The sequence below is a fragment of the Amia ocellicauda genome, chromosome 16, assembly GCF_036373705.1.
Source record: "Amia ocellicauda isolate fAmiCal2 chromosome 16, fAmiCal2.hap1, whole genome shotgun sequence".
Classification (NCBI taxonomy): domain Eukaryota; kingdom Metazoa; phylum Chordata; class Actinopteri; order Amiiformes; family Amiidae; genus Amia; species Amia ocellicauda.
In genome coordinates, this window is record NC_089865.1 from 25,877,237 (window position 1) to 26,021,415 (window position 144,179).

At 41.5% G+C, this 144,179-nt stretch overlaps 2 protein-coding genes and 1 pseudogene across 3 annotated transcripts; 2 read left to right on the forward strand and 1 right to left on the reverse strand.

The window, feature by feature from the left end:
- The first annotated feature begins 1,934 nt into the window (after positions 1–1,934).
- On the forward strand, positions 1,935–10,879 carry LOC136711804 (motor neuron and pancreas homeobox protein 1). The gene is made up of 3 exons (XM_066688275.1): positions 1,935–2,950; positions 9,429–9,589; positions 10,017–10,879. The coding sequence occupies exons 1-3, from the start codon at positions 2,503–2,505 to the stop codon at positions 10,359–10,361; spliced, it is 954 nt and encodes a 317-aa protein (XP_066544372.1). The 5' UTR covers positions 1,935–2,502; the 3' UTR covers positions 10,362–10,879.
- Positions 10,880–18,184: 7,305 nt separating this feature from the next.
- Positions 18,185–77,565, forward strand: cfap65 (cilia and flagella associated protein 65). 2 transcript variants are annotated; one of them, XM_066688043.1, is made up of 34 exons: positions 18,185–18,283; positions 20,575–20,656; positions 22,067–22,239; positions 22,685–22,787; positions 23,948–24,114; positions 24,674–24,873; positions 25,316–25,461; positions 25,822–26,044; positions 26,297–26,562; positions 27,423–27,623; positions 28,986–29,330; positions 30,763–30,900; positions 31,969–32,208; positions 32,600–32,824; positions 37,299–37,457; positions 37,847–38,012; positions 41,203–41,331; positions 42,149–42,362; positions 46,612–46,740; positions 47,261–47,437; positions 48,602–48,668; positions 49,079–49,189; positions 50,178–50,369; positions 52,783–52,938; positions 53,609–53,752; positions 57,021–57,137; positions 57,274–57,399; positions 62,586–62,636; positions 69,128–69,327; positions 69,419–69,541; positions 69,692–69,976; positions 70,685–70,819; positions 73,009–73,088; positions 77,138–77,565. In XM_066688043.1, exons 2-34 carry the CDS (start codon positions 20,582–20,584, stop codon positions 77,341–77,343), a joined length of 5,469 nt encoding a protein of 1,822 aa, XP_066544140.1. In that variant the 5' UTR covers positions 18,185–18,283; positions 20,575–20,581; the 3' UTR covers positions 77,344–77,565. The 2 variants fall into 2 exon arrangements, with proteins under 2 accessions (XP_066544140.1, XP_066544141.1); XM_066688044.1 differs by lacking the exon at positions 73,009–73,088.
- A 7,160-nt stretch (positions 77,566–84,725) lies between these two features.
- On the reverse strand, positions 84,726–86,326 carry LOC136711317 (5-hydroxyisourate hydrolase-like; annotated as a pseudogene).
- Positions 86,327–144,179: the final 57,853 nt, after the last annotated feature.

Below are 144,179 nucleotides of genomic sequence, written 5' to 3' on the forward strand. Positions count from 1 at the left end.
ATTGTTTATCAATGTCTTATTTAATTTTGCTAATTTATATTTTATTTTATTTTATTATTTTATATGGCATTAGTAAAGTAATCATGTTCTTGAAATTCACTGGCGGAAACTAATTTGACGCCAGTTGTCTGTATACCTTTTACTAATGCAGACCCGCTGACCTTTGAAGATAAGGAAAGTAAGTTAGTGGAAATGTATGGGAACTGAGCGTCATGTTTATTTTAGCAGTGTTTGAACGGTTCCTTCTACGTATCTGAGAAGCTACTATTGAGCTGATAAACATGTATATATTCGATTAAAGGTGCAAGTATTGGAATTTAAAATGATGGCCTATATAGGCTGATTGTGTCCATTTATTGTGTCCATTGATTGTGTCCAATAAATGTCAATTTATTTTAATATATTAATTATCATCATAATTTTTATTTATCTTCTTCTACTACTACTACTACTACTACTACTACTACTACTTATTATTATTATTATTATTATTATTATTATTATTATTATTATTATTATTATTATTATTGAGCCACATAAGTAAAATAAATTCATTTTATACAAATATCTGTATATTATCAATAATAATAATATAGGGGGAAATTACATTGTTCGTTAAAACAAGACAGATTCGTGGATCGAGTTGAATAGTTTTGCAGTCGGACAGAGAGAGGAAGAATTCCTGTAACTGACTCACATGATCATTTCAGAGCATAATTGTTTTTGAAGGTTTGTTACTTCAAATCATTAATAAATTACAATCAAGGAGATGCAATAAATTAACAGCGGGGAGGTTGAATGTATGTGGGAAGAGATGGGTTTCTGATGCTAAATCACACCATCTCCTAATGCACTCTTTTACGGTTTATGTATAATTCTGGATCGTAAAATTTAATTACAGCACTATTTTAGCCTAGAATTTTAAAATCAGCAAGTCGTTAAAATCGCGCTAATTAAAATATAAATCATTTGCTATAGATATAACCTCGTATCTATTGCCAAGTATCTCCATGGTGCAACCTTTTTCTGTTATATAATTTAACAATATAAATGATTTTAAAAAAGGCATATTTTTGTTTTCAAAGTATATAAATTGTTAATGTAATTTTGTTAATAGAATCTTCGAAAAACTAAGAAAACAATATTTCTAAATCATGATTTGTTTTCATTTAACAAACTCCTATTTAAACACACATACAAACACACAAACACACACACATCTTATACAAACCGTTACAAACGTTGCTGTTTTCGGTTTTTCTTTTTACCATACAGTATTGTTTTTAGTATACAGTATTAGACGAATTAAGTTACATTTACTTCTGTGTCTCCAATTAAAAGGGGTAGGCTATTGAAACAATACTAAATAACACGCATGTACATATGAAACAACAAGGCCGTAATCTTTACAAATAAATTATTTTAAAAAGGTGTATTCCATATGCTGCTTGATAAGAACAGACCGATTTTAATTCCCTTATTGACTGCACTTTTATTATTATTTAAGATTGCATGATATAATGCGATCATTTTCATTATAACTACTGATCTTGTACTTTGGTGTGTATTTTTATTTGTGTTGATGCTGTTGTGCAGTGTTTGTCGCCTATGTGTTGAGACGGATAGGATGAGTCTTTATATTTCTATCATGAGATATTTATTCTTTGAACCCGTACTAAAACTAGTCCTTGACATTTGAAACACGCCGACATCAAGCGGTCGCTGGCTTGGAAGGGCTGAGAATGACGTACTTCGATTTGATCCTGCCGAGGGAGGCGGGCCTAAATGAGGGTGTAATTAGTTAATTAGAGAGCTGTCAAAGGGTCGGACCTGTGAGCCAACCACAGTCCAGAGACGGGTTGGGTGTTAGGCTCTGGGTTTGAGATTTGAGAGTCTGGAGCAAAGCGCCAGGTAAAGTTGGCATAAACCCTACAGGAGGCAAAGGCTGAGGATAGCACGTAACGGCCACAGACGAGAATGCGTGGGCAAGAGGCGATAACACTAATAAAACACGTTAGACAAGGAAATTGAGATATAATGTGTACAATATATAATATAATATAATATAATATAATATAATATAATATAATATAATCGTTGTAAAGGACTATCATCCGTTATGTGTAGAAAACCTGTCGGTGCAGTTTTGTAGTTCAGTAACTGCGTTTTCACTTCACAGGGAATCAAGATCGCGAGAAATTGCAAGGCTCTGTAGATGCATGACTTGTGATGCACTGCCATTAAAATGGTTTATGGAGTGTAGCGCATCGGGAGCTTCAAAGAGGTACAAGGAAATGAAAGGCGGTAATTAGGGAAATCTAAGCCTGGCGCCTATATGTGCATCTTGTCCAAGACTTGCGCCTATATGTGCATCTGGTAGGAATCGGTCTAGCTGGAGAGAGGGACATATAGCCTATTTCGCAGATATTTAAACAAACACACACAAAAGTGTTCAGACGACTTGCTCGACCGCTTTTTAGTTGTAGCCCGGACATCACAGCCATGGAGAAGTCTAAAAACTTTCGGATCGATGCCCTCCTGGCGGACGAGGCTCCCAGAGCAGCTCCCGGCGCCTCCTCCCCGGGGTTGAGTTTAGACAGTCCTGGCAGTAGCCCCATCTCCTGCCTCAGGACGGAGACCCCCTCGCCCCGTGCAACACCTGGAGCAATGCAGCTTCAAACGGGGATTATCCCTAAACCGGGTCTTCTCCACCTGCCGCACCCAGGACTGGCTTCATTGCCGCAGGGAGCGATCCCCGGCATGTACCCCGCGCCCATGTACCCGATCTCCGCATTGGGAAGCCAGCATCCAGCATTTACCTATGCGGGCTTCTCGCACCTGACGCAGCCGTACCCGGAGCACCTGAAGGTGGCTGCGGCAGCGGGGTCCTTCCCACTGGAGCACTGGATCCGGGCCGGCATCATGGTACCTCGGCTACCGGACTACAACAGTAAGCGCATTTTGAATGATTTATGTATTTGTTTGTTCTTTATTTATTTAGTAAACTTAACATTTAAAAAAGACAAGCCCTGAACTGTTAGAACAGTCAAAACAACTAAACATATATAGAATGTCTATAGATTTTTTTTTCTTTTTCTTTCTTTCTTTCTTTCTTTCTTTCTTTCTTTCTTTCTTTCTTTCTTTCTTTCTTTCTTTCTTTCTTTCGTTTTCAAACTCTGGACCCCGATTGCCTACAATGGAAACGCCAAGTCTTCTTTTCGTTTTTCTTGGGTGTTAGCTCGCCTTGGAAGAATTAAACAGTTTGTAAACATCTAGAAGAATAACTTCAGGTCCTGATATGTGTTGTTCTCTAAATGGAGTATATGGTGTTTTTTTTTTTATTTAAAGGCTTAGATTGGACTCATATACCGTATATGTATGACCCACAGTATTACAGTATAGTTACCTGCATATTAGTTATCTGAATAATTGTTAATATTGCACCAGCTATAGCCACCAATCATAACCTGGAGGCATTTGATCTGTGATATGTACAGGTCTATTAGACTTGGTTAAATTGTCAGAATAGATTTTCTTAAGGCAACACTGAATTTCAAAGTAGATTGTGTTTTTCTAAATGTAATCTTAATCTTAAAGGGGTTACTTATGCATATAAATACCAATGGTTTAACAGCTGTATTTTAAATACCACATTAATGCATCTGTCCTGTGATTGTAGAATAGCCTTGGCCTATGCAGATCAGTTTGTGATGCAGTTGGCTGTCTTTGTATCTTGAAATGGAGTTTCAACAAAATGATGATTGAAGCTGCCAAAGAATTACAATTCGGAGAATAATCGGATTGTAAAACTGATGATTGAAGCTGAAGGTCTATGGGAAGGTGATACAAAGAGAATGAACGATATGAAGATGGATTAAGTGGGTTAATTTGTCACTAGGCTTACGTGACATTTATTATAGTTAATTCGATAATTTATTAAACCAGTCCTATAAACGTAGCCGAGAAAAAAGTATATAAAACAATTTTAATCAGCCATTTGAGACTGCAATTCACTTAACTGTAAATGTGTATCGCTGCTCGGTCAAGCACTAAGCGGTAAGATAAGGTGGACTAGCAGGAAATTAAAGCAATAATAAACTCGATTGCATTTAAATAAGGGAGGCGTTGTGTATGTGTGGGTGTGGGGGGGGGAGGCTACTACCACAATACTAATAAGATTTACAATATTTTATAATATGCAAACATGCATTCTATACTAATTTGACATATTTTTTATATTTCATTATGCGTCGTAACTATATTACAATATATGCTTTATTAATCTCATAGATTTCACCAATCGCATAAATAGTAAATAATTTGTTCTGAGAACAATGTTGGTTGTCATTTAAAATAAATAAATAAATAAACGTAACGTTTACTAGTTTATAATATATCCTATTCATGGCACCACCATATCGATAACGCTTTAGATTGCGTGGGCTGCTTTAATATTACGTAGACATTGAATTGATTACCAATTAACATCAACGATCAATCAACGATTTATTAAAGTTCAATAGAATGTTAATATAATATACAGTCCTATCTATACCAATAACGTTGTCAGAGTGAAAAACACAAAATTACAAAATGGCTAATACGTCTAAAGTGGAGATGTCAAAGTTTGCCCAAAGTTTGTAATTTGGCTTATGGGTTTAACACTTTCACTTTAGATTGTTGAGCTGTTTTGTAACTTGCCGTTTTTTCATGCTGACAGGTTTTGGTATCGATATTAAATTAAAACTCTATTGATCTTTATTAAAAGATATCAATATCTTTGTCAACAGATTAAATTAAAATCAATATATATATATATTTTTATTTCTTAGCAGACGTCCTTATCCATTTAAAATTAAATTGGTCTGCACAATCTAAAGATATAGTGTGATATAGCAAAAATATAGTGAGATGTCGCTTTTTAAGATAAACATAATATAAAGAATGTTGGAATCACAGCAAAATTGTCCAACATAATTTGCCAGAATTATTTTTGTCTGACGTGATGGTCGATTGTCTTTACCTTATGCATATTATTAATATGCATTAATAATTAATAATAATAATAATAATAATAATAATTATTATTATTATTATTATTATTATTATTATTATTATTATTATTATTATTGTATTATTATTATGTACATATTTAATTAATATAGTATGCATAATTTTAAAATATGCCAAGAGTGTGACAATTCTCATAGCCCTGGAAAGGGAAGATTAAATACATTATTTCAATTACTTAATTGGATACAAAACGGCCAGTCGTTTGTAATTTAAAGGTGGAAATCTACTGATGCCAAACAGCATGGGTAATTCAAATTTTGGAGATGAGTTATGTCACATTTACGATTTTATTATGAAAATTATCTCGCACAAAATGTTTGCACGCTCTATTTAGGCAAGAGTGGTTACATAACATTAGCAGATTGTTTAATTTTCATTAAGTTAATATGGGCTTCTCAACAGTGTGTGTTAAAGAACATTGTTATTTTTTCATTTCCCCTTGTCATCAATTTCAGGAATAGCATATAAACTGTTATCTTAAAACAAGCCGTCTTTATTTATCATTGTGGTAATTGGGTGCATTAGACTGCTCTGAGTCTGTGGATGTGCGCTCAGTGAAACGCAATGAATTAAAGCGTCGCTCGTATTGCCTCAATGGGTCAATCCTTTTGACAAAGGACTTGTTTTCGCACCATTAGGCAGAAAAGAAGGGATCGGGGAAGATAGATACCAGAGTTATTATTGGGTGTTCATTGTTATATATTATTGATGTTTTCTGCTTCGTAGTTGTTGATGTAGCTACTTATGCTCAATATAAAAGAAACTATCAATAATTACACTTCTATACGGAACTGCATACTTAATTCGAAACAGTATTTCATGGATTTATTTAGCTGTTTATTAAATTGAGCCAAACGTATTTGTTCAAAGTTTATAAGAAACATTTATTCAAGCAAATTATTTTTGTATTAAATGAACAATAATAACGAAGACGAATAATAAGTTAAGACTGAAGTAAACACATTGTGTACACATAAAATACACTCAGCAAAAAAAGAAACGTCCCTTTTTCAGGACACTGTATTTTAAAGATTATTTTGTAAAAATCAAAATAACTTTACAGATCTTTATTGTAAACGGTTTAAACGATGTTTTCCCGTTCAATGAACCATAAACAATTAATGAACAAGCACTTGTGGAATGGTCGTTAAGACATTAACAGCTTACAGACGGTAGGCAATTAAGGTCACAGTTATGAAAACTTAGGACACTAAAGAGACCTTTCTACTGACGCTGAAAAACACCAAAAGAAAGATGCCCAGGGTCCCTGCTCATCTGCGTGAACGTGCCTTAGGCATTCAGCAAGGAGGCATGAGGACTGCAGATGTGGCCAGGGCAATACATTGCAATGTCCGTACAGCACTAAGGGAGACAGCACTACAGGGAGACAGGAAGGACAGCTGATAGTCCTCGCAGTGGCAGACCACATGTAACAACACCTGCACAGGATCGGTACATCCGAATATCACACCTGCGGGACAGGTACAGGATGGCAACAACAACTGCCCGAGTTACACCAGGAACGCACAATCCCTCCATCAGTGCTCAGACTGTCCTCAATAGGCTGAGAGAGGCTGGACTGAGGGTTTGTAGGCCTGTTGTAAGGCAGGTCCTTACCAGACATCACCGGAAACAACGTCACCTATGGGCACAAACCCACCCTCGCTGGACGTGATTTCCTGCAAGACAGGAATGTCAGTGTTCTGCCATGGCCAGCGCAGAGCCCGGTCTCAATCCCATTGAGCACGTCTGGGACCTGTTGGATCGGAGGATGAGGGCTAGGGCCATTCCCCCCGGAAATGTCTGGGAACTTGCAAGTGCCTTGGTGGAAGAGTGGAGTAACATCTCACAGCAAGACCTGGCAAATCTGGTGCAGTCCATGAGGAGGAGATGCACTGCAGTACTTAGTTGTTGAATCTTCTTATCTTCATACAAATATTTAAACCTGTTAAGTTTGCTGAAAATAAAAGCAGTTGAAAGTGAGAGGACGTTTATTTTTTTTGCTTAGTTTACATTAAAACTATCAGGGTGAATTTCAGTGTTTCGTTTCGTTTTCTTGTTTCTTTTATCAGATGTAGCCCATGGAAGAAAATTCTTCAGTCATAAAAAAATAAATAAGATCTATTTAAATAAATGTTTTGTTTAAATTATAAGTTCTATTGTTATTATTACCCTTAACTTCCACAAACAGCTTAAACGAATGTGACATTTATGTCCGCTTATAGTATTAAAAAACTAATAAGTGACGCAAAAAACGTTATTTTGTATGGCGTTCTATAAGAGAAGCGAGGAGATAGGGGAAATTAAAACGTAAAGCTCCAAATATCCCTTATTGATCAAGAGCACTTTTAACAGGATAGGTTTCGTTTGATTAATGCTTTTCATTCGTGGTCAGATAATTAATTTTGAAACCATAATGTAATTCGCTCCATCATGATTATGGGATATTTTTTACGTTTTATACTCCCTACTATGGAGAATTTTTATGGTTTTAATGGTCGTGACATGAAGTCAGGTATCATTTGATACTGACATTTCAAATTGAAATGAAGAGGTACACATTTCAGAAGATCACTTTCTGGGAAGTTTGGTTGTAAAGACTCTTACAAGTTATCACAGAACAACAGCTGCAGATTACACATACAGGATAAATCTGATATACCTAGTCACTGTTTAATTAAGTGGGAATTTAAACCTGATATATGAATGGAAGAAATATCAAAATAAGAAATGTATGAGCCTACTTATTATCTAAAGTAGTAGCAGGAAAGGTATAATAGTAATAATAATAATAATAATAATAATAATAATAATAATAATAATAATAATTTGTGACTTGTACAGGAATATAAAAATCAATCTACAGATATTGTTTTGCACATTCAGTTTTTAAGTGCCAAACCCCATCCACAAAAGATATGGCTACATTCCCACTATTCCAGAATATATATATATATATATATATATATATATACACTCACCTAAAGGATTATTAGGAACACCATACTAAACGATGCCCAATTGGCACTAAGGGGCCTAAAGTGTGCCAAGAAAACATCCCCCACACCATTACACCACCACCACCAGCCTGCACAGTGGTAACAAGGCATGATGAATCCATGTTCTCATTCTGTTTACGCCAAATTCTGACTCTACCATCTGAATGTCTCAACAGAAATCGAGACTCATCAGACCAGGCAACATTTTTCCAGTCTTCAACTGTCCAATTTTGGTGAGCTTGTGCAAATTGTAGCCTCTTTTTCCTATTTGTAGTGGAGATGAGTGGTACCCGGTGGGGTCTTCTGCTGTTGTAGCCCATCCGCCTCAAGGTTGTACGTGTTGTGGCTTCACAAATGCTTTGCTGCATACCTCGGTTGTAACGAGTGGTTATTTCAGTCAAAGTTGCTCTTCTATCAGCTTGAATCAGTCGGCCCATTCTCCTCTGACCTCTAGCATCAACAAGGCATTTTCGCCCACAGGACTGCCGCATACTGGATGTTTTTCCCTTTTCACACCATTCTTTGTAAACCCTAGAAATGGTTGTGCGTGAAAATCCCAGTAACTGAGCAGATTGTGAAATACTCAGACCGGCCCGTCTGGCACCAACAACCATGCCACGCTCAAAATTGCTTAAATCACCTTTCTTTCCCATTCAGACATTCAGTTTGGAGTTCGGGGGATTGTCTTGACCAGGACCACACCCCTAAATGCATTGAAGCAACTGCCATGTGATTGGTTGGTTAGATAATTGCATTAATGAGAAATTGAACAGGTGTTCCTAATAATCCTTTAGGTGAGTGTATATATATATATATATATATACATATATACAAATAAAAACTTATTCAGAGATGTGTGTGGACAAGTCCTCCAATTTCCATACTGTTCCGTAAAGTTAATTCATAATATTTGCAGAAATCAATCAATTTTTATTAAGTATTAATAAATATAATATACAACAAATATGTTTCAACTGCCAAAGAACACTGCACACAAAAAAGAAAACCAGTAACCAAGGAGGAGAGAAAAACTAAATCTATAGGATAATGGACTCTTCATGGGAGAAAATAAATCTCTGGAGGTCCATGGCTTAAGACCCTGACCTAATAGTTGCCACCCTTCTAGGCAGTATAACTAAAACAGATACTCTTATCATGGAGATCAGAAAGTGCTATATTTGATGTATAAAGTCCAGTCCAGATGTGCTGTATCCAGAGCTGGTGCCAATAGTCAGTGAACCTGGTGGCAGTCATTTGAAATGCTCCTGTTATAGCTTATAGATATTGCACCTAATGGCACCCTGGCAGGTGATGCCAATCACTCAGCGTGTCCATTTTGTGTTTGTGTTCCTCCAGCTGCCCCACAATCTGGCCTGATGGGGAAATGTAGACGACCTCGGACAGCGTTTACCAGCCAGCAGCTACTGGAGTTGGAGAACCAGTTCAAACTCAACAAGTACCTGTCCCGGCCAAAGCGCTTTGAGGTGGCCACCTCGCTGATGCTGACAGAGACCCAGGTGAGAAGTGTTTGTGCGTGTTTTTTGAGGTTTCCCTAGGCTTGGTTATAGTAGTGGTCGTTTAACTCCAGTCCACTAAGACCACAGGCAGTAACTGAGAGCAATAACTAGATCAATTATTCCTCCAGTTTGCACCCCTGTTTACTAAGAAAATATTTGTTTTAATATCACAACTCTACAAATTCAGTTCAGCCAAACCTGTCTGTGATCTTCTCATGCTTTGGAAGGGCAAAGCTTTTGAAGGACTTGAAAAGTGCCTTGATTGAGCTAATTGGGTGGTGGCTGGGGCTATGTTTTAGAAGGTCTTGCTTTCCAAATGCAAAGGGCAGCATACAATCTTCAAATGGACTTAAACAGCATTTGCAAATGCATGCCAAGCCTAGGTCTGTTTGGTCTGACTGTCTGTCCTGGTCTGTGTCCTCCGTAGGTGAAGATTTGGTTCCAGAACCGGAGGATGAAGTGGAAACGCAGCCGCAAGGCAAAAGAGCAGGCAGCCCAGGCCGAGGCAGAGAGGCAGCGAGGGGGCAAGCAGGTGGACAAACCCGGGGAGAGCCGTGGGTCCCTGGGGGAAAGAGGAGTGGAGGAGGAAGAGGAGGAGGAAGAGGAGGAGGAAGAAGAAGAGGCAGCTCACAGGGAATTCAGCAGCAGCTTGGGCCATCCCACAGACTACCTACAACACACCACAGACCTAAGCTACAGCCCCCACAGCTCATATTCTGAAGATGAGCTGGGAGAAGGGGCCAATGACAGGAAAATTGGGGCTGGTTTGTGAAAGTCCTGCCTGTAGGTTTTAGAGATGCCTGTACACACGAACTCCAGGGAGCCAATGGGAGCTCACAGCCTTTGTGTAACATCACTCCAAAGACAAGACGGCGCTGATAACTCCATTATTGGGATCGGTTTGTCCATCACAAGCAGGTGCTGAAACCAGCCACAGGATGACAGAACTGTTTCAGCAGAGACAAAGACTTCACAAACTGACATCAGGCAACTCCAAATCACCCCCCACCCCCCTCCTCTCCACCCCTGGCCATTACATCTAGTGTCTTGCCATAGAAGCACTTCCAAAGATTTGCGTCCTAAATATCATCGGTCACCCACCCACCTCTAGGTCCTTGTCAGTTGTAAATGTTCATTTAAATGTTTTTTTTTGGCTGAGACTGAAAGAGTAAATATCCATACTGAGGCTTGAGTCACATTGTCCGTTAATGGAAAAGACAAATTTGCCTGACACAGATTTTGTGTATTTTGCCCTTCCCTTATTAGGCAGCTAGACACACACATACTGTATATATAATAATCACATATATATATATATATATATATATATATATATATATATATATATATATATATATATATATATATATTGTTTCCCAAGGCCTCCATTTGTTTCAATCTACAGCATGTATGTATATATATGTGTGTGTGTGTGTGTTTGTGTTGACAAATATATCCATTATTAACTGTGATACTGGTTTGGATTTTCAGAAGACTCAAAAGCTCTCTACACATTTTTGCAACTTTTTTGTAGATTTCTAGCTCTGCTGCACAGTAGATTCAACCTCTGAATTTGCTAGGGACCAAAGACCATCTTGTAGTCCTTGTAGTGTTTTATACAGTAAGTTTAAAGGTTCTAAATACAGACCATTAAATATTTAATAAGCCTGTCTGGGAAAAGTTCCCCCACCCACTTGTTTTGGTCACCAGCACTGTGTTTGAGACACTGTAAATCGCTAAGAGATAAGTCTGTATAAACACATGCACATTAGTTCCCTTCAGTATTGTAATACTGACAAAGACTTGTTTGTAAATAGAATAAAGACAGCCTGTAAAACTGAGAATTAACAATGGAACTGTTATTGGCTTTTGCTTAGGAAGTTTAAAGGACAGAGAACATTATTACTGTGTCATCAGTTCCCAAAATAAGACATACTAGCTAGTTTATTATGATTATGATTATTATGATTATTATGATTATTATTATTATTATTATATTGCTAGTATTAGACAGATCTAGATATTCAGGGAGAAACTAAGACACTGTGTAAAAGCCAATGGTTTTTCAGATTTTGACTCCTTTTCCAATATCCTTGAATACCTTTAAATTGGCCTCTTGTCAGTTCTCAGCCTCTCTGTGCACTTATACTGCCCTGGAGAAAACGGTTGATCTGAAAACAGAATGATTCCATTGGTGGGAACAGAGACGGAAAGCGAACCTTTTTGGGACCATTAGCAACAAAACTATATTTGTTAACATCTGGTATAAATGTGTGATCTATATTTTTCATATGCCAAAATTATCTCCCTTTTTGGAAACATATGGTGAGTTAATGTCTACATATATTCTGCATAATTTCTTGATATATGCTCAACATATTAAAGGGGGATAATTTTGGCATTTGAAAAATAAAGCAATCACACATTTCCACTGTGTGTGCCATGTTATATTAAAAATATATCTAGTGGTTCCACATGGGCGATGTCCAGTGTGACGTGGCATGTGGTGTCAGAGACGTCTTAATCTGGTGTTTTTTCTTTGTTCATACAGGATCGGGTTTTGCGTCAGAGTGTGTGATAAATGGTGACGAAACTGAAAATCCAACAAGAACATACGCACAATGTTTGGCTCAGCATTTGAACAAATAAGTTCAAATTATATATAGCATGCCAAATAAAAGGGATTATAATAAAGCCAACTTCAGGCACTTTGTGTTAAGATTATGTTTGTGATCCTGATCCCACATGTCAGTGACTAATTGAAGGCCTGTGTGGACAGAACTGTTTGTTCAGCAGTTCTTTTAGAGCTACATTTCTGTGAAACAATGCACCTCTTGATGTGAACAAACTGTTTTTTTTACCAAAGCAACTTACCAAGTGAAAAAATAATTAAAAGCAGATTCTGCTTATAAGTACTTATCTCACCTGAATCTCTGTGGTGGTGAACATCAAATTGGAGTTATCTGTGCTTTTTGGCAGGGATGCTAAAATCCTCTCAAATTTTAAACAATGTGGAATTAAGAAACAGGAAACGTCTGATGAAAGTTTTTTGGGAGAGAGATTTTTGTTGTTTATTATTTATTATTATGAGTAAATAAGTATGTATTGTTGTTATTTAACTATTTCATTTTCTGAACATATGTGTAATTTAATTTATTTGTATTTTGTAAAAAAATAACTAACAAAAAACAGAAAGAAAAGGAAAATAAATCCATAATTCATCTGTATCGGTGTTGTGAAAAAGTTGAAATGATGGCAAAACCCCATCGGAACAGTATTTATAATTTCCTTCTTTTCATTGGGTGGCAAACAATGCCAAATTGAATGCCAGTGTGGGAGTAAATTAAGAAAAAATAAACGTTGTTCTAATGTTGAACATCTTCCTTGAGTATTCATTAAAATGTCTGCCTTTATATTTGATGTGCATCGTATGGTCTGACAACCGTTAGGGCAAATTAATAATTTTCCTATACTGTTTGAAAAAACAATCACACACAACCATGGCAAAATCTTTGTATATGTTGTGCAGACACATGTTGTGTTCACACTTCAAAGGTAGAACTGCCTTTGGCAACAATTACAGCTGTGAGTATTTTGGGGTAAGTCTCTACCAGGTTTGCACATCTGGATTGTACCGATTCACCCATTCTTCTTGGCAAAATTGTTCATGCTCTGTCAAGTTGCATCGTTGGTGGACAGTTTTCCTCAAGGATTTGACGGTGTTTAGCTCCATCCATTTGCCCTCTGCCCTGACAAACTAGTCACTGCCAATGCAAAGCACCCCCATACCATGATGCTGCCACCACCATGCCACACAGTAGGGATGGTGTTATCTGCATGGTATGCTGTGTTGGATTTGCACCAGAATAACATTTGAAATGTATGCCAAATAGTACTTGTTTTGTGTCATCAGGCCAATTAATCTTTTTGAAAATTCCAAATGGGATTTTGCAAAGGCTTTTTTGAGCCATATAGGCCCTGCAGTCTTTCAGATTTGTCTTTGGTCTCTTGGTGGCTTCTCTGCCGGAGAATGCCCGGCTTTGAGCAGATTCTGGGTGGTGCCGTATGCCTTCCATTTCTTAATGATCGACTTTGACTGTGCTCCAAGTGATATTCAATGCCTTTGAAATCTTTTTATACCACTCATCTCATCTGTGCCTTTCTACTTTATTCCAGAGTTGTTTTGAAAGCTCCTTGGTCTTCATGGTAGTGTCTTTATTTTGAATGTACAAGCCAACTTTGGGACCTTACACAGGCAGGATCACGTGAACCACTTTAATTGCACACAGACTCCATTGAACTTAAAAGCAATTGGTTACACTTTTGCCCCCCCCCATTGTAATCATATGATGCTGCCTAACTTCAGGTTTGAATACTTTCCATGTTATTTCTACTGCAGAATAATTTTCTACTGTAAAATTAAATTTTCATTGTACATCATTTGTAGGCAGTAACAGAATTGGAAGGCCATAGCCCTGTAGGTTTGTAGGTTTTTTGAGATCCCCTCCCACCTTTACAAATGAGAATCAAAGCTTTAATGGTTAAATTACACATATGGTTGCATTAGACATCCCTGTCATTTGAAAAGAGGATTGATTTAAATAGGATTGGCTGCTTGAAGTATTTCTTATCATTTTCAAAGATTCCTTCCTGAAATCTGGGAAAATTTCACTAAGCATACCTCAGATTAAATCTCTTATATAAGCACTTATATATGAATACATAGAAGAGCCCCAAAAAATGCACCTGCCTCATAGTTTTCACAGAGGCCAGTATTGGAGTCCTGCAAACAATGTAGCATAGAGCCACGTCCTTGAAGATGATCTGCAGTGCCCTCTTGTGGTCTGTACACACTTACAGACAAAACTCAAAACGCTGGAGGCCATTACCCAATAATGATAGTTTCGATTCCGTGCATTTCTGATCCACCTTCTGCAACTGCAGTAGATCGCAGAAGGTGCTTTCCAAATAAAGGCATGAAAAGGATGGGAAATCAATCAAATAAAAATAAATTTGTTCAATATATTCCTTCTGATTTTAATTTAATATTTATTTTTAAAACAAGTGGCAGTGAAACATTTTGGACTACTAAATAAAGCAATAGATTTAAATTTAAATTAATCACACTATAAATCTGTGATATCCACATTTCCACATAAAGAGTTTATTCTCACTCTGATGTAATAATTTAACATGTCTATAAAATATAGCAAAGTAAAAACAACAAATAAAAGCATAGGAAGAAATAGAGGCTATGACCTCTCAATGCCTCTCGATCATTTGGCTCATGTTGCTTTGGGGAGGTTTCCACCAGGTCTTGAGGTTTTCTTTTAAATGGAAACTTTAGGATGCAGTGCAACCCTGGAAAAGTAGGCATCAGTGGGAATTGTGTCACCCATCTGGGAGGCTTCCTGAGATGTATGTCAAAGCTGCTCTCCCTGTTTCTGCTCTAATTCCAACAGAAAAAAAATGTTGCTTTTGCTTCCAGAGCCATATGTCTGCCAAAGTGACCATGAAGCTTAAAGACTGCTTTTCTCTTTTCAGAGAACCTGTGCTAGAACATAAGAACATAAGAAACTTTACAAACGAGAGGAGGCCATTGGACCCATTTTGCTCCTTTGTTGTCCATTAATAACTAAGTGATCCAAGGATCCTATCCAGTCTATTTTTTAATGTTCCCAAATTTTCAGCTTCAACCAAGTCGCTGGGGAGTTTGTTCCAGATTGTGACAACTCTCTGTGTGAAATGTCTCCTGTTTAATAGGTAGGAGACGATGGAAAACTTCCAAACTTATCCAACTATTTATGTAATATTGTTCATACATAATGCTTTCCCTAGGTACACCACGTGATTGTACACCATGGGTGTATGGGGATATGTGTTGTTAATATTGAATAGTTATTACAAATATACATTTCATAGGGTGTGAGTAGGAGCAATAATATGTATCCATAGCAACCAGATTCCATGTTGAGAACACACAAATTATAATGAACCCAAAAGACAAATATATGACACCACATTATCAAGGAAGACATTACATGACACATCCTGAAACCCTGAAATTGCACACATTTTCAACATCTGAGTTTAAAATGTTTTCATGTTAAAAGTTATTTATATGATAGAAGCAAACGGGGAAAATCCCATACACCCCACTTATGTATTATATTAGCAACACATTAAGACTCATAAAACCATTATTAGAGGAACATAGCTAGTTCCCTTGTAATATCTTTATAGTCCATGAGTTATTTATTAATTGTTATTGTGTGTTATATCTTTATTAATATGTGTAACCTTAGGGTGTTGTGTTTATTAATATTAATGGGTACTAACAATTATTTCTCTTTAATTTAATGTTGTATCTATCAAGGTTAATCACATGTGAAATAACTGAGAGACAACAAAGCAACATTTACTATAATATTCCTTAATGGAACAGCCACTGCATTTTTCAAAGATGGCTTTAATCTTGCAAAATGACACTGATTAAAACAAAAACAAAAAATGACCATCTTGCAGTATAATAAATAAACAGTATTATTTATCACCCCGGCTTTCAAATGTGAATTATGAAGGCAGGTTTACTGATGGTGAAATAATTAAGTTAATGAACAGGAAGGAAAATAAGCAGCCTCACGGCGGTGATGTCACTGGGTCCATTTCATTTGTGAAACTAAATTACTCAGGTGACCAAAACAGGAACTTTAGTTGGTCATTGTATAAGTGCAGTAATTAAGAACTTAAACAATGGGGCATGACATAATTCTTCTTTCACATGTGTAGGCCTATGCAGCCATTCAATTTATTCTTAACGAGCAATTTATAAACACCCTTAAAGAAAAGTGTGTGTGTCTGTGTGTGTGCATGTGTGTGTGTCTGTCTTGTGTGTAATGTGTGAGTGTGTGTAATGTGTGTGTGCGTGTGTGTGTGTGTAAATGCATATAAAGTAACATTGCACATTACATTTAAAAGAGGTGTGTGTGTGTGTCGGGGGGCATTTTACTAGGCTATACACTTTTAACCAATAATCTCCTTTTAACATGCTAGGTTTAAGAAGATCTCTTGTTTATGCAAGATGTTTCAATGTCTGTATCACTGTACATGGACCAGTGCAGAACTCATAATAAGGGAATGTTTGGTGCTAAGTGCTAACTGCCAAATGTATCTCTGCACAATAAATTATTAAATTATTAACCTATTAACAAGTACAGGGGAGCAACAGTTAGATAAAAAGATAATGGTTAATTAATATATGGTGAATTCAAGGCCTCCAGTGCACAAAATGTTTAGTTTTGTTTACACATATGTCGCACCAATAATGGTAAAAAAAAAGACATACATTTTGTATATGCTTCAAGCAACCAAACTGATCCAAACTGAATATATGCTTCAGTCATAAGAAGGCAACCTATCGCTGTGCTGCATCAAATACAAAATAAAAAAACTGAATCTGAAAAATGAAGTAATCATTCATAAGGTTTTAAGAACAATTTTCTAGGCTTCAACCAAAACATCATCTTTCATGATAAATAATTAACTTTAGTTGCCAAGAAAAAAAAAAATCACAACATTAACAAAATTTTGTGTGAATTATTATTTTGATATGCTAGTTTTCTTCTGTCACGAATTCATCCAAAGTTATAGATATTTTAAGCTGCACAAGGATGTAATCTATATATACATGGATGTTATGAGCATCACCAATTTACTCAAAGCCTCCACTGAGCTTGTATGTAATGTCAGTATAGTGTATTCTCAGAATAGGGATAGTATGTTTTAGTATGTTTTATAATGTATATATTAGTAGTGTATCTTGTAATCTTTATTCAGTGTTAGTTTTTTATCAGCTTGTAATCTTATTATGTGTGTTTCGGTATATACATCTCAGTATGATGTATGAGAGTGTATTTTCAGTCAAGTGTATGTTAATTTATTATCTACAGGCATTAAATAGAATACATGCATTTGCATTGTGTTTTTTGTGTTTTAATTCATAAATAAAGCAGCACACATTTGTCCTGCAATATTACTGCAACCTACCACTTTTTGAAACCTTTTTGCAACTGGTTGTAAGAGAAAGGTTTGCAGCAATCTAATTTGCATGGTTAACTGTGAGTTTGCTGCAATGTTGCTACAAATTGTTAAGGGAAGATTGCAGCAATATTGTTGGTTAAAGAAGGTACCTTCAATTCCCTTTATTGCTATTCCATTCAAAAATAAGTCTCTCAATCGTTATTAATATTATTTATATGTATATGTATAAAGGACATAAACTCATGGTGCATGCATCAATTAGTAATATAACCATCAATTGGTGGAAGCTCAGAGAGATGTACCAAAACGTGTATAATTTCTGTAAGGAATTTTGTACTGAAACCAAAATGATTATGCATGATTATAATGATAATTAAAATTATAATTAAATCAGCTGGATATATCGAATAACTTCCACTGGTTGTTATTTATTATCAATAAAAACATTTGCAGTTTTGAATTTGGCGGAAACGTTTACCATTCGTACTTTATGACCCTCCGTGGCCGCCGTCGTTGCTAAGCACACATTTACAAACATTTACTGCATCTATGGAGCTATTCTAGGCTTGCACTGAGTGGATTGCTGTTTGGACAATATAACTGTGTTGTGATTTTTAGTTTCTATTTTCCAAAATAGTGTTCACTCTGAAGAAGGTAAGCCAAAGTGTAAATGAATAATCAAACTTCGCGGTTTCCTCGGGTCTTATCAATCAAGAGAAGTGACCAAGAACGGCCAATAACTTGGGATGTTTATTTATTTATGTATTTATTTATTTAATATAAATATGTTATATTGTTTAGTTTATAAATAATAGTAATCACGTTTAGTTTAGTTTCTTTTTAATGACCATCATTACGTTTTCCGCTTTCAAATAGTCAAGTCTTAGTTACTGCGTTTGGACTGTAAGAAGTTGTTTCTTGACTGAGCTTTACACTTTGGTAATAAACAAATGAATACTTACAGATATTAAGTTAACTTTATTACCGTTCTGTTTTTAAAAACATGTACTATTAATAATAATAATAATAATAATAATAATATTATTACAAATATACAGTAGCAGAACAAGGTATTTAGCCGTCTTATCTGAAGGAATGTTATTCACTAATTAATTTAGTGTAAATATTAATTATGAAAATAAAAATAATGTTTTAAGTTTATTGAATACTGTTTCAAATTAGTGAATATAAATGCCCATTTAATTTGCAGGACAACTGGAGAAGACAGTTTTTGAAAAGTAAGACTCATCTTCTATCTGACCATCATCCCTCAGTTTTGCTGCTGATTTAAATTGCACACCAAATCCCTCCATCAATGTAATGATGAAGTGACGTAAATGGAAAGATATGATTTGTGTAGAAACCTTGAGTGAGAGGTCAACAATGGCTAAAATTACCTGTAAAAATATAGGCCTACTTATTGTTCAAAAGAGTATTGGATTAGGATCACAGCCAAATGAAACATTTCTATCAGTAGATTGGCATTTCATTAATATTTCCAGGTAACCCATACAGACATTCAGCAGTATCGATCCATCTGCACTCCTTTTCAATTGCTTTTAGTATAGTAAATAGTGCATTAAACAGTGTACTTTTCACTGACAACAGACGTCCTGGCATAACCTCACACCATTATGTGATTAACACCTTACTTCCAAATGTAATTGTAGGCTTGTGCTACACAACCCAAAACACCTCAAATAGGAAACATTTCTGATGCATGAATAGCTGTTTATGCATGTTCATCTATTTGTTTGTCCAACAGTCTTATTCTGAAAAGGCAAGCCAATATCATTACAGCATGACCAAGAGGGCGTCTGCGGTGGTCAATAATCCGATCAGCCTAATTGTAAAATATGTTGATTACTGCTGCTGTTTGTACTTTACATTCACAGTGCACAGCCATTGGGACCTGTGGCTTCTCAGTTGACACTGGTTACCCGAAAGGCTCACTTTATAGTTCAATAAATAAATAAATTTCTATTCGTCAGAGTATAAATCAAGAACCATAACTTAAGCGGCACGACCCTGTAAAATATTTACACTTTGCTGTTTAATCAATCAGGGAATGTCAGGTTCATTACTGAAATATGAACAGATTGTGTGATCTTTTAAAGTAATCACCCTTATTGGTTCAGATTTCCTCCAGCCTGTCGTGTCACTTAACTTAATGGGAAAACAAGAATTGAGGGAAGGATATCATAAATTCACATCGGTCTGACTTAACTGTTGTACAAATGTATGAAAAAAGGCAAGTTTTGGATCATAAAACTTTATTGAAATAGGATAAAGGTGCGACTGCTGAGTTGTATGGTAACTCTTTGGGGACCTGTTGAGAAAGCATTTCTCCAACCCCCATGCCCATCCGTCTTTCTTTCTTTCTTTCTTTCTTTCTTTCTTTCTTTCTTTCTTTCTAATTGCCCACACGTGCCATTTTAGGATTGTTAGAAAACAGGTATTCTGTGAAGGACACCCATACTTAGCTATGGCATTTGTATGTCAGTGTGCCTAAAAGTCAAGCCTGATCAGTGAGACTGCTTAGCCTCCCTTAGTATTTAATGTCAAGACGTACAAGCACCTTGTCACCAGAGTGATGCTGAAGAAGGCAACTGATGACAAGAAAAGGGGAAGTAAGACCAGATGTGCAGTGTAGCATAGATTGAAATTAAAACATCTGATCCATAACAATTCAACAGGACATTATTATTTATTTATTAGCTGACGCCCTTGTCTAGGGCGACTTACAAAATATAAGCACAATACAAAGTGCAATAATGCAGTGCAGTTCATATTTTACAAATTCCAATTCCAATGAGATATACAGTAAACAACATATAAGGTCTTACATCCTAGATTGTAAAAGTGCAGACATGACTGAATATGTTTGCTGGCATGTATTTCCATTTAAGCTTCTTTGGTAATACCCCCAATTTTTGTCTTGGCAGAGCTGCAATGTTGGCTGAAATTCCCAGATGCCCTTTGACCTCTGGTCATTTGCAGAAGATGAGCTGCACCAAACATGAGAAGGTACCCTGCTCCCTGATATGACAGATTTTTCTTAATATAACAAATTTGCCTTACAAAGTAATTTGTTGGCTATACTTTCAAAGCTATAGTGCTAAGACTCTGAACAAAGTGTCCCCTAACAATTCTGAGCAAATGTGATTTATTTCTGATTTTGTAGAATATGTAAAACAAAACACCTGATGGATTTTCAAGGAAGCTGCATGACAGAGGGGTGCAAAGTAGGGTTACCTGTCCTCATAATAAACATATATATATATATATATATATATATATATATATATATATATATATATATATGTTTTTAATAATGTAGAAGTCTTGTTATGCTGTCAGTGTAAGCTGCTGTCAAATGTATCTGGGGGCTGTTTGTTGCTGTATTCATGTAGCTGTAATGACTGTAATGATTTTAAAAATGCTCCTCTGCCCCTGTTTCCTGTACATTAATTTGTCTGCTTGAAACTGATTAGGAGCTATGGATGCTGTACTGTTACCTGTCCCTCTTATCATGGATCTGTTATGATTAGATCTTCACTGAAGTGAACATTTGTAATTTGTACATTATAGAAGTGTTACTATAAGATGAGCTCCCTCTGGTGGTTTGCTAATTCATGACACAGAAATATTTGTGTTTTGTTTTAGAAAAGATGAGTTATACTTGGCTGAGTTTATGAAAGTATGATATACTGTCACAATTAAAGCTTTTGACTGTTGCTGAAGAACTGAGTGTTTTCCCAGATGACATTAATATTATACATTATGAATGACATTTAGTAGTATTAAAAAATATATATTTAATACAAGGCAATTAATTAAATTGTGGAACTACTACAATAGGATTAGCCCTCATACAGAGAGTAGAGGTGAAGATTTGTGCGCACTGAAAGATTAAAACCTGGTGCATTGTCAAAAGTAATTGCAGTCATTTATTCCTGTTTTTCACATATAGTATATATATTCCAATTTGGAAAAAATGTATTGAAAGAGGGCTGTATACTTTCTCTGTGCATTATAGAGGTGAAGCTATATGAGTGATATAAGAGCACAATCCTGCAGATTGTGATATCTTGTTGAGCACTGGCTCCATCTGTAGGAAACTGTAAAGACTCAATTTGGCTGAACCAGGTTAAGACAAGCTGTTGATTCACTGTTTTCTATGGAGTGGTGGGCCAAAGATTAGACACCCCATGTCTTAACTATCCATGCAGGCTACATGTGGTTTGCAGCTCTATCTCCCCATAGTGCTGGGACTGGCACTGAAATTGTCAGTAAATGGGGCTGTCGAAATAATGGGGGTGGTGAATGTTTGCAAAACCAATCAATGGCAGGCAATGAACTATAAAGGAGAACTGTGTGAAGGGGTACAACTGTATTTCATGCACGTCTGGTCCCATCACATTTCTGTGGCTACAGGTAGCTGTGCCCAGGCAGGCTGGAAGCAGGAGGACGCGTCCACAAAAGAGCTGCTACTTTGGAGTGGAGGTGTCAGAGGAGCTGGTGTGGGACACCTGGGAGCTGGGCAGGGAGATCACCAAGACCCTGCAACTCAAGAACGTTCACATTAAAATGCAAAAGCTTCGATTCAAGTGAGTCAGCTCACAGGTTCTCAAAAAAGAGTCTGTGATATTTGTTTTTTCCCATATATTTATGACCAGTGTTGACAGTTCAATTTATTTAGAGTAGGGGTTATTAAATGGGCAACGACAAGTAGAAACAAAGGCCATGCCAGTCCTGTCGAGAGGAATTGGCCAAGAAGTTTTAATCTCTAAAAGAAAGTTTTTATTACCCATCATGACACCAAATAACGGTGTGGTGGTCAAAAACAAAGAAAACAGGTGAAGGTATTAATTATAAGAATAAAATCTAAGGTATTAAAACAAAATATTTATTTAGAAAATCAGGGAGTCCATGCCACGTTTTGTAACTCCCGTTTAAAAAATCTTTATTAGTGAGTAATGTAATTTATATATGGTGTTTTATGAATGTAATTCTTACTGGCTGATTATCATGTCTCACTGTTTGTGCTCACAGGTCTCCCTCTTCGAAATTCTTCACCACTTTGTTTCCTCAAACCATTGTGCTAAGCCCTGGTACTTCGTTCTCACTGCCTGTGACATTCCGCTCCTTAGAAAAGGTACAGTCAAAACCTAGATGTTGAATGGCAATAAAAACTCAAAAACTGGATGCAGTAATTTCACTGCCTCCCCTTTTCTGTTGAAACACCTTTACTAACTTGTCTGCATCCGTAAAATATTGAATTTAATTTGGTTTTACAAGAAGGAGAATCCCGAATAGCATTTTAAAACTATGTATAAATATATAAATGTGCCTGTCATTTTGGAGGATATTAAAGGCTTGCTATTTCTGAAAGTACAGAAAGCATCACTGGAGTTGACCTTGTGACTTTGCAGATGCAGCAATGGTTATATTACAATATATTTTTTCAAATTTCCTTCAACTTCAATAATAATCATCGTCATCTTAAAATAATCTTGAATAATCATAGAACTGTCCTAAAGGGCTGAATAATCAGAATGGTTTAGTTCACGCTAGAGGTCACAATTTTACTTACTGTGACATTTCAGTTACTTTCAGAATGAGAGTTTCAATAGTCTCTGAAATGACGTTAACATTTAAAAAATGTGAATTGTCCTTAGAATCCTTTTTGGTTTAAACAATCAAATTATATTGAAGCATCTTGGGCTTATGATTCATATTCTATTGATAGTTTTATATAAACACTAGAACTGGGTGTATAAACTCACAATACAGATCCGGGCAGGGTGAATATTAATATTTGAACATACATTCCACAAAGCAAAACCAGTGGATACAAATATTTGTTACTCAATACAAAAATGGTTTAAAATGCTTAATTTCACACAACTGCGATCAACAACCACATTCACATACTAATCGGACAGTTTGTCTCTGTCAATCAAATCAATTACCCAGTAACTTTAAAGAGGAAGTATAGAAATATTCACATCTTTAAAAAAGCATTAATAATTTACCCATCTTAAGACCGCCCTATTCTTAATGTAAACTCCTGTTATGAAGTAAGGTTTATTTGCATTGTCCTGCTGCTGTTTCTACCTAATGGCCTGACTACATATTTGACCTTAAAGTGGGTTTAGTAAAGTTCTCAAGGTTGATTTCAAGGGAGTGTATGAAGGAAGGAAATTGTTTTTATATGCATTGAGTTTGAAAGCCCTGGGTTATGGCATGTTGTTGTATGATAGAATACACTCAAAAGAACCCATGATTTCACTGGTGTGTGTTTTCTTGTTGCAGCGCGAGAACTCCGATGCCATTGAGTTTGAGTGCAAAGAGGGGGTGTTTCGCGTGCTGCTCCGTGCCACACTCCCTCGCCACATGCTCGAGATGCCTGAGTCTGTGCTTGTGCCAGCCTGTGCTGCTTTTGATAGCTCTCGGGTCATCTTCTTCTTCCGCAATGCCAGGTAAGTGTATAACCTTTCTCCCAGGGGAGACTTGGACAAGGAGGACTTTGTTTGCTGGACCTTTGCTATGACATGGCTTCCTCTCTGATCGAAGTCTGGGAATTACCTGAGATTCGTGGCCCATTTCCACTGCCACCCCAGCGCAGTCTAAAAATAAGGTGTTTCTACGGCCCTTTCTTGGGTATATGAAACACAACACCTGTTCAGTATGTCCTCCACTGCAGATTTTGCTCTCTGAACAACCAATAGTCTATCAATGACCTACTCACTGGCACAGGTGGTAATTATATTGTTTTAAACACACCCATAACCATTAATTCAGCATGGGTCCAATTCCAGGCACCTGGTGATTGAAACAGTTCACCTAAATGAGGGGGGAATTCTGAAATGCAGGACTTGTTTCAGAGGCATGCATTCAGGGGATCTCCACCACTCACTTCTTAAAATAAAAGTGGACTTACACATACCACTTACAAGAAGATAAGATTATGTGTTGACAAACAAGATGCAGGAGAATTATGTTTGTTCCCTGCCCTTCGCTGGCTTTGCTTTTTTCTAGTAAGCTTGTGACATCATTCTCCTGGGTTGTGCCCGAGCCTTTCCAGTTCACCCCAGTCAGCGGCACCCTGGAGCCGGGGGCACAGTGTGAGGTGACTGTGCTCTTCACAACCCAGGCTGCCCTGGTGTATGAGGGAATCGCTACCTGCACCTTCGGAGACGGAGGGGAGCTCAGTACCAGTCTCCGCATCCAAGCTCTCTGTAAGCCTGGGCATCCCCCAGCCTATATGTTCCCTATATGGAAGAGGCATTTAGATTAAAATGTTTGACAGATATATGCTTATATAAGAACATAAGAACGTTACCAATCGAGAGGAGGCCATTTGCCCCATCGTGCTCGTTTGGTGTCCATTAATAACTAAGTGATCCAAGGATCCTATCCAGTCTGATTTTAAATGTTCCCAAATTGTCGCTTCAGCTACATCACTGGAGAGTTTGTTTCAGATTGTAACAACTCTCTGTGTGAAGAAGTGTCTCCTGTTTTCTGTCTTGAATGCCTTTAAGTAAAATTTCCATTTGTGTCCCCATATATATATATATATAAATATTTTAAGCTGGGGACTTTTAATAGAATTCATGAGGATGAGTTAGGATGTGTGATTTTAAGGTTCTCCTTTTACACAGCATGTATTGTGCCCCACAGCTAAATACCCCCACCTGCTGGTGAGTGTTCCTGGGCATCCCTCTCAGATGTCGGGGCAGGAGGACACACAGAGCGTGCTAGACTTTGGTGCTGTGGCTGTGGGGGATGCCGTGGAAAAGCACTTTGAGATTCACAACCTGTCATCTGTAAGAATTTTTACAGAACTGCTGTGTTTGGTTAAAATACACCTTTAAATGCAAGCATAACAGAATGTCCTGATAGAGTGTATAATATAATCAGCCAATAATTGATAAATTGGTGGATTTATTCCTCTAGCAGAGCAATTTAACAAGGCTGTTGTCCCTCATTTGTGAATATTGCTGATCCTCAAGTTTCAGAAGAAAGCTGGAGATTACTTTGAAAACACGATCTAGATTACATTTTTTTTACACTTTTGTGAATTTTTGTGAATAGCAATCCTAGATTAGTTTTCTGCCCCCCCCATCCCCCAGGTGTGTTTGATTTAGCGTTTGCTGTCTGACAGTCTGTGTTTGTGCCTGACTCAGGTGAGAGCTCCATTTCGAGTTGCCCAGGCCCCCCGCCCCTCACTGCTGGAGGATGTGTTCTTCTGTGAGGCCCAGCAGGGCAGCGTGCCAGGGGGCAGCACACTGACGCTCCCAGTGCGCTTTAGCCCTAAGACTGTGGGCAGCACCAGTGTGGATTACTTCTACATCACCTCTGCAGGCAATGTCTGCAAGGCTGTTGTGAAGGTGACCGGATCCTGCAAAGGTAAGGTACAGCCCAGAACCTTGCTGTGCATTGCTCTTTTTGAATGCATGCCAAAAAATAGGTATTCTTTTTTCTCTGTATACTAGCCTTTTTTTCCAAAAGCACATATTTCTCCTTGTTTAATATGTCACTCATAAAACAGGGGGACACTTTTGTAGGCTTTTCTTAAAGGATCAGTGGGACTATAGTGTGGGAGTATGAGGGAAGTTTTCAGATGCTGTGGATATCCTTATATGTGATGTCTTTCCTCAGGTCCTCTGGTTTCCTTATCCAGCTCTGTTGTGGATTTCGGCCTTGTAGAGCTGGGGGAGTTTGCAGTACGCACACTGCAAATTGCCAACACCTCGGACGTACCTGCACATTACCAGTTTAGTATCGACTGCAGCTACAGTGTCTTCTCCGTTGACAAGCCCTGGGGTGTGCTTGCTGGGGAGAGCTCCCTCACCCTGCGCCTCTGCTTTCAGCCCAGCCATCCCATCAGCCACTACAGGAGAGTGGCCTGCTTCATCCACCACCAAGTAAGTCACCCATAGACATTCATTCAGCTCCCCCAAAAGTCATCTTTGTTTTCAGCTTCTTACAGCTGGAGCTCTTGGAGCTCTCCAATCCAGCAAGTGAGGTTTGGTATCTCAGGCTTTAATCATCAGTTTATAAAGAAATCCTTCCTTCTTAACTTATTGGTGACCTATAAAATTGCACAGATTGGAGTCTCAAAAACCAGGTTGGGGCTTGGTAAAACAACATACAAGACAAAACTCCAGTATTTCCTTCATGCCTAGACCAGGGATTTCCTATTCCTGTCCTGTGGGACTCCTTTCTCTTTTGGTTTTCATTCTAACAAGACTTTTGAATGTTTAGTATATAACTGTTGTCTTAATTAACCCATTTCATATTTTGGCTGCCCTTAGTCCCTGGTTTTAATCAGATTTTCTCTGCTGATTTAGGTGTATTACCATGCCTTTGAGGAAATGGAATTTGGTTCAGTCTGTCTTGTTTAGTTTACGGGTCTCTGAAATGTCTGAATAACTTTTACCATTTTCATCTACTGATTAAGTGATTATTATACTGCATCAAACACTCCCATTGAAAGCATTTTGAAGTCTTAAGGGCTCTACTGGTTAAATTACAGATACTAAAACAGCTTATTAAGTTATGTCACCAAAATGGTCTTTGTCTCCATTTATTTTTCTGTATAATCACTGCCCTTTCACTCCACTTCTTTCTTGTGATGTTGTAAGCCATTGTGTTATTTTGATCGAACATGTTAAGTCACCCTAAATAAAGGAGACTGGTAAATGTCTTGAAAAAAATAACACTAGAATGCAATTTATTTTATTTTACACTTCAGTTTATTATTGTCACATGTGCTCACCCATAGAAGCCCATTTTCCTGGACCTGATAGGCACCTGTCACTCAGAGCAGCTGAAACCGGCAATTCTAAAGCCCAAACATCTGCGTCTCTATAGCATCAGAGAGAGGAGGGGGCTGACCATCTACCCCCCAGACATCCTGAGTGCCATGGTGGCCGAGAAAAAACTCCTGTTGGATGAGAATGGGGCGCTGTTCCTCCCATTGCAGGTGAGTAGAGAACCTTCAAGCACTGAGATTTTCAGTCCTGTTCCAGGAAGACAACTGATTGCTGTTTTTGTTCCAACTTTACTTTCAAGAACAAAGGCTGATTGAACTCTTTAATTACACTATTTAACACAATTTTTGTTCCTGGGTAGTAAGTGTTATTTCCTAATTGTTTATGCCTCAAAAGTATAGAAAATGGCTATTATTCCCCACAAACTTTGATTTTGTGACCAGGACAATGATATTTTGAAATTTGCCTATTTCCAACGTTCACATAAAGTCAGAGAAAAACAACATATGAATCCAAATTAACATGTATTCATACTAAAGTAATACAAAAATGACTATAAAAGATTTAGTAGCGAGTAGTTTTTTGAGATTTACGATTATACTGTAAATTACTTTCACTAATCAGCCCCCAAATGTTGTCTCCCATCATGTTCTTGTTATACTGTCCTTGGTAGCAGCGTTTAAAGTCCAGTATATCCTGGTGGAAGCACTCGCCTTGCTCCTCCGTGTGCCCTCCTATGTTTTCCTTGAATTTATCAAGATGAGCATCAAGGATATGGACTTTGAGGGACATCCTACAGCACATTGTGCCGTAGTTCTTCACCAGAGTCTCAACCAGCTCCACATAGTTTTCGGCCTTGTGATTGTCCAGGAAGCCCTTGAACCACTGTGACAAAGCTGTTCCAAGCCGCTTTCTCCTTACTAGTGAGCTTCTTGGGGAATTCATTGCACTCCAGGATCTTCTTTATTTGTGGCCCGACAAAGACACCGGCTTTGACCTTTGCCTCAGACAGCTAGGTGAAGAAGTCTTGAAGGTACTTGAAGGCTGCCGACTCCTTATCTAGAGCTCTCACAAATTGTTTCATAAGGCCCAATTTGATGTGCAGTGGTGGCATCAGCACCTTCCAGGGGTCCACCAGTGGCTCCCACTTGACGTTGTTCCTCCCCACAGAGAACTCAGTCCACCGTGGCCAGTCCTGCCTGTGGTAGTGCACCTTGGTGTCCCTGTTGTCCCAAAGGCAAAGATAGCAGGGAAACTTGGTAAAACTGCCTTGGAGACCCATCAGGAATGCCACCATTTTGAAGTCTATTATGACCTCCCTGCCGTACTAATCATACTTCAAGGCATCCAGCAAGGTCTTGATGCTGTTGTAATCCTCTTTAGCAAAATGCGTCTGCCGGATGCTTGCAGGTGCAGGTGCATTGATTGGATGATACCTGGCAGAGGTGTGGTTAGGGATCATTTCTTCATGACTAGTGCATATGCAAATGCACTGAAACCAAAGCTGGGCCAATGTAATGTGTTTTGAATGCTACGCTGTGTTGGCCGTGCGCTTAAACGTTTCTGCTTTCCAGGAATCTGACGGGGACCCTGCTGAGCCTCCCCCTGTGTCTGACCCTGTGGGAGAAGACCTCAAGGAGGGCTGGGGTGATGACGTCCTGAGGTTCCGTCACGTGACCCTTGACCCCCCGGAGATCCTCTTCCACAACGGCCCATGCTCCCGCCCCCTCTCCTTGACCAACCACACCAAGGGAAGGCTGACGATCATCTGGACCAGTCTTGTGGGGAGCCCCTTCAGTGTGACCCCCCTGACCTGTGACCTCCCTCCTCTGAAGACCTCTGCCTTCAGGATCAACTACAGCCCTGGCCAGGACAACACTTTCCATGGTGCCGAGCTGGAGTGCTTCGCCTTCTATACGGTAGGTACTGCTCAGCAGGGGCCATCAGAGTCCATGCATTGTGAAAAGACATGGATCAGAATGTGAGTGGCAATTTCAGTTTGTGGAGAAAAATGAATTTGCTGTCAAGGTAATTTTGACACTGCAAACAATGGCTCCTTCTTGTAGTCAACCGGGGCAATCACTTAAACTGACATGCTTTTCTTAAGCCTGTGTGTGTGAGGGCACAACCTGATTTTGCTGTGTTGCAATATTTTTTGTTGACCCTGGAAGATTATCCCTTTAACCAATAAACATTAAGATTAATATCTAGATCCTGCAACAAAAATATTTAAAAACAAATCTGTAATTTAGTATTTTACCCTAGACATAAACACACACACAGTATATGATTTTTCCAAAATTATTTATAACATCTTAACAGCAGGCATTGTCATGGACAACAGAAATAAACAATGTTTAACAACAGGAATGGCTTTAATTATTTAACAAGAAATCATAACAAAAATGACATGCCTTTGTTTATTACATAGCAGTTGTGGCAAATTAGGACATCCATCTTTGTATTATCAGAATATTTTCTATGAGTTCATGCAAATGTGGAGTATATATTCAGCATTTGTTTAGCTCCTCTTCCTCCGCACACTGCAGCTGTTGAGTCATTGTTTTGTCACAACCGTAGTTTTAATCATCTTAACGTGTTTTGATTAGGTGGATGTTCGTGCAGGGACAACTTTCTTTCTTGTCTCTCGAGTCTCTGGAGACTAAGGTTGTATGTGTGAGTAAAGGAGTCAAGCAAGTTGGTTAACAATGGCAAAACTTTTAAAAGGAATAATTGAGTTGTTGACAATTTTTTTTTATGTCATGGAAACCTAGTATTCATGCTGATCAGCAATCGGCTATATAAGATAATTTGCTGAAAATTTAGAGCTGAATTACATGACTGACCAAAACGACTACAAAAGATTTAGTAGAGAGTAGTTTTTCGAGATTTACGATTATACTGTAAATCACTTTCATGAATCAGCCCCCAAATGTAGTCTCCCATCATGTTCTTGTTATACTGTCCTCCCAGCAATCAGCTATATAAGATAATTTGCTGAAAATTTAAAGCTGAATTGCATGACTGACCAAAACGCACATGATCCACCTTTCTCCACTTCTTGTGGGCAAATGTCCAAAGATCCTGGGCTTGAATTGCTAGAATTTTCCACTAAACGGCAAATATGTGACCCTCAAAGGTAGTACATGAACTTTCATTTTTGTCAATTTTTGACCATTAATGTATTGTGGAATCTGTGTTACATGGGTTCTGTCTGTGGTTAAAGAATTCTATTACTTCAGGGTCAGTGTTGGTGCTTTACTATTCTGTCTATAACAACTAAGCAAAAGGAGATTATGTGATGTCATGTGCAAGTGTGCTTTTCTCTGTGAATGTGTGGTGTTGTTAAAGGTTGTGAAGGACCACCAGTACATGGAGGACAGCACCATGTGTCCGCCCTGGTGTGGGACCTTGAGAGTCAGCGGTCACTCATTTCAGCCTGGCCACCAGCACTTCATCCCACGCTACACCCTGCAGCAGCCCACACTGGTGAGTCAGGCCTGAGCGTAGTCAACACTCCACGAGGCTCACTAAAAGATCTCTTGCCAATTCACATTTCCCCCTGGACACCTTTTTTTTGTATTCCAATATCAAAACTCAATTTTAAAGTACTTTTGGAAAATTGGAAATTAACCTCTTTAAAGATGTTAGAACACAAGAACCTGTGGCCTATATGTTTTAGTTTGTTGTTGCTGTTTTGTCTTATTTTTTTGACTGTTCTTTGTAAAGCTGAGGTTATTGGACAAATAAGATTCCCAGCAGACCTCACACTACTCTGTTATCTTTACCATTCTGCAGTTACGTTGAAACAATTATTGACCGCTTCATTAAGATGTGTTATGGACTCCAACCAACTAGTACACAATTCAGCACTTCATATCTCTCATAATAAGTCAGTCCTCCGGTATCCAAACATGCAGTGACGCATGCTATTCAAACATTGTTCAAGGCCATACTTAATTTGGCATAAGGTGTGTCAAACCTAAACGAACAAATCGATTTTTACACAACACAACCGCATTTTATTTTGTTCCTAAGATGCCCATCAAAGAAAGCACACTGTCTACTGACCAAAATAGATGCATATTATATAGGTAATGGATTAATAACAAAAGCGATCGAAGAGAAGTCACTGTTTCTAAAAATCTGAAAATGCTCAGCCACAAGAATACAAAAATGTCATGTATTAAGTAGAAGCCATTTAACCACAAAAAAACTGTCAAAAGTAGAACCCTAAACTTTACCAAACCTAATCAATGAAACAGGAGACTCCTCTCAGTTTCAGAAAACTGCCTGTTCACTGATGCCCCCAGACTGTCCATGGGCATTACAGATACGAATATTTGTAAAAAAACAAAAACATCCAATATGAAGAAAATTATCAGAATCCTCCATTATAACAAACACTGAATGGATAGTTTGTCCCAGGTGTTTACACTGACCCACTGTGCCCTCTCTCTCCTGCACATCACTCTCTTAGCGTCATTGTTTTAATTTTAGGTTTTGTTTTCTATGGCACCAAGCGGTACAGCGCTGTGATCTGTCGTACTCCCACAGGTATTCCCTACCCTGAACCAGCAAGCCTGTAAGTCCATTCTGTTCCAGAATAATGGAGAGCTACCCATCACCTTCAGCCTGGACCCAAATAACTTGTCTGTGGTCAAGCTGCATCCCACCAGTGGGTTGGTACAGCCTGGAACTCACCAGATCTTCACTCTGAGGAAAACTCCTGCAGAAGAGAATGGCCAAAAACACATCCTGTCTTTGCAGCTGAACGCCTCCCAGAATCACATCCAGGTAATGCTGTTAAGTTCACAGGCTGTAAATGCATGAGAGATGTCACTGTGGCTCACAAGTGCTGTCTGAATAGGTTGTTTTGGAGGAGCAGACAGTAGACAGTTGGCACAGGATGAGTCGGGGTACAGGGAGATTCTTGGGACTGAATATGGGAGGCAGAAGAGTGATGAGCAAGTGTCTTTCATCTTTCATCTTTAATCAGATGTGAACAGTGATCAGTACCTAGTGACCAATCTGAAGCAGAGCTGAAGGAGACAAGCAAGGAGGCGAAAGTCCTCTTCAGGCTTCAGTAGATGTAGTGGCTTTGAAAGGCTTTTGGTGGGGGGCAGCTTTTAAGACCTGGGTGACTCGTAGAACTGTTACAACTTGGCATTGTGCTCTCCTATTGCAGGAAATAACTGTGATCAGTGTGGCCGAGAAGCCCAGAATTTCCTTGGAGGGAGACGGCACTCTGTTCTTCAAGCCCACTGCTGTTGGCTTATCTTCTGAACGCTCTTACCTCATAAAGAATGTCAGTTGCGTGCCTCTGACTTTTGAATGGAGGATATGGAGTCCAGATTCTCAAGTGCTGTCTGTCTTGCCCAAGGAGGGCATCCTTCAACCCAACGAATCCTTGGTGAGTGACTGACTTGCTAGTCTTGCTAGTTGCTTGTTAATCTTCACTGACTAAGCCAATAAGTGATTGAGATATGTAAAGGTTTAGCTTCCCTGTGTCTGCTGGGTTAGGCTCCAGTTCACCATTATTAATAATAATAATAATAATAATAATAATAATAATAATTAATAATAATAATAATAATAATAATAATAATAATAATAATTATTATTATTATTATTATTATTATTATTATTATTATTATTTTCATTTCTTGGCAGACGCCCTTTTCCAGGGCGACATGGACCCCGTTCACACTTGAGAGTTGCCGGCCTAACTCATATGTGAACGGGGTCATAGATTTAGGCCGGCCCTGGGCCAGTTCAAAACTAGTCCCGCTTTTTGGAAAGCGTCAGCGTGTGATGCAACTCAAGCACCGCCCCCAGAGACTGCGCGTCTCACAGACGTGGAATAAACACAGATTAAACATGACACCGACACAGCTGCAGCGCTGCAGGACACACAGTACTGTCTCTGTATTGTTTGAATGTCATATCGATCTATAGCCTTTAATGTTTAATATACATTTCGCTAGCTCACATCTTTATATATATTAAAAAAGTCTAGGCTAAGTAATGAGTTATAATGATGTAAACAGTTCAAACTACTCGATCGATTAAAATAAAAGTGTGTAGCTGGTAAACTTGCTATTGTTTTTTCTTGTACTAAGTATTTACATGTGGAAATTGCCTTGTGAAATTGTGAACGGGACCATAACTTTATTAATTATCCGAATTTTGCATTAAAACGATATAAATTTAACCAAAGCAGGTTTCCATTTAAATCAGTGCATTTAAATACGATGCAGAAATTAAAGCGGTGTTTACAATGTGGATGGAAGATAAAGTTAAAACAGAAGACACATCACAGAGGCTTCTTTCGATGCATACGATTGCATACTAATGCATACAACTTATTGTGATTTAATGCAGATGTCCTAAATGTGCTTCGCTTTCGGGTGAATTGTATAACAGCACTTTTAGACTTGCAGAACCACAGATAGACATTTGAAAAGGGAAATATATGAATTAGATTCCCCATTGAACCAGCACATTTTTAATTATATTAGAAAACTTCGGCTGCAAAGGATTAAGATTACTTTCAAATACAATATAGAACCGAACAATAGCCAATCGATATTAATAAGTTGTGATTATAAACACATTGCATACACCTGTAAGCAGACCTAATGTCCTGCGTCACTGGTTTGTTTGAGCAGATTTGTTTATTCCCGGCATGCATTTCGTTTAGGCTGCCTTTTCGCCCGCATATGTGAATGCACTTAGGCCTCCTAAAACCGCAAATATGAACGGGGTGTCTGAAAAAAGCTGGACTAAATTTGAGGTCGCCCAGGGCCGGCCTAATACGTGTGAACGGGGTCTTACAAAATATAAGCGCCATACAAAGTCAAGGGCTACAGGAAAGGGAGCAAGGGGGAAATCAATAATACAAGTATTAGTAAAGCAAGAAGCATGGTAAAATGTTGTGAAGTGCTATCTTACAGGAGAGTAAAAGGACTAATATTACAAGTACTGTCTGAAAAGTTGTGTCTTGAGTAAGCACCGGAAGGAGGTCAAGGTTGTTCCACCATTTAGGGGCCAGGGATGAGAAGGAGTGGGTTCTGGAGGAAGGGGAGTGGAGAGGAGGCAGAGTTAGTCTTCTGGCACTGGAAGACCGCAGTGGTCTGGAGGGGATGTATGGGGAGACGAGGGACTGAAGGTAGCTTGGTGCAGTGTGGTCAAGACAGCGGCAGGTGAGGGTCAATGTCTTGAACTGAATGCGTGCCGGGATCGGGAGGCAGCGGATCAGTGGAGTAGCGTGTGCGAATCGGGGCAGAGAGAATACCAGATGAGCCGCAGGCTTCTGGATGAGCTGGAGCGGGCAGGTAGTAGTTGCAGGCAGGTCGGCCGGCCAGGAGGGAGTTGCAGTAGTCCAGGCGTGAGAGGACCAGTGACTGGACGGGCAGTAGTCGGTGAGGAAGGGTCGGATTCGGCGTATGTTGTTCAGGAAGAATCTACAGGTGCGTGTCAGCGTGGTGATGTGCTGGGTGTAAGAAACTGCAGGATCAAGGGTGACTCCTAGATTTTTAGTGGAAGAAGAAGGAGAGAGTATGGTGGATTCCAAGGGGATTGAGATGGAGAGATCAGCAGAAGGTGTGGAAGAGTGGAAAAAAGAGGAGAGCCGATTTGGCGAGCTTGAGCTTGAGGTGGTGTGAGTGCATCCAGGCAGAGATAGCAGACAAGCAGGAAGAGATGCGAGAGGGGATGAGAGGGTCAGAAGAGGGAAAAGACAGGAAGATCTGGGCATCATCAGTGTAAAAGTGGTAGGAGAAACCATGATGAGGGGGCCCAGGGAGCGAGTATAGAGAGAGAACAGGAGGGGGCCCAGGACGGAGCCTTGGGGTACGCTTCTGAGGAGAGGTTGGGGGGTGGATGAGGAACCTCACCAGCTCACTTGGTAGGTCTGGTCGTTGAGATAGGAGGAGAACCAGGTGAGAGCAATTCCAGAGATTCCAAGGTCAGCGAGGCAGGAGAGGAGGATGGAGTGATTGACAGTGTCAAATGCTGCAGAGAGATCAAGGAGGATGAGGACGGAGGAGAGGGAGGCCGCCCGAGCACAGCTGAGTGAGTCAGTGACTGCCAGGAGAGCAGTCTCAGTGGCGTGAGCTGTGCGGAAGCCGGATTGCAGAGGATCAAGGAGTGAGTGATGGGACAGAAAGGCAGAGAGCTGACGGTGGACTGCCCATTCGAGAGTCTTTGAGAGGAAGGGGAGTAGGGAGACAGGGCAGTAGTAGAGTTTGCGGGGGTTCTTGACATTGGATTCAAAGAGTGATTGGAAGTAAGACTTATTGGCTGATGTGAGTGAGGAGGAGAATGTAGACAGTAGAGAGCGGTAGAGTTCGAGGGCAGGTGGGAGTTTGGTCCTTTTCCACTTCTGTTCAGCGGCACCCAGACTAGTTCGGGTTGAGCTGAGAATGGAAGAGATCCAAGGCTGAGGAGAGGAGGGACGGACAGTATGAGACGTGAGAGGACAGAGAGAATCAAGGGAAGAGGTGAGGGAGGAGAACAAAGAGGAGGTAGCACAGCTGACAGATAGATGGGAAAAACAGTCAATGGAAGGTAAGAGAGTGAGAGCAGTAGAGGCAAGGATGAAGGGGGAGATGGAGTGGAGTTTACGGCAGATGGTGACAGAGGGTGGGATGGGGAGGGAGGGGAGAGAAAGGGAGAAGGAGATGAAGTGGTGGTCTGAGATGTCCATGGGTGTCACGGAGAGTGTCGAAGGGGAGCAGCCTCTAGAGAAGATGAGGTCTAACTGGCGGCCTGCCCTGTGAGTGGGGGAGACGGGGAGAGAGAGTTAAATAGTTAAAGGAGTGAAGGAGAGGAAGAAATCCGGCAGAGTGAGAGGGGTTGGAGAGGTGGATGTTATTTCTCCCAGGAGGATGGTAGGTGAGGACAGTGAAGGGAGGGAGGAGAGAAGAAAGTCACGTTCATTCAGGAAAGAGGCGTGTGGTCTGGGAGGACGGTAGAGAACTAGAAGGAAGAGGTGAGAGGTTGAGTTGTCCGTGGAGATCCATGTCTCAGTGAGAGCAAGGAAATCCAGAGAGTGGTGGGAGGCGAAGGCGGAGATTAATTCGGCCTTGTTGGAAGCTGAGTGGCAGTTCCACAGGCCTCCAGGGAGTGGAATAGAAGGGAAGGAGGAGGAGGGCAGAGGCAGGGAGATGAGGTTAGAGGGATTAGGGAAGCAATGGTGTGCAGGTGCACACTGAGAAGATGGAGAGAGTAGGACAGGAATTGGAGAGATCATCATGGTTGCCTGTTGTTGCTGTGCAGCGTCTCCTCTCAGTCTTCTCCTCGCTGGAGTCCCGCAGCTAGAGTCCCTACCCTTTGGTGATGGGGCCCTTCGCAAGGGGGTCACTGAAGGCTGCTGGCGCTGACTGCTGGTGCAGAGGTCCAGGGGGCTGTCAGGATGGCAGTCCCTCCCACGCAGGACTGATAATAGCACAATTAATGGCCGCTTTATATCTGAATACAGACAAAGACCGTGCTGGACACATGCAGTTACACTGATCAATAGCTCGCAGCAATGCTAAATAATAACAGCCTACAATGTAACCGCTTCTGATTTACAGAAAGTGCATGTCCAGTGTGCTAAATAAGTTGCTAATTAACTAAAAAACTGTCGCTGCCGTTACTACAATACAGGTGCAAGATGTATAATACTTAACTAAACAAGTAACCAAGTAAACAATCAATGATGGCCCTGTACTGGAAGAAAATGGAATGACAGATAAGTTGACACGGTCCATGGGTTGTTAATCAATATTGTGTTGTTGGTGGCCAATTGTAGAGCTATAGTGCAGGGCTGAATCAACATGGACAGCCCGTCTACTGTTTGTCTCACTGTGTTGTCTGCTCTTTTCCGTTTGCCATTCCAGGCCCAGACTTGGTCCTTTACACCACTGGCAGAGACGCAGTACTGTCTGAAGCCCTGCTTAGTGTTCTGCCCTCTAAGAACACAGAGTAGCATTTCATCCATTAAAAAGACACGTCTCTCTCTCAGGGTAATGGGCTTGGCTGCTCAAGGCACCATTGAGGTGAGTAGGCCTACTACATCCTTTTCCATGCAAACACTATAGCAGTGGTTATCAATTCAGATCCTGAGGACCCATTGTCCTGCTGGGAATTTTTTGGTTATTGAAGTGCGCAAAAATAGTCAGTAATTCTTACAAGAGACTAGCTCGTCTCCTACAATAGGTCAACTGTGAGGATTTCTTCCTTTGTAACAGAGACACCGATACTTTCTGAAATGGTCAATAAGAAAAGCTTATCACCTCCTTTTTTATATTAAGGACAGTAACTTTGTTCTTTTTGAGTCTGTTGTGTACAGTCACTTTTAGTTTTGAGTTTCTTCATGCTTGTTATCTAAGCGTTATATATGCCTATAGCTAATTTTGCTGTCTCTGTTGGTGGGGTTGTCTTGTAGGCTGAGAGCCCTGTTGTGGACCTGGGGCCTGTGCTAGTTGGCAGCTGTCAGATGTGTGACCTGGTGCTGCTAAACCACGGTTCCTGTCCTCTCAGGTTCTCCCTTACAATAGAGCAAGGTTTCACTGGGCCATGCCTGCCTGAGGAACTCCAAAATGACCCCATTGGTACAGCAAACTTTTAAAATGTTTTCACCCAAAATGCATCTCTTAGGCTACTGTTTCTTCTGTCTGTCCATTAATTGAAGTTTTTTCTTATGACAGTCAATTAATGGGGAAACAATATAGCAAAACTTACCTGTCAATTTTTCCATGTGCCTTAAAATTTCCCATTGTGAGTTCATATTGAATGATTGATAAACCTACTGAAAACAGCAAGGATCAAAGAAAACAGGGGTGCTTTGCCATGTCTGAGTTAGCTAGTGTCCTCCAGCTGATTGACTTCTGTCATTAAAGGCCTTAATGAGAGCAGCTCTTGAGACCATAAGTGTGTTAAGAAATATTACATTAGATTTAGCACTCAGAGTACTAGGCACTCAGGTGGTGCTCTACATGTCAGGCCTAGAGCATTCTCAGAAAAATCACAGTGCTTAACATACAGTGAGGGAAAAAAGTATTTGATCCCCTGCTGATTTTGTACGTTTGCCCACTGACAACGAAATGGTCAGTCTATCATTTTAATGGTAGGTGTATTTTAACAGTGAGAGACAGAATAACAACAAAAAAATCCTGAAAAACGTATTTCAAAAAAGTTATAAATTGATTTGCATGTTAATGAGGGAAACAAGTATTTGATCCCCTATCAATCAGCAAGATTTCTGGCTCCCAGGTGTCTTTTATACAGGTAACAAGCTGAGATTAGTAATCTTAGCTCGTTACCTGTATAAACGACACCTGTCCACAGAAGCAATCAATCAATCAGATTCCAAACTCTCCACCATGGCCAAAACCAAAGAGCTGTCCAAGGATGTCAGGGACAAGATTGTAGACCTACACAAGGCTGGAATGGGCTACAAGACCATCACCAAGCAGCTTGGTGAGAAGGTGACAACAGTTGGTGCGATTATTCGCAAATGGAAGAAACACAAAATAACTGTCAGTCTCCCTCAGTCTGGGGCTCCATGCAAAATCTCACCTCGTAGAGTTTCAATGATCATGAGAACGGTGAGGAATCAGCCCAGAATCGGGGACCATAGTCACCAAGAAAACAATTGGTAACACACTACGCCATGAAGGACTGAAATCCTGCAGCACCGGCAAGGTCCCCCTGCTCAAGAAAACACATGTACAGGCCCATCTGAAGTTTGCCAATGAATATCTGAATGATTCAGAGGAGAACTGGGTGAAAGTGTTGTGGTCAGATGAGACCAAAATCGAGCTCTTTGGCATCAACTCAACTCGCCGTGTTTGGAGGAGGAGGAATGACCCCAAGAACAGCATCCCCACCGTCAAACATGGAGGTGGAAACATTATTCTTTGGGGGTGTTTTTCTGCTAAGGGGACAGGACAACTGCACCGCATCAAAGGGACGATGGACGGGGCCATGTACCGTCAAATCTTGGGTGAGAACCTCCTTCCCTCAGCCAGGGCATTGAAAATTGGCCGTGGATGGGTATTCCAGCATGACAATGACCCAAAACACACAGCCAAGGCAACAAAGGAGTAGCTCAAGAAGAAGCACATTAAGGTCCTGGAGTGGCCTAGCCAGTCTCCAGACCTTAATCCCATAGAAAATCTGTGGAGGGAGCTGAAGGTTCGAGTTGCCAAACGTCAGTTTAATGACTTGGAGAGGATCTGCAAAGAGGAGTGGGACAAAATCGCTCCTGAAATGTGTGCAAACCTGGTGGCCAATTACAAGAAACGTCTGACCTCTGTGATTGCCAACAAGGGTTTTGCCACCAAGTACTAAGTCGAAGGGGTCAAATACTTATTTCCCTCATTAACATGCAAATCAATTTATAACTTTTTTGAAATGCGTTTTTCTGGATTTCAGTCTCTCACTGTTAAAATACACCTACCATTAAAATTATAGACTGATCATTTCTTTGTCAGTGGGCAAACGTACAAAATCAGCAGGGGATCAAATACTTTTTTCCCTCACTGTAGCACAGCAAAATTCTTAACTTTACATAAATACATATAAGCATAGTATGAAACCAATATATCACAAGAAACATAAGACACTGACATTTTTCATTTTTCTATAATTAGTTTATTTTTGGAATGAATACGGAAATGTGCATTGGTAAAGAAACTAAACTTATACAGACAACATTTTTATTTTCCAAAAAACCCAGTTTTCAGAATTAACCTGGCTTATAAACACTTAAAAAATAATATTCATATGAATCCCCAGAACAACTTCAAAATTTGCAGATTATTGTTGTTGTTGTTATTACTACCAGTAACATTTAATAATAATAACAATACTATTACTACTAATAATAATAATAAATGTACATTGCTAACTTTGCATTGATTGTAAACGTGTGTGTTCAGCTCGGGGCAGATGTGATCTTTCTCCTTGGATCTTTCTCCCTGTGGAGAAATCTTCTGGTCGGGGTTGCTTTGTGTAAATACATCTTGGACTATTACTACTGTGTATTTAGTAATCTTACCAGCTTTCTTTTGTGTCAATTTATCTGTTATCTGTTATTCGTTTAAAAAAGGTGATTCTGACATATAGGTTGACTAGCGGAAATAAACTAGAAACGTTTAATCTGCACCGTCACCACCTCGCATTTACATTCTCGTGATAAATGTCTGCCTCCCCCTCTTCCATATCGCTGCCAACTGTGTACAATACTAATCAATGTGCCAAATTAAAAGTTTACAATACTAAAAAGTTTGTTTGATTTAGTTTTACCGGTCTTAGAAGTAGTAACATGTTCAAAACATCCCCCATTTGACTCCTTTAAAAGCGCTCTCATGTAGTGAGCATTTACAGCGCGCTGCCATCTTTTCCCGTCTTCTCTAAGAGATGTTTTTTTTTTTTAACCAATACAAAACCTCTGTTTTTTTTAAAAGCTTTTTGAATGGTTCATTCTCTCAATAAATATCTCTGCTATTGGTTAAAACAATTTGTTGCTATGCAGATTTGTCCAATACAAACCATTTTAAGGCTAAAAAGGGGGCGGAATTTTGTGCCAAAAATCGCCCCCCTAGTGCTCTGCGGGTTAGGTATTCAAAATGCTGAAGAGGGTGAGTAACGTCAACCTCAAATACTACTATGTTCTCTTTACTCCTTTACTCATTTTCTAACCTCTTTATATTCTTACATTTTTAATGTTTGACTTCATGGGCTTTCAGTCATTTTAACCCCCCCCCCCTTTGTTTCCTTTTTTGTGATGCTTTGAAGCACTTGACTTGGAATGCTGCAATGGAACGATCCCTGCAAGGTCAAAAGTCATTGTCAAGGCAACAGCCAAGCCTGCCAGGAGAGTACCGTACAGCTGGTCCATCACCTATGAGATTCTCACCTCCACAGGTACAGAGGAGAGCCAGCTTATTTTGTCTGATAGTGCAGATGTACATGTGTGCAAGTGATCTGTCCAGGCAGCTGGTTTTCTTTCTCTTCTATTAGGCTAATGGTACCGATTCAGAATTTAAATCTGTGTTAGTTATAAGTCTTGGAAATACACGTCTGTTTATTTTGGTTTTGAGTATATTGTAATGTTCTACATTATTGAATCCAATTAAATCACAGAACTGTGTCTCTGCCAAGTGGCTTCTATGTAATACACTGTTTTTACACGTTCAGAGAAAGTGGTAGGTTTAACTGTCAATGAGATTTGCAGGGTTGTTTTCAATATCACTTACCATCTACAATATGTGGCATTATGTATCTGACCTTATACTCAGTTTCTTAGGCATAGTTTGCCTATTGTAGGACATTTAAAACCAACTGGCATGGTCTTCAACAACCTAATTCTGGAATTTCTCACCCAAGACTAAACTTATTTTTCGACTTTTTATGGCCAATTTTATAAATGGTCATTAACATCTTTATCCATCTATCTTCCAACATTAAGACTTGTATGTGCTTGTGTGTACGTTTTCACATTCTGAAGCTCAGATTTGGTGTCTTTTGCAGAGAGCTGCATGTTGAGGTTCATTGATCTGATTGTATTATTGTTTATTCTCACAAGGATTCTGGATGCATGTATTTCTCTTTTGTTTTTACATTCAATGTACTGCACTTGGGGTCTAGGCTCTGACATTGTATTACATAGTAGTGTCTTGCATAACTGCACTTAACTGTGTTGTGATCGGGACTGACCCCAATTCTGTTTGTGGCCCCCCAGGCCAAGTGATAGCAGGGGCTCAGAGCCTGTGCCAGGTGAATGCACAGGGTGTTTACCCCATGCTCACTGTCAGCGATGCGCGCAGCTCCGGCAGTGTTGAGGGCATCAGCAAACTGCAGCTCTGGAACCTCTTCTCCCTGGAGACCCTCAACTCCTACCTGCAGAGAGACCCCACTCCCACAGAGCTCACCTACAGAGTGCCCACCCGACACAGGTAACATACGGGCAAGCACACGGCTGAATAATTGTCTAACCTTGTTATGGCCAAGCAAGGGGAAGTCATCATGGGCCATGGGAGGTCATAGATCAGGAGTGTGAAATTCTGCTTCTCTGAGTCACGAGGGCACCTTGTCTTGTGGATTTTGTTCCAGTCCTTTCTTTAATTATAATATTACCTGGTTACATGTGCTACCACTCTCCAGGAGCAATAAACCCTTTGAGTACTTTATGTAGTGTCTGCAGTTTATTTTAATCTTTCAAATAAAAAAGTGTTTCAAAGTAAAATTATAGTCCCAAATAAAGCATTTTTGTGTTCTGCAGTTGGGCTGATTTTTTTGAAGTAGGATAGACATGTTAAGAAATAAGGACATTTATAACATAATCCTTGAATCAAATGCTGCTTTTCAGACATTGGGCAGCCTTTATTATGCAGTAATATGTGTCTACCTCATGGCATCCTTTTGCTGCAGGAACTATACATCTTGCTTGTTACAATAGGATCCACTGTAGTCTCCTCAGTGGGAGTGGCATAAAGGGTCTGTCCTATAGGTTGGAGGTATTGGGTCAAACCCAACCTATGCTATTTCTACGCTTTCTTTCGTTTTTCTATTGTTTATGTTAATACAATTTCTTAAGACATGCTTCCGTATGTCATCATGTCATCTTGTGGAGTTTGGGTGAGAAAACGATTGGTTGCGAATGCAACCCCGGTTATCCGAGAAAGAGAAACCGCCCAGAGGGGCAGGGGCTATGCAGTTACTCATGGGAACTCTGTGAACGTATGTGTATCTAAGCTGACTACAGGACCGGGGGAGTGTGCCCCCCCAGCAGACCCCCTCTTCCGTCTGCTATAAATAGTGGGACACACCCCCCCATTCTTCCTCTTTTGCCGGAGCTAGAAGGTACAGTGAGGGGGAAAAAAGTATTTGATCCCCTGCTGATTTTGTACGTTTGCCCACTGACAAAGAAATGATCAGTCTATAATTTTAATGGTAGGTGTATTGTAACAGTGAGAGACAGAATAACAACAAAAAAATCCAGAAAAACGCATTTCAAAAAAGTTATAAATTGATTTGCATGTTAATGAGGGAAATAAGTATTTGACCCCTTCGACTTAGTACTTGGCGGCAAAACCCTTGTTGGCAATCACAGAGGTCAGACGTTTCTTGTAGTTGGCCACCAGGTTTGCACACATCTCAGGAGGGATTTTGTCCCACTCCTCTTTGCAGATCCTCTCCAAGTCATTAAGGTTTCGAGGCTGACGTTTGGCAACTCGAACCTTCAGCTCCCTCCACAGATTTTCTATGGGATTAAGGTCTGGAGACTGGCTAGGCCACTCCAGGACCTTAATGTGCTTCTTCTTGAGCCACTATTTTGTTGCCTTGGCTGTGTGTTTTGGGTCATTGTCATGCTGGAATACCCATCCACGACCCATTTTTCAATGCCCTGGCTGAGGGAAGGAGGTTCTCACCCAAGATTTGACGGTACATGGCCCCGTCCATCGTCCCTTTGATGCGGTGCAGTTGTCCTGTCCCCTTAGCAGAAAAACACCCCCAAAGCATAATGTTTCCACCTCCATGTTTGACGGTGGGGATTCCTCCTCCTCCAAACATGGCGAGTTGAGTTGATGCCAAAGAGCTCCATTTTGGTCTCAACTGACCACAACATTTTCACCCAGTTCTCCTCTGAATCATTCAGATGTTCATTGGCAAACTTCAGACGGGCCTGTACATGTGCTTTCTTGAGCAGGGGGACCTTGCGGGCGCTGCAAGATTTCAGTCCTTCACGGCGTAGTGTGTTATCAATTGTTTTCTTGGTGACTATGGTCCCAGCTGCCTTGAGATCATTAACAAGATCCTCCCGTGTAGTTCTGGGCTGATTCCTCACCATTCTCATGATCATTGAAACTCCACGAGGTGAGATCTTACATGGAGCCCCAGACCGAGGGAGACTGACAGTTATTTTGTGTTTCTTCCATTTGCGAATAATCGCACCAACTGTTGTCACCTTCTCACCAAGCTGCTTGGCAATGGTCTTGTAGCCCATTCCAGCCTTGTGTAGGTCTACAATCTTGTCCCTGACATCCTTGGACAGCTCTTTGGTCTTGGCCATGGTGGAGAGTTTGGAATCTGATTGATTGATTGCTTCTATGGACAGGTGTCTTTTATACAGGTAACGAGCTAAGATTACTAATCTCAGCTTGTTACCTGTATAAAAGACACCTGGGAGCCAGAAATCTTGCTGATTGATAGGGGATCAAATACTTGTTTCCCTCATTAACATGCAAATCAATTTATAACTTTTTTGAAATGAGTTTTTCTGGATTGTTTTGTTGTTATTCTGTCTCTCACTGTTAAAATACACCTACCATTAAAATGGGCAAACGTACAAAATCAGCAGGGGATCAAATACTTTTTTCCCTCACTGTAGATGGGCACATCTGAGGCCACGGCCTACAAGGATGTGCACGACCAGTGGTGCACAGACGGACGGAAAACTAGGTCGGGGAGCAGGGCTCAACCACCGACACTGGACGGGAGGCCAGGGGTGGAGCCAACAAGGCTACTGAGGCTCGACCTGAGCCAACACCGGATGTCCTATGGAGGAAACCGGTCCAGTCACGTCCAGTCTGTAGAAGCGAATTAAGGTGTGCGTCGAAGCCCAGCTCACCGCAGCACAGATATCAGGAAGCGGGGCACCTTGACAGAGGGCCCACGAAGCCGCCACGCCTCAAGTGGAGCATGCCACCTGGTGTTCGGGCAGCGCTGACTCGTAGGCCATAGCCATAGCCATAGCATGTCCACAATCCAGTGTGACAGCCATTGTTTAGAGACAGCCTTTCCCAGTGTCCGTACCGCGTAAGACACAGAGTTGGTCCGTAGTGCGGCTCCCCCAATGTAATCCATGTAGCACCGCAAAGCCCTAACCAGGCAAGCAGGTGCAGACCCCTGTCCTCTTCAGATGAGAAAGGAGGAGGATGGAAGGCCATCAACTCCACCAGCGAGTTGACATGGAAGGGGGAGAGGATCTTAGGGAGGAAAGCAGGTTTAGGCTGCAGCGTGACCGTGGAACCGTCACCAGCGAAGTTAGTGCAAGATGGGTGCACCGAAAGTGCATGCAGCTCATCTACGTGTTTCACAGACGCCACCAGCAGAAACGCCGTTTTCATCGAGACCAGCCTCAATTCAGCTGAGTGAAGTGGCTCAAAGGGGGCCTTGGAAAGTGCCTCCAGCACTACATCCTGGCGCCATGCTGGTAGAGAAGAAGCATGCAGAGGCCAAAGCTGACTTGCACCATTCAGGAACTGAGACACCAGGAAATGTGCTTCAGGTGATGCACCGTCAATGTGGACATGGCACGCAGAGATGGCCGCCAAGTACACCTTGAGGGTGGACGGGGCCTTGCCCATGTCTAACAGCGCCTGCAGAAACTCTAGGATCACCGCTATAGGGCAGGTGACCGTGTCATGAGCTCTCTCCAGGCACCAGGAGTGGAAGGCCTGTCAGCGGTACGAGTACTGTAACCTCCTAGAGGGAGCCCTCGGCGATCGGATGGTAGACACCACTGCCTCTGAGAGCCCTAGAGCTGAGATTCCCGTTCAGAGGCCAGACCCAGAGCTTCAGGAGGCCTGGGTTTCGGATGCCCAGCGTGCCCTGGGCCTGTGACAGCTGGTTCGCCCACAGGACCTCACACAGCTGGTCGAGGCAGTCATTGAGCGTTTGGACATCAGCATGGCGGCTCTGAGGCCGGGCGGAGCGTCATTGTCTCCTGCTAGAGGGGGAGCCCGAAGCAGGGGAGGACGGCTGGCGAGGACACCTGTGCGCAGGGCACCCACATGGGAGTGGCTGTGCGGATGGAATGGCAGTAGGCGAGAGCGTAGGCTGGGTGAGAGCCGGAGCAGTGGCACCGAGCCTGAGGCCTGAGAGGCACTGACCTGAGAGGCTGTAAGTGACCTCTGGCCAGATGTCCTGAGCAGTCTGTCACGCAGGGGTAGAATACCAAACTGTGCACAGATGGGACAAAACTGCGCCTCCTCCAGGGCTCTGCGGGGGCGTGTTCAGGACCTAAGCAGGCCACGCAATACTCATGAGCATCAGTGCTGGGCATAGCAGCACTATTGATTCTATGTGTAAAATGACATAAAAACATCTCTCCATCTCACATTAGTTAATGCATTGAATATCTATGCTTTGTGTGGATTTGAAGTATGTGTTGACCTGAGTCTCCTGATGTTTTGCTCACAGTCTGCGCCGGTGTCCCTCTGTCTTTACCCCTGTCTTATTGGACTTCAACTTCAGCGCAGCCCCACTCGGCTCAGAGCCCTCCAGTGTGCTGTTGATGTTTGAGAACAAGGGGACCATTCCTGTGGAGTGGTAGGTCACAAGTTCTTCATCTGCTTAGTAGAAATTTCCGTCTGGGAGTCAGAAAACCTTTATTCTGTACATCTGTACATTTACCATCAATCCCATCTGTCTGCAATTAGTGTTAGGAATTCCCTCCAAAAGCTCCTTCTTTAAGAAACCAATCAGTGGGTCAGAAAAATGTGTTTTTAATAACAAGCAAATTAACAAAAAATGCATTCAGATCTGTGTTTTTAAGTCCTTTTGCATGTGCTGCTACATTATAATAGGGCCCTTACTGGAATTCAGATCTTTTCAGCTTTGTATTCCTTTAACGTCATTTAGAATGTAGCTTTTGTATTCTGTAATTCTATACGTGACAACAAAAGTGTGTGTAAATAATTCTTCTGTACCAAATCTCAAGCATGATGTACAATCTCCCCACCCAAGAATGGCTGCAGGCCTGCTGACATCTACACGCTCTCAATAAATGTCTTATTGAATGAACGTGTCATGCAGTAAAAAACAGCAGTGTTTGTGATCCTGTGCCCAGGTCCTTCCTGTTTCCAGCTGACCAGCAGATTGAGCTGGAGTACTGGGCAGAAAGCGGGGAGTTTGATGCCACTGAGCTGCACGAGATGAGGGTTCAGGATAACAAACTCTTTGGCATTTCCCCGAGATCTGGCAGTCTCCTCCCTGGCCAACAGAGGGCAGTACAGCTCACCTACAGGTAACGCCACCCCAGGCACTGTATAACTGTACACCTGGGGCCTGATAACTATATCCCTATGCCTGTGTAATCCATTTAGTAAAAGATGGAAAAGTGCAAATCTATAATGAGTAAACTAAAGTGAACTAAAAAATACATGTTTGTCACATGTGTAGGAGTCAGTTGAAAATCCTGTACTTCTAATATTGTAGTCAGCATTTACGGATAGGCAATGTGTTTTTTCCCTTTTGGAGATAAATATACCTGATTATGGCTGTAAGGCACTCTTTGTTCTTGGGATCAGATCGGATGATTATAATGAAGGACAAAGATGCCTTTATACAAAGATTTATATGCCTTTGCACTTATTTTGCTAGATATTAAATTATTTGGGGTACCTCATTTGGAAGTAGTATCTCAAGTCTCTGGCATCAGTGTGAAACCAAAGAACAACAAAACTGAACTTCAAAACATCCATTCATTTGCAATGACTGGTTCATCCAGAACAGGGTTACAGTGAGCCCAGCCCGGCAGGAACACCCTAGAAGGGGACGACTTCAAAAAATAAAAACATACAATCGTCTACATTGAAATTGCACTTTTAAATGTAGTAGCTCTATAGTTTAACTACATAGGGATGAGACACCTTATCCTCCAAAATCCCATATAGTTCTGGCATCTTAAAATAATTCCAGCATGTTCAAAATGAAGACAATGAAATATACAATAAAATATAGACAAGATAGTTCAGAGGAGAGCAACCAGACTTATTCCAGGTCTGAAGGGAATGTCCTACTCGGAGAGACTGAGGGAACTGAATCTTTTCACCCTGGAACAGAGGAGACTACGTGGGGACTTGAACCAAGTCTTCAGAATCATGAAGGGCATCGACCACATCAAACCAGAGGAGCACCCGGGGACACAAATGGAAATTGGGCTGCAAGACATTCAAGACGGAAAACAGGAGACACTTCTTCACACAGAGAGTTGGAACAATCTGGAACAAACTCCCCAGTGATGTGGCTGAAGCGACAATTTGGGAACATTTAAAATCAGACTGGATAGGATCCTTGGATCACTCAGTTATTAATGACACCAAACGAGCACGATGGCTCGAATGGCCACCTCTCGTTTGTAAATATCTTATGTTCTAAGATCATGATGAAGCTATACCTGTTCTTCTAGGCATGAGTTTGCAGGCACAGATCATCTTCCAGTTCTCCTGAAGGTGTCACATGGGCGTGAGATACTGGTAAGTCTGACTTCTGAACTCTGCAGTGCTTAAATGATTCATGAATTCTGATAGGTCTATTTTCCAACATTTTCATGGAACAATATTCCTTCATTCCTGCAGTGAACATAAATCAATATCTTGTTCCTTTAAGACTTGTACAGGACAAAGGGATGATAACACAGTAGCATTTATTTATAGCACTTTGTTTTAGTTTGTTGATTTGTTTGTTTTCCATCCACCTTGTTATTATGACCAGGCTTTTCTATTAGTTTCTAATCCAGGACTCACAGCAATTTGCATCCAAAAACGGAATGGAATAAGTGAAATTTGTATTTCTGAATATTTTCTCTCTCTGAGATGATTGAGTCTGACTGTTGTGCTGCCTGCACTGTTTGTGGGCTCCTGAACATGTACATTTGTGTCTGCAGTTAAACTTCATTGGCGTGACACTAGAGAAGGACAGACGCTACATTCACTTCACCTCCAGCAAGCACACTTTTGCCCCTGTCGCAATCGGTAGCTTCAGCCCTCCAAAACAGGTCAGTAATCTTGCCAAAGCACATATCTCTGCTCAGCTTTAGATACATACCATATTGGGTTTCCTTAAACTGAAATAAATATTTGTGTAAATTAAGTATCACACCTTTTCTTGAACATTTAGTTAAACATTGGTGCTTATACCCATTTAATGTGAATTGGAATAAACACAGATTGGCTGTTCTCTATTGCTGATGCCAGTCAGACCTATAGAAGAAGCGAATCAACTTCACTGATTTGATGAAGGGAACCAAGTTATATATTCAAAGAATAAAGGCATGTAAAGCCTTCATTCTTTTATTTGGTTTTGTCTGGTAAATAAGCAACAATACTCAATTTAGCAATGGTATGAAGCATGGACTCACTCATGTCTTTTAGTGTAAGGACAATTTTAAAGTCCCATCTATTCTCACTGCCACTGACAGTAGAGCCATATGGGCACCCTACTGGAGTCAGTGTTTATTTAGGAAACAATTGCAAAAGTTTGACTGGGCAGAACTTGAATTTAGTCTGAAAGCTAAAGTATCAATACTAGGATGCTGATGCCTGACAGAAAGAATGCAGTGAGTTTTTGGCCCATTTATACAGACAGCCAGGTGGGCACATTTATTACAAAGATGCTCATAATTTTCATCTCCACATGTTCTTGTGTTAAACCAGCCTTAGAGTTAAACTACAGTGTTGCTGGTTTAGTTATGTAACAAATAATTAAGAGATTGTGTAGTCCTGAGCAACCGGAGTGGAAAAACCCTGTTGTCAGGTATTGATTGTTCTGATACCAAATCTTTGGGGTTACAATATACATTTTAGTACACCAGCAACTTTCAGTTTCTGTCTATATGGTCTGTGATAGAATATACAAATTGACCGATTTACTGGTATCAAGCTAAACTGTTATTTTCTAAGCAATCTAACTTTTCAGATCTCTGTATGAAGTATTAAGTTCATTCCTATGTGGCATTTGAACCCTTTCATTTGTATCATGCTAAGATCTATGAGCTCTATAATGGAGGCTCAGTGCCTTTGAGCTACCACATCGACATGGAGCCTCTGGAGGATCTGAAGGAGGAGAACTTCGGCCACCCCATCCTCCAGTGTCTGAACCCCACAGGAGAGGTGCAGCCTGGGAGGACAGCCTTTGTGGAATGGGTCTTCTCTCCTCTAGAAGCTAGAACCTATTCTGTGAGTCTGAAGTTTAACTGATTTAATTTGATTTTAATCCACACAAATTGCAATCATACAAATAATATATATCCAGCGTTTCTGGATTTCAGGTGATTTTTGTTTCAAAATTTTGGCTAATGGTTTAAAAAAATTGGGTAAAATTTTAAAATTAAAAAATCGGGTGAACTTTTTAAATGTTTAATATTTTGAGGCACAGATATTTGTAAATGGTGTGATACTGAGAAACACACAGGACATAGCCAGACCTCTGGTTGAGAGAACCACTACTCCTGTTGGTGAACTTGTTCCAGTACCATGAGACGCGACGAGCTGGTCCATGTGGCGCACATCTCTAGTGCTGTCAATATAATAATACAGTGCTTGACATGGCAGAGCCTCGGTTCCTCATTGGACCAGAAAGGAGGAGGATGGAAAGCCTCCAATTTCAGACTGCTTAATGTTGAATGGAGAGACCTCTTTCTTCATGTAGGCCAGGTTAGCAGAGCCATCATTAGTGATGCATTTTGCTGAAGTCATAGTCAGTAGAAACATAGTCTTAAGCAACATGAACTTCAATTCTGACTAATGGAGGGGCTCGAAAGGTGGTTCCATGAGGGCCTCCAGCACCACTATGAGTTTCCAGGAAGGGAGCCTGGGATTTCTGGGCAGACAAGTGTCTTGCGCTGTTCAGAAACGCCGACGGTGTGGTCCAATTTTGTCACCATCAATCCTGAAATGGCAAGCTGAGATAGCTACCAGATAGACATTAAGCGTGGATGGGGACTTGCTCTCAACCATTAACATCTGCAGGATCACCATAATTGCCGAAAGGCTTTCCCACTCAAGGGCCAGACCCACAACCTGGAGGAGCTTGGTGTTCAGATGCCAGAGCTTGCTGTTCACCTAAGACAGGAGGTGCGCTCTGAGGGGAATCTCCCAAGGGTTGCCTGACAGTAACCAAATCAGCTGCAAGAAGCAGGGCCTGTGGGTCCAGTGAAGGGCCACCAAGGGAACCCTTGTCTCCTCCCGGTTGTACTAACAGGATCAGAAAACAGGATCAGATCTGGGCTCACTGGATCCGGATCATGAAAAAGCGTTGCACGAAGCATATCAAGATCAGGCTCCACTGATCCGATTATTGTGCGTGCGGTAACTAAGGAGTTTCCTATTGATGTATAGGAGTTCGTCAGTCTCTGGTCTGGCTATTTGAACATCTACCACTCTAATGACTCAATGACAATCATAAACCTTTCAGCAAACTAAACTGTGCTATTGCTGGTGACTTTATTCATTAAATAAGCTTAGTTGTTCACTACGTTTCCCAATGCACGTTAATGTCAGTCTGCTTATTGTTACCACTGAATCCAACACGATCATTTGTAGTCCGTAATCTGAAAAGTTATCCATCAAGGACAGGGAACATTGGATCCGTTAAAACCTTACAAACTATACAACCTTTCCAGTTTCTTGCACTGATGTGCATTCCTTTAACTCTTCTTTAACTACAAAATTTATATAATAATAATTAGCCAATAATCAATTTTATTTATAACACGCTTTTCTCAAACCCAATAGCGCTTCAAGTCAAACAGTCAAAACAGACAAGATCAAATAGGCAACACAGCAGTAGCAACTCAAGAGTATTTAAAAAAAAACTGCAACATAAGAGAGATCCTTAAAATAATTTTTAAAAAGGTGAGTTTTAAGAAATGTCTTAAAACTATGGAGTGTAGGGGAGTTTTTCAAAGTGTTGCACAGCTGTGGAGCTGCTACAGTAGTTTGCAACGGGGGTGCTAGAGAAATAAGAGCTTTTACATAATGTTTTACAATAATGTAAATAAATACAACCCTAATCGCACACAAACTACACCTCATAAATACACAAAAGCAGAATGTATGGTTCAACATTGTTTATTTGAAAGTTGTTTATCTGTGCTTAACCAGACTTGTCTACATTGATACATTTACCTACTATTTGCTGAAACCTGCTGGTTGCAAAATATATCAACGCTAAATGCAGCTTCAGACGTTTTGGTAAGGCATGACTGCGCTTCGATGTAGGTCCTAAAACAGGATTAATTATTTATGTGAAGTTAAATATACTTCATGCTTTTAATCTATACCGGTTTCATACCCGAATAACCTTTAAATACCTGCAGTCTGCGTGTTTGACGTCGGTGAACTAGATGAAGTATACAGAGTTCGTGCAGAGTTCAAGATTGGATCCCGTTAGTACAACCCGCTCCAGGAGGACAATTCTGATGTTGAAATGACAATGAAAGCCTATCATACTTTGTGTTCTCTTACCTCCCTTAAGGAACAGGCCCAGTCATAAGAGCAGAAGACTTCTCTTTAAATCAGACCAATCTTCAGTAAGTCCTGTAGGAACTCCTGAGTATTTTTCATGGTGTTTGTGTGTGGTCTTTCGCAGGTGGATGTCCCCATTCACATCCTGGAAGGAGACTCTGCTCTGGTGTCATTTGAAGGAGCCGGGTATGATGCAAGGGCCCTTGGAGAAGCTGCCCCCTTAAGTGATGGCACCCCCTCCTCATTGTCTAGTACCCAAAAGGTGCCCCTACCAGGACAGGTGAGACCCATCAGGTTGTGTCAAGGCATGCCTCTCACTCGCACACAGTCGTCCACCCAAATTACTCCCTTGTAGTTTGGCCAAGAGCTTTATTGACAATCCCACACAGACACTTGGTCTATGGTCTTTGTTTACAGTCCGTATCTAAAGTCAGAGGGACATTTCTCTACATGCTGTGGATTCTATGCTTTCTGCTTTATAACTTCCACAAGACTGGCATAAGACTATGTATAAAAGATGAACCTAAACAGACATTGTGACTGTGTGTGTGCATTTTTTTAAAACAATAACAAGATCCTATTGTCATAATAATGATTTTTTTTTTAACGAGTATTTATTTACATCCCATTGTGTCATGAACATGGATGGATTATATATACATGTGTTTTCCACCACCATCACAAAAGCAGATAGCTGACAATGCATGGAAAGATTACCTAAGACATATATTTTAAGGCTTGCTTTCAGTCAGTATGTCTTTACACAAAAAGAATTAAGGGATCAAGCTTAAAATATAGTATCACTGTGCCACCCCTCCAGAAATAAGAAAATACCTCTTCTGAGTGTTCTACCCCAAAGAATTACCAGTTTGTATGCATGTTATTATTCTGTGTAGATGTCAAGTCTTGCTAAAGCTGTTTGGCTGTAGACTAAAGATTTGTCTCTGCAGCTGGTGTTCCTATCAGAGGAGCGAATTTCCTTTGGAGACATCCCAGTCTGTTCCAAGAACACCCGCATGGTCTTCCTCTACAACACCTCAGAGACGGAGAGGGTTTTCTACACCTGGCACAGCTGTATCCACAACGCAGGCCAGGTTTGTGCCGCTCCCAAGTGAATATGCTTCAGTACCTGCCTGAGAAATACACACTTTCTAATTTTACGTTACACTGCATGCTGTGGCATTATCTATTATTGTCTTTCCCATTACCTTGTGCTGACAATGTGGGTAATTTCTAAAATTATTATTATTATCCACTTTAAAACAGTGAGTGGGATTGTGGGGGGCTATATTTTTTTTATTTCACAGGGGCGGGCAAAAATGCTAGAACCAGACCTGTGTGTTTTTGTGTCAAATCTTGCCCAGTAGCTATAAAACAATAAAAAAAAAAATGGTCATGGAAATAATATCTTGGCCATTTTGGTCTTTGTTCCAGTCAAGCCGGTTACTTGTGTTTTGCATTTTCTTTGTGATTATCCTTGTATTTCTGTTGCTTTCCATTGGAGATGTACTCTACAAGTATAAATAACTTAATAAGGGCTAAATCCACTGAATGAAACATTTTGTGTGCTTATAAAAGTATCTTCTGAAATATATTTAAAATATTTTAAGATATATTTTATAAATATACTTAATATATTTTATAATATATGTTCAAAATATACTTTTATATATCAATTATCGCCACTTTAGTATATTTCATTTTATACTGATGTAGTGTAATTTAAGTATCACCTTATCAAGAATCCTAGAATCTTGTAGAACTCATTTTCTGCAATAATTGGATGCAGACACCAATTCCAAAGATATAAATTCTCAAATTTATTAAAAACAAAAGATAAAATGTAGCACTACACTAGTTATACAAAAAGGGAAAAACTAATTAAAATTCACTCAAGATCAACAAATCAAAGACAAATCACTTCCGTGACCAAATCAAAGACCATGGAATCGCATATGATACCACACAAATCGTTAAACAAAATTACAAACACATTGGCAAAATGTGATATTAACGTGTGTCAATTACTAAACAGTTAAACAGGAATGAGAAGATATTTCTTGGCGTTGACAGATTTTATTTCTAAAATTGTCAAACAAAACAGTTTAATGCAGCACTCATTTATATTTTAGAAAATACTAAATGGTATTACACATTCTAAAGTTTATGACTCACAGAATAACATTTCTAATTGATTTCTCAAATGTCATGAATAATAAACTCCAAACTGTTAAACTTATCTGAACTTCGTCGCAGAGAGGCCTCCCTGCCTTCGGGATCAGATAAAAACACATGGCACAAGGTCCGTGTGGTTTGGAACAAAGGCAGTCCGGTTCGGCTTTGTCCAATTTCCACTTCAGTCGATGCTCCTGGAAGTTGGGGTTTCGCGAAAATAGTCTTTTCCAAACAGATTTTCCACTGGTTTGAAGGCTCCAAGGGTGTGCACAGGATGTCTTCTTGGCAAGCAGCGTTTTCCACCGTAGTTACTCTTTGAGGAAAGCAGGGCCCTGTTAGTCTCCAAGGGTCAAGTTTCTTAAGACTCAATAGCTATTTAAATGACTGAACACTTCTGTATTACTGTCGACTTAGTCAATTGTCCAGCTGCATACACTCCATTGATCAGGTGGGTACAGGCGCAGGTTCTAAAGTTCTTTACTTAATAAAGTTCTTTAAAGAATTCTTCGTACGGCTCAATCTCCTTCTGCCAGTTAAACTCTTCTGTTGCTGGCAAAGACTTGGTTGGTTTCCAGTTCCGGTTCTGGCAACAGAGCTAAGTTGAGTTGAGGCAGCGAGTTACCGGTTCAGGTGAGAGAGAAAGAGAAAGTGCTGTGTGCTACTTTTTATGCCCTTAGATCATAGGCGATTGGATCTTGAGTGTGCGAGGTCAGACTCCGGTTTCAGCCCCCAGTCTCCTATTGGAGGAGGCTCGATTTATGCCTGATGTCAATCCTCACAGTTGGGGAACATTGTCAGAGCAGAAAGAAGCAAGTTTTCTTCCAGGACAACCTTGTACGTGGCTTGATTCATGCATCCTTCACAAATCTGCCCGATTCCAGCCTTGGTGAAGCACCCCCAGATCATCACCAATTCTCCACCAAATTTCACAGTGGGTGCGAGACACTGTGGTTTGCAGGCCTCTCCAGGTCTCCATCTAACCATTAGATGTCCAGGTGTTGGGCAAAGCTGAAAATTTGACTCATTAGAGAAGATGACCTTACTCCAGTCCTCTACGGTGCAATCCTTATGGTCTTTTGCAAACATCAACCTGGCTCTTCTTTGCTTCTCATTGATGAAGGTTTTTTTTCTAGCTTTGCACAACTTCAGCCCTGCCTCTAGGAACCTGTTTCAAACCGTCCTCGCCATGCACTTCACCCCAGCTGCTGTTTGCCATTCTTTTTGTAGGTCACTTGATGTCAATAGTTATTTTTTGATTCCAATTACTACTAGCACTGTTTTTGCCATCCAGCTGGTCCTATTGCAAGAGGATAGTGATGACCACAGCAGTGGTTTTTATACTTTTCCTCGTTATATAAGATTTGGTTCAGGTGATCACCTAATCAGTACATCATTCAGTAGATTGAGGTGTGCCTGTGTTGGAATTCAACAGACACTGGAATGGAATGGCTGCCATACATGTAGAGATGCTGATTTAAGAACAAATTGCAATGGTCTCTTATTTTTTTTCCAGAGCTGTATATATTAGATTAGTAAAGCTACAAAAATATTTTACTGGTATGTACAGGTGCAAAATGTTCTCTATAAGCTATAATGTCTTCATATATATACATGAATTAATTAACAAATGTTTAATTGTACTGTAATAATACACATTATTAACAAAGTAAATATTCTAACATTAACCCAAATGTATTACTCTTATTTGAATGGTTTATCTATTACTTGCAACAGCAAGCACACTATATTACAGTATAGATTGTGTGTATTATAATATATTATATAATATACCAGGAAATATATTTTATCCATGGCATACTCTACAATATATTTTGCTATGAAGGCTACATATATGGTAAGTATGGCAATATATTTTGAAATATATTTATTGTCAAAACACATATTTTAAAATATATTGCAATATATTTCATTTTCGTAAGAGCAAAATAGCAGATTGCTTTGACAGTATTTGAGAGCTGTAAAGTTGTACCTGAATTCAACAAGAGACTATTCAAAATATGGGTAAAAAAAGGAGGGTGGAATATCACTTGTTTATAAAAATTCAAATCATATTGCATTTCAGTTTCTTACAAACTAGTACAATAGTCTGCTACTTGAGAATCCTGATTAGGGTTAAACTATGCGATGCAGTGGGAGTCTAAGCTGTTCTTGTGATGCTGTGTACAGGTTGTGCAGATGCATCCAGAGAGTGGAGAGCTGGCTGCAGGGGAAAGCTCTCACTGTGTCATCACCCTTTGTGCCTCCGGGAGCCCCAGCTTCTGTGTCCAGGATCTCATCTGCCAGGTAAGGATGGCCTCTACCAGGTGATGAGTTTTTCCAGAAGTTCTTAATAGCAGTGTAAGTCTTATGGCTGGCATTAATAGTATGTAACTACAGCCCATTGCTGCTGTTTAACACTGGCTGTGGACACTGGTTTCAGGTGACCACAGGAGGCGCCCTGACACAGTACAGATCAGAACTTCAGCAGTGGGAGCTGGAGAAGGAGAGACAGAAGAATGAGTTCACTGTGATGGACAGAGACACCAAGCCCTCTACACAGCCCAAGGTAGTCCACTTCCAGGGGCCCTCCTCTTCTTCCTCATCTCTGCCCTTCCCTCACATATGGGAGGGTGGTGGTTTTATTTCATTTTATTATTCTAGTATCCATTTCTTTTCAAGTAAGATTCATCTTCCCAATCCTGGATCAGGAGATTCACGATGGGTGATGACAGTAACCATTTGGCTTGTGTGGAAATTTCTGTCATGCTGTTTTGCACTGAACCCAGTTCTGTAGATCAGTGGTTTTCACAGTGGGGGAATGTTAAAAATGGGGCACCAAATTTTGTTATGCAAAGACTCCACGACTTTTTTCGGGTGAGCAAATTAAATATTATTCTCTATGCAGTACACAGTTTGACAACATGAGGTCAGTGTGCCCTGTACATGCGATCAACCCTGCTCAATGGAACTAGATAACATCAACATGCATTGTTCACATGTACACCTTTTCTCCAATTGGTGCCAATTATCTTTACCTTCCCAGGAAGCCGATTCCCAACTTTTTCTATGCTACACATGTAATGACAAATTGCATTGCATGGGTCGTTTTGTCACACGACAGAGAGGGTCTCTATACCAACTGAAGCTGGCAGAGAAAACACTAGCTGCTCCACTGAGTCCACAACAGAACAGAGCAGCCCTAATGCTAGTTATGAACAGAGTAACGAAGCAGTAAAAAGACTATTTTTATGAGGTATGGTTTACAAAGGATGCAAAGAACTTGTGTGTTATGAACTACTTTGAACTCAGATCGTCCTGGCTGCTCAGGCTCATGTGTATGGTCCTAATGTCGATACACCGAGAAATGTATATATTCCTTTTCTTCCGTCATTTGCTTGCTTAATTGTAGGATTTAGAGTAAAGATCAATTACTCTTATTTATTTTTCAACAGGATTAGAGCTATATATAGTAGCAAAAAGACTTTTGTGTGTGATGAGGTCCCAGGCAATGGAGAACAGACTTGCTACTAAATATAATAGCTGTCCAAACCAAACCAAATTGAGGCAACAGAGACAGTAGACTTCCAGTGGAAACAAGTATTTTACTTTAGATTCCAGAAAAGTAAATCCAAGAAAACATCCTTAAACAAAAAGGATTCTATTATTTCATAGAAAATATAAAAAAGAAAAATAGCACTATTGAACAACACTGAATCACAGTAAAAACTGCATTAGGTACTAACAAAAGGCACCACAAATTGTTAGTGGCCCTTCCTCTTGACCAGTAGAAAGAGAAGACCCCTTCTTGTCTGTATGTAGAGCATTTATACTCATTCCCCCAGAAATGGAAGAGTCCACTATTACAAAGGTAGGGAACATTCGCTCTGTACAGCATCTGTTGATAGCTTTATAATCAACAATGATTAACATTTCTTCTGTCAGTCTAACTGGGGAACACAATGCATATACAATTAAAGTAATTATTTCTAGTAGGTATCTATAGGAACATCACTATTCCCCCCTACTTCTAATACAACATGCTTAAGGACATTTAAAACAGAGGAGATTGTGCGGCGCTCACCTACAGGTATATCGATTCCTCCCCAAGTAGTATAACCCATGTTGTACTAAAGAACATGCATGTTTCTAATACCTATATATAGATTAAAGCAGTTTAGCAAAAGCCCCCTTCGAATGCATTTAAATAGACTCCATATTTAAAACACTAACATCCTCAGATCGGCTGACCGTGGCAGACCCCGACCTGAACAAAAAAAGCAAAGGTAAACACCAGCTTTTAAGTAATCCATTCCTCCCATTTAGATGCACATATTTGTGTGTGTGTGGAGACTTGAAGGTGAGTTGGATTATGAGGTTAGGTGGAGTTTTAATACTGAAATATAGAAGCATTAACTAGTGTGACAGTGGGTGTGGGTGGGTGTGTTAAGAATGAGATGTCCAGACAGGTGCTTTGTGGGAAGGACTCTTCTGTCCAGGTAAGTTTAATGCAAACCAAAATGTAATACACACTCAATTAGACAAAAAAAAAAAAAAAAAAAAAAATGCCTAGCCTTGTTCAGGCCTACCTTACTTCCTTCCTTTCCCTATCTATGACCACATCAGTTCAGGAAAAAAAACAAATAGGGGAAGTCCTTTTGGGAAAATGTTTTCTCCCCAACCACCAGCAGGTGGCAGGATAACAATTCCCAGTTGAGAATGTCTGAGTGGATCTTCAATTCTTAGTGTCCTGCATCGATGGACTATCCCCACAATCCCAGGGTCCCTAAACACGTTTTTGTCTTTCCCAAAACACAGGGTATTTTATTATCATTTATTAATAATAATAATAATAATAATAATAATAATAATAATAATAATATTATTATTATTAAAGTAACTGTTAGCAAAGGTTTGGCAATTTTACTCACTCGCCAGTATACACTCTCATCACACTATTCACGTTTGCAGTTTGGTAGTACATCCTTCTGTGAAGGGTGAAGCTTGCAACAGGATCTAGAAGTTCCTCTCATGCTTATCCATGCTTGTGTCTGTCCCTGACTGCAACCTCCCACCAACTGCCCTTACTCTGTCTGCCTGCTCTCTTATATACTCATGAGGCCCCGCCCCTTCCTGTGTCTACTGCAGGGGCTCCTAGGACATGTAGTTTTCTACCTTGGGCGGCCATTCCTTAAAAGGGACAGAGCCCTGTCCCGTCACACTAGAGAAAGAGAGAGAGAGATGGATAAAGCTCAAAAACTGTTTATATCTGACTGTCCTAGTAACACACACACATTAACAGCGATTTTGTATTTTTGGGTTTTCATTTTAAACAAAGGATAATGACTCAAGCCTGTTCATCACAGTATGCATCTGTTCCCCATTTCAGCTCTTTAAAGTGAAATAAAGGCAAACCGGGCCAATGTTTACTGCAGCACTAAAGGCTACATCTGATGAGAGAGAAAATTTTTCCAGAATTCATCCATTAGAATGCTATTGACAGATCTGAACTTTTGTGACAACTGTCTTTCAGATGGATGCATTTTCAATGATGCCTCCATAAACATGTGAAAGGTGGATCCTGCTTTGATTACATTCTCAGTGATATTCAGGGGAATAAAATCAACTTTTTTGGCCACTAGCCACAGTGGTAGAAACAAAAAAAGTTACCAGCCACTTGGTATTTTTACCAGCCAGAGGCAAACATCACCAAAAATGCATGAAGGGTGCGTAAATGTGTGGTGAACATGTTAAAATGTGGCATTTATTCAGGTAATTAATCAATCACAATAACAAAAGCTAATTGCACACCTGTATAGACTAGACAGGTGTGTATGAGGGAAAAGGATCTGGATAGAAAAAAGTATGCTCCCACAGTTTCTACTTGCAAGTGTTATAAGGTTTTTGATCAAAACATTGCATTCTATTGAATTATATCACTTGCTAGTAGAGACAGTGTGCGAGAGCATCTTTTTCAAATTAATCAATCACATATACAATAACATGGCAGCTAATGGGGGTCTGTATAAACACACTAAACTAATGAGAAGGGGTGTTATATGGTTACACATTATTGCTCTTCATACTCCTCTTCCTTTTCACTGGTACTCCCTTCTCTGGGTTTCTGCACGTCATTAAAATGATTTAATTGGATTGACTAGATATTCATAGAGTCACGGTGTGTAAAAAATATATTGTCTCTAGGAATGATGACAGACAGTAACGTCCTTTCCATTGGTCAATACCATGTACGCCAGCCAAGACGCAATGTAAACAAACCGCACGTTTCTCTTCAGCAGAATCTTCGCTACACAGCAACAAATGCGTGTCTCTATCGCAAATCGTTTCCCCATAAATGAATACGTTGTAATTGATGCAACTGATCAATACTTATCTAACACAAAAAATGTGTTAAATAAATATGTATGTAAAAGTACAGTATTAGAAGACGTATGGAAATGGCATAATAATAGCAACTCTCACGCACCTCGTGTCAGACTGGGTATTATTGTCCCGACATTATCACAACTGTTTATTGTCACAATTTCAAATTAACTATAATTGAGCTACCAATATGTTTTTTTTCTTCATTTTTTTTAATACATTTTCATTAAATTGCCAGTTTAGCAATGTGAGCTGCAATGAAAATGCCTTAACATTAGCGTCCTTGTGGCAATGTTTTCCGCTCACAACAGTGAAATACAAAATGTATAAGACCTATGTATATAGCTAATTTATACCATATACTTGACTAAACTATTGACTTTTCCTCGCCAAATCACACTCAGACTGCCGGTCTATGTTCGGAAACATAACTGTGCGTTTCGAGGACCGAAATCTGGCCAGATGCCATATATTTATAAAAAACCATTGTGGTTTGCGAAATCAACTAACATACCAACACTACAACGTCAACAAATTAATTCGTATTTTGAAACATACCGACAAATACTCGATCAGAAACTAAAAGTTGAGTTCCAATACACTTGTTGGCTACCCGTCAAAGTGGCTTGTAAGATTGACAGATTTACCCGCCACTGGCTAAATCTACCCGCATTTGGCGGGTGGCGGGTGTTAATTTTATTTCCTGGTTGTAATGCTAACAAAGGCATTTTAAAATACCCCCCATGTAGCGATCAGTGATCAATCTATGGAAAGGGAACTGGATCACAGCCATCTGAAACCTCTGCTTGGCCATTGTAGGTCTACATGTACGAGTTTGGGCAGCACAGTGGTTAGCACTGCTGTCTTACAGCACCTGGGACCCAGATTCTGGCTTTGGGTGTCTGCCTGTGGCGTTTGCATGGTCTCAACACATGGATTTTCTCTCGGTGCTGCAGTTTCCTCCTACTCCCACAGTCATGCTGCTTAGGTTTAATGGCTATTCTAAATTGCCATGTGGTGTGTGTGTGCTGCCCAATGATGGACGAGCATCCTGTCCCGGTTGTACCATGCCTGGCACCCAGTTAGGGTCCATCTCACCGTGATCCTGTGCTGGATGAAGTGATTATAGATAATGAATGGATGGATTGATGAATGGGTGGATGTACAAGTTCAGCATTCTTCCATCAGCCTGCCAATGCAGAGTCCATCCATTCTGCTGTGGAGTTTGTTGTATAACTCAGATTACTGCAAACCCTCTACCCTGCTCCACAGGCACAGCTCATAATAAGACAATGTTTTGTAATAATTTGAAAAGTTTAACTTTCTGTTCAGCTTTAATGCCTGTTTGCGGGTTGATTTCTCTCTTTGCAGGGGTCTGCAGGTCTTGAATTGAAAATGGACAGTAAAGTCAGAAAGTACAAGGTAAGGTCCATGTGGTCTTAAGAGATGCGGTTCCTCAAATAATGGTTTTATGTGACTTTGTGTTGCTAATAATCAAACTGTAATGTAAAACGTGCAGGTGTGTGTGAAAGATGTGGTACTCCATCATGCAAAGTCACATACAGTTCCTGGAACACAGAATCTATGTAATCTGTTACAATTAATAAATGTATTTTGGTAACACGATATCTAACATATCTAATGCTTATCAAATGACACAATTTAACCGAATGTTGATGCTTCCAAGATATTTCATACAGCACAGCCACCCATTTTATATTTCAGAAAGTATTTCAGCTCTGCCAAGGCTGTTTGTGCATGGAGTTGGGCACTGTTTTCATTGTAGTGCATGACTGCCACAGCCATATATATAATAAAAATAATACTGTTGTATAATCATGGATTCAAATGCTTAAAAAAACACAGTGTCCAGGAAAAACACTTAACTGTAAAAGGGCATTATGCATAACTTAACAGCTGTTTACCAATGTTGTTGTATTTTCATGCTTCTCTATTTGGGCTTACATCCAAATATAGAAATGGACACAGTGAAATAATGTAAACTCAACCAGTGCATTTATTTACTGTGGAAGTCTGCATAACACGTTTTACCAGGAAGTGCTTAACTAACAACAAACTGTGATGCTCAACATCCTTAGCGTTAGAACCTATGGAAACCCCTGTGGTAAATACCTTGCCTGCCCCGATATATAACAAATGTATTCATGGTTTGGCCAAAAGGGGAGAGCTTCTATATCTCTTTCACCAGGTTGGGGTAAGAGGGTCTTTTGTAAACTTGTAGTGGCTTCCGATCCTAGAGAAATGGAACAATGTGTACATGTACAAATCTACAGATTCTTAACTGAGACATAAATAGTTTCATAGAAAGGAACACATCTACAGTAAAGTGAATACTCACAGTTTTTGCCAGTTTAGTAATGTGAGCTGCAATGAAAATGCCTGTGGTCACTATAACTGTTCTGCATGTGATTAATTAAACTGTGTAATTTATCCACAATGGAATCTCAGAGACATTAGAAGTACGAACTGCCAAGTATATGTGATTAATAATAACTTTTCCCCACACTTTTATTTGCTGACATTTCAGTTTGTCCAGATATTTACTGATTACACAAATAATTAAAAAAGCATGTGTCGAATCCATTAACACAAAACTGTGCCTAAATCTTTTTTAACAGATTTTGTAATGTCCTGAAAATATTTGTCAGGCTCTGTTTCAGTCCAGCCAGTTCCATTTGAGAACGATAGGTTGCGTATGCAACCCCGGTTATCTGAAAAAGGAAGCACTGACCAAGGGGGAGGGGTTTCTGCGCACTTCCACGAGAACCCGATCGAAACGTCACTCTATCAAAGCTGCCATTGGCCCCTGCGCTCGTCACTCAGAACAGGTCCCTTCCCACTTCCTGTTCTATAAAATGTGACGTCAGCGCAGGTTCGTCCTCTTTTGCCGGGAGCTGGACTCCCGTGCGACCTTGCAACCCTTGGGCAGTGCTTCCTTTTTCAGATAACCGGGGTTGCATACGCAACCTATCGTTATCTTTCAAGTCGGAAGCACTGCCCAAGGGGGAGAGGTTACTGTATAACAAAACCGTCGCAAGGGAGGAGGCAGCGAGCTGATAAGGGAGCCTGCCCCGAGGTGCATCGCTAGGGGACCTCGGCAACACAACTCCAGACGGTAACCTCAGGGGCCCCATAGGGCCACACCTGAGCCGTCCAACAGCGAGGACCGTAGTCACGCTGTACCGGGAACTGTCTGCACATACAGCATATGGTATGCATATGGTCAGCATATACAAAGCGGGGCTACAGAGGTTAACTCTTACGCCCTCCGCTTACAAGAGCAAGGCCGGCTGCTCTACTAGTGCAGCTAGGAGCGAGACCGTAATCTACTTGCACAATGTCTGGCGCGGGCAATCGGGCACTTGTGCGGCCTCCACGCAATATCATGGCAGTGGACCCCTGATCCAATAGCAGCGGGGCCACAGACCCAATGAGAAAAATACAATATAATACATAGCTGGCTAGTCAACAGAGTAGCCGAGCTGAACAATATACAATACATACATATCGCGTGACAGCAAGACCTTCATGCTGTCAGCGTGCAGCACAAGAGCATCCAACTCGACTAAACAGTACAGAGTGGAAAAGCTCCATTGTGCTGACAATTTAGATTTCGTACAAACGAACTATATACACCACGGAGAACAGGAACAAAGTCATGCGCCGCCCATGGAACATGGGAGCAGTTGACGCCTGCTGGTTAGACCAGCTATCGCAGGGCAACATTAGCTCTACTGTGTTAACAAAGGAACTATATACACAGCGAGGCAGCGAAACTCAACTACAATTTTTGAATGGAGCCACAGTCCTGCTGTTTAACACATAATACATATATACACATATATACATCACGGGGTGCAGGAGCTGGCTCATGCGCCACACGTGGAACACAGGAGCAGTTGACACCTGTCAAATAGCGCAGCTAACACAGGGCCACTACAGCTCTACCGTGCGAATAAATGAACTATGTACAAATCGGGGCACTGGAGAACTCAAGTGCCCTCCGCTGGAGGACAACAGCAGTGGTCCCCTGCTCTATGGCGTAATACAGCCAGAGCGGCCACAGACCTGCTGACCAATACACAGAGCGGGGTACAGGCCAAACGCATGCACCATCACAACACAATTACAATGAACGAACTATATACAGGGTGGCCTCGTAAGGCAACATGCCTGTAGGCCGCACGACAAGCCCTGGGAACACATTGACAGGGCTGTCTGTACATCCAGGAGCAGCTCGCGTGGGTGCTCGACTGGAAGGCATAGTCCGGTGGAAGGGAAAGACATGGTTCACCAGCTCCCTCAGGATGCACTTACAGGGGCAGACTGGGAGAGGAAAGGCAGGAGCCAGAGCCTGCAGGCTACTGGGGCTCGACTGCAGCCAACACCGGGTTCCCAATGGAAGGGACCGGTCCCGTCATATCCAACCTGTAGAACCGGGCAAATGTAAGTGGCAAGGCCCAAGCTGCAGCCGCACAAATGTCTGCCAAGGGGGCACCATGAAAAAGGGCCTACGATGTGGCAACGCCTCAAGTCGAGTGGGCCACCAGGTGATCAGGCACAATCCAATGCGAGAGGCGCTGCTTTGAAAGCACCTGGCCCTGTGTCCGCGCTTTATAAGACACAAACAGTTGGTCTGAGCGCCGAATGTCCTTAGTCCGTTCCAAACAGCACCTGAGGGCCCGCACAGGGCAGAGCAGGTGAAGCCGACTCTCTTGCTCTGAAGCGAAGGGAGGAGGATGAAAAGCCATCAACTCAATAGGCCTGTTGACATGAAATGGAGACAGCACTTTCGGGAGGAATGCAGGGTTAGGCCGCAGCGTGACCCTGGAGCCATCTCCCGCAAAACGGACACATGATGGGTGTACGGACAGGGCGTGTAACTTGCTCACGCATTTTGCAGAGGTGATTGCCAGCAAAAACGCAGTCTTAAGTGACACCAGCTTCAGCTCAGCTGAGTTCAGTGGCTCAAATGGGGCCTGGGAAAGTGCGTCCAGCACTACATCAAGGCGCCATGCGGGCAGTGAAAGGGTTCGAGGAGCCGTCGAGCTCCCTTTAGAATCTGCACAGCCAGAAAATGAGACACAGGAGGCTCGCCATCAATCCGAACATGACATGTGGAGATGGCCGCCAAATACACTTTGAGCATGGACGGGTACTTGCCCTGGTCCAACAGCTCTTGTAGAAATTGCAATATGACCCCGATGGGGCAATTAATTGGGTGTGAACTGACTGTGAACTGGTGCTGGAATACAAGCGCCACGTAGGCCCGTAGGCTTAACCACACCGTGTGTGCTGGGGTTTCCGGGGGCACCGGGTGACGTGGAGTTCGGGGTCCGCGGGGGCCGAGGGTAGTAGACCACCAGCCGTAGTGGGATCTAAAACCGAGGCATGCACGCACGGACCGGGAGGGCTAGCAGTGCTTGTTCTCGGCGAACCGAGAGAGCAAGATCTCCTACAGCCACAGCCGTGGGCTGTAGTGCAGGCGCAAGCCAGCGGAGGAACACCTCACGGGGGGGAGATCTCTTACGACACGGAGCCGCGGATTTTACTGCCGCTGCTAGCGCTCCTGCTGTGGAGGAAAAAGCCCTGTGGACAAAAAACCAACACAGCAAGCAGTTGGAATATACACTCACCTAAAGGATTATTAGGAACACCTGTTCAATTTCTCATTCATGCAATTATCTAACCAACCAATCACATGGCAGTTGCTTCAATGCATTTAGGGGTGTGGTCCTGGTCAAGACAATCTCCTGAACTCCAAACTGAATGTCTGAATGGGAAAGAAAGGGGATTTAAGCAATTTTGAGCGTGGCATGGTTGTTGGTGCCAGACGGGCCGGTCTGAGTATTTCACAATCTGCTCAGTTACTGGGATTTTCACGCACAACCATTTCTAGGGTTTACAAAGAATGGTGTGAAAAGGGAAAAACATCCAGTATGCGGCAGTCCTGTGGGCGAAAATGCCTTGTTGATGCTAGAGGTCAGAGGAGAATGGGCCGACTGATTCAAGCTGATAGAAGAGCAACTTTGACTGAAATAACCACTCGTTACAACAGAGGTATGCAGCAAAGCATTTGTGAAGCCACAACACGTACAACCTTCAGGCGGATGGGCTACAACAGCAGAAGACCCCACCGGGAACCACTCATCTCCACTACAAATAGGAAAAAGAGGCTACAATTTGCACAAGCTCACCAAAATTGGACAGTTGAAGACTGGAAAAATGTTGCCTGGTCTGATGAGTCTCGATTTCTGTTGAGACATTCAGATGGTAGAGTCAGAATTTGGCGTAAACAGAATGAGAACATGGATCCATCATGCCTTGTTACCACTGTGCAGGCTGGTGGTGGTGGTGTCATGGTGTGGGGGATGTTTTCTTGGCACACTTTAGGCCCCTTAGTGCCAATTGGGCATCGTTTAAATGCCACGGCCTACCTGAGCATTGTTTCTGACCATGTCCATCCCTTTATGACCACCATGTACCCATCCTCTGATGGCTACTTCCAGCAGGATAATGCACCATGTCACAAAGGTCGAATCATTTCAAATTGGTTTCTTGAACATGACAATGAGTTCACTGTACTAAACTGGCCCCCACAGTCACCAGATCTCAACCCAATAGAGCATCTTTGGGATGTGGTGGAACGGGAGCTTCGTGCCCTGGATGTGCATCCCTCAAATCTCCATCAACTGCAAGATGCTATCCTATCAATATGGGCCAACATTTCTAAAGAATGCTTTCAGCACCTTGTTGAATCAATGCCACGTAGAATTAAGGCAGTTCTAAAGGCGAAAGGGGGTCAAACATAGTATTAGTATGGTGTTCCTAATAATCCTTTAGGTGAGTGTATATAGCACTATATAAACACGACTATTATTTTTAAAAGGCTCTTCTTGTGAATGAAACTGAAACCGAAAGCGCAGCCAGACCTCCAGTGCGCGGACGGGACAGAATCGGGATTAGCTATGAATAATAACTAAACACACACAAGACAGAGACGATGTGTAGTGAAAACGGTGGTGAACAACACTATGAAGTGAGCCAGCCAGCCAAAATACGCAGTTTGAATGTTTATTACAAACACAGACACAGAGAGCTTACGTTCCTGAGTCACGCGAAGAGGCAAAAGAGGACAAACCTGCGCTGACGTCACGTTTTATAGAACAGGAAGTGGGAAGGAACCTTTTCTGAGTGACAAGCGCAGGGGCCAATTACAGCTTTGATAGAGTGACGTTTCGATCGGGTTCCCGCGGAAGTGCGCAGAAACCCCTCCCTCTTGGGCAGTGCTTCCGAATTGAAAGATAACTGCATCCTGTTTCATAACTCTGTAAAATTATAGTTTAGATTCAACAGACCATAAAAAAGTTTGCCACATGGTTACAGAATTTCTTCAGTGTTATTTTCGAATACATCAAACAGGATTCAAGGTGGGCTTTCTTGAGTACCATACAGGCCAGAGTTGTGGAGTGCTTGGGATATTGTTGTCTCATACACACTTTGACCAATCTTGGCCATAAGATCCTGTAGTTCTTGCAAAGTGCCATTGGCCTCTTCTTGGTAGCATCACTCTGATCAGTCTCCTTCTTGCTTGGTCATCCAGTTTGGAGGGATGGCCTTATATAATCAGGGTTTGGTGGTGGTGCTCCAAGAGATTTTCTAGGCTTTTGATATATAAAAAAAAGTGTCCTGGAGTTCTTTTGAATGCTCCTTAGTGCTCATGATGGAGTCTTCATTTTGAAATGCACTGCTCAGCATAGAGAACCTACAGGAACTGAATTTGTCCTGATGTCATGTGAATCACAGAAAATGCATACATTTAACTTGGTGTGTGATTTTGTGGTTACCTTCAGGCTAAGTAGTAAAAGACAACCCTGTTTCTATGTGGACAGAACCTCCCTCCAATCCAGAGTAAAGGTTCAGGGCTGGGCCGCTCTGAGCACAGGACCCAGAGGGAGGCAGCTGATGTCTGGAGGAGACCTGATCCCCCCAGACCCTTCCTGCTCCACCTGTTAGTGACGGCCTGCTCCCACTCGCTTCTGGAGTTCCAGAGCAACTTCCCGTCCCTCCAGCACAAGCACTACATTCAGAGGTGAGAAGAAAATGCCTACCCCCTTGCGACGCCCCTGCCTGTTGAGTGCTGAGAGTGTCTTCAACCTTGATTTTTTTATTTTTCCTTACAGGTCCATGAAGCCAATTCCTGCCCCTTTAACGCATTCTGATGAGCCTGATCGTATGGCAGGCATCTCTCTCACTCCTGGGCCAGAGAGAGAAATCATCACTGACATCCTGACCTCATTAATCAGGTACTTCCGCATGCAGGGCTCTGGGATGGGAGAGCAGGTCTTGTGTGAGGCAGGACTGTTTGCCTAATCCCAATCCCATTATTTCTGTCCCTTATGACCACAGAGTTTCCCCACTGGCCAAGAAACTATGTTCCGTTTTTGGTCTTTTAGGAGTCTCCTGGATGACCCTCAGTTCCATCAGTCCCTGCTGAACAGCCTGACTGAGCCGGTGCCCTATTTCTCCCAGCTAAAGAGCCCACAGTCTTCTAGGCTGCCATCGCGGCAGGATCAAGCTGAAGAGGGCGCTGGCTCTGCACTTTCCTCTCCCACGCCCCAGACACCTGTCAGGAGGGACCTGTCCAGTACAGTGTTGGGGGAGCCGGGGCCCTGGGAGGCCGATCCTCAGGGTTTCCAACCGCAGGAGCAGCAGCCGGAGGTGCGGGAGGCCATTAAGAGGTGAGGGAGAATGAGCACAGAGGAAGACGTTTATAAGAGAGAGGCTCCTCAGACCATGCTGCTCCCAGCTGGTTATGCATCCCAGTGGCGTCTAATTCTGTACCTGGAGGGCCACATTGTGGGGTTATCATGTTGTCATTTGTGGTAGTTTGAGGCTTAACCTTTGTTGTACTGATCATGTGTAGTGCTGATCTGCAAGGAAATGCACAATATTGTTGTTTCAGACACAGCCTGGTCTCAATAGATATAGTAGATATAGCCTGTGATGCTTTGTGGTAGTTGGTAGGTGCACCACACCACTACATAAATAACCTGCTGATGGAAGAAATCATGATCTGTATGGTACACCGTTTATCTGAATCTATAGCCATCCCAAAATACACTGGTGGATCACAAAGAGATGGAACAGGGTCAATTCAGTTCTGATTTCTGTTCCATTCTCTGTGCTATGAAATATTATCTAGTTTACAAATCCCTATGATAAAATTGAACTTCTAAAAATAGAATACCTTTGAATGAATTAATTTTATGACTGGCATTCATTATATAAGTTACATTTGTGTTCTAGTAGAGCTACAAGTGGAAACCTCATTGGGCAAAAATTATAGTTTATCATCACCTGGTAATGAATTTAACACCAACAAAATACAGAAAAAGGGATGTTTTTTTACTGGACCGTGTAATTATATTTTTATTCTGTATGTCCAGGTTACCAGAATTCTGTGACCTGACAGAAGAGATTTTATTGAACACTTTGCAAAACATTATCATGGAGGCCTGTGTTGGAGAGGTTGTTTTGACAGCAAGACCCCGAGTCATAGCTCTGCCCCCCTCCTCAATCAGGTGAGTGAGCTCTGGCCTTGCAAGCTGACGGAGAGTAGGGCTTGAATTCTTCTGTTTTTTTAGTTTGGATCCGGTGATTACCCTTTAAACATTGATGACCAAACAGTGTTGCTGACTTTTTACCTTCCTGTAATGATTGAGTCGCTGCCTCTAGTTCACATTTGTCATTCGAACACAAAGAGTTTTCCAAAGAACCTAAGCGTTCTCCGCCACCAATTGTAACAGACATGTCATACTCACAGTTTATCTGATTTAGCTCCCAGCGTGTGTGTCTATTACAAACTAAACAGCATCTCCTCGTGATTAGAATGCAGATGCTTCTTATCAGCAGTTGATTAAGATTTAAAGATGGTGAATTAAAAACTGAAAAGTTTACTTATAAGTGATAGCAATAATAAACATATACCATACGCTTCAAGTGCCATGTTTAAATGCTGGAGAAATCTGTTCATACCTGTGCTGTACAAGCACAATAGGTGTACAAATTCTACATTTTGAGATCTTGTGTATTTTCTCTGTATAACCCCCTTATGTTTTATCTTATTTGGATTTGGTAACACTTTAAAATGATGGTCTGTAATTCCTCATGACATTACACTTCATCTGAGTTCTGATGTTGATCACATGAGCCCTAAGCCTATTATACATGTGATTAGCATGAAAACTCAGATGAAGCACATTACTTTTTCATGTTTTAATCCAGGGGTGTCAAACTCATATTAGGTAGTGGGCAGGATTTGTTAAAATGAGACCTCATGGGGGCCGGATAATTTTTCGCTAAAATCAATTTGACTCATGGATATTTAGGCTGCCGTGTATATTTAGGACATGCCGTGTATATGAACATGACTGATTCAGGGCCATCAGGTATACTGGGAATGACAGATAATTTGTGGGTTTGTGCCAGTGCTGTGAACATATTGCGAGTGAAACGCCAGGTCCAAATGGCACCCAGTGCTTTTACTCTACTGATCAATACACGATTGCTACTGCACATAGTACAGAGTGCAATAGCGCAGGCACATCGCACGCAAAATAATGATTCATGGACATTATCAGCGGAGGAACATTTATTGCGATGTCATATATTCGTGGAGTAAAATTGTTCACCTGGAGAGGGCTGTCAAAATGCAGTGTGAGGTACGAGCTCCTGCAGGGAAAGTGGAGAAACATGTCCTGTGTGGACTGTCCTGAGCTGTCAGGTATGCAGGCTAAATATATAGTAAATAGTTTATTGAAATACAAAGCTACAGTGAATACAAGCACTGTATGTTGAAAACAAAGTTTACACAGTGTTGAAAATGTTTACTTTAGTGTATAATTATGTTTTGATAAATGCAATAGTTATTTTTAAACTATAAAATATTGCTTTTGAGCATTATTCCAATATTTACATTTGCCCTTTTTTCATTCCCTTATTGTATGCCGTTTTTGAGCTTTTTGCTTATTGTAGGCTATATAGTTATTTATGTTTTGACTGCAGTGTGTGCGTTTAGAAATAAAATTGTATTGATGTTATTTATAGCAATAATATTAATGTTTTATGGTCATATTTCAATTTAAATACTCTTTTTGTGCTATGTAAATGTTGGATTTTTTTATACGATGGTTTGCCTGAGCTATCGGTTACAAAGACCGGCTTTGGCGCTTGTAGGTTGTTCGGCACTTCTAGTGTTAATTAATGTATCATATCATAGAAACCTCTTACTTTGCTTATTACACATAGTTGATACTGTATGCAAACGTTTTTGTTTGTTTGTTTTTTTGTTTTTTTACCCAAAACATCTCGGGCTGGATGAAACCTGCTGGCGGGCCGGATCTTTGACATCCCTGTTTTATTCTTTAAAATCAGGGGAGCGGTTTCTGTGCATTTCCGTAGGAACCCTATCGAAACGTCACTCTATCAAAGCTGCCATTGGCCCCTGTGCCCGTCGCTCAAACAGGTCCATTCCCACTTCCTGAAAGCATCTGAGTGACAGGGGAGAGCGACGGAATGGCACCCACGGGCCCCCTCCTCCTCTTCCGCATCGTCGCCAGCCCCTTCCATTGGGAATCCGGTGTTAGCCTCAGTCAAGCCCCAGTAGCCTACAGGCTCTGGCTCCTGATTTATTTTCCCAGTCTGCCCCTGTTAGCTCATCCTGGATGGAGCTATACTGAACCATGTTTTCTCTTCCTACTATGCCTTGCAGTCGAGCACCCATGGGAGCTGCTCCTGGACTTGCTGACTGCACTGTGGATGTGTTCCCTGGGCCTGTCATGCGGCCTCCAGGTATGTTGCCTTATGAGGCCACACCAGGATATTGTTAGTTTGTTATTGCAATATATTGTGGTGGTGCATGCATCTGGCCTGTACCCTGCTATATGTGTATGTGTGTGTGTGTGTGTGTATGTATATATACACACCGATCAGCCATAACATTATTACCACCTGCCTAATATTGTGTAGGTACCAAAACAGCCATGACCTGTCGTGGCATGGACTCCACTAGACCTCTGAAGGTGTGCTGTGGTATCTGGCACCAAGACATTAGCAGCAGATCCTTTAAGTCCTGTAAATTACGAGGTGGGGCCTCCATGGATTGGACTTGTTTGTCCAGCACATCCCACAGATGCTTGATTGGATTGAGATCTGGCGAATTTAGAGGCCAAGTCAACACCTTGAACTCGTGATTCATCAGACCAGGCCACCTTCTTCCATTGCTCCGTGGTCCAGTTCTGATGCTCACTTGCCCATTGTAGGCACTTTCGGCAGTGGACAGTGGTCAGCATGGGCACCCTGACTGGTCTGCGGCTACGCAGCCCCATACGCAACAAACTGCGATGCACTGTGTGTTCTGACACCTTTCTATCAGAAACAGCATTAACATTTTAAGTAATTTGAGCTACAGTAGCTCGTCTGTTGGATCAGACCACACGGGCCAGCCTTCGCTCCCGACATGCATCAATGAGCCTTGGCCGCCCATGACCCTGTCGCCGGTTCACCGCTTTTCCTTCCTTGGACCACTTTTGATAGGTACTGACCACTGCAGACCAGGAACACCCCACAAGAGCTGCAGTTTTGTGGATGCTCTGACCCAGTCGTCTAGCCATCACAATTTAGCCCTTGTCAAAGTCACTCAGATCCTTACGCTTGCCCTTTTTTCCTGCTTCTAACACATCAACTATGAGGAAAAAATGTTCACTTGCTGCCTAATATATCCCACCCACTGACAGGTGCCATGATAACGAGATTATCAGTAGAATCTTGTAGAGCTCAATTTCTGCAATAATTGGACGCAGACACCAATTCCAAAGATATAAATTCTCAAATGTATTAAAAACAAAGATAAAATGTAGCACTACACTAGTTATACAAAAAGGGGAAAACTAATTAAAATTCACTCAAGATCAGCAAATCAAAGACAAATCACTTCCGTGACCAAATCAATTTACCATGGAATTGCATATGATGACAAACAAAATGTTACACAAAATGACAAACACATTGACTACAATACCGGTTAGTAAGACGAAGGTGAGTCTCTCATTAGTATTGTTAGTCGGACATTAAATAACTAATGCAGGTAAGTATTTAAGTCAAATAACTTCTCGTTACATATATCAGTCTCATTTACGTTTGGGTGCCGAGAAAGATTCTATCATTTCTTGTAACCACAATTCTCCCTAATTGATTACTGTTCAATGATTAAGGATAGGCAGGGCCACCTATAATGTAGTGTCTATTAACGTGTGTCAATTTCAGACTAAACAGTTAAACAGGAATGAGAAGATATTTGTCGGCGTTGACAGATTTTATTTCTAAAATTGTCAAACAAAACAGTTTAATGCAGCACTCATTTATATTTAAGAAAATACTAAATTATATTACACATTCTAAAGTTTATGACTCACAGAATAACATTTCTAATTGATTTCTCAAATGTCATGAATAATAAACTCCAAACTGTTAAACTTATCTGAATTTCATCGCAGAGAGGCCTCTCTGTCTTCGGGCTCAAATAAAAACACACGGCACGAGGTCCGTGTGGTTTGGAACAAAGGCAGTCCGGTTCGGCTTTGTCCAATAACTTCCACTTCAGTTGATGCACCTGGAAGTTGGGGTTTCACGAAAGTAGAGTCTTTTCCAAACAGATTTACCACTGGTTTGAAGGCTCAGAGGTTGTGCACAGGTTCTAAATTTCTAAATTAAAATGTGCATATTTAAAAAATTTAAACTCCCCCTTCAGTACACGTGTGTAATTGTTTTGAAAACTGCATGTATGTTTGACAGCCTACATCCTTCAGAGATGGACGCTGCTGTGATTTAGGTTAAAAACGCATAAATACTCAGTACATATCAAACGATCTGTAATAACAGACAAAGCAATAGTGACCACGTAATAAAAACAGTTGCTCACACTTGTGTGGTGCGGCATTACTGTCGGATCCAATGTAGTTGGCACAGCATCGTCTTTTAGTTTCAATCTTTCTGAAAATCCTGTGTCGAATTGTGCCTTGTTTGTAAACTAATCTGCGGTAAAATGAAGTGAACAAAGGACCAAGTTCTTACTGACGCGGTCTGGAACTTCATTAAAAATAAAGTTCACCCACTCTTTCCTAATGTTGGGATCAGAAGGAAGGCAATGCAAAGACTGTGTTTTTCCACAAATTGGACAGTGTCTTGTTGTCTCTGGAGCCATCTTTATCGTTTGGTTTCTGCATAGACCTGCGTTTGCCTCTCTCGTTATTTACCTACTATGTGCATTAATCGGTGTGCGGGGCTAAACAGGCAGTAATGTAGAAGCAGGCATTGATCTTCTGCGGAGGCGGGGTTTATCCACACTATTACATAATAAAGTGGCACATTCCAAATCCTGTCGTTTTTGCAGATTGGCTTCAATATAAGCTGTTTTTAGACTAATGAGAAAGTTTTGAATTCTGAAACTTACAGGATGTTTTTATAGTACAATGACCTCTTATATGTCAAAAGATCAAGGGAATTTTGATTTCTCAGTTCATGACCCCTTTAAGACTCAATAGCTATTTAAATGACTGAACACTTTCGTATTGCTGTCGACTTCCAGCTCTAAAACTCCACTGATCAGATGGGTACAGGCAGGCATGTGCAGTTTCTAAAGTACTTTACTTAATTAAGTCCTTTAAAAGAATTCTTCGTACGCCTCAATCTCCTTCTCCCAGTTTAACTCTTCTGTTGCCGGCAAAGACTTAGTTGGTTTCCAGTTTTGGTTCTGGCAACAGAGCTACAAGTTGAGCTGTAGCAGCGGGTTACTGGTTCGGGTGAGAGAGAAAGAGAGAGAGAGAGAGATGCCATGCGCTACCCTTTATACGCCTGTCAGATCAATAGACAATTTGTTCTTGAGTTTGCAAGATTGGATTTCGGTTTCAGCCCCTGTCCTATTGGAGGAGGCTTGATTTATGACTGATGTCAATCCATGCCATCTTTTGGAAATGCCAGTTGGCCTGGGTTCATAGCTCTGTTTCAGGATTTTGGCTCTCGTCTGCTTCAAAGGGTTTTTATTACCTCCAAACCCTATTCCCCAGACATTTCACAGCAGGGATTCCAAGCCATTTGGCCCATTCTCGGTGCCATTCTCCCAAGACTGCCACTTTGACATAGAACAGTTCATGGGCCGATGAGCTCAGGAATTCTGGTAACACCTTCTGGGGAGAAGTCTTCTTTAGATCAGAGCTCCAGCTCAGGCCTAGGATGCTCTATCAAAATACAACCCCCCTTAATGCTACACTGCACTAGTAGAGCAGCCGGCCTTGCTATTGTTAGCGGAGGGCGTGAGAGTTGAACTCTGTAGCCCTATTTGTATATGCTGATTGTAGACAGTTCCCAGTAAGAGCGTGATTGCGGTCCTCGCTCCTGGGCGGCCCAGGTGTGGCCCTACGGGGCCCCTGGGGTTATTGTCTGGAGTTGTGTTGCTCCCTTATCAGTTTGCTGCCTTCCCCCTTGGGCAGTGCTTCCGACATGAAAGATAACGATGGGTTGTGAATGCAGCCCTTTCTGAAACAGGAAGCACTGCCCAAGGGTTGCAAGGTTGCACGGAAGTCCTAGCTCCCGGCAAAAGAGGAAGAACCTGTACAGACATCACCTTTTATACAAACAGGAAGTGAGAAGGGAACTGTTTGAGCGACGGGCACAGGGGTCAGTGGCAACTTCCTACAGAAGTGTGCAGAAACCCATCCCCTTGGGCAGTGCTTCCTTTTTCAAATAACCGGGGATGGATTCGCAACCCCTCATTTTCATTCATTCATAAGGAATTACAGACCATCATTTTAAAGTGATTCATTTTCTTCTGGTTTGTGATTTAGGAGATCTTCACAAAGCTCTTCCTCACGACAACAGTCTCACGCCCAGCCTAACAGTTCAGCAGCAATGGGGCAGAGGGATGTGGAGCCCAATCCCAGGGAGGACAGGAGAACCCCGGGGCAGAACTTGCTGGCCACCCTGCAGCAGAACCTCTGACTGGCTCCGAGCTCTGGTCACCAGAAGACCACAGCTGGGCATGTCTGGATAATGAAAGCATAAAAGCAATTGTACAACAGGAACTGTTTATTATGAAAAAGCACACAAGGATTTCTAATGAATTGCATTATTAGATTCTAAGATATTACCATATTTTTTTGTTGATTTTGTTTTTTGGTGGGGGGGTGGCTTTATTTTAATTAGTAAGGCTTTACTGTATTTTTAATTGATTTATGACTACCATTCTTCAAAATAAGTAAACAAGCAATCATTTTGGCTCTTGGTATACTTTCTCCTTCTTATCTAAATAATATAGCCTACAGGTAACATTAACTCGAGTCAATATATCTACTTTACATGGTATATGTTGTCAGTTTATTTACAATATATAATTTAAATGTTATGTTTGACAACTGAACATCAAAAAATACGTTATTTTTACAATTCTTCAGAATGGCACAATAACTTCTTGACCAATATTCTGACCCAAAACAATCATATTATATACTGTCCACGATTTCCGATGAAGGGTTATCCAGTATCGGACAACTATCGTCACTGTCCATAACTGCACTTTGAAACGTAATTAACAGGCTGAAACCAGCACAACAAAAATGCACATGGTAATGTAATAACCTAATGAAAAACAGTACATTACTTAGTAAATTAACATCTCTCTGCTTAAACCATTTAAAAAGAAGCAAACTAGATTAAAATGTTACGTTAATGAAACTGCTTTGAGACAGAACAACTCAAATTAGATCCCAGTAATGAAACAGAATCTTGGTGCGTTCAACTTTTGAATAAAAGATCCGGAGTTTTAGTGGTAGGAATGTGTTACAGACCACCCAACTCAGATATTCAGAAAGATGTTGCATTGTACAGTGTAATCAGGACTGCATATACCAAGGATGTTGTATATGGGGGATTTCAATTTCCCAAACATATACTGGGAAAGCCCAGTTGGGACTACAGAAGCAGAAATAGAAATGGTTGAGAGGGTAAATGACTGCTTTCTAACTCAATTCGTCAGGGAACCAACCAGAGAGAGTGTGTGCATTGATTTGATCTTTTCAAATGACCAAGATAGAGTCACAGGGAGACTAGTTAGAGAACCAATGGCAAACTGTGATCACAATATGGTTAGCTTTGAGGGATACTTTAAAAAAAGAAGGACCAATGGTCTGCAATTTTAGAAAAGCAAACCTTGAAGGTATGAGGCAGCACTTATAAGAGTTGAACTGGAGCACACTGGATACAGATTCTGTTGAAAATGGATGGTTAAGTTTAACACTACTTGAGGTTCAGGAGAAATTTGTACCAAAACTTAGCAAATTGAGGACCAAAAGACATTGGCCAAAATGCTTTAATAGAGGTATGCAAAAAAATATATAGAGAAAATGTTGTATAGTGCATACGTATAGAAACAAAACAAAATATCAAGAATATGTTGAATTACAAAGAGATGTTAAGAAAGGGATCAGGAAAGCAAAGAGGGAAATCGAAAGAAACAGCTCTTGGAGCTAAAACTAATGCAAATAGCTTTTTTCAATACTACAACAGCAAGAGGAAGTAAAGTCATAAAGCCTGACATAAAGGAGGTAGTGAAACAGCTAAAGGGCAAAAATGGAAGTATCTTGGCAATCAAACAAGATGTGGCAAATGTTCTAAATGAGTATTTCACAGAGGTTTTTACAAAAGAAAAAACAGATAACATGCCACAGGTTAACAATCAGTCCAGTCAAACCCTAAGAGAGATCAGGATAAATGAGGAGAAGGTACTAAAGGGACTAGCAGAATTAAAAAGAAACAAATCACCTGGGCCAGATGGTATATTTTTAATAATGTTTTACACCAAAGACTGATGCTCAAATTGGAAGCTATAGGCATTCAGGGTAATGTAAGTAGATGGATTATGAACTGGTTGATGTATAGGAAACATAGGGTGTCTATTAGAGGAGTCCCTTCTAACTGGAGTGAGATTGTTAGTGGAGTTCCACAGGGATCAGTATTAGGGCCTTTGCTGTTTCTAATCTATATTAATGATCTGGACTGTGGGATAGTTAGCAAACTTTTCAAATTTACAGATGATACTAAAATAGGTGTCTCGGCAGATACAATCTTGGCAGCACAGGTTATTCAAAAGGACTCAGTTGTGGGCCGACACTTGGCAGATTAAATTCAATGTGGACAAGTGCAAGGTAATACATACAGGTAACAAAAATGTCCACTATGATTACACTATGGGAGGAATAGAACTAGATGAAGTATCGCATGAGAAAAACCTAGGAGTCTATGTGGACTCCTCACTTTCTCCATACAAACAGTGTGGGGAAGCAATAAAAAAGGCAAACAGAATGTTAGGGTATATTGAACCTTTTCACACTAGAACAGAGGAGATTACGTGGGGACTTGATTCAAGTTTTCATAATCATGAAAGGCATCGACCACATCAAACCAGAGGAGGAGCTTTTGCAGATCAGCAATGACACACGGACCCGGGGACACAAATGGAAATTGAGCTTCAAGGCATTCAAGACTGAAAACACTTCTTCACACAGAGAGTCATCACAATCTGGAACAAACTCCACTGCGATGTGGTTGAAGCAACAATTTGGGAACATAACTATAACTCTTTCCTCCCTGTGGAAGGTGGTTATTTAATCTGCATAATTAAACCACCAAAATTCCTTTAATCATCTCAATTAGTAATTCTATGAATGTACGTTGGTAGTTGACTAAGAGGCAGCAGCTATGGACATTCATGCATCCCTTTATTACTAATACGTCTTATTTATTAGATTTCTTTACAGTGTTAAATCAATAATTAATTTCAGTTTACTAATATGAACACATCATTTTCAGCAAAGTATTTTGGATTACATTTTGCTATTAAATTGAAGCATTGTCATTTGGTTAACCCTGCCTTCTTTCATAGATTGATGTTCTGTAAACGTGGGTGTGAGAAGAAACTCAGCATCTACAGAATTGGTGACAACTGTCAAATATCTTTTAGACTTTACTTATAATTTACTTATAAAATGACTTTAAATTATCATTAACATTACATATAAACTAAGAAAGATGATAAGATGCATCTAAATACATGTATATTTGATGCAGAAGTCTTTTCATTACAATCATCTATAAGGTGTCTTATCTTACCTGACAATACTTTTGGATGACCCTTGGCACAGTAGAACTTTTCAATGTCAGTCATAGGAACAGCACCAGTCTTGTTTGGGTCAAGCTTCATATAGGCCTGAGAAGCCATCAGATAGATGTGCACATATTCAGTAATATTACCAATTCAATAGTTTTAAACAAATTGCATCAACTGCAGATAGAAAAACAACTTTAAAGTGCAGGCAAGTAGGGTCAGGCATAATGGCATAGGTGTTGAGGATTTATAAAAAAATTATTTGAAAGTTTTATGTAAGCAGTTTTACAAATCAAGTCACAAAATAAATGCTGATAGAAAATGTATGGTTTCCATACTTCATTAATTAACAATCAAAACAACTGAAATGTTTATAGGCAACATTGAAAAAACAATGCCACAGACTATGGGAGCCATATACAAGGGCGAACCAGAGTTAGCTAGGGTTACCATATCTGAACTGTCAACAAAGAGGACACTCTAAAAGTGTGGGCCGTTGACTTTTACCCCCTGCCTCCTCTCTTCTCTGGTCCTCACTCGTCTGGACACATAACAGAGCCGCCACTGCCGCTGCTGCTGCTGCTCCTCCTCTTCTCTGCTTCCCCCAACTCTTCCTGATGTGCCCTGTGCCCTGTGCCCTGGGGACTCTCCTCGGGGGCGCGATTAATGCCCAAAGAGCCCCACTAACTAATCACGGATGCCAGACGACTGGTGCAGGTGCAAGTGCTCAAAACAAACCAATCAATTAATTAAAACATGTGAAAGAAAAAAGAATGTGGAAAACGATATAAGGTGCATTTGCGCAATGAAAACCCCCCAAATTACACAACACTTAAATTATTAAATTATTAAATTATGATTTGTCACCTCCCGTGACATTTACACAGGTGCGGTCAAGTCATGCAGATTTTCTGCAGTAAGTAAAACATACTGGGAGGAAGACTTACATATGAACCAGCATGTAAACATAGTGTGCAGTGCACCAGGTGAACATTTGTTGTTTGTGGTCACTCAATGTAAGGTTTTTGTTGATGTACAGTGAGAGGAAAAAAAGTATTTGATCCCCTGCTGAATTTGTACGTTTGCCCACTGACAAAGAAATGATCAGTCTATAATTTTAATGGTAGGTGTATTTTAACAGTGAGAGACAGAATAACAACCAGAAAAACGCATTTCAAAAAAGTTATAAATTGATTTGTATGTTAAATGAGGGAAATAAGTATTTGACCCCTTCGACTTAGTACTTGGTGGCAAAACCCTTGTTTGCAATCACAGAGGTCAGACGTTTCTTGTAGTTGGCCACCAGGTTTGCACACATCTCAGGAGGGATTTTGTCCCACTCCTCTTTGCAGATCCTCTCCAAGTCATTAAGGTTTCAAGGCTGACATTTGGCAATTCGAACCTTCAGCTCCCTCCACAGATTTTCTATGGGATTAAGGTCTGGAGACTGGCTAGGCCACTCCAGGACCTTAATGTGCTTCTTCTTGAGCCACTCATTTGTTGCCTTTTGTTGATTTTTTTGTTGTTATTCTGTCTCTCGCTGTTAAAATACACCTACCATTAAAATTGTAGACTGATCATTTCTTTGTCAGTGGGCAAACGTACAAAATCAGCAGGGGATCAAATACTTTTTTCCCTCACTGTACTATATCCTAAAATGCAACCTAATATTAAGAAAGTGCAAGATAAAACCAGATCGCATTGACAAAGTACAAGACGGTTTACAATATTAGACTTTAAGCCAGCCACTACAGTCAGTCCAGGTCAGCTTCTACATGGAGAAGCACTGATCTGCTAATTTGAACTGATCCAGGCCAAATCAGAAATGAACAGCAGGACCAGCACTATACCTTAACAACTCTCAAACAGTGCAGTGGAATAAACTACAGAGACAAGCACACCCTACACACAGGTGGATAGTGTAGACAAAGTGTTTTAATGTCACCCCCATTTGAAAAAAATAGTGTGAAACCTTTCCTGCTGAATTGAAATGTAAACTATCTACTGTATGATCACAGTTTAATGCAGTTTCGTTTACTTTGGAGATCATTTTAAAAGCTTTATGTAAAACATACAGTGAAAGACTGTGTAACTGGTCGATGCAAGCGTTGCAGTAGTTTTAATTTATTTTGAGTGCTTTGTCAGCTTCCTTCATACCTATGGTCTATAAGGAATTAGCCAGTTGTGCATTTGAAATTAAGGAGGTGTCAAAGGACACAGACATGGACCTTTTTCCACAGAGTATAAACTTGTTGTTAAATGTGTTCCATCATGCTCATATCTGCAAACTGTAACCATAAAATCCCATAAAAATATCAGATCAAAATAATACATGAACATAACATAAAAGGTTTCATATATACACTCACCTAAAGGATTATTAGGAACACCTGTTAAATTTCTCATTAATGCAATTATCTAACCATCCAATCACATGGCAGTTGCTTCAATGCATTTAGGGGTGTGGTCCTGGTCAAGACAATCTCCTGAACCCCAAACTGAATGTCTGAATGGGAAAGAAAGGTGATTTAAGCAATTTTGAGCGTGGCATGGTTGTTGGTGCCAGACGGGCCGGTCTGAGTATTTCACAATCTGCTCAGTTACTGGGATTTTCACGCACAACCATTTCTAGGGTTTACAAAGAATGGTGTGAAAAGGGAAAAACATCCAGTATGCGGCAGTCCTGTGGGCGAAAATGCCTTGTTGATGCTAGAGGTCAGAGGAGAATGGGCCGACTGATTCAAGCTGATAGAAGAGCAACTTTGACTGAAATAACCACTCGTTACAACCGAGGTATGCAGCAAAGCATTTGTGAAGCCACAACACGTACAACCTTGAGGCGGATGGGCTACAACAGCAGAAGACCCCACCGGGTACCACTCATCTCCACTACAAATAGGAAAAAGAGGCTACAATTTGCACAAGCTCACCAAAATTGGACAGTTGAAGACTGGAAAAATGTTGCCTGGTCTGATGAGTCTCGATTTCTGTTGAGACATTCAGATGGTAGAGTCAGAATTTGGCGTAAACAGAATGAGAACATGGATCCATCATGCCTTGTTACCACTGTGCAGGCTGGTGGTGGTGGTGTAATGGTGTGGGGGATGTTTTCTTGGCACACTTTAGGCCCCTTAGTGCCAATTGGGCATCGTTGAAATGCCACGGCCTACCTGAGCATTGTTTCTGACCATGTCCATCCCTTTATGACCACCATGTACCCATCCTCTGATGGCTACTTCCAGCAGGATAATGCACCATGTCACAAAGGTCGAATCATTTCAAATTGGTTTCTTGAACATGACAATGAGTTCACTGTACTAAACTGGCCCCCACAGTCACCAGATCTCAACCCAATAGAGCATCTTTGGGATGTGGTGGAACGGGAGCTTCATGCCCTGGATGTGCATCCCACAAATCTCCATCAACTGCAAGATGCTATCCTATCAATATGGGCCAACATTTCTAAAGAATGCTTTCAGCACCTTGTTGAATCAAATGCCACGTAGAATTAAGGCAGTTCTGAAGGCGAAAGTGGGTCAAACACAGTATTAGTATGGTGTTCCTAATAATCCTTTAGGTGAGTGTATATGTTCGTTCATATACCTTTGTCTTTTCTGCCCCCTATAAGACCATGTAAGTCCCAAGCTCTGTATGCTTCTTGTAAATAATAATTATTAGAGTCAATGATTATTATTAGCCACACAGATTTTATATGGGTTCCTACACATTCTCCTCTGTAAATCTGCAACCAACAAAACACACTCTCATGAATGTTATTTAACCTTTAAGGAGATGTCAAAGTTGAAGGTCAAAGTTTTTTCTTAAGTAAACTCACGATGCTCTTTCAGAATCAGAAGTCACATGACAACATTGATCCCTGCTTCTAGGTGAAATCAGAAGTTTGATCTTAAAAGGCAGGTCAAAGGTCAAATTTACATTGTTGGATGAATCACATAAGGTTTCCTATAAATGTTTAACGGTGATTATGACTCTATTTTCACTCTGTAAGCAAAATCATATATTTGACGTTTGAATCTTAAAAGGAAGGTCAAAGGTCAGACTATGTTCTCCACCAGAACACCTATGGCATCCATAATGCTCTGTGAGTAAACTATACATGATTGTATACCTAATAAAGAAACTAGGCATTCATATTAACAATTGTTTGATGCATCCTACACTTTCCCTTTAAAAGATGTCTGAGAGGCCCTCTGGTCCAGCCTGGGCCCGGGGCTGAACTGGGCTGTCCTGGGGTGAGAGGAGGGCCCCTTGCTTTAGCTGCCCCTGTATGTGCTGTAGGAGAAACAGCTGAGGAGCAGCGGCACAGGACACCTCTGTGATGCGTCTGTGATATTGAAGACAATCTCCAAACAAGCACAAAGAGAAGATATGAACTGAAACATATTATGTGGTATCCTTTAATAGTAATAATAATAATAATATCAATAATGTATTAATTTGACAGACAACTTTATCCAAGGCAATAAGAGATGGTTTGAGGAGATCCTAAGCTTATCAATCACAATTACCATTTGAGGTCTGTAGGTTGAGTGTCCTCCGCTAAAAGCATTTGGTCAGCTTCTGTCACTTCCAAACTACTGTGGCTTTTGCAGGCAACAGTGAGAAGCCGTTCTCCAGAGCAGAAACATGTCCTTGTGAATCAAGGCTTCTCTCTCTGAAAGTCTGCGTTTCCAAAATACTCTAGGAGCTCCCAAACGATGCTGTTCACTCACCTGAACTGACCATGATGGAAGTTTCTTCCAGCTGTGCTACTCACCTCCACATATGGGTAAAAACTGCTCTCTCCCAGAACTTGCCAGTACTGCCCTGTTTCAAAGCGCATCTTGTACATTCCGGGCAAGAATTCATCCCAGGTCAACAGCCCCGGCAGAGGCCATCGCCATTGGTGATTCAGAGCTGACAACAAACAAAAAAATCATTGTTTTATCTTATATTGTATTATTATTATTATTATTATTATTATTATTATTATTATTATTATTATTATTTCTTGGCAGACGCCCTTATCCAGGGTGACTTACAACATAAGTGCAAGTAAAGGCATCAAACATTACAAATTCAATTTACATAAAACATAGCAATTCAAAATATAATACATTTTACAACTTCCAATTTACACAGGCAAGTACAGTAAGTGAGGTCCTACATCCTGGACGGTAAAAGCTAAGTGCTGTCAAGATGTAGGGTCACAGTCAAGGGCTACGGGAAAGGGAGCAAGGAGGAAAACAATAAAAAACACAAGCATAATAAAACTCTGTGAAGTGCTATCTAATGGGGATTAAAAGGACTAATATTACAACTAGCTCTTAGAGCTAGTTAATGATTTAGTTTTATCAGTAAGTGTGGTCTGTCCCCACATTGCAGCCATCTATTGCTGGGGATGAGATACAGCTAACTTCCTGCATTTCCTCTTGTATTTTCAGTTTAGAAGAGCTAACCACCTGTCTGTTTGTAAGGTGACCTCGTGAAAGGCACCCATAAATAAAATATTATTATTATTATTATTATTATTATTATTATTATTATTACTACACAATCTGTCATAAAGCGTAACTAGTGCACTCGCCAAAATTATTGGTTTATATACTCATGTATTAATAGGAGTATCTGATTTTTCTGTTATATTCCACCATTAAAATATTTAAATATTTAAATACCACAATCATGACAACTGTAAATATGTTATTTATAATAAATATTATTTAGAATAACAGGGGAGCAATTGTCTGGTGTCAAAGTGTCATGGTGCCACCAGCAATCGCTGGTCTGTCCTACCCTGAGGCTGGGCACTGAGAACCCCCTGCACTGTGTTCAAGACATGTGTGGTGAGGGGGCCTCCCTGGGGGCATGACATCTTCTGAGACTACAAGACCATAACGCCAAGCATGAAGGGTTACAGTTGGCCTCTGTGGAAAATAACACAACCAGGCTTTGCCACAGAGAGACTGAGGACTACAAGAACCTAAAGACACGGTCTCTGGTGGACAGTCAGTTCAGTTTGTTTCTTCCACCTGGATGCCAGGAATGGGCAGATTGTAGGGCAGCCCTGCAGATTCTTTAAATAGCAATCACAGCAATATATTACTGCTCTTTGTGACTGGTTTGAATGATTGTTAATATCGCTATCGCTAATTTCATTTTACAGTTAACAAAGCATGCAGAACAAAAAATTACACTTGAGCTTGTGATCTGATCTTCTGTATTGAACAGTAGTCACACAGTGCTGCACTGGATAACAGCTGATATGGTCAATGCCAACAGCTGGATGAAAGGGTTTGGTTTAGGAGGCGGTCAGAGATGCATTTCTCATATGAACCAACTACAGAATGTAATGTGTAGAGAAAGGCAGAATCTAGGGGTTGTAGTGCAAGAGATGTGGATGTTAACAATATAATGCTAGAATTTAAGGAGTCAAAGAACCTGGGTGAAATTACATTTCTACATCCATCTTTCTAAAGTGATACAGATAGATATGTCTAGGCCACTAGTATGGTACAGTAGGTTTTCCACTTCTGTATGTTTTAATGTTACAAATACCTCATGTATACATACAGTGAGGGAAAAAAGTATTTGATCCCCTGCTGATTTTGTACGTTTGCCCACTGACAAAGAAATGATCACTCTATAATTTTAATGGTAGGTGTATTTTAACAGTGAGAGACAGAATAGCAACAAAAAAATCCAGAAAAACGCATTTCAAAAAAGTTATAAATTGATTTGCATGTTAATGAGGGAAATAAGTATTTGATCCCCTATCAATCAGCAAGATTTCTGGCTCCCAGGTGTCTTTTTTACAGGTAATGAGCTGAGATCAGGAGCACTCTCTTAAAGGGAGTGCTCCTAATCTCAGCTCGTTACCTGTATAAAAGACACCTGTCCACAGAAGCAGTCAATCAATCAGATTCCAAACTCTCCACCATGGCCAAGACCAAAGAGCTGTCCAAGGATGTCAGGGACAAGATTATAGACCTACACAAGGCTGGAATGGGCTACAAGACCATCGCCAAGCAGCTTGGTGAGAAGGTGACAACAGTTGGTGCGATTATTTGCAAATGGAAGAAACACAAAATAACTGTCAGTCTCCCTCGGTCTGGGGCTCCATGCAAGATCTCACTTCGTGGAGTTTCAATGATCATGAGAACGGTGAGGAATCAGCCCAGAACTACACGGGAGGATCTTGTTAATGATCTCAAGGCAGCTGGGATCATAGTCACCAAGAAAACAATTGGTAACACACTACGCCGTGAAGGACTGAAATCCTGCAGCGCCCGCAAGGTCCCCCTGCTCAAGAAAGCACATGTACAGGCCCGTCTGAAGTTTGCCAATGAACATCTGAATGATTCAGAGGAGAAGTGGGTGAAAGTGTTGTGGTCATATGAGACCAAAATCGAGCTCTTTGGCATCAACTCAACTCGCCGTGTTTGGAGGAGGAGGAATGACCCCAAGAACACCATCCCCACCGTCAAACATGGAGGTGGAAACATTATGCTTTGGGGGTGTTTTTCTGCTAAGGGGACAGGACAACTGCACCGCATCAAAGGGACGATGGACGGGGCCATGTACCGTCAAATCTTGGGTGAGAACCTCCTTCCCTCAGCCAGGGCATTGAAAATGGGTCGTGGATGGGTATTCCAGCATGACAATGACCCAAAACACACAGCCAAGGCAACAAATGAGTGGCTCAAGAAGAAGCACATTAAGGTCCTGGAGTGGCCTAGCCAGTCTCCAGACCTTAATCCCATAGAAAATCTGTGGAGGGAGCTGAAGGTTCGAGTTGCCAAACGTCAGCCTCGAAACCTTAATGACTTGGAGAGGATCTACAAAGAGGAGTGGGACAAAATCCCTCCTGACTTTGCCACCAAAGTCGAAGGGGTCAAATACTTATTTCCCTCATTAACATGCAAATCAATTTATAACTTTTTATTATGTCTCTCACTGTTAAAATACACCTACCATTAAAATTATAGACTGATCATTTCTTTGTCAGTGGGCAAATGTACAGCCAGATGGTTGCTTTTGACCATGGCCAGATGGAATCTGCAGGCTCGGATGTTTACCGGAAAAGCGCAGAATCCATTCAAGCCTACGGAAAATGTATAAAAATAAAACTTAAAACATGATGAGTGAAATTAAAGTATTACTTACTGTAACATAACAACATCCCCCAAGTAATAGCTTACCCCCCCCCCCCCAAAAAAAAGCTTGCAGTCAGGTCATAAAAATACTAAATATTTTTACAAAACCTAAAATAGCCTATAATGATACAAATAAGGTGAAGATTATATGATAGGAATAAAACTACCCTAATGGATTGGATTTAGCATCCCTGCTGTAAAGGGGGATACTGGCTGCATTTTTGTGTACATCTGTTTAGATCAGATAGCTCTGTTTTTTATTCTCAAAACCAAACTTGGTACAATAATAAATGACAATATTATGCTTGATTGTGGTGAGTTTTGTCACCAACGGTGACTAGGCACGGTGGCCATGATGCTTAAGGCCATGTCACATCCAGCAGTGAATATCTACAGAACTGTCAAGCCTAAGGCACTTACATTTTCATTGATTAAACTAGTACAAAGATCTGTCAAAGTTGATGAAGCCAAGTTGATAGGACACAAAACCTGGCTGCTGTACACCAACCAAAATGACAGCTTCACATGTCAGCCACATCATGACATTCCTTATGTAGACCTCTATCTCCAGCATGTGGCCAAACCTGTAAATTGCATTCTGCATCTTGAATGACACAATAATGTCACTTATAACACTTATATGCTAGTATTAAGTGAAAAACACAATTGTACCTTACATCACTGAAGCAAGCAATGAAGTAATTGATATTAAAGTCCACTGACTTTGAATACATACTTCAAATGACAAAAAATGAAAACCGCAAATGTATACTACATTGGATTGAAATTGAAAATAACACATTTAATAACACATGCATTTCAACTACATGCATGCAACTTCTAGTTATTATTATTATTATTATTATTATTTTTATTCATTTCTTAGCAGATGCCCTTATCGAAAGTTTACACAAGAAACATTTCTAAGCATTTTAATGTCCAGTAATACAATCAATACAAAATACAATAAGCATGCATTCTAGTCCAATCTATTATTTCAGTGAAGGGTCAATTAAGTAATTGAGAGTTTGGTTAGAAGAAAAATAAGCAGGAGATTGGGGCCCCAAGACCAGGGTTGAGAACCACTGCACTAGAGCAGTTTTGGGTATCGAAGTGGGCAAAAACAGTCAGTAATTCTTACAAGATACAAGATCAGGGATGTCAAAGATACGACCCGCGGGCTGGATCCGGCCTGCCAGCAGGTTTCATCCGGCCGAGATGTTTTGGGTAAAAAAAAACAAAAAACATTTGCATACAGTTATTATCAACTATGTGTAATTAGAAAAGTAACAGGTTTCTATGATATGATACATTAATTAACACTAGAAGCACCGACATTTCGAACTACCTACAAGCGCCAAAGCGCCTTGTAACCGATAGTTCTTTAACAGGCAAACCATCGTATAGAAAACTTGTAAGTTTTATTCATGAATATCAAATCCAACATTTTCATTTACATACCACAAATAGAATATTTAAATTGAAATATGACCCTAAAACATTAATATTATTGCTATAAATAACATCAGTACACTTTTTTTTCTAAACTCGCACACTGCAGTCAAAACATATATAACTATATAGCCTACAATAAGCAAAAAGCTCAAAAACGGCATACAATAAGGGAATTAAAAAAGTGCAAATGTAAATATTGGAATAATACTCAAAAGCAATATTTTATAGTTCAAAAATAACTATCGCATTTATCAAAACATAATTGTACAGTAAAGTAAACATTTTCAACACTGGTTAAACTTTGTTTTCAACATACACTGCTTGTATTCACTGTAGCTTTGTATTTCAATAAACTATTTACTATATATTTAGCCTGCATACCTGACAGCTCGGTACAGTCCACACAGGACAGTTTCTGCACTTTCCCTGCATGAGCTCGTACCTCACACTGCATTTTGTCAGCCCTCTCCAGGTGAACACTTTTACTCCACGAATACATAGCATCACAATAAATGCTCCTCAGCTGATCATGTCCATGAATCATTATTTTGCGTGCGATGTGCCTGCGCTATTGCACTCTGTACTCTGTCATTCACAGTATCACTGATTCCCCTGAATCAGTCATGTTCATATACACGGCATTTCCAAAACGAGCTCTCTTCAATGTTTATTTGCGGGTAATCACTTTATCCACTCAAATGAAAATGTCACAGCCTCCCTATAGCGCACCGGATTCTAAATCTACTGATCACAGGGCAGCTGCATTAACCACGGTATCTGAACCAGCTATTCTGGACTAATTTATAGTTAATGAATTACTCAGATATTCAAACACAATATGTAATTATTGTTGTTAATAGTTGTGAAATGCTTTCTGTGGCAATTATAATAGGCAATTTTGTTACACTTCTCTCTTCTACTTTTTGTAATTCTACATTTTGGTGTTTTCATGTGCCAACATGCAATTTCTGATTGATTGGTACAGCTATTCTGGACAGACATTTGGCGTTTTATAACTATAACCTGCATTCTTTCAAATGTGTAATTAATTAATAACACAGATATTCAAACACAATATGTAATTCTTAATAGTTAACATTAATAGAAAACATGCTTTCTATGGCACTTATGATCAGCTATTTGTTGCACTTCTCTCTTCTACCTGAAATGTATTCTTGTCAATGTTGCATAGGAAAATGCTTTCTGTTCAACATGTATTTGTTGCTGTTCTCTCTTTTGCTTTATGTAATAATACATTGTGTGTTATTTTCATGTGCCAACAATGCATTGATTGGTATCTGTAGGCCTTCTTGGATGATTTCAAATAATACATCCGCAAGCAGCCTAAATATCCATGTATAGATTCAAACTGATTTTAGCAAATAATTATCCGGCCCACATGAGGTCTCATTTAAACAAATCTGGCCCACTACCTAATATGAGTTTGACACCCCTGTACTAGATAGTCTCCTACAATAGATCAACTGTGAGGATTTCTCCCTTTTTGACAGAGACTCGGATACTTTCTGAAATAATCAATAAGAAAAGCTTATCACCTCCTTTGTCTATATTAAGGACAGTTGCTTTGTTCTTTTTGAGTCTGTTTAGTTTTGAGGTTCTATATGCCTATAGCTCATTTTGCTGTCTCTGTTGGTGGGGTTGTCTTGCAGGCAGAGGGCCCTGTTGTGGACCTGGGGCCTGTGCTAGTGGGCAGCTGTCAGACGTGTGACCTGGTGCTGCTAAACCACAGTTCCAGTCCTCTCATGTTCTCCCTTACAATTGGACAAGGCTTTACTGCCTGCCTGAGGAAGTCCACAATGACCCCATTGGTACAGCAACCTTCTTTTTCCATTTTTAAAAACATTGTCTTTTTCACCCAAAATGCATCTCTTAGGCAATTGATTGTCATATCAGTCCATTCATTTAAGTGTTTTCTTATTAAAACACTTAAAGTACATTCATGGGGAAACAATATAGCCCATGTGCCTTAAAATTTCCCATGGTGGGTTCATTTTGAATGATTGATAAACCTACTGAAAATGGCAAGGATCAAGGAGAACAGGTGTGCTTTGGCATGTCTGAGTTAGCTAGTGTCTTATAAGAACCTCCAGCTGATTGACTTCTCTCATTAAATGTCTTAATGAGAGAAGCTCTTGAGACCATAAGTGTGTTAAGAAATATTACATTAGATTTAGGTATTCAAAATGCTGAAGAGGATGAGCAACGTCAACCTCAAATACTACTATGTTCTCTTTACTCCTTTACTCATTTTCTAACCTCTTTATATTCTTATATTTGTAATGATTGATTTCATGAGCTTTCAGTAATTTTAACCCCCCCCCCCCTTTGTTTCCTTTCTTGTGATGCTTTGAAGCACTTGACTTGGAATGCTGCAATGGAACAATCCCTGCAAGGTCAAAAATCATTGTCAAGGCAACAGCCAAGCCTGCCAGGAGAGTACCGTACAGCTGGTCCATCACCTATGAGATTCTCACCTCCACAGGTACAGAGGAGAGCCAGCTATTTTTGTCTGATAGTGCAGATGTACATGTGTGTGAGTGATCTGTCCAGGCAGCTGGTTTTCTTTCTCTTCTATTAGGCTAATGGTACCGATTCAGAATTTAAATCTGTGTTAGTTATAAGTCTTGGAAATACACGTCTGTTTATTTTGGTTTTGAGTACATTGTAATGTTCTACATTATTGAATCCAATTAAATCACAGAACTGTGTCTCTGCCAAGTGGCTTCTATGTAATACACTGTTTTTACACGTTCAGAGAAAGTGGTAGGTTTAACTGTCAATGAGATTTGCAGGGTTGTTTTCAATATCACTTACCATATACAATATGTGGCATTATGTATCTGACCTTATACTCAGTTTCTTAGGCATAGTTTGCCTATTGTAGGACATTTAAAACCAACTGGCATGGTCTTCAACAACCTAATTCTGGAATTTCTCACCCAAGACTAAACTTATTTTTCGACTTTTTATGGCCAATTTTATAAATGGTCATTAACATCTTTATCCATCTATCTTCCAACATTAAGACTTGTATGTGCTTGTGTGTACGTTTTCACATTCTGAAGCTCAGATTTGGTGTTTTTTGCAGAGAGCTGCATGTTGAGGTTCATTGATTTGATTGTATTATTGTTTATTCTCACAAGGATGCTGGATACATGTATTTCTCTTTTGTTTTTACATTCGATGTACTGCAACTTGGGGTCTAGGCTCTGAAATTGTATTACATAGTAGTGTCTTGCATAACTGCACTTAACTGTGTTGTGATCGGGACTGACCCCAATTCGGTTTGTGGCCCCCCAGGGCAGGTGATAGCAGGGGCTCAGAGCCTGTGCCAGGTGAATGCACAAGGCGTGTACCCCATGCTCACTGTTAGCGATGCGCGCAGCTCCGGCAGTATTGAGGGCATCAGCAAACTGCAGCTCTGGAGTCTCTTCTCCCTGGAGACCCTCAACTCCTACCTGCAGAGAGACCCCACTCCCACAGAGCTCATCTACAGAGTGCCCACCCGACACAGGTAACATACCGGCAAGCACATGTCCGAATAATTGTCTAACCTTGTTATGGCTGAGCAAGGAGAAGTCATCATGGGCCACGGGAGGTCATAGATCAGGAGTGTGAAATTCTGCTTCACGAGGGCACCTTGTCTTGTGGATTTTGTTCCAGTCCTGCTCTCTGCTGTTTCATTCCTCTAATTATAATATTATCTGGTTACATGTGCTATCACTCTCCAGGAGCAATAAACCCTTTGAGTACTTTATCTAGAGTCTGAAGTTTATTTGAATCTGTCAAATAAAAAGTGTGTTAAAGTAAAATTAAAGTCTCAAATAAAGCATTTAAAAAAATACATGTAGTGATTGGGTACTGCAATTGGGCTGATTTTATTGAAGAAGGGTAAAATAATTAAGAAATAAAGACATTTATATCCTTGACTGGGAATCAAATGCTGTTGAACCTTTTCAGACATTGGGCAGCCTTTATTTTGAGCAGCAGTATTATGTGTTCACCTCATGGCATCCTTTTGCTGCATTTTGCTTGTTACAATAGGATCCCCTCTAGTCTCCTCAGTGGGGGTGGCATAAAGCGTCTGTCCTATAGGTTGGAGGTGTTGAGTCAAACTCAACCTACGCTATTCTTACCCTTTCTTTTGTTTTTCTTTTGTTCATATTAATACATTGTGTTAAGGGTGTCTCTTACTGTGTTAGAGATGTTATCATGTCATCTTGTGGAGTTTAGGTGAGAGAACCTCAAAGCTAAACTGAGCACAAACTGTGAGAAATTACTCTTAAACAAGTATCATTGCAGTCATAATTACCTGCATAGGATGAGATTAATACAGATGTATAGGTAGAGGTAGGCTATATATATATATTTGGTGATGCTGCTCTGTAATTGGCTGGTTTCTCATATGTGATTTATAATTTATATGTCAGATGTTTCAGTGAACAAACCAAAATTACTTTGAATTTATTTTTGTCTGGTGGCCTTTTTACAGATATTGATTGTATGTTTAAACTGACAAAAACATCTCTCCATCTCACATTAGTTAATGGACTAAATGTCAATGCTTCGTGTAGATCTGAAGTACATGTTAACCTGAGTCTCCTGATGTTTTGCTCACAGTCTGCACCGGTGTCCCTCGGTCTTGACCCCTGTCTTACTGGACTTCAGTGCTGCACCCCTTCGGCTCAGAGCCCTCCAGTGTGCTGCTGATGTTTGAGAACAAGGGGACCATTCCTGTTGAGTGGTAGGTCACAAGTTTTTATCTGCTTATTATATTCCTTGTAAAAAGCAGATCTTGTTTTTTCTCGATTTCTTTGTTATTTTTCCAGCTTATTCTTATTCTTATTTCCGACCACATTTTGTAAACACATCTCCTCCTACAGTTTTTCATTCATCAAAATGACCCTGTTTCAAAAATTCCCATCGGAGCAATCCATCATGGGATATTGCCAACAGAAAAACATAATCTTTGCCTTACGCCTTACGGGTGACAGAAACATTGAAGGTCACTATAGAACTGGCATCACAGCTATCATACATCATGTGATAAGGACCCAGATGTGTTCTTGTGACCTTTGCTATATAACTTATATGTAGTCTGTTAAAAAATGTCCTCCACTGTGACCTTTGACCTTTCCTTAAGCTCATAACTTCTTACATAGGGCATGTTTACAATGGACCGCATATAAGAACCCATGTATGATCTATCTGAAAATGCCCTTTCTGATGACCTTTGATCTTCCTGAAAGGTAAAACCCAAAACCCCTCATAAATCCTTCCAGAGAAAAGCTATGAAGCTGCTTTAAAGCTACATTTCCTTAAAAGTTGTTCAACATGCTGAACTGCTTGTATTCATCAGATAGTCTTTTAAATGGTCTTAAAACGTGCATTTTACAACACAGATGAAGTTTCTAGAAACTTCTAAATCTATTTAGAAATTGGACTGTAATAGATGAGGGATTCCTGACTTGGTAAGAGCATTTTACTTGTTGACAATTTCCACCTGGAAGTCAGACAGCCTTAATTCAAACATCGGTACATTACCAAATCACATTTACCATCAGTCCCATCTGTCTGCAATTAATGGTAGGAATTCCCTTGAAAAGCTAATTTTTTGGAAATTAATTTGTGTCAGAAAAGGTGTTTTTTAAACAAACAAACAAAAAGTGTATTCAGATCTGTGTTTTTAAGTCCTTTGGCATGTGCTGCTACATTATAATAGGGTCCTTACTGGAATTCTGATCTTTTCAGCTTTGTATTCCTTTAACGTCACTTAGAATATAGCTTTTGTGTTCAGTAATTGTATATGTGACAACACAAGTATGTGTAAATCATTGTTCTGTACCAAATCTAAAGCATGATGTACAATCTCCCCACCCAGAAGGGCTGCAGGCCTGCTGACACCTACACGCTCTCATTAAATGTCATATTGAATGAACGTATCATGCAGTAGAAACAGTAGTGTTTGTGATCCTGTGCCCAGGTCCTTCCTGTTTCCAGCTGGAGTACTGGGCAGAAAGCAGGGAGTTAAATGCCACTGAACTGCACGAGATGTGCGTTCAGGACAGCAGACTCTTTGGCATTTCCCTGAGATCTGGCAGTCTCCTCCCTGGCCAACAGACGGTAGTACAGCTCACCTACAGTTAACGCCACCCCAGGCACTGTATAACTGTACACTTGGGGCCCGATAACTGTATCTCTGTGCCTATGTAATCCATTTAGTAAAAGATTGAAAGGTGCAGATCTATAATGAGGCAAGTAAAATGTTGAAGTGAATTAAAAATGACATGTTTGTCAGATGTTTAGGAGTCAGTTGAAAATCCTGTATTTCTAATATTGTAGTCAAAATAAACGGATAGGCTTTTTTTTTCCTTTTGGACATAAATACTACACATTCTGGCTATAAGGCACTCTTTGTTCTTGGGAACAGATTCAAGCATTTATATTCCTCTGCACCTCATATGGAAGTATTATCTCAAGTCTCTGACATCAGTGTGAAACCAAAGAACAACAAAAACTTCAAAACATCCATCCGTTTTCTGTAACTGGTTCATCCATCAAGCCCGGCAGGAGCACCCTGGAAGGGACGACCTCAAAAAATATTAAATATACAATTGTCTGCATTGCAATTGTACTTTTAAATGTAGTTGCTCTATATTTGAACTACCTAGGGATGAGACACCTTATCCTCCAAAATCCCATATAGTTTTGGCATCTTAAAATAATTCCAGCATGTTCAAAATGAAGACCACGCTGAAATATACAATACAATATAGACAAGATCATGATGAAGCTACACCTGTTCTTCTAGGCATGAGTTTGCTGGCACAGATCATATTCCAGTTCTCCTGAAGGTGTCACATGGGCATGAGATACTGCCAAGGCTGAATCATTGCTTAAATGATTCATGAATTCTGATAGGTCTATTTTCCAACATTTTCATGGACCAATATTCCATGAATATACAGAACAAAGGGATGATAACACAGTAGCATTTATTTATAGCACTTTGTTTTTGTTTGTTGATTTGTTTGTTTTCCATCCACCTTGTTATTATGACCAGGCTTTTCTATTAGTTTCTAATCCAGGACTCACAGCAGTTTCCAATCAAAAAACTGAATGGAATAAGTGAAATTTGTATTTCTGAATATTTTCTCTCTCTGAGTCGGAATGTTGTGCTGCCTGCACTGCCCTCACTCATGTGTAAGGACAATTTTAAAGTCTATTCTCACTGTGCCACTGACAGTAGAGCCATATGGGCACACTACTGGAGTCAGTGTTTAGGAAAAAATTGCAAAAGTTTGATGAATGGGCAGAACTTTAGCTTTCAGACTAAATACAAATATTTACTAGGATACTAGATGCTGATGCCTGACAGAGTTTTATGGCCCATTTACACTGACAGCCAAATGGGCACATTTATTACAAAGATGCTCATCATGTCCTTGTGTTAAACTAGTCTTAGAGTTAAACAACAGTGTTGCTGGTTTAGTTATGTAACACATAATTAAGAGATTGTGTAGTCCTGAGCAACCGGAGTGGAAAAACCCTGTTGTCAGGTATTGATTGATCTGATACCAAATCTTTGGGGTTACCATATACATTTTAGTACGCCAGTGATAGAATATACAAATTGACTGGTATCAAACTAAACTGTTATTTTCTAAGCAATCTAACTTTTCAGATCTCTGTATGAAGTATTAAGTCCATTCCTATGTGGCATTTGAACCCTTTGATTTGTGTCATGCTAAGATCTATGAGCTCTATAATGGAGGCTCAGTGCCTTTGAGCTACCACATCGACATGGAGCCTCTGGAGGATCTGAAGGAGGAGAACTTCGGCCACCCCATCCTCCAGTGTCTGAACCCCACAGGAGAGGTGCAGCCTGGGAGGACAGCCTTTGTGGAATGGGTCTTCTCTCCTCTAGAAGCTAGAACCTATTCTGTGAGTCTGAAGTTTAACTGATTTAATTTGATTTTAATCCACACCAATTAAATACATTGCATGTATATTGTAAGTCGCCCTGGATAAGGGGCGTCTGCCAAGAAATAAAAAATAATAATAATAATAATTGCATTCATGCATATAATATATATCCAGCATTTCTTTTTTTCAGTTGACAAAACAGTTCTGTTTCTAAATTTGGGCTAATGATTTTTTTAAAATTGGGTTCAATTTAAAAATAAAGTAATCATGTGACATTTTTAAATGTTTCATATTTTTAAATATTCTGGTAGAAATCTGGTTTGATTCAGAAATAAATTGATAAGCACACCATCCACAATGAAAGAAACAGGTACACTAGGGTACATACACCTATTAACAGACAAATTTAAACTATTATTATATTTTTTTCATTTTTTTATTTTAATTACAAATATATTCAGAGGTGTGTTTCATAGCAGTTGATCAGCCCACCTGACCTGTAACCAGATGAAAGTGTTCCACCAGGACATAGCCATAGTCGTCTGGTTGAGAGAGCCACCACTCCTGCTGGAGAACACTGGCCCTTGACAATCCAATGGGACAGGCGTTGTTTAGACAAGATCTGCCACATCAGTCTAGTGCCATGAGACGCGATGAGCTGGTCCATCAATCCTGAAATACCAAGCTGAGATAGCTACCAGATAGATGTTAAGCATGGATGGGAAATTGCCCTCATCCATTAACATCTGTAGGAATTCCACAATGGGGCAGGTGATTGGGTCACTCTGAAGAGTGCAGATCATAGTTGCCGCAAGGCTTTCCCACTCAAGGGCCAGACCCACTACCTGGAGAAGCTGAGCTTAGCTTTTCACCTAAGACAGGAGGTCCTCTCTGAGGGGAATCTCCCAAGGGTTGCCTGACAGTAACCGAAAAAGCTGAGGGCCTGTGGGCCCAGTGAAGGGCCATCAAGAGAACCATTGCCCCTTGTCTCCTGATCTTCTCCACAACGGAGAGTTATTTGAGGAAATGAATACAGGAGTCCATCAGCTGGGTCGACCCTGTTCATTTTCACTCTGTAAAGCGCTCTGTGGCTACCCTGTGAAGGGGGCTCTACTAAACAAGAATCAACTGATTGATTGATTGATTGATTGTTCTAAAGTTCAATTAATTAAATCTGAGACACCAGGAGAAAAGTACTGTTGAAATGGCAAGGAAAGCCTATCATACTTTGTGTTCTCTTAACTCCCTGAAGGAGCAGGCCCAGTCATAATAACAGCTGACTTCTCTTTAAATTAGACCAATCTTCAGTAAGTCACACTTAAGTAAGTACACTTGTTCTGTTTTCAGTGTCAAATATTGCACATAGAGGGACTCCTATGAGTCACACATTGAGTTAAATCCAGATATGTCCTGTAGCCTGGAACAAACTGGTTTCCAATACCAGATGTGCTGTTGTGGACATTAGCAGGGAGTTCCCAGGGGAAGGTGAATAATTGTCCAAGTGTGAGCAGTGCAGGCTGGGTAGAAATCAGCTGGGCGATCTTCACTCCACACCCCAGTAACTCCAGGTTCAGATTGTTAGCCATTCCAGCCTCATTGAGTCCTCAAATTTGTTGGCATAGCTGGACTGCTGGAATTCTGTGCTTGCAGTGGGAAAATAGCAGATTGCTTTTACAGTATTTGAGAGCTGTAAAGTTGTACCTGAATTCAACATGAGAAATTTGGGTAAGAAAACGGGGGGGTATATAATTATTTATAGAAATCCAACTCGTATTGCTTTTCAGTTTCTTCCAAGCTAGTTGTACAGTAGTCTGCTGCTCGAGAATCCTGATAAGGGTTAAACTATGTGATGCAATCAGAGTCTAAGCTGTTCTTGTGATGCTGTGTGCAGGTTGTGCAGATACATCCAGAGAGTGGAGAGCTGGCTGCAGCGGAAAGCTCTCACTGTGTCATCACCCTTCACGCCTCTGGGAGCCCCAGCTTCTGTGTCCAGGATCTCATCTGTCAGGTAAGGATGGCCTCTACCAGGTGATGAGTTTTTCCAGAAGTTCTTAATAGCAGTGTAAGTCTTATGGTTGGCATTAATAGTATGTAACTACAGCCCATTGCTGCTGTTTGCTGGCTGTGAACACTGGTTTCAGGTGACCACAGGAGGCGCCCTGACACAGTACAGATCAGAACTGCAGCAGTGGGAGCTGGAGAAGGAGAGACAGAAGAATGAGTTCACTGTGATGGATAGAGACACCAAGCCCTCTACGCAGCCCAAGGTAGTCCACTTCCAGGGCCCCTCCTCTTCTTCCTCTTCCTCTTCCTCATCTCTGCCCTTCCCTCAGATACAGAAGGGTGGTGGTTTTATTTAATTTTGTTATTATTCTAGTATCCGTTTCTTTTCAAGTAAGATTCATCTTCCCTGTCCTGGACCAGGAGATTCACGATGGGTGATGACAGTAACCATTCGGTTTGCATGGAAATTGCTCCCATGCTGTTTTGCACTGAACCCAGTTCTCTAGATCAGTGTTTTTTAAAGTGGGGGAATGTTAAAAATGGGGCACCAAATTTTGTTATGCAAAGACTCCACAACTTTTTTGGGGTGAGTAAATTAAATATTGTTCTCTATGCAGTACACATTATGACCACACAAAGTCAGGGTGCCCTGTACATGTGATCAGTGCTGCTCCATGGAACTAGATAACATCAACATGCATTGTTCACATGTACACATGTATTTTTCTCCAGTTGGTGGCAATTATCTTTACCTTTCTATTAAGTTGATTCACACTTTTTCTGTGCTGCTGTGTCAATGCAGATGGCAGAGTTGGGCTGGAATTCAGTGCATCTTGGACTCGGGTTTCCCTCCAATAGCGAGAGAAACCTTTGTCCAGCAGGGGGCTTTTTGAGCTGTACTTGACAGTCTTTCTTTTTTCCTTGCAGGGAGCTGATCCATCAGGCCAGACCAGACGAGACGGGGAGGTGCCGGTTGACAGAGCTGCAGAGTCCTGGGTCCTTGGAGCGGTCCGGAGGCCGAGGCGAGTGGAGATTGGGACGGACCGGGAGCGACAGGGGACCTAGCCAGAGGGGTCGGAGGACTCCTCACGGAGTGGGTCCCATCCAGAAGCCCGGCCGACCATCTACCCGGAGCCCGGCCTGACCAGGACTGCTCCCCGCTGACGTCACCAGCCAGGATCCAGGAGAGGCCTCGGATTCCAGGGACCGACCAGGCCGATCGGCAACGTCCCTGAGGGAGGCCCCCTGCAGCCAGGGCCCGGACTTCTCCCCGCAAGGCCCGCTCCCTGCAAGAGCCCCGGAGGTGGAAGCTGCTCCCCAGCCAGGTGGACTTGCCCCGACCTCCGGATTGAGAGCCTCCCGACCCTTCTCCAAGGTAGGAAAGTGCAGCATGGCCCAGCGAACCGCCGGTGTGAGGCGCCATAATGCGGTGCGCTTCAGCCGTGAGGCTGGAGCCGAGACCGCGGCCCTCACCCGGCTGGAGTTCAGCAGGTCCGTGCTGCAGAGGGGCCTGGGCTTTGCCCCTTCTGAGCTGAACTGTGTGGTAAAACTGCCTGGACCTAGGGACGTGTTCGAGGTGAGCTTTAAGAACCCTCAAGTGCTGGAGAGTTTTTGGAACCTGTATAGGGAAAAAAAAGACAGCATGCCCCTGAATGACTTTGTGGTCGACGCCCTGACAGATAGAGAGATTAAAATTGTAACTATTCAGTTTTACAACGAAGCAGTGGCAGAGTACGATGTAGAAGTATGGCTGAGGAGACACTGTGAGATCCTGTCTGAAAGCAGGAGAGTTAATGATGAGGATGGGGTCTGGACCGGTGCTCGGCGGTGGCAGGTGCGCCTGCAGGTGGAAGTGGCCGCCATCGGCGGAGTACGCCATCTACCAAGCACCGTGGTTTTAGGAGCAAATAGGGGGCTTGTCTTTTATCATGGCATGCCCAAATTATGTAGGAACTGCGGGGCCCTGGGTCATTTAGCCGCAGCCTGTACCGTTGTTAAGTGCAAGGTCTGCGGCGGGGAACATCAGACCAGGGCCTGCAAGCAGGAGAGGGCCTGCAACCTGTGCGGTGGGGGAGGGCACCTCTTTAGGAATTGTCCCTCCTCCTATGCAAATAGGGCGCGGGCCCTCGGGGGTGGTGGAGAGAGAGAAAATCAAGCGGAGGCTCCTCCAAAGGTGATACCCCAAGATGGGGGTAGAGAGGAAACAATCCTCAGGAGCCTCATAGGCTCCCTCTCTGACTCTGGGTCAGAAGTGGAGGCAGAGGGAGAGTGGACAGTGGTAGCGGGGAAGAGAAGGAGGGCTGAGAAGAGGAGCATGGGTAGGGGGGGCATGATAAAAAAAAGGATTCATTCTGCAGATTCTCCCCCCCCTGCCGGCTCCTCCCCCGCTCCAGAGTCCCCTCCCTCTAATTTCTATACGCCCCACTCTGACTCCGGAGAGGAGAGTGGTGGGCCTTCTCCACTGCCCCGAGTGGGCAGCCTGGTAGATGAGAGGCCCCCTAGAAATAACATTCCTCCTGCCCCACAACTGAGACTCTCCCAGGGGAGGGGTCAGGTATGCCCTCCCGGCAGTAGTGGGAGAGCCGCAGGTCCTCAGGAGACGAGAGTCGGCGCCAGTGTCCTTTCCCAGAAAGACATCAGGGACGTGATGGCAAGGTCACTGGCGCTGGGGGAGGAGGCCTGCGGCGGCAGACAGCCGGGAAGGGAGAGACCACCCCCTCCCCCACCATTAGTTAAAAGAACAACTAGCGGGGTCTATACAGTTTTCTCCCCAGTTGTACATAAAGCCTCTGCCCTGCCATCTGTTCGTCGGGCCTCGGCCTCAAAGGAACCAGGGAGAACCTCCAGCACCACGGGCCCTGAGCCCAGTGGAGTTTTGCCCGCCTTACCGGGTGGCGGGAGCCGAGCCCCCCCCATAGTCTTCCTAGAGGATCAAGCGGTGAGGCAAATGATTGAAATGATGGGTGCTAGCGCTAAGCTAGGTGAGGGAGAAGAGAGGAGTGGGGAAGAGAAAGGTTTCTTTACATGATTGTTACGGAGCGGGTAATTGCCCTCACAGCCATTATGGCATTAACCATTATTTCAATTAATGTGAGGAGCATTGCTGAGGTGAAAAAGAGGACCGATGTTTTAAACTCTCTGGCTGGAATGAAGGCAGACATTATTTGTTTACAGGAGTGCGGCATCCCGTTCCAAAAAGAATATAAAGATCTCCGGGACACTTGGACCCTAGGAGAATCCTTCTGGTCGGGGTCCAATGTGTCCCGAGCGGACGGGATTGCCGTACTCCTGAAAAACCCCTTCTTAACTGTGAAAACATTTAAGGTAATAGAGGCGGGCAGACTGGCCAGCCTCGATTTTAAATACAAGGGGGCTGTATTGAGGCTGGTCAATGTCTATGCCCCCACCAGCCAGAGAGAGAGAGTCCTCTTTCTCCCTCAGCTACGCCCGCTCCTGATCGGCACCTTGCCAGTTATCATTTCAGGTGATTTCAACTGTGCTCTGAGGGATGTAGACCGGAGTAAGCCCCGCAACGATAGATCCAGCAGGGACCTCGCTGCGTTCGTGGAGGACTTTGAACTCTGCGACGCAGGTCGGGACCTGGTCCCCTTGTTCACCTGGGTGAGTTCTTCTGGCTCCTCCTTCTCCAGGATAGATCTCGTCCTCCTCAGCAAGCCACTGGAGAGGACCGCCATGTCTTCGGAGGCGGTCTTCTTTTCAGACCACAGGCTCCTGACGACAGAGGTGCTCATTCCGAGCACACGGGAGTCGGGGCCTGGGGTCTGGAAGCTCAACACCTCTCTGCTCGATGACCCTCGTGTGATTAAGACCTTTAGCAGACGCCTCGAGGAGTGGAGGACCCTGAAGGACCTTTTTGATTCTCCCATAGAGTGGTGGGAGATGATGAAGAAAAGAACCAAGGGCTACTTCATTCAGCTGGGGAAACGGAAAGCTCGCGAGAGGCGGGCGAGATATTCCCATCTAAACGCCCGCCTCCAGCGCCTGAGTCTTTTACAGCTCAGAGGCTTCGACCTAGCTGAGGAGGTGGCCCGGGTCAAACTGAGTCTCTCCGCCCTCTATCGGGAGGAGCAAGAAAAGATCAAGGTCCTTTCCAGGGTCCGCATCATGGAGGACGATGAGAAATGCAGCCGCTTCTTCTTCAAGAAAACGAAGGAGAGACGGCCTGCAATGTCCTCCATGATCGACTCCTCGGGGCAAGAGGTGGAGGGCAGAGAGGCTGTTGAGACAGTGGTGCGGGATTTCTACAGGGAGTTGTACGACCAGAAGGTGGTGGATCAAAATCTGATCCATCACTTTCTGTCCCTGTTGGAATCCCGCAATGAGGGGGACGAGGAGGAGGAGGAGGATCCAGAGATCACCACCACTGAACTCTCCCAGGTGATAAAGAGTCTTAACTCTGGAAGGACACCGGGTCCCGACGGGATCCCTGCTGAGTTCTATAAGATCTTTTGGGAGGTGCTTAAGGAAGATCTGGGCCAGGTCCTGGGGTCGATGTACAGAGAGGGCAGATTGGCCCCTTCGATGAAGAAGAGTATCCTCTCCCTTCTTCACAAGAAGGGAGACCCGAAAGATCTGAGGAACTGGCGGCCAGTCAGCCTCCTGTGCACCGACTACAAGATACTGGCCAAAGCACTGACGCTCCGGCTGCAGCGGCCACTCCCTCAAGTCGTGGGTCCCGACCAGGTCTGTGGTGCCCGGGGGAGATCGGCGGCCGACAACGCCATGCTGCTCAGGGATGTCGTGGCCTACTCGAACGAGAGAGGGCTTCCCCTGGTCCTAATCAGCTTGGACCAGGAGAAAGCCTTCGACAGAGTGGGCCACGAATACCTGCAGCTTGTTATGGAGAGGATGGGTCTCGCTCTTGGCCTGAGGAAGTGGGTCAAGATCATCTACAGCGGCCTAAGCAGCAGGGTCCTTGTGAACCGCCACCTGACCGAACCATTTCCGGTCAGGTCGGGGGTCCGGCAGGGTTGTCCCCTGTCGGCCCTGCTGTACGTCCTCTGCTTGGAGCCGTTCATGCAGGCGATCCGCCGGGACGTCCGGGTGACAGGTTTCCACCTCCCGGGTTCCGGCGGAGAGCAACTGAAGGCCCTGGCCTATATGGACGACGTGGCCGTGGTCTGCACGGACGCTCCGTCCGTGGCCAGGGTCGAGGAACTGCTGGACGGCTTCTGCAGGGCGACGGGGGCCGCTGTGAACAAGGCCAAGAGCGAGGTCTACCTCTCCAGGGCATGGCCTGTCGGCCGGGGCCCGCCGACCGTGTTCCCTGTGAAGCCGTTTATCAAGGTTCTGGGGATCACGATCGGCGGGACCAACACGGGCACCCGGAGCTGGGAGGAGGCCATAGCAAAGGTCCAAAGGAAGATCCACGGCTGGAGCACAAGGACCTTGACGATGGCTGGTAAGGTGCTGGTCGTAAAGGCCATCCTCTTCCCGATACTCCTCTACGTAGGAATGATCTTCCCCCCAGACAAGGTTATCGCAAAACTAGTGACCCGAATTATATTTCGGTTTGTCTGGGGGAGCAAAATGGAGAGGCTGAAAAGAGTGCAGATGGTGAAGGGTACCCTGGATGGAGGCAGGGGGGTCCCGGACGTTGTGCGGCTGATAAAGGCGCAGGGGCTGGCCTATGTGGTCAAGAACATCCAGGCTGCTGGCAAGAAAGTGAGTTTCACGAACCGCTTTTATTTTGCCAGCAGCCTGAGACCATTCGGCCTCTGCGCCATGGATAACACCAGGCCGCACTCGTGGGATCCCCCGCCGTTCTACAGGGCGCTCCGAGCCTTTGCGCTCGAAGTAGGCCTCCATAAAGTCGTGCTGGCCTCCTGGGATTACAAGACCATCTGTAGTCAGATGAGATCTGCCCAGGAGACCAGCCGGATAGAAGATTTCCCTCCCGAATCCTGCCGGTTTATCTGGGCTAACGCTACGCACGTTTGCCTCACGAACACGCAGAAAGATGTCTCCTGGATGGCTGTGAGTCGGTGTCTCCCCACCCGAGTGTTCATGCACAGAAGGGGCATAGCTCCTTATGACACCTGCCCCTATAAGGGTTGCTTGGGGAAGGAGACGGAGGCTCACATCTTTAGTGAGTGCCCCTCCGCCCACAGGGTCTGGCTCCTGTTTTCTCCGTTCCTCCACAGGTTCGCCGTTCCTGCGCGGGCGACCGCCCAGCAGATCCTATACGGTCCAGCCAAGGGAATCTCTACATCTACCTTGAGGTGCTGGTGGCGTGTCGTCTGAGCAGTGAAGCAGGCACTGTGGGAGGGACGGAACATCTGCTTGTTCAATAAGCAGGAGCTGGACCCGATTGTCATCGCGCGGAGGGGCATGGTGTTTGTGAAAGACTACGTCAATCTGGAGGTCCAACAGAGGGGCAAGGAGGAAGCCTTTAAGAACTGGCGCATACAAGATCTGGGGGAGCTCAGGATCCCATGATGGGACCCACCTCCGGGGACGGTTAGTTCCCCCTGCTGGAGCCCGAGTCCAAGATCTTTTAAAGATTTTGTGAATGATTGTTTTTAAAAGAAGATTTTAAATAACGAATCTTAATTGTTTTTAAAGATTTAGTTGTTTTTAAATCACATTGTTTAGGGCTTTTTAGGTATAGTTTTGTTATATTTTGTTGTCAAATACATTGACCGTTTTGGGTTTAATTTAAAATGCATTAGACTTTTTTTGTTTGTTTTTTTTTTTTTTCCTTTTTAATTGTTTCTTTATTTTGTCTAATGCATTTTCAGTTATTTTCAATGTATTTGACTTTTTTGTTGGTGTGCAGTTTTTGCTTTTATCACGTTTTGTTTATTTGATTTGAGCACGTTTATTTTAAAGTTAATTGTTTTAGTTTTGTTAAAAATCACAAGATTTTAAAAAATTTTAAGTGATTTTAAGGATTGATATGTCAATGTTTTTAATCATAAGTATTAAAAATTGAATTGTTTTTATTGATGAAAAGAAAATACTAAATCCAATAAAATAGTATTTCTATTAAGTTGATTCACACTTTTTCTGTGCTGCTGTGTCAATGCAGATGGCAGAGTTGGGCTGGAATTCAGTGCCACACAACCCATTGTGCTATGGAGTTTGACTGTGTTGTAGAACTGAGATTCCTGAGAACCCTCTCCCCAGCACATGCACAGCTCTTATATAAGACATTTTGTAATAATTTTAGTTTTGTTGTATTTTCTGTTCAGCTTTAACAGCTCTGTTTTCTCTCTCTCTTTGCAGGGGTCTGCAGGTCCTGAATTGAAAATACAGTTAAGTCAGAAAATACAAGGTAAGGTCCATGTGGTCTTAAAGGAGACCTGTGCGGTTCCTCTAATTATGGTTTTATGTGACTTTACGTTTTGCTAATAATCACTCAATCTGTAAGGTGTATGAGATTTTCCCAGTTTAATTCTATCATATAAGCAGTTTCTAAATTCTGCAAATACTGGCAGATGTCAAAGGCATGTGTGCTCATTGAAAAACCCAGTGAAAAACTACAGAAGCATCAGATTTGACTTCCCCATGGCAACTCATGAGTCATGATTATGTTAATTGGTTAATTGGTATAAGAATTATTTTTGCTCAGATTTTTCTTATTATTCATACTGTTTCTCCAAGACATCATATGAATCAGATCCATCATTACCATGTCCCTGACCATTTAACATACTGAAACATTATTTTTTCTTTCTTACTGCCTCCTGTTTAACTGGTTTGTCAAATGTGCAGGTATGGGTGAACAATCCGGCGTACCTGGAACACAGTGTCTATGTAATCTGTTATGCTTATTAAATGCATTTTGGTAACACTATTTCTAATGCTTATGAAATGACACAAATTAAAAACAACAACATACCGAATGTTGATGCTTCTGAGAATTTTTGTACAGTTTAGTCATGCTGTCACTTCCATTCTACACAGTAGGGATGGTGTTATTTGGGTGATGTACTGTGTTGAGTTTGCGCCAAATATAAAGCTTTGATTTTAGGTGAGAAAGCTCCATTTTAGTTTTGACAGACAACAAAAAAAAATGCCTCATGGTTACAGCATTTCAAACAGGATTCAAAGCACAATCCAGGCCAGAGTTGTGGAGTGCTTGGGATATTGTTGTCTCATGCACACTTTGACCAATCTTGGCCATAAGAGCCTGTAGCTCTTGCAAACTTCTTGGTAGCATCTCTCTAATCAGTCTCCTTCTTACTTGGTCAATCAGTTTGGACGGATTACCTGATTTAAGGAGGATTTTGGTGGTGGTGCTCCAAGGGATATACCCATTACCATTATACCCATACATGATCTGTGCCTTTCAACAATTTTGTCCTGGAGTTCTTTTGAATGCTCCTTAGTGCTCATGATGGAGTCTTCATTTTGAAATGCACTACGCAGCACAGAGAACCTACAGGAACTGATGAATTTATCCTGAAGTCATTTGAATCACAAAAAATGTATACAGGTGGAGGCCACTTAACTTGGTGTGTGATTTTGTGGCTACCTCCAGGCTAAGTATTAAAAGACAAAACTGTTTCTTTGTGGATTGGAGGGAGGCTCCAATCCGGAGCAGCATAGCAGTCGGTAAAGGTCCAGGGCTGGGCTGCTCTGAGCACAGGACTCAGAGGGAGGCAGTCGATGTCTGGAGGAGACCCGAGCCCCCCAGACCCTTCCTGCTCCACCTGCCAGTGACGGCCTGCTCCCACTCGCTTCTGGAGTTCCAGAGCTACTTCCCGTCCCTCCAGCACAAGCACTACATTCAGAGATGAGGAGAAAAGGCTTGGTAATACTTGGACTCCAATAAAACTCATAGCGGGCCATGTTGGTTTAAAATAACAGTACAGCAATGATTCTTAAAAATCCAGCATCTTTATGTATTATTAACTACACATATAAAATGTAGATATATATATATATATATATATATATATATATATATATTCGTGGAGTTTAATGATGGTGAAAATTATCTATTTGATCTAAATATGTATTTAGACGACCTGCTTGATATTTTATCTTTTATTTTAAAGTATTAGACTGCAAATAAAAGTATACATGTTTTATGAAGGAATAATACTGAACCGGGAGGTGGCTTCTCAGGAGCAGGTCTTTGTTTTAACTAAGGGGAGGGGGTGCACATGCGTGTGTGACCTGTTACTAATGTATTCTGTTTAGTGGAGACGCGCTCACCTTTGGGGTTCTGGGTATGTAAGGTTATTTATGCACAGTCAATGTTTTAATATGTTCAATATTATATTTATTGTTGGACATGTGGAATATGTATTTATAGACACCTTGTTTTAATAAATGGTTTAGTCAGGGGGAGGTTCTAGTGAGGCTAGGCTATATAAGACCACAGTAGGAGATCTCTAGGAGAGAGAGAGGTTATAAGAGATTCCTCCTGCATGTTTTGCACAAGTATATCTTGTTGGAAGGTTTGTTCTTTGTTTTGGATTCTTTTGTTCAAATAAACTTTTCATACTTTGGTCTAAGAAAATCAGTTGTGTGTTTGCCTGCCTGACCACTGCAATGTGGATCACCCTCACAATGTGTTGGGAAAATAAGCAAACTCAATCCTACTTAATCTCTTTCTTTGGAGCAATTGTAGCTCCACCACACAATCCTGTAAGAGATAACATCGTCCTGGGATGAACTGAAGTAAAATACCAGCATAACATACCCACTGTTAACTTTCCTGTGAATTTGTTTAAGAGCTTGAATGGCTCAAGTGTATGTAAACCTGCTCATGGTCTAATTAATTGAGTGGCTTATGTATCATTGTCAGTTCGGTGTGTGATTTCAGTTAGATTTCAAAGAAACCCCATCATTAATTTAACCTATTTTTATATGTATAGTATGTGCTTGAATAGGTACCATTGCACTATTGGTTTATTTTGGGAGTTAACAAATTAAGGCCCTTGTTGAGTGCCGAGAGTGTCTTGATTTTTCTTTTCCTTACAGGTCCATGAAACCAATTCCTGCCTCTTTACCACACTCTGACGGGCGCGATCGGATGGCAGGTGTCCTGGGCCAGAGAGAGAAATCATCACTGACATCCTGACCTCATTAATCAGGTACTTCCACTTGCAGTGCTCGGGGATGGGAGAGCAGGTCCAGTGTGAGGCAGGACTGTTTGCCCAATTCCAATCCCATTATTCTGTCCCTTATGACCACAGAGTTTTCCCACTGGGCGAAAAAGTATAAGAACATTAGAAAGTTTACAAACGAGAGGAGGCCAGACCCATCATGCTCGTTTGGTGTCCATTAATATAACTAACTGATCCTATCCAGTCTATTTTAGAATGTTCCCAAATTTTCAGCATCTACCACATCACTGGGGAGTTTGTTCCAGATTGTGACTACTCTCTGTGTGAAGAAGTGTCTCCTGTTTTCCGTCTTGAATGCCTTGAAGCCCAATTTCCATTTGTGTCCCTGGGTGCGTGTGTCCCTGCAGATCTGGAAAAGCTCCTCTGGTTTGTGGTCGATGCCTTTCATGATTTTGAAGACTTGAATCAAGTCCCCACATAGCCTTCTCTGTTCCAGGGTGAAAAGGTTCAGTTCCCTCAGTCTCTCAGTAGGACATTCCCTTCAGACCTGGAATAAGTCTGGTTGCTCTCCTCTGAACCGCCTCTAGAGCAGCAATATCTTTCCTGAAGTGTGGAGCCCAGAACTGTACACAGTATTCCAGATGAGCTCTAACTATTGCGTTTTACAGCCTTAACATTACTTCCCTTGTTTTGAATTCTACACTTTTGACAATTTACCCTAACATTCTGTTTGCCTTTTTTATTGCTTCCTCACACTGTTTGCCTGGAGAAAGTGAGGAGTCCACGTAGACTCCTAGATCTTTCTCATGCATTACTTCATCCAGTTCTATTCCTCCCATAGTGTAATTATAGTGGACATTTTTATTACCTGCATGCAATACCTTGCACTTGTCCACATTGAATTTCATCTGCCAGGTGTCGGCCCACAACTGAATATTATCCAAGTCCCTTTGAATAACTTGTGCTGCCGAGATTGTATCTGCTGAGCCACCTATTTTAGTATCATCTGTAAATTTGACAAGTTTGCTAACTATGCCGGAGTCCAGATCATTAATATAGATTAGAAAAAGCACAGGCCCTAGTACCGATCCCTGTGGAACTCCACTAACAACTTCACTCCAGTTAGAAGTAACCCCTCTAGCGACACCCTCTGTTTCCTATACATCAACTAGTTCATAATCCATCTACTTACATTACCCTGACTTACATCATGTTCTGTTCTTGGTGTGTTGGCAATTTCGGTTTATATTTAGTTTGTTTTGAGTTTTCATTTTGAATTATGTAGTTGTAGTTTTCAGTTAACTAAATTTTGTAAAGCTACAGTTAGGTCCATAAATATTTGGACAGTGATACAATTGTCATCATTTTGTCTCTGTATGCCACCACAATGGATTTGAAAGGAATCAATCAAGATGTGCTTTAAGTGTAGACTTACATCCAAATTGTGTGAACGGTGTAGGAATTACACCAATTTTTATATGTGGTCCCCCCCAGTTTTAGGGGCTCAAAAGTATTTGGACAAACTAACATAATCATAAATTGTGAGTTTCAATACTTGGTTGCAAACCCATGGGTGTCACCACATGTGTGCTACAGTAAAATGAAAACAGCACCCGTCTGGGTTTCTGATGCCACAGAATCCCTCATTAGGAATTATGCTCTTGGAACTTACTGTTATCACTATTCTCCTTGTCTGTTTGGCTGTGTGTATGTATGTATAATATGAACAAATTATACATGAGAAAGAAAGATAGTTAGGTATAATGTGTTCATTTGTTGGCCTTTTAGAAGTCTCATGGATGACCCTCAGTTCCATCAGTCCCTGCTGAACAGCCTGACTGAGCCGGTGCCCTGTTTCTCCCAGCTAAAGAGCCCACAGTCTTCTAGGCTGCCATCGCGGCAGGATCAAGCTGAAGAGGGCGCTGGCTCTGCACTTTCCTCTCCCACGCCCCAGACACCTGTCAGGAGGGACCTGTCCAGTACAGTGTTGGGGGAGCCGGGGCCCTGGGAGGTCGATCCTCAGGGTTTCAAACCGCACGAGAAGCAGCCGGAGGTGCGGGAGGCCATTAAGAGGTGAGGGAGAATGAGCACAGAGGAATTGACCCTGTTCCCTCTTTAATTCCATCTCTTTGTGATCCAGTGTTTTTTGGGACAGCTATAGATTCAGATAAACGGTGTACCATACAGATCATGATTTCTTCCATCAGCAGGTTATTTATGTAGTGCCACCTCTCCCATTAAATTGACACAAACAAAGGTAACATTTATATTTCATATACAATTTAATACAATTAGTTAAATTACAAACACTAATAATACCACTACGTTTGTAACCAACAGGCTATATTTTCAGTTAAAGTTATGTATGGGTTTCTATTTTTATGTCAACCTTCTGTGCACAGCACGCTCCCATCATAAAATTCACAAATTGGCCCGTGGGTTTATCTAATTGAGCACCCATGCTCTACTGTGATATAACAAACGAACTAAATACAACACAGAGCAAAGAAGCCAGCTCATGTACCTCCCTGCGTGAAACAGGAGCAGCAGCTTCCTGCTATACTATAACTAGGAGTGGGGCCACACGTTTCTACTGCAGATCAAAGAACTATATACATAGTGGGGGTATCAGGGCAACAGACCTGCTCATCCGCATACAACAGCATAAAACATAGTGAGCTAACTCAACCGAGTTGCTTCAGCTAACAATTAATAAACAATAACAGGGCAGCCTAACAAGGCAACAGCTCCTGCATGGCCAGCTGACAGACTCTGCAGTCAGGCTTGACAAAGCAGTCATAAACCAGGGGCAGCTCACATGGGTGCACTACTAGTAGCCATGGTCTGAGGAAGGGAAAACAGTTAAATATTGCTCCTGCTAGGATGTGCTCAGGTGCAGACAGAGAGATTTAATAAGGCCAGAAACCTGTGCCTTTAGGCTACTGAGGCTCAACTGAAGCCAACACCACATTCCTAATCGCGGGGGCCACTCCTGTCACATATAACCTGTAGAACCGAACTAAGGTGTGCAGTGAGGCCCAGATTGCAGCCGCACAAATGTCTGCCAAAAGGGCGCATTGAAAAAGGGCCCACGACAAGGCTACACCTCGAGTCGAGTGTGCCACCAGGTGTTCAGGGACCGGTGCGCCAGTCAACTCGTAGTCCATGAATTGTGTCCACAATCCAATGCGCCTGGTCCTGTGATCGCGCTTCGTTGGACACAAACAGTTGGTCTGAGCAGCGACAGTCTCTAGTGCAATCCATGTAGCACCTGAGGGCCTGTACAGGCTATAGCAGGTGCAGTCGACTCTCTTCCTCCAAAGAGAAGGGAGAAGGATGGAAAGCCATCAACTCTATTGGCCTGTTCACTTGGAATGAGGATAGCACTATCGGGAGAAACGCAGGGTTAGGCCAGAGCATGACCGTGGACCCATCTCCTGAGAAACGCACACATGAAATGTGTATGGAAAGGGCAAGAAGTTCGTTAACATGTTTGGCAGATGTAATTGCCAGCAGAAATGCAGTCTTCAGCAACACTAGATTGAGGTCAGCTGCTTCAAGTGGCTCGAACAGGGCCTTGGAAAGTGTGTCCAGCACTACATTAAGATGCCGTGCACACCCTTCAGGAACTGTGAAGCCAAGAAGTGAGACCCAGGTGGTTCGCTATCAGTTCGGCCAACATGGCTCTGATCCTGGACCGTCTTCTTGGGCCTCCAGGTCAACTGAGAGAAGAGCCGTCTCACCCCGACGCAGCAAGCACAGTTCATCGGACTGTGCCTTGACTCAGTTGCCATGGTTGCCACACTGGCACCAGAGAGAGTTGCCTCCATATGCGCTTGCCTCTCCCTCTTCCAGTTGAGAGGCTGCGTCAGGGTGTCCCTCTGTCAGAGACTGCTGGGTCTCCTTGCAGCTGCATTGCAAACCCTCCCACTCGGCCTCCTCAGGATGAGGCCCTTGTAGATGAACAGATGCATACACACAACGATGAAGCACGCCGAGTGACAGTCACCCAGGCCTGCTGGAAGGTGCTCCGGTGGTGGCGGAGCCCTCCCAATCTAACCCCCGGTGTGCCCCATGGGCAGAGTGTCCACCTAGTGGTTATGATGACAGACGCCGCCAAGCAAGGCTGGGGCGCAATCTGTGGTGGACTAGGAGTATGAGGACGCTGGACGGTGAGCAGGATCGCCTGACCAGGATTGCTTGATGGCCTGAGGTCTGTCAGATTTGGTAGTGGCCACTATTCAGTCGGCGAGAGCTCCCTCTACGAGGTTACAGTACTCCCAACAGCTGTCGGACACTCCAGACTTGGTGCCAGGACGGGATGCATGACCCAATCAATCATAATGGGGTCATTCATTCCTACACGAGCTGTTAGACGAGGGCAGGTCTCCATCTACACTCAAAGTGTACATGGCAGCCATTCCAGCATGCCATGCCCAAATTGATAGCGAACCACCTGGGTCACACTTCTTGGCCTCACAGTTCCTGAAGGGTGTGCACGGCATCTTAATGTAGTGCTGGACACACTTTCCAAGGCCCCGTTCGAGCCACTTGAAGCGGCTGACCTCAATCTAGTGTCGCTGAAGACTGCGTTTCTGTTGGCAATTACATCTGCCAAACATGTTAATGAGCTTCTTGCCCTTTCCAAACTCCCATCATGTGTCCATTTTTCGGGAGATGGCTCCAGGGTCACGCTATGGCCTAACCCTGCGTTCCTCCCAAAAGCACTATCCTTGTTCGAAGTGAATAGGCCGATAGAGTTGATGGCTTTCCATCCTCCTCCCTTCTCTTTGGAGGAAGAGAGTTGGCTACACCTGCTATGCCCTGTACGGGCCCTCAGGTGCTGCATGAATCGCACTAGAGACTGTCGCCGCTCAGACCAACTGTTTGTGTCCAACACAAGGCCAGGCTCATTCAAAACAGCACCTCTCGCATTGGATTGTGAACACAATTGCCATGGCCTCTGAGTCGCCTCCTACCAGGTTTACCTCGCATGGAACTATATTGAACCGTTTTCCCTTCCTCGGACTATGGCTTCCAGTAGTGCACCCATGTGAGCTGCTCCTGGTTTATGACTGCTTTGTCGAGCCTGACTGCAGAGTCTGTCAGCCGGCCATGCAGGAGCTGTTGCCTTGTTAGGCCGCCCTGTATATTGTTTGTTAATTGCTAGCTGAAGCATCTCAGTTGAGTTAGCTCACTCTGTTTTATGCTGTTGTATGCGGATGAGCAGGTGTGTTGCCCTGATACCCCACTATGTATATAGTTCTTTGATCTGCAGTAGAAGCGTGTGGCCTCACTCCTAGTTCTAGTAGAGCAGGAAGCTGCTGCTCCTGTTTCACGCAGGGAGGCACATGAGCTGGCTCCTTTGCTCTGTGTTGTATATAGTTTGTTTGTTATATCACAGTAGCGCAGGGATGCTCAATTAGATAAACCAATTTGTGAATTTGATGATGGGGGTGGGGGGGTTGGTTTGCGCTCAGAAGGTTGACACAAAAATAGAGACTCATACATAACTTTAACTGAAAATATAGCCTGTTGGTTACAAATATAGTGGTATTATTAGTGTTTGTAATTTAACTAAGTGTATTAAATTGTTGATAAAATATACACCGATTAGCCATAACATTATGACCACCTGCCTAATATTGTGTAGGTCCCCTTTTTTGCTGTCAAAACAGTCCTGACCCGTCGAGGCATGGACTCCACTAGACCTCTGAAGGTGTGCTGTGGTATCTGGCACCAAGACGTCAGCAGCAGATCCTTTAAGTCCTGTAAGTTGCGAGGTAGAACCACCTACCTCCATGGATCGGACTTGTTTGTCCAGCACATCCCACAGATGCTCGATTGGATTGAGATCTGAGGAATTTGGAGGCCAAGCCAACACCTTGAACTCGTGATTCATCAGACCAGGCCACCTTCTTCCATTGCTCCGTGGTCCAGTTCTGATGCTCACGTGCCCATTGTAGGCGCTTTTGGCAGTGGACAGGGGTCAGCATGGGCACGGGCAGAAACAGATCATTGTATTCAACTGAAATGTCCTGCAAAAGTACTCTAATTAGCAGTTTTTGCAGCTAGAAGTTGAGCATATGTAGTTTCACAAAATCTATAGTTCTTTTAAATTCACCTGACAACTTGCCACACAGGATAGTTTGGTGAATGATGCTGTGAAGATTGTTTAATGGAGGGTGTACCACTACCAAATGGGAAGCAAAACAATTCTCTTTCCCTGTCATACTTTTTTTAGTAGAAGCTGAAGAAACACAAAGGTGCAGAATAAAGGACATACAACAGCATATGGAAAGTCAGATTTGTATTATAGCCAATTTGAGGATGACAAATATAGTCTAATGTTTTCATAAATAGTTTATATTCATTAACAAAAGTTAGTCAAACTGATGAGTAAAAACAATTAAACATGAACATTGAAGTACTTACTGTGCACAACAGATTCAAAACCAAAGAACACTCAAACCACTCACTTATTATCATGTCTGCTCAACTTGCTCTTACAAGAACATGTAGAACTATACAGTGAGAAAGTCACAGATACAGGGGGAAGGCAGGCTCCTTCAGATTAATCCAGGGTGAGACAGACAAGTGCACACCAGAGGGGTAAGGGACTCACAGGACAACTCAGACAGATAATAACATCCACACAACCATTTACAAGTCAACCAACATTCCCCCAGTCCAGGCCACTAAGGTCTGTAGCCCTGTGGAGGGCCGTTCTCAGCATGCCTCTGTTCCCATTATGCTAATGCTAAAGCAGCTCCCCTTCTCAGAACAGTGCTGTTTGGCAGGGAGACAGCACTACAGTATATAAGATTAATTTTGATCTCATCAAGCAACAATAAACAGCGAGAAAAGGAAGTTTGAAGCCAAACAGTGTGATTTAGCAGCTATACGCATGAAATCTTGTCACTTTATTACAATTTACTTTTAAAATGTCTGCTAATTAGTTCATTAATTGGAACTATTTATGAGAAAAATGTTATTTTCTTAATTCATGGACCTTTTTCTTATAAATGGTTCCAAATTTGGAAGCCAGAACCAAAAAGGTGCTAAGGAGAACCCAAAAGAACCTTTATTTTTCAGAGTGTAGGAAGACTTCAGACTTTAAATTTTATCATGTCTTAAGACACTGTCAGCAGGATGTGGAAATTACTGTGTTTTGATTCAAAGTGGCACCTCAAGTTGGTGATCTTGCAGACTGCTGCAATGGTTTGGTTTGGCAAATGAGATTAGAATGGGGTGGCAATTTCAAAATAAAATCTGCCATCCAATTTGGATTAAACACTGTTTTCGCAATCCACGTTTCAACATTTGCACACATTTCCATCACACCATCAAAAAAGGGGGTGCTTCCTATACATACACTGCATGCCATGTTGGATACGGGATGGAAAATGAGGGGGTCATGGAAAGAAGCGGTAGATTAAATTAAAACATTACTGCAATAGACTCACATATGCATATTTAAGGGGTATATTTATTATGAAAATAATAATGATTATTCACTATATATAGGTGTATTATATGAGTGTATACACTCACCTAAAGGATTATTAGGAACACCTGTTCAATTTCTCATTAATGCAATTATCTAACCAACCAATCACATGGCAGTTGCTTCAATGCATTTAGGGGTGTGGTCCTGGTCAAGACAATCTCCTGAACTCCAAACTGAATGTCTGAATGGAAAAGAAAGGTGATTTAAGCAATTTTGAGCGTGGCATGGTTGTTGGTGCCAGACGGGCCGGTCTGAGTATTTCACAATCTGCTCAGTTACTGGGATTTTCACGCACAACCATTTCTAGGGTTTACAAAGAATGGTGTGAAAAGGGAAAAACATCCAGTATGCGGCAGTCCTGTGGGCGAAAATGCCTTGTTGATGCTAGAGGTCAGAGGAGAATGGGCCGACTGATTCAAGCTGATAGAAGAGCAACTTTGACTGAAATAACCACTCGTTACAACCGAGGTATGCAGCAAAGCATTTGTGAAGCCACAACACATACAACTTTGAGGCGGATGGGCTACAACAGCAGAAGACCCCACCGGGTACCACTCATCTCCACTACAAATAGGAAAAAGAGGCTACAATTTGCACAAGCTCACCAAAATTGGACAGTTGAAGACTGGAAAAATGTTGCCTGGTCTGATGAGTCTCGATTTCTGTTGAGACATTCAGATGGTAGAGTCAGAATTTGGCGTAAACAGAATGAGAACATGGATCCATCATGCCTTGTTACCACTTTGCAGGCTGGTGGTGGTGGTGTAATGGTGTGGGGGATGTTTTCTTGGCACACTTTAGGCCCCTTAGTGCCAATTGGGCATCGTTTAAATGCCACGGCCTACCTGAGCATTGTTTCTGACCATGTCCATCCCTTTATGACCACCATGTACCCATCCTCTGATGGCTACTTCCAGCAGGATAATGCACCATGTCACAAAGGTCGAATCATTTCAAATTGGTTTCTTGAACATGACAATGAGTTCACTGTACTAAACTGGCCCCCACAGTCACCAGATCTCAACCCAATAGAGCATCTTTGGGATGTGGTGGAACGGGAGCTTCGTGCCCTGGATGTGCATCCCACAAATCTCCATCAACTGCAAGATGCTATCCTATCAATATGGGCCAACATTTCTAAAGAATTCTTTCAGCACCTTGTTGAATCAATGCCACGTAGAATTAAGGCAGTTCTGAAGGCGAAAGGGGGTCACACACAGTATTAGTATGGTGTTCCTAATAATCCTTTAGGTGAGTGTATATGTATGTGTATATGTATATGTATATGATCAGACAAGTTCATTTTATTGAATCACTCACACTCACAACGCGTTTCGACACTGCTGTGTCTTCATCAGGTAGCCTTTACAATTACCTAGCAGGTGTCTTTTAAATAACAATTAAAAAGTCAATTAAGAAATCAAACCCACCCTCTCCCAATAATTACATTCCATCAAATGATCAAGTTATTTAGTTACAAACAAGTGCAAAACAATTATCATATATACATTGGCCATATCACAGTATATTAAACATACAATTCTTATAAACAACTATCCTACCCAATCTTGTCAGTAAGTTATATCAAATTCCAATATCCATTGTAATTAAGGCACAGACAGCATACATTTGATATATTGATCCTAATATGGGAAAGATGATAAAAACATTAATGTCAATTACATCCCAACAATAATGTCAGTTTATTTTCATATAAACATAATCACTCACCATATTCCACATGAAAGAATCAAATCTGAACAATTAATTTCCCCAAAAAACATATCAATCACATTCCAAAGCCCATTAACGCATAATTCACAAAAAAGAACTAAGATCCAGAGTTTCATTTAACCCATATGGTTCCATTGTTTTTAGAGTGAACTCCAAAAGATTAAATTCCTATGAATTTTCTATTAAATATAACGGAATTTGTCTTGAAGTCCAACTATTTCTTGTTCAATAACAAGTATTATTTACAAACTCGGTACAGCCATGGATTCATCATTTGCCTCAAATTATGCAAATTTATATTTGGGTTATTGGGAAAATCGATATATTAATAATAATTCCTCCAATTCACTATTATGAAATGTTTATTTTGGAAAAGATATATTGATGATATAATTTTACTGTGGACTGGTTCTGTAGATGATTTGATGGTGTTTAGCAATTATATTAACAATACTTATCCCACTTTGAAATTCACTACGGAATATAGTCAAACTGACTTGCATTTTTGAGATTTGAATATATCTATAAATATTAATGGTACATTTAATACATGAATTTTTCAGAAACCCACTGAACGAAATACGATCTAACATGCTGGGAGTGATCATCTGAAACATATGATCAAAAACACACCCTATGGTCAATTCATACGTCTTAAAAAAAAATGTGGCAATGAGTCTGATTATGAATGTAAAGCTAAAGATCTACAGAATCGGTTTCGGTAACACTTTATTTTAAGTGTCCATTATAAACAATCTATTAACATGTTATTAATTATGTTATTAATTGTTATATGATTATTATTACAAATTATAAATATATTATTAGACATTTTTATTTAAACTTTTTTAACACATTATAATATATTTAATAACATACTTCATAAAAGGTATTATAACATGACATTTTCACGCCGACATCAATCTATTATCATAATCTGCCATGCCATTGATTAGCTGCTATTAAACATCGTATAATGCTATTTAATTACATATACTATAAGAAGACTGCATTATATGTTATAGCTCTACCTATAAGGTAAGCTTATAAGTACCATTTATAAATCAATTTTACTGATGTATCTCTGAATTGTGAAATGTATTGGCTCTAAGTCTATTCTATGATATAGTATATGATTGTGTTCTATTTGTACGTTCCTCATTACATTGCCAGGTATTCTGAAGCATTGCTCAATTCTCCTCTTTTGTAGCCATCTAATTAATGTTAAGGTCATGTTGGTGGTTACTTTATTTTCAATATTTTGTATATAGTATATCATTGTTATATACTGTTATGGCAATTGCCTGAAAAACGGAAAAGACGTGCTGAGCAGAGTGTTTTAGTCAGATGTGTGACAAGATTTAGAGTACTTCCAACTGGATAAGTCCATTTAAATTTAATTCTGGTATTCTGACTGAAAAGGCAATTTCAAGTTTAAAGTGTACATCTTGCTATTCATTTTGATAGTTTGCATTTAATAGTTTAAATAAATTGTGCAGATGAAACTGATTTTGCTATGAGTGCTATATAAGCACAAATACATAGACATTGTATATATTTAACTATATTATGCAACCAACTAATGTGTTTAGAGATAATATTGCAGCTATGGTGTTATTGCGCATGTGCGGTGGCGCTATCGGTTTAAGAGGAAACTTCACCGGAAAGAAAACAACAGTTCACTCTGAGCCTTGCGTATTTGCAGGTAAGGACTCTTGTCTTTATTTCGTTTCTCATGTTAAATATTGCCAATTTTACGGTGGCCCTGAAGTGCAACTGCTGAAAAAATAAAGCAGCGGCTGTGAGATTTGGAACTGCTGAAAAAATAAAGCAGCGGCTGTAAGATTTGTAAGTGCTGAAAAAATAAAGCAGCGGCTGCAGCATTTTCAGAAGCAATTACGGAAAGGGAGGTGCATTGTGAAATATATTCGACTGATGCCATTGGACAGCAAGCAAGTCACGTGGGCCGAGCAGCTTCTCAGAAGAGACAACAGAATCTGAGAAACGGGCGCCAACTGCGCAGAGCAGAAAGTATCATATTAATATTGTTGTGATCTTCTGCTCTCTATCCACTTTGTGGTGACATATTAAGAGTTATAGGGCTGTCCTAAAATTTATTAGAATTAATGAAAGCTTAGGTAGGAGATAGAATGGGGTTAAAAGTAGCTATATTTACTAACTGTACTTAATTATTACAAGGCAGTGTGACAGTGCTTTATTTTTATTATTATTCTTAAGCACTAACAGAAAACATCCATTAACAATTCCATCAGAAGGAGCAGTTTACTGATTTAATAGACAAGAGCATGAGCTAATTTGGGAAATGCTAAATTAGAGAGACGGCTTTAACAAATATGAATATCTCCAAAAAACTAATAAACAATAATAAACAACACATTAATATAAAATATTATTTTTATTTTGGGGGCGGCACGGGGCACTGGGTTTGGGTCTCGGCTCGGTGTCTGTCTGCGCGGTTTCCTCCGGGTCTCCCGCTTCTTCCCACCTAGAGATATCTGCAAATCATTTAGAGATATCTTTAAAAAGCACCTCATTTAGATATCTCTAAACCATTTGCAGATATCTCTAAATCATTTATAGATATCTTTAAATGATTTAGCGATATCTTTAAATATTTGAAAATATCTTTAAATGCATTTAGAGATATCTCTTATTGATAATTTGGCTTGCCATAGTTAAGCCGTTACAAAAGTCATACAATAAAAACAGCTTTTAATAGAGTGAAGCTTTTAAAACGAGAAACACTTTTGGAAGCATCAAAAACTAGAGTGTCAAGGGAACAAGGTATTACTTTTGTAAGTGAACATCATTATTTGTCTAATACTATTAAACATAATTTTAAAACATTGGAAAATGCTGGAATGTGATCCTCAACTAAAATCCTTTTCTACCTATACTCCTAGATTTTATTTGAAGCGTGGCAGCAATGTAAAGGATAGAGTTGTTTCCTCGATGTATAGGTCGCCTATGCCGAGCAGGAACTGGTTAAAAGATTAATTGAAAGGGAATTATCCTTGTGGCAGATGCATTCATTGTTCTAATTAATAAACCACAAAATATTTTACACATCCACATTCAGGACATAAATACTTAATTCAGGATTTTATCAATTGGAACTCTACTCATGTAATTTATACACTTAAATGTCCTTGTGGGCTAGCATATATAGGACAGACTAAGAGAAATGTAAAAATACATATATCAGAACATAAAGCTGCTATTTGCAATAACAATATGGAATATGCTATAGCCAGACATTATAAAAAAAATGAATCATGGATCAGCCTTTAGTTTGAAATTTGTGGCAATTGAAAAAATAGCAGTTCCATTAAGGGGAGGGAATATCATTTAACGTTTGCTAAATAGAGAAGCGTTTTGGATTTTCACTTTAAAAACAATGGAACCATATGGGTTAAATGAAACTCTGGATCTTAGTTCTTTTTTGTGAATTATGCGTTAATGGGCTTTGGAATGTGATTGATATGTTTTTGGGGGAAATTAATTGTTCAGATTTGATTCTTTCATGTGGAATGTGGTGAGTGATTATGTTTATATGAAAATAAACTGACATTATTGTTGGGATGTAATTGACATTAATGTTTTTATCATCTTTCCAATATTAGGATCAATATATCAAATGTATGCAGTCTGTGCCTTAATTACAATGGATATTGGAATTTGATTTAACTTATTGACAAGATTGGGTAGGATAGTGGTTTATAAGAATTGTATGTTTAATATACTGTGATATGGCCAATGTATATATGATAATTGTTTTGCACTTGTTTGTAACTAAATAACTTGATCATTTGATGGAATGTAATTATTGGGAGAGGGTGGGCTTGATTTCTTAATTGACTTTTTAATTGTGAATTTTTAATTGTTATTTAAAAGACACCTGCTAGGTAATTGTAAAGGCTACCTGATGAAGACACAGCAGTGTCGAAACATGTTGTGAGTGTGAGTGATTCAATAAAATGAAATTGTAATAATATAAAAGTCTGGTCTAAATAACTAATAAGAGAGAGTGCGGCTACAAAATTTAATTTTCTTTTTATATTTTTGCCTTATTTGGCCAGCACCTCATAGAAGTGAAGATGCTGTAGTGCACAAATGTTTTTAAGTTACATTTACATATATATCTACATATATATTATTTATTTATTTATTTATTTATTTATTTTCTACTGGTCCTTTCTGTGGTGGGATAGTGTGAGGGGGAGAGGGTGGGAGCTGTCCTGGGGGTGGGTAGACTTAAGGGAGGGAGGGAGGGCATAAACATAAAACAAAGGAAGAGATTATTATCTTATTATCTTTATTATTCCCTTATTCCATGCTATCTTTACCCTTCTGTCTTTAGTGTCTGTATATGGATGTTCATATTTTGTTTGGCTTAGAAGGCCTGCATTTGTTCTCCCCTATAAAATAATTGATAAGAAAAAAGAAGGGGGCAGTGTCCTATCTGCTGAAACTGATGTAATTGTGAGACCATAATATCCAATGGGGACGAATAAATCAAATTGATTGGCAGCACATTAGACCTACTGTTTCTACATTATTTGTGCTTCCTTGATGAATTGAATATTTTATTATCATTTCTTTTTTTAAATTATTATTTTAGGGCAACTGATCGGCCATTCTGAAAGCGCACTGGGGGCACCTATTGAGTACCACTGCAGTAGAGCTTGTGTGGCCACGCTCTCACTCGATTGAGCAGGTGGCTGTTGCTCCTGTATGTGGCGGAGGGCTTATGAGTTGATCTCTTATCGCCTCACCTTACATACATACAAATACATAGTTTGTTGATAACTAATGCAGTCGAGGTGCCTTATGTCGCTCCTAGATGTTCTAGTTGAGCAGAGGTTGCTCCTGTGTTGTGGGCCACAGTGTTCTGTTGCCCCAGTATATATATACAGATGGGTGACAAATTAAAGGAAAAACCTGAATATATGGGTGGAGGAACATGACAAATGCAGATGCCTCCAAACAGGTGCACTCCATAATACAATTAAGCAATTATCATCCTAACATCCATCCAATCCAGCATAGGAGTGACAGAAACATGGCTTACAGAAAATGATGGGGATGAATACAAGTTGAAAGGATACACACAGTTTAGAAGAGACAGGCAAAATCGAAGAGGTGATGGGGTAACATTATATGTCAGAATGACATTGAGACAGAAGAACTCAAATTTGATCCTGTCAAATTAGATCCAACGAAACTGAATCATTGTGGGTTAAACTTTTGAATAAAATATGTGGAGGATTAGTAGTAGGAGTGTGTTACAGACCACCCAATTCAGATATTCAGAAAGATGTTGCATTGTACAATGTAATCAGGACTACATGTAGCAAGTATGTGGCTGTTATAATGGGGCTGTTCAATTTCCCAAACATATACAGGGAAAGCCCAGTTTAGACTATGGAAGCAGAAATAGAAATGGTTGAGATGGTTCAATACTATAACAGCAAGAGGTCAATAAAGGAGGAAGTGAAATGGGTAAAGGCTAAAAATTGAAGTATCTTAGAAAATGAACAAGATGTGGCAAATGTTCTAAATGAGTATTTTACAGAGGTGTTTACAAAAGAACAAACAGATAACATGCCACAGGTTAACAACTAGTCCAATCAAACCCTAAGAAAGATCAGGATAAATGAGGAGGAAGTACTAAATGGACTAGCAGAATTAAAAACAAACAAATCACCTGGACCAGCTGGTATATTTCCAACAGTACTTAAAGAAATGAGGGACATTATTTATAGGCCATTACATAAAATATTCCAAATCACACTTAGAACAGGGGATGTGCCAACTAACTGGAAAACTGCTAATGTCAAACCGATCCACAAGAAAGGGGCCAGAACTGAACTAGGAAATTATAGACCAATCAGTCTCACCTGCATTACTTGTAAAATGTTGGAAAAAAATATTAGACAGAAAATAGAGGAGCATCTTAATGAAAACCATATTCTTGGAGATAAACATGAGTTTAGACGAGGCAGATCATGTCTTACTAAGTTATTAGAGTTTTTTTAACTGCAGCTGTAGATCACATGAAAGCATATGATATGATATACTTTTGACAAGTTTCTGCATCAAAGATTGATCCTAAAATTGGAAGATGTAGGTATTCAGGGTAATGTAAGTAGATGGATTATGAACTGGTAGATGTATAGGAAAGGGAGGGTGTCAATAAGAGTAGTTGCTTCTAACTGGAGTGAGGTTGTTAGTGGAGTTCCACAGGGATTAGTATTAGGGCCTGTGCTTTTCCTAATCTATATTAATGATCTGGACTCTGGGATAGTTACCAAACAGGTTATTCAAAGGGACTTGATTCAGTGCAAACACAGACGAAATTCAATGTGGACAATGTCCACTATAATTACACTATGGGAGGAATAGATCTAGAAGTAACCCACGAGAAAGACCTAGGAGTCTATGTAGATTTTAAAACAAGGGAAGTAATAATTATAATAATAATAATAATTTATTTCTTAGCAGACACCCTTATCCAGGGTGACTTACAAAATGTATAAAAGCAATACAGTACAGTTTAAAGCATAATGTAATTTACAAATATCTATTTACACAAGTGTATAGGAAATATACAGTAAACAATGTAAGTTCAACATCCTAGATTGTAAGAGCTGATAAGTGCAGACAAGATGTGAAGTCATAGTTAAGAGCTAAGGGAAAGGGAGCATAGGGGAAATCAAATAAACAATATTAGTACTAGTAATGCAAAGCAAGAAGTATGACAAAACATCATATAAGTGCAATTTTACAGGAGAATAAACTACTAAATTACAAGTACAGTCTGAAAAGATGCATCTGGAGTAATCAAGCCAAGTGGCTGTCTTGACTTCAATGGGAAAGTCTTTTCACCACTTAGAGACCAGTGTAGCGTTATGTTGGGTGTATTTTGATAAGAGCATTTGGGCTCTGAGCTGAAGCACTGATCTAAAGAAGACCTCTCTCCCACCAAAGTTATCAGATTTCCTTAGCTCATCAGCTTGGAACTGGTTTGCATCAAAGTGACAGTTTTGGGGAGGATGGCACTGAGAAAAGGCCAAATAGTTTGGAATCCTGCTATGAGATGTCTGGAGAAAGGGGCCTGTAGGTGATAAAAACTCTTTGAAGTGGACGAGAGCCGAAATCCTGACATAGAGCTACGAAACCGGGCCAACCGGCATTTCCAAAAGATGGCCTGGATTGACATCAGTCATAAATCAAGCCCCCCTCCAATAGGACACTGGGGGCTGAAACCGAAATCCAATCTCAAGAACTCAAGAACCAATCACCTATTGATCTGACAGACTATAAAGAACAGCGCACGGTCTCTTTCTCTCTCTCTCTCACCTGAACCATAAACTCGCTGCCACAGCTCAACCTGTAGCTCTGTTGCCAGAACCAGAACCAGAATCCAACCAAGTCTTTGCCGGCAACAGAAGAGTTAAACTGGGAGAAGGAGATTGAGCCGTACGAAGAATTCTTTTAAAGGACTTTATTAAATAAAGAACTTTACAGACTGCGCTGCCCACCTGTGCCCACCTGATCAGTGGAGTTTTACAGCTGGACAATTGACTAAGTCGACTGAATACGAAAGTGTTCAGTCATTTAAATAGCTATTTGAGTCTTAAGAAACTTGACCCTTGGAAACGAACAGGGCCCTGCTTTCCTCAAAGACTTTGTCTTCAAGTAACTACGGTGGAACCCTGCTTACAAAGAAGATTTTGTGCACAACCTTGGAGCCTTCAAACCAGTGGAAAATCTGTTTGGAAAAGACTCTACATTCGCGAAACCCAAACTTCCAGGTGCATCGACTAATTGGAAGTTCTTGGACAAAGCCGAACCGGACTGCCTTTGTTCCCAACCACATGGACCTCGTGCCGTGTGCTGTTCTGAGCCCGAAGACAGAGAGGCCTCTCTGCGACGAAGTTCAGATAAGTTTAACAGTTTGGAGTTCATGATTCATGACATTTGAGAAATCAATTAGAAATGTTAATCTGTGATTCATAACTCTAGAATGTGTAATATCATTTAGTTTTCTTAAATATAAATGTGTGTTGCATTAAACTGTTTTGTTGATAATTTTAGAAATAAAATCTGTCAACGCCGAGAAATATCTTCTCATTCCTGTTTAACTGTTTAGTCTGAAATTGACACAAGTTAATAGACATTAGATTATTGGTGGCCCTGTCTATCCTTAATCATTGAATAATAATCAGTTAAGGGAAATTGTGGTAACAAGTAATGATAGGATATTTCTCGGCACCTAAACGTAAATGAGACTGATATATATATAACGAGAAGTTACCTGACATAAATACTAACCTGCGTAGTTATTTAATGTCTGACTAACAATACTAACGAGAAACTCACCTTCGTCTTACTAACCGGTATTGTAGTCAATGTGTTTATAACCTTTTTTGTTTAACGATTTGTGTGTTATCATATGCGATCCCATGGTCTTTGATTTGGTCATGGAAGTGATTTGTCTTTGATTTGTTGATCTAGAGTTGAATTTAATTAGTTTTTCCCTTTTGTATAATTAGTGTAGTGCTACATTTAGTCTTTGTTTTTGAATAAATTTGACAATTTATATCTTTGGAATTGGTGTCTGTGTCCAATTATTACAGAAATTGAGTTCTACAAGATTCCAGGATTCGTGATAAGGTGATACTATAAATTCACTTCTTAAATTGAAATTTATAAGTGTACCTTACACTACACCAGGGATGAATATAAGCGGGCTCTGTAGGAAGGGGAGTGGAGAGGAGGTAAGGTTAGTCTTCTGGTGCAGGAAAACTGCAGCTGTCTGGAGGGGATGTGCAGAGAGATGAGGGTCTGAAGGTTGCACGGCGCAGGCTGGTTGAGACAGTGGTACGTGAGGGTCAATGTCTTGAAATGAATGTGTGCCGGGATTGGGAGCCATTTGAGGGAGCAGAGCAGAGAAGTAGCATGTGTGAATCAGGGCAGCGAGAATACCAGGCGAGCCACAGCATTCTGGATGAGCTGGAATGGGCAGGTAGTAGTTGCAGGCAGGCCGGCCAGGAGGAAGTTGCAGTAGTCCATGCGGGACAGGACCAGGGACTGCATCTGAGTCGAGTAGTCAGTGAGGAAGGGTCAGATGCGTATGCTGCTCAAGAAGAATCTGCAGGTGCGAGTCAGCATGGTGATGTGCTGGGTGTAGGAGAGCGCAGGATCGAGGGTGACTCCTACATTTTTAGCGGAAGAAGAAGGAGAGAGTGTGTTGGATTCCAAGGGGATTGAGATGGAGAGATCAGCAGAAGGTGAGGAAGAGTGGGGAAAAAAGAGGTTATCAGTTTTGGAGAGGTTGAGCTTGAGGTGGTGCGAGTGCACCCAGGCAGAGATAGCAGACAAACAGGAAGAGATGCGAGAGGGGATGAGAGTGTCGGAGGAGGGAAAAGACAGGAAGGTCTGGGCATCATCTGCGTAGAAATGGTAGGAAAATTAAAAGAAAGGGTCCCACTCCAGCAGTGTAAGATGCCTACCCTTAGTGAACCCCAAGCGAAGATGTTTTAACAGTAACTGGTATCAGAAATACCAGTGCCAAAAAATACAACAAAAACAGCAGAGCAATACTATTGAATAAGTGTGTAGAGCAGTACATTAAAGTACACTTACTTTTAAAAAGACATAGGATGTAGTACCAGCCATTTCTAACAATTGTAATTTGTTTTCTGACTGTACCCCCCCCAAAACATTTAGCTGCATGATGCCCCTGGTGTTACACATTGCTGACAGGCCATGGAGATTATATCTACTGACTGGACACGAAGGCCAAGGCTACAGTAACTAAGAACCTGGGAAATACACTAATTAAGATCAGACACACCCAATACAGTTACTAAGTACAATACATGTTAAAAGAATATGAACCCCACATAAGAAAATACGCATCTGTTGCGTCTGTCATGTGTTCGCCCCGGAATCCCCCATTGCTAATTAGCCTACTGTTATTGTACTAGCCTATTTCATACAATATAGACAACATATGAACTGTGTGTGCGTCAGTTTTCTCCCTCCCTACCTCACCTACTACTGCACAGCTACTTTTTGAAAATTTGGCACATTTAGGACACTAGCAAGTCTTATTATTATTTGTATTATTATTATTCAAATTACTGTAGTTACCTCTCATACTGGGGAGCTGTCTTTATTTTAATTAATTGTAATTAGGCTTCTTTGACAGTGATGTTTCACTCCTTGAAGTACACAAACAGATTTATTTTTTTTCTAGGGTAATTAACACAGAAAATAGGCTTTTTGGCATAGAAACACAATCTGATCACAAATAAATCATCTCTGTCCCTAGTTGGGCCATACATATATACAGATGGTTGACAAATTAAAGGAAAAACCTGAATAAATGAGTGGAGGAACATAACCAATGCAGATGCCTCCAAAGAGGTGTACTGCATGATACAATTAAGCAATTAACATCCTATCATGCTCTGTGGCATGTATAAAAATGCTAAGCTGTCCCAGTTGACCTCGATTTTGGATCAAGATGGCAAGATGAAAGGATCTAATTTACTTTGAAAGAGGAGTCATTATTGGGCACAAATGGCAGGAGCTTCAGTCACAAAGACTGCTCAACTGGCTAGTGTTCTCGACAAGTGGGCCAGTGTATGTGTGGTGGACACCAAGAGAATGGTACAGGCCTGACTGCTTGACCCCTACAGGCTCTGTTCTGCTGTGGGGGGCATTTTCCTGGCATGGTTTCCTGGCATGGTTTCCTGGCGGCTCGTGGTGGCCCAACACCTTACTGAGACACTTTATGTTGGTTTTTCCTTTAATTTATCACCCATCTGTATATATATATATATAGAGAGATAAGCTTTATATATATATATATATATATATATATATATATATATATATATATATATATACCTATCAGCCATAGCATTATGACCACTGACGGGTGAAGTGAATAACACTGATAATCTCGTTATCATGGCACCTGTCAGTTGGTGGGATATATTAGGCAGCAAGTGAACATTTTGTCCTCAAAGTTGATCTGTTAGAAGCAGGAAAAATGGGCAAGCATAAGGATCTGAGCGACTTTGACAAGGGCCAAATTGTGATGGCAAGACAACTGGGTCAGAGCATCTCCAAAACTGCAGCTCTTGTGGGGTGTTCCCGGTCTGCAATGGTCATTACCTATCAAAAGTGGTCCAAGGAAGGAAAAGCGATGAACCGGCAACAGGGTCATGGGCGGCCAAGGCTCATTGATGCACGTGGGGAGCGAAGGCTGGCCCGTGTGGTCCGATCCAACAGATGAGCTACTGTAGCTCAAATTGCTGAAAAAGTTAATGCTGGTTCTGATAGAAAGGTGTCAGAACACACAGTGCATAGCAATGTTATGGCTAATCGGTGTAATTAATAATTAATATTCCAATCCAATAGCCATAGATGTTAAATGACACGCTGCTGAGAATAACCTGAGCTGTTCAACATTGTTATATTCTGTTGTTTTCTGTTTAACTTCCTGCATCACGAATCAAGATCAGTTTGTATTTGGAAAATGTGAGGTAATCTATGCCTTTATTTGAAATATTTGTATTCGTATTATTTTATCTCAAACCAAACCCTTAGACCAAACTATTTGTCTCTGTATGTGCAGTGTTACCATGGTCCTCCAGAGGGAGATATTGAATAACTTGTTGAATTCTTACTTTAGTGTTCCTTTTCGAGTAAATGTCATTAGGCTAAATGTGTATCATCCTCACTCCACCATCCCACTGTTCCCCACCAGAGGTCGTCATCCCCCGAATTCTAACCCGTCCTTCCCATTCACCAGCTTCACTCATTCCATTAACATTCCACACCACCATGTGCACATTCACGCATTGATTAGGCTATGGCTGCCCAGGAAGCTCGACTAACCAAGCATGACTCCAAGCTCCAGCAGATCACGGATACTTTAAATCGCCTTCTGCTGAGTCTGTCACTGAGTACTGCGGCCAACCCCTCGCCAGCAGCACCTGTGGTCTCGCCCACGGCACCTGCAGCCCCGGCGCCCTTGGCAGCAGCCACGACCACCCCAAGAGAGATCCACCTTGCTGTCCCAGAGCAATATGATGGCCACACGGAAAGATGTGAGGGCTTTCTTTCAAAATGTTCATTGTATTTCAACAACCAACCCCCAGCTTTTCCTGATGATGCTGCCAGGATTGCCTTTATGATCACCCTTCTGACAGGGAAATGGGCGGCAGTGGTACTTCAAGGACATATTCAACCATCCCGCTGGAAGAAGTGGGGCTGCGGAACAGCTGCTCCACCTTCGCCAGGGCACCTCGTTGGCAGCAGATTACGTCCTGCAGTTTCATACGCTAGCAGCCTGCAGTGGTTGGGATGACCTAGCCCTGTTGACGGTGTTTAGACAGGGATTAAATGCTGACCTGCAAGCTGAGCTCGCCTGTAGAGATAAGGACCTGGATCTGGAGGAGCTGATCCAACTGGTGGTTCGATTGTACCACCTCCTCAGGGCCTGAAGACGATCTGCCCCTTTCGACCAGAGCCCCTTGACACGTGCCATCCACGCCCGATCCTGAACCCATGCAGTTGGAACGCACCTGTCTCACAGATGAGGAAAGACAGCGGAGGAGCCAGCAACATCTCTGCCTTTACTGCGGCAAGGCAGGACACTTCCACGAGTCCTGTGCAGGACAATGTCCTCTTCTAACATACAGTCAATGTCTTTTTTTCAGACAGTATCATGTGGGAAGATACTAATGTCCTTGTCTCTGTCTTATGTGACTCTGGATCTGCAGGCAACTTCATCCACCAGATGACGGTGAACAAATTGGGAATTCCCCTTCTCTCCTGTGTGCCACCACTCCAAATCAAAGCCATCAACAATCAGCCAATTGGAGCGGGCATGGTGACACAGATGACTATTCCTATTACACTCCATATCGGCTGCCTGCACACCGAAACCATTTCACTACTTGTCATCGACTCCCCTGGCACTGACATTGTTCTAGGACTGCCATGGCTGGCTTTCCACAATCCCACCATTTCCTGGAGAACTGTGGAAATCGTGTCGTAGGATGTTCAGTGTTTTGATCGCTGTCTCTCTCTCTCCTGTCGTGCCACGCAAATTGAGAGTCCCAACCCATCCCACCGGCTATCCTCCGCGGGGTTGGATCTATCCCCTATCTATCTCGGAAACCACCACCATGGAGGAGTACATCACAGAGGCCCTCGAATTCGGAATTATCCGTCCCTCTACCTCCTCTGCTGCAGCCAGTTTCTTTTTCATTACTGAGAAAGATGGGGGGCCTCCAGCCATGCATCAATTACCGGGGTCTCAATGACATCACGGTTAAATATCGATACCCTCTGCCCTTGGTATCTGTGGCATTGGAGCAAGTTCAAGGGGCTCGCTACTTCACCAAGCTGGATCTCCACAGCGCCTCATACGCATACGCATATGCCAGGGAGACGAGTGGAAAATGGGCGTCATTACCCAGTCCAGATATTACGAATACCTGGTGATACCCTTTGGTTTGATCAACGCCCCCTCAGTGTTTCAGGCTTTCATTAATGAGGTGCTGAGACTTTTTGCAGCACTTGGACATAGTATACATTGATGACATTTTAATCTTTTCCTCCTCTCTGACAGGGGGCACATCATCCATTGCTGGTGCTGACACATGACCGCAACCTGGAGTACTTGCACTCCCCCAAGCGACTCAACCCCAGGCAGGCCTGGTGGGCTTTGTTTTTTACCCGGTTTGACTTTACGCTCTCTTACAGACCTGGGTCCAAGAATATCAAAGCAGATGTGCTGTCCCGGCAATCTGATGCCATCGCTACACTCGCTGTTACAGCACCCATCCTGCCCCCATCATGCATCGTTGCTCCGATTCACTGGGACATCATGGCACAAGCACAAGCCCTCGAATCCGACCCCGCTCCACCTCAATGCCCAGCTTCTCGAACTTTCATCCCAGTCTACATGCGCCCTCGCCTGTTCCATTGGATACATGCATCGCCAGCCGCTGGACATCCAGGTATCCAGCGCACGCTCTCTCTCTTGCTAGGAACACCTACTGGTGGCCCACGATGAACAGGGATGTGTCGCAGTTCGTCAACACCTGTGTGTCCTGTGCTCAATCAAAAGCCTCGCGACAGCTCCCTGGAAACTCTCCCCATCCCACATCGGCCCTGGTCCCACATGGCAATAGACTTCATTACTGATCTTCCCAGCTCTCAAGGATACACTGCCATCCTGGTGACTGTTGATCGTTTTTCAAAAGCGTGTAAACTGGTGCCCCTGAAGGGGCTTCCGACTGCCCTTGCTACTGCCGACTTTCTATTTCACCATATCTTTCGAGTGTATGGTCTGCCCCAAAATATCATCTGGGACAGGGGACCACAATTCACCTCTCGTGTCTGGACTGCATTTTGTAAAGCGCTCAACATCTCTGTCAGTCTCTCCTCAGGCTACCACTCGCAGTCAAATGGGCAGACGGAGTGCCTCAATCTGGAGATCAGCTGGTTCCTGCGCTCGTACTGCAGCGACAACTAACAGGACTGAAGTCAATTTCTGCCCTGAGCGGAATATGCCCAGAACTCCCTGATCAGCTCCTCCACTAGACTGTTGCCAACCGTGTGTCCAACCGCCTTTATTTTCGTGGACAAAGAATCCTCAGATGTTCCGGCAGTAGATGACTGGCTTTGCCGCAGCGCGGACGTCTGGCAGAGGGCTCACACACATTTGCAAAGGGCGATCCGGCACCAGCAGACTCAAGCCAACCGACACAGGCGCCCAGCACCGCAGTGTCAGCCAGGGCAAGAGGTCTGGCTATCCACCAGGGACATCCGTACCAGCTACAGTTACTCCCGCACTACAGGATCTCCCCGACCTTCCATGTGTTGTTGCTGAAACCGGTGCACTCGGACCCTGAGCAGCCCGTTCCCCAGCCAGATATGTCCTGCGGGCCACCTACACCTCCCTTGGACCTAGACGATGGACCAGCTTACTGGGTGAAGGCCCTGCTGCGCTCCCGTTGCCGGGGTGGTCACCTGCAATACCTGGTTGATTGGGAGGGCTACGGTCCAGAGGAACAGTCCTGGGTTCCTGCACATGACGTCCTGGACCCGTCTCTGATCCTGGACTTCCACTGTTCTCATCCTGGTGACCCCACACCCCGCAGTTGGTGGGGGTACTGTATCATCCTCACTCCACCATCCCACTGTTCACCGCCCGACCTCCTGCCTGCCCTCTTGACAACTTTTCTGCCTGTTCCCTCTGATCCTGTTTGCCGGCTCTTGATTCTCGCCCATTTCGACTCTGCACCTGGGTTCTCCCGTTCTGTACCTAGTCCTCTGTAACAAAATAGTTTAGTTTTTTAAGTACAGTATTTTGGTGTACATAACACAGGAGAAAATAATATGAAACCCATATTTATTTGATATAGTGCCTCTCATGTTGAGGAAATCACAAAGCACTTTACAATTACAAAATTAAACTTAAGCACATTAATAAACAACACCAAATAATTAAAAAAGTAAAGTCAGTAGTGTTAATAATAGCGAAAGAGAGTGGATCAAAATAATGTAAAATTTTCCTCTAAATCACAGGTAAAAATGAGTGTCTATAGACACATAAAACAACCAGCAGGTTTTGATTTGTTATTTGTTCTAACTGATCTCAGTCAGTTCTGGTCTCAGATCTGGTCCAAGAGGAACCTCTGAATATCAGTGTCACCTCTGTCTGATATCAGGTGAGCTGCACTCCTGTTATTAGTCAGGCAGGTATTTCTGTGCCATTGAGTCATTGTCCATTGTGGAGCAGGGGATTAAATATACAGAAATCAGAGAGGAAAACACATTCTACTAAATTTACTTTTAAAATGATCTTAACTCACACACAATGGTTGGGGTGGTGGGTTTACTTTGACAGCAGTGAGGAAAACCCGGGCTAGGGTTCCTTCACGATATGATGTGAGACTCGACTGAATCTGGGAGTTGGAGCATGCTGAAACAAGATGGGGTTACTGTTTTAAAATGGACAAGGGATATGTCGGTCTGGAGCTTTTTGAGTTAAGGGCTGGAGAGGAGATGTCTATGCCTTTTGTAACCAGAATTGAGTACGCTTACGAGGATTGGATGCATGTAAAGGAATGGACAAGGGAAGGGGATGTGGATAAAGCCTTAGAAGCATTGAAACAGTGGAATAGAGTTCGTGAAACTGCTCCGCTGCCTCTGATGTTTGAAAGTCATGACTGGGAAAGCGCTCTATCTGTGAATCATAGTAGAACTGTAATGACTCTAACTATGACAGGGTACAACAGAATCGTGTTTAGGAAAACACGCTATGCCAAACAAATTAGCTTTTTTTATGATGCTGAACCTATTTTTATGATCCTGAGGATGAAAATGAATATGTTACCGAAATTGATTTCTACGCCTGGGATTGGTCGAAAATGAAAAGTCATAAAATAAATTAATGAGGGTTTTGAGGTCTTGAGGAAATATGTAGAGTTTGACTCTGTTAAAAAGAGGCTTTATTTCAACAGCGAGGACGGGCAAAAATGTGGTGGGGGGTGGTTGCATGCTGCCAAAGACATCGACGATGACCTCGTCGACATTACCCCTACACCCCCAGCCATCTATGTAATACATGACCTAGTAAAAATGTTGTATCAAAGTAGCCACCCCTTGCTCTTGGTTTAGATGAAAAGAGCATGTCTGTTATGAGACTCTACAGCCCTCTTACGAATGAGGACCTCCCTTGGTCTTACAATCCGTACATTTTATACCAGCCTGAGTGCTCTTACCGTGGGTACCTGCCACTACCTCAAGACGAAACAGCCTGCTTTTCAATGGAAGTAACGACTAACACCACGACTCCCCGGCTCAAGAGACGCCGAACATCGCTGCTTTTGCGGCGGTGTCTCAGGGGAGCTGTACTATGGCTCTAGAAACACCTCAACCCGCGCTGAGCGAACCAATGATCATCAAACCTGCCAGGGGGCGTGACGTAGGTGATGGTTTTAGGCCTGAGGTCCGCGCTGAAGTAAGTAGAATTATTAAGAATGCCCTGGTGTATATACTGAAGGCTCTCATTGATCGAGCCCTGAAAGACGTCTGCCTGGGGTGTGAAGTGAATCATCCTAGCCAGATGAGACACAGCTGTCAAGGATCCTATTTCAAGGATTTGTACAAAAAACTGAACAAACCTTGATTGAAATCAGTGCTAGTCAAACCATTATCTTATCATCATCTGCATGTCTGTCCCGTGCAGGTCCAGAAAATTATAGATGAAATTTTGTTGGAGCTGAAAAAGGAGCCGTACATCAGAGAGAAACTCGACCAGCTGTTCGACGAGTTGGATGACGGCAGCAGAAAAACCACCTGCAAGCTGAAGGAATATTTCTTCCGTAAAGAAAGTAAAGCAGAGTACAAAGAGAAGGAATTTAATCTGTACGAAACTGACTCAGAGGCTGAAAGCAACTGAAAGCACCTGAAAATGGGGAATGTTCTGGATTGTTTCTGTAACCGGATTTGTCGCCAACAAACCACAACAAATCAGAGGTCCCTATCATACAAAGTATTGGAAAAGAAAGTGGCCGATGAGCACCTTTTCTCTACAGATTTGACTGTCGACAATGCTCAACTTTCAAACCTGGAGCATTCAATGGATGATGTGAAAAAGACTGAGGGGTATGAAAACTGGGCGGCTATGATCGCAGTTGCAAGGAACGATGTTAGACCATTTCATCAACATTTATATAATCTTTTACAAGTCGTGTTTAATGAACGGTTGTTTATTTTTAAAATAGCTCATATTTTTGTTTTATACATGTATGTAATCGATGTGTGTACTTATAAAATAAAAGCCGGTGTAGTAGTGGACATAGAGCAAGTAACCAATCAGTTGATATCTTTTTGTTTAAATAATGGGAAAAATTGCTGTATGTGTTATACTTTTCTCAAATGCTTAAAAATGGGTTTGTACTCTGAAAATGAATAAAAGAGCCTTTTTCTGAATACTTTGGTCATTGTTTTTGTGTGCTCTTACAGAATGTCTGGACAAGCTCCTAGGATGAAGGAGTTGTACTACAACCCCGCCAAAGTAGGGAGTTTGGGGGGTCGGAAGGGATTCCGGAGAGGACTGTCAGAGCAGGGTATTAACGCAGATAAGATTAGTGTGGCCGTCTGCGCAAGATGCTTACACCCTACATAAACCATCTAGAATTAACTTTAAAATAAATTGTGTGTATGTTTCAGACATAGATTCACAATGGCAGGTGGATCTAGTGGATATGTCAAATTTATCAAGACATAATAACGGTCACACATTCATGATGTATTATCAAAATATGTGTGGGTGCGAGTGTTGAGGAATAAATCTGGCGGTGTTGTTACGCAGGCCTTTAAAGATATACTCTTGCAGGGGCGCTGTCCTAAAAACCTATAGTCTGATAAAGGTAAAGAGTTTCTCAATAGAGAATTCCAGAATCTTTTGAAAAGACACAAAATACATAATTTCACCACAGGAAACGAGCTTAAGGCCTCGATTGTGGAGAGATTTAACAGAACTATAAAGACAAAAATGTGGAGATACTTTACAGCTAACAATACTCGAACATATCTCAATAGAGTTCAAGAGTTTGTGAATGCTTACAACCACAGTTATCATAGAAGTATTAAAATGAGACCTGTAGATGTAGATAAGTAATTATTTTAAGGTCTTTAAAAATGTCTATGGCCCATTTAAAGCCTCAAAGAAACAAATTTACAAGTTCAAAGTAGGAGATGTTGTTAGAGTTTCAAAGCTATGGAGACCTTTTGTAAAAGGTTACGAGCAAACTTTTTTGGATGAATATTTCACCATTACAGAACGTGTGCCTAGAACCCCGCCGGTGTACAGGTTAAAAGACTACGATAGGGAGTCTATAGAAGGTACTTTTTATGAGGTTACAAAATATTGTAGTGGGGAATGATAGAGTATTCAGAGTAGAAAAGATTTTAGGGAAAAAAACTGAAAACAGGAAAAAATATGTGCTGGTAAAATGGGTGGGTTGGCCTGAAAAGTTCAATAGCTGGGTTTTGGCTAGTGCGGTGCGGGATATAGGGCCGGTATACAAGTGAAAGCTCATGGAGGATCTTTCATTATGGGTCATGAAGATGGAAGAGGGAGGATTCTATGTGACACTGCCTAGTAACGCGTCCCTCTACATTTATCCTAACAACACCATTTCTAGTTTTACGGTCAAATTTGTAAAACCTATATAGGATTTTACACCCTTTATGTCTACACGGACATCATTTCACACCAGAGGGTGGGGGATAGTTATGTCCCCCTTTTAAGAAATGTACATATTAAGGGTAAAAACAATGATGTGGTCACAATTACTTACGACAAGCCACACTACGTACCTGTCTCCAAGACTCATTTTGACAATATTACGATCGAAGTGAAATCGGATCAGAATATTGACATACCCTTCCGTTTTAGTAAGGTTATAAGCAAACTACATTTTCGACCTGTGAAACATTGTGTACACGGCTAAAATGACTACCATGAGGGGTTATGTCGATCCTAAAGACTATGTGAACTATTACAAAATGCAGGCCGGTAACGGTTTGCCCGGGTTCGCTGGAGCTAATGTGATGTATGGGAGCGGAATAGGTGGACTCTTTCGAGGACTTTTCAGGATGGCTATGCCTCTTCTCAGGAGAGGCTTTGATATAGAGGAACCGCATCTTAAATCAGCTGCCAAACACATCGTAAGCAATGTGATCAGCAGCGCTATGACCTGATCCGCCAACAATGATAATCAGGAGGGTTCGGGTCTAATGGTCCTGGCCAGACGCTCTCGTAAAAGACGACGCCCTCCCGGGGGGCGGAGAGTGGTATCTAACAAAAGACAGAGACTTACTTATTCAGCGGCAGACTGTAGCAGAACTCGTAAGAGTAGGCAGCCAAAAAAGAAGAACAAGAAAACCGTTAAAAGAAAACCTAAAAGAAAGTCAAGAACCTTGAAGACTCTGTATAGGAAGTTGAAGAAAGTGTTTTGCGATTATTATATAATGTTTTATATTAATACTAGCATTAGAAGTAGTTTTGTATACAGACTGAGCAGATTAGATTTAGCAGGACAAGTAAAGGGTCAACAAGGTCGATTTGTTAGAAACTCCTGTCAGTAATGAAACAGTGCTGAAATAGCCTACAGATGTCTGCTGTGAATTTGTTTATGACTTAATTGTTTCTCCAGATAGGCAGGAATTGTTTCTGTTAAAGAGCGATTGACACTAGGTAAATGACGACCGTGGGATCGCATCTTCCTAGTGCACATCAAAGACGGACATCTGCTTTGGATCCATCACCTCTTCACGGGAGGACAGATCGTAAAACGGACCCGGACCTGTATCTTCTGATTGGATGAACGGCCATAAGATGTTATGTCATTTTCCTATAAAGTTGTACTCATATTTGTAAACATTAAGTCCTCACTGAAGGAATTATTCCTGACGTGGAGCTTCCAAGCCGGCTTGATTAAAGTTCTGTTTGCTTTATCTCGACGACTTCTCCACTTATTTCTGAGACGGTTCTACAAACCTGTTTGGGATATATATTTTAATCATGGCTTTTGTACACAACATGTTGGAAGAATGTGTGAAATCAGAACTGGATCTGTTTACGGTCCCTTACATGCAAACGAGTATCGATAAAAGCATCTACGTGGAGATTCCGCCTCTTTCGGCCATTTCAGAATCCACCCCTCTGGAATTTTTCATAGGCTGTAATGGTGAAGATTATTTAGATTTGAATAATACCCTTATTTTACTCACTTGTAAAATTGTGACTGAAGAAGGACAGCCTATCGAGAGGGAGGCCAAAGTGGGGGTTATCAACTACCCAGTGGCCACCATCTTCTTGCAAGTGGACGTAACCCTGGGGGATAGACTGATAAGTCAAAGCAGTAATATTTACCCTATAAAGCGCTGATGGCGTGTATACTTAATTATAGTGAGGAGACTCTAAACAAACAGTTCAGCCCCGGGCTGTTTGCCAAAGACACACCAGTCGCCATGGATGTCAAGGATCCAGGGGGCACCAACGCGGGCCTGAAAAAAAGAGCAACATTTTCTACAGCAAGTAAAACAATTGAGCTTTTTGGTCATGTTCATTCTGACATATTTTTTCAAGAAAAACTTATGCTCAACGGGGTTGATATTAAGATAAAAATGATTCGGAACAAAAATTAATTTTGTCTGATGAGCGATGATGATGAAAAATATAAACTCATTATTTTATTGTTAAAAAGGTGTCTGCTTCACCGGCTGTTAAATTAGGCCACACTCAGGCTCTAATGACGGCTAACGCAAAGTACCCCATTGAAAGAGTCTATATGAAAGTGCACAGCATCGCGGCAGGAACTCGCGTTATGAATCGTGAAAACCTCTTCCTCGGACAGCTTCCAAAACACGTAATTATCGGGCTGGTGGATAATGACACATTTACATGGTCATATGCAAAGAATCCATTTAATTTTAAACATTATAATGCAGCATTTATAGCTATGTACGTTGATGACACGCAGGTCCCCGCCAAACCTTTTCAACCCGATCTTGAAAATGGTTGCGCGGTCCATGAATATTACAGTCTAGTTCTCGCTACAGGGAGACATCTGAAGGACCAGCCTCTGCTGGTAAACCATGCTAAATACATCAACGGTTACACTTTGTACGCCTTCAACCTAACCCCCGATGAAGAGTGTGGGCAACATTTCTCGCTGGTGAAAACAGGAAACATGAGACTGGAAATATGTTTTAAGCAACCCCTAGCCGGTACTGTAAATATGGTTGTGTATGCCGTGTTTGACAATATTATAGAAGTGAATCAGAGAAGGAATGTGCTCTATGATTATTATTATTAAACATGAACACCAGAGAGCTCACAGCTGTCATGAACTGTAACCCCTACACTAAGAAGCTGTTTCACGGAGTCTATGCCTGCGATCAGTTACCTGAATTGAAGCTAAAGAACTTACCCGATATGTTTATAATTAACACTCACCCTGAAACCATGCCCAGAGAGCACTGGCTGGCTATTTATCTGACGGAAGATCATCGCGGTGAATTTTTTGATTCCTACGGATACCCTCCAGATTTTATTCATTTTACAGCTATGATCAACAACTTTTTAATAAACCATTGTAAAGAACCGGTTTATAACTGCCGCCAAGTGCAAAGTCTACAGACTACAACCTGCGGTCAACACTGTGTGTTTTTCTTATATCATAGAAGGTCTCCCCTACACAAATGTTATGGCGCTGTACGGCTCTGATTTAGGAAAAAATGATAAAACGGTGTCCCGGTTTGTTCAAACCTTGTGTCCTAATAATAACTATGTTAAATACCTAACATGTATACAGAATGTCTGTTCTTGTAAAGATTTAAAAAAATGTCATGCGTGTTAAAGAAAAGAAACGCTTTAATACAAAAGCATTTTTATTTGACATAATCTGATATAATCATCAGCAAATTTGACAAGTTTGCTAACTATCCCAGAGTCCAGATCATTAATATAGATTAGAAAAAGCAAAGGCCCTAGTACTAATCCCTGTGGAACTCCACTAACAACCTCACTCCAGTTAGAAGCAATTCCTCTAATCGACACCCTCTGTTTCCTCTACATCAACCAGTTCATAATCCATCTACTTACATTACCCTGAATGCCTACAGCTTCCAATTCCAAGTATATGGCTCCTCCTGCAACAGAATTCCTGCTAGTCCTAGACAAAATCTTCCTTCTACAACCTGTTTACTTTCACCAACTCAGCAGCTGAACTGAATTGACTTCAATTTAGGCAAACTACAGACAATGCTAACTTAAATTTAGGCAAACTTCAAACAAAATGAGCAATGCTAAGACTGGTCTGAAACTAGTCAAACAACAAGATGGCTGCCTCTCACCTGTACTTTCCTGTGTCTCTCTGTGGCAACTTGTAAATACTTCTGTTGTTGGAAAACCTTTTTAGATAACCCAATATCTGGGCAAACTGTACAATTTATAACTTTAAGTGGTTGAAATTGTGTGCAAACGCTGTGGAATAGAAGTGTTTAGGAGTTACCCAAGTCAGACAAAGGACAGGTGAGAGAGAGATAGCTACTTTCAGAAAGTCTTAGCATTCCTAATCTTGTTTTTAGATTTGCCTTAATTGAAGTAAATCGTAGTCCTAGTTTGCCTTAATTGTAGTTAATTCAGTCCAGCTGTTGTGTGGTTAGACTAGATTGAAGGAAAGGTGACCTAGTTTAGGAATCTGGAGGTGGAGTCAGTGTGTCAGTGAGGTGTCAATTGGTGGCCAGAAGCTGAACACAAAGGTATTTAAGCAGCTGCAGAGAAACAAAAAGACAAGAGAAGTGTTTAGGAGTTACCCAAGTCAGCGAGAGAGTGATTTTAACAATCTTTATTTTCCAAAACAAAAAGGTATTAACACCAAATTTTCAGCACATAAAAACTAACATTAAATACATAAAAACACCTTTATACCTACAGTACATCAATTAAAACCAACAATAAAACAAAACACCACAAAAAAACTAAAAAAACTCAGAGAGCAAAACTCAATGGAGCAAAAGAAAAATCCAACCGCCCAGAACGTTACAAAAGTGTCCCAAGTCTTTGTTAAGAGAATAAAATGTAAAATCCAGCTGTATCCTAGAGTGCACAATAGTCCTGAGCACCTCCACTGCACTCTGTATCCCCACTCCTGCAATCTGGCTGTTCCTGCTTTTGAGGATCGCCAGTTTTGCTTGTCCCAGCAGAAAGTTTGCCAACTGACACTCGTGTCTGTGATGCTGCGTATACTGCAGCCCAAAATTGAAAATGGTGTAGGAGAAGAGCAAGCCTAGCTCAGTGAACACTGTCCCCAGCACACAGAACAGTGGCAGCAGTCTGAAGCAGTAGCAGTGGAAGACAATCTCTCGTTGTGGGCAGTAGGGGCAGGTGTCAGCCACGCTCGGGGTCAGGGTGTGGGCAAACACGTTAGTGGCCACAGCCGTATGGAGAATCCTCCACTGCAGATCTCCTGATCTTTTGGGCAAGGGGAGCTTGTACAGGCTCCTCCAAGCAGGGCTGCAACTCCCATCTGCCGCCAAGTGCTCCCTCCAGGGTGTGTCAGGGAGGGGCTGCAATTGCTGGTAGTGGAGCTGCTTTATACACAACAAGTACAGCTGAGTTTGCTCAGCTGTGGGGAAAGACACGCTAGGCAGACTGTGAGAACCCAACAAACGGCCAGAGATTTCAGGAAGGGTTTGGGAAACGCACAAAGTCAAAGAAGGAAAAATCAAATCAGGATCAACTGGTCAGTGGCACTGAGAGAAAGCCTGGTTCAGCCTCTCCACAGCACTGGGGGGCAGGGCCCGGCACACAGCAGAGAGAAGCCTGGTGAGCACTCTCTCTGACCGCACTCCCATCAGCTCCGACAAGCTCTCCGCACTGAGCCACCCGAACCCCTGAACATCTATCAAATCTCTTACTCTGGTTACACCTGCTTTAACCAAACCACCAACAAAACCTTTATTTAAGTATCTTCAACATCCTGTATATGAACATTTTCAACATGTTTTATGGCATAAAAGGCATACACTATATGCAAATAACAAAACTCCCTCAATTCTGACTTGCGTGCCGACACTGGCCTCTGTGTATGCACTGCAGCGGCTATACAGCAGCACACAGGTGTGCACGCAGCAGTTTGTGTTTTCGGTTAAACTGTGCTGCTTTTACAAGCATTGATTGGGTTACTGCGTTGCATTTAGATCCATTTATTTTTTCTGGGATTATCAATCTAAATGAAT

Bases quoted from the DNA above. Each gene is read 5' to 3' on its own strand.
- LOC136711804 (XM_066688275.1), top strand. From the start codon at position 2,503: ATGGAGAAGTCTAAAAACTTTCGGATCGATGCCCTCCTGGCGGACGAG. The intron at 2,951-9,428 runs GTAAGCGCATTT...GTGTTCCTCCAG, and splicing joins TCGGCTACCGGACTACAACA to CTGCCCCACAATCTGGCCTG. The intron at 9,590-10,016 runs GTGAGAAGTGTT...TGTCCTCCGTAG, and splicing joins TGATGCTGACAGAGACCCAG to GTGAAGATTTGGTTCCAGAA.
- cfap65 (XM_066688043.1), top strand. From the start codon at position 20,582: ATGTTGGCTGAAATTCCCAGATGCCCTTTGACCTCTGGTCATTTGCAG. The intron at 25,462-25,821 runs GTAAGAATTTTT...TGCCTGACTCAG, and splicing joins AGATTCACAACCTGTCATCT to GTGAGAGCTCCATTTCGAGT. The intron at 69,328-69,418 runs GTGAGAAGAAAA...TTTTCCTTACAG, and splicing joins CACAAGCACTACATTCAGAG to GTCCATGAAGCCAATTCCTG.